At 52.0% G+C, this 138,058-nt stretch overlaps 6 protein-coding genes and 1 long non-coding RNA gene across 8 annotated transcripts; 3 read left to right on the top strand and 4 right to left on the bottom strand.

Moving 5' to 3' along the window:
- Positions 1-15,764: 15,764 nt before the first annotated feature.
- Positions 15,765-29,598, bottom strand: Disp2 (dispatched RND transporter family member 2). The gene is made up of 8 exons (XM_051144382.1): positions 29,472-29,598; positions 22,515-22,844; positions 22,085-22,114; positions 21,829-21,952; positions 21,442-21,557; positions 21,120-21,247; positions 20,703-20,800; positions 15,765-19,223 (listed from the first exon to the last, which is right to left on the bottom strand). Exons 2-8 carry the CDS (start codon positions 22,826-22,828, stop codon positions 15,996-15,998), a joined length of 4,038 nt encoding a protein of 1,345 aa, XP_051000339.1. The 5' UTR covers positions 22,829-22,844; positions 29,472-29,598; the 3' UTR covers positions 15,765-15,995.
- Positions 29,599-34,622: 5,024 nt separating this feature from the next.
- On the bottom strand, positions 34,623-39,589 carry LOC127188605 (uncharacterized). Its single transcript, XR_007830528.1, has 3 exons — positions 39,514-39,589; positions 39,061-39,150; positions 34,623-34,670 (listed from the first exon to the last, which is right to left on the bottom strand). It is a non-coding gene; the product is annotated as an uncharacterized LOC127188605 (long non-coding RNA).
- A 5,285-nt stretch (positions 39,590-44,874) lies between these two features.
- Positions 44,875-51,523, top strand: Ccdc9b (coiled-coil domain containing 9B). Its single transcript, XM_051144381.1, has 11 exons — positions 44,875-45,031; positions 45,826-45,939; positions 46,235-46,342; positions 46,936-47,091; positions 47,201-47,329; positions 47,968-48,167; positions 48,439-48,494; positions 49,089-49,142; positions 49,222-49,312; positions 49,804-49,843; positions 49,949-51,523. The coding sequence occupies exons 1-11, from the start codon at positions 45,020-45,022 to the stop codon at positions 50,489-50,491; spliced, it is 1,503 nt and encodes a 500-aa protein (XP_051000338.1). The 5' UTR covers positions 44,875-45,019; the 3' UTR covers positions 50,492-51,523.
- Positions 51,524-60,216: 8,693 nt separating this feature from the next.
- Positions 60,217-62,170, bottom strand: Inafm2 (InaF motif containing 2). Its single transcript, XM_051144380.1, has one exon. The coding sequence runs from the start codon at positions 62,035-62,037 to the stop codon at positions 61,579-61,581; it is 459 nt and encodes a 152-aa protein (XP_051000337.1). The 5' UTR covers positions 62,038-62,170; the 3' UTR covers positions 60,217-61,578.
- A 12,600-nt stretch (positions 62,171-74,770) lies between these two features.
- On the top strand, positions 74,771-95,222 carry Plcb2 (phospholipase C beta 2). The gene is made up of 32 exons (XM_051144379.1): positions 74,771-75,150; positions 78,412-78,489; positions 79,024-79,092; positions 79,903-80,043; positions 80,152-80,231; positions 80,336-80,389; positions 80,629-80,704; positions 84,009-84,109; positions 84,255-84,421; positions 84,506-84,652; positions 84,761-84,918; positions 85,126-85,208; positions 85,447-85,531; positions 86,207-86,372; positions 86,440-86,552; positions 86,659-86,755; positions 88,124-88,208; positions 88,319-88,443; positions 89,000-89,154; positions 89,795-89,959; positions 90,525-90,624; positions 91,488-91,592; positions 91,739-91,833; positions 91,969-92,041; positions 92,249-92,293; positions 92,438-92,648; positions 92,729-92,894; positions 92,987-93,063; positions 93,148-93,243; positions 93,709-93,766; positions 94,320-94,406; positions 94,724-95,222. The coding sequence occupies exons 1-32, from the start codon at positions 75,067-75,069 to the stop codon at positions 94,925-94,927; spliced, it is 3,546 nt and encodes a 1,181-aa protein (XP_051000336.1). The 5' UTR covers positions 74,771-75,066; the 3' UTR covers positions 94,928-95,222.
- Positions 95,223-100,322: 5,100 nt separating this feature from the next.
- On the top strand, positions 100,323-101,992 carry Ankrd63 (ankyrin repeat domain 63). The gene has a single exon (XM_051144377.1). It carries the CDS (start codon positions 100,586-100,588, stop codon positions 101,750-101,752), a length of 1,167 nt encoding a protein of 388 aa, XP_051000334.1. The 5' UTR covers positions 100,323-100,585; the 3' UTR covers positions 101,753-101,992.
- A 4,932-nt stretch (positions 101,993-106,924) lies between these two features.
- Positions 106,925-137,536, bottom strand: Pak6 (p21 (RAC1) activated kinase 6). Of its 2 annotated transcripts, none has more exons than XM_051144375.1 (11): positions 136,669-137,536; positions 135,814-135,888; positions 124,479-124,584; positions 113,359-113,567; positions 111,887-112,537; positions 110,004-110,501; positions 109,731-109,864; positions 109,277-109,403; positions 109,064-109,189; positions 108,359-108,493; positions 106,925-107,326 (listed from the first exon to the last, which is right to left on the bottom strand). In XM_051144375.1, the coding sequence occupies exons 4-11, from the start codon at positions 113,560-113,562 to the stop codon at positions 107,159-107,161; spliced, it is 2,043 nt and encodes a 680-aa protein (XP_051000332.1). In that variant the 5' UTR covers positions 113,563-113,567; positions 124,479-124,584; positions 135,814-135,888; positions 136,669-137,536; the 3' UTR covers positions 106,925-107,158. The 2 variants fall into 2 exon arrangements, with proteins under 2 accessions (XP_051000332.1, XP_051000333.1); XM_051144376.1 differs by lacking the exon at positions 136,669-137,536 and adding an exon at positions 136,368-136,616.
- Between the last annotated feature and the right edge of the window lie 522 nt (positions 137,537-138,058).

Here is a 138,058-nt window from a genome sequence, read left to right as displayed (position 1 = left end):
TTAAATCTTAAGCAGTCTCTTGTAAGTAATTTATCTTATCAGTAAGGGGTCAAACCTGTGGAGGCCAGGCTGGAACTCAGGAGTTCTGCCTGGCTTTTGTCTCTACTGTGTTGGGATTAAGGGCTGGTGCCACCACCACCACCCCTGCTTGAATATTTCATCTCAATTTAGTCAAAATTTTTAGAAATCTCAGCAAAAAATCAAGCAAGGAAACCAGAACAGTCTAAGCCTTGGGTCATTTGTGCCAACCTAGGCTTTAGTTAGTGAAATCCTGTCCATGATTCCATGGAATTTAGTTACTGTTATCTCTTTCTGGTGGGCCTTTTCCAGAAAGCCCTGACAAACACCTTGCAGCTAAGGAGCTCTGACTTTCAGGTGTAATCAACTCTGTGAAGAGCTCAGTCCCTTCTCCCTTTCTAGTTGTTAGTAACTTAGTCTCACATTTCTCCGCTCTCTTCCTTTCTCCCTGAACCTTTTTAGAGCGGGTAAGGAGAAGTGTGACTAAGACTAAGCCCATTGCAAATAAACCCATAAACACCAAAACAAAGCCAAAAAATATCCAGGAGCCTTCTGCCACGGCACCTTGGAGATGAACCATAGCAGTTTTTAATTTATTATTATTTTTAGGCAGTTAACTCCATTCCCTAGGTCAGTTTATAAGATTGCCAGCCTCCTAGTTCTGCCTCTCCAACCAGCCATGTGTCTGTAGCCATCTTTTCTCTGGCTCATGGATGCTCTCTGGGAGCTATCCACTCCTTTCAGACTATGACAAAATACGATTTTTAAGAGTGTGGATACCTGCCTACCACGTTGGGCACCACTTATTGTTTTAAAATTATCTGTATTATCAATATGATCACTATGCCTGGTTAGCAATTGATTAAGACACTGACACTGGTTATATTTTAAAATAGTGTTAGTTAACCTGGGGCAGGGCAAACATTAATCCTCTAAACTTCCCATAGTGGGGCAGGCATGGGATCCCTGCCCCAATCCCATGCCATCTGCTTCTAATAATGTCTATCAAGCTACCTCCCACCCATAATCCCAAATACTTGCTAATTATCATCATCTGGGCCAAGTCTCCATCCATGCCAGCCATGTGCTTCTCCTCCACCTAACCCATGGCGCAGCCTTCTTCTTCTCTCCTCGGGGTTCGATCCTCCCAAGATTCTCCCTCCCTCCCCAAGCCGGAGAACCTTAGCCACACCTTTCCCATTTGCTCTGCCGGGGTGTGATGGTGTTTTATTGGTCAAATCGGTTAGTCTCTTAGGCAAAGTACAGGTGGGGCAGAGACAGCAAGCAGTAATTAGCATCAAAATACATGAGACCAACCTCCAACGTGTTTGTTTGGTTTGGTCCTTGTCCATAATTTTAGATAATTATAAAGGGCATGGTTTTAGTGTAGTGTGTATTTTGTATGATTTTATACATTTATACATTTTTCTTGGTGTTCCATTTGTACATTTTCTGTTATTATGTCCTCATGGGTCAGGGCTGGACTCCAGAATTTCTTTTTAATAACTTATTTATTTTTATTTTATGTCCATTGATGTTTTGCCTGCATGTATGTCAGTGTGAGGGGGTCAGATCTTGGAGTTACAGACAGTTGTGAGCTGCCATGTGGGTCCTGGGAATCGAACCCTCGTCCTTTGGAAGAGCAGTCAGTGCTTATAACCACTGAGCCATCTCTCCAGCCCTGGAACCCAGAATTCTGAGGATGCCAAGCAAGTGGTTCTATCTCTAAACTACATCCGTAGGCCCTATTGTTACGTCTACAGACACAGACACACAGACACACACACTCACCCTGTGATTTCTAAGCTGTTGATGCCATCCATTGATTTTTTTTTTTTTAAATGAGACAGTGTTGAAATTATTTTTATAAAACTGTGTTTGTTTCTTTTAGCTTATTTCTTAACCCGGCTATCACAGAAATAATTGAGACTCTTTTATAATATGAGGCTTCACAACACAATCTGAGCAGTTTAAGTCTGTTCTTAACCCTCTATGCTATTTTGTCTTGCTTCCAGCAAACATCCCAGCAACACTTGGACTTTGTAGCTTTCCTCGGCTCCAGCTCCTTCCCCCTGATTTTCCTTGCACCTCTCCTGGTGGCCTTCCCTCTGGCTTTTCCCACTAAGGACTTTATTTTCTTAGACACAGCCTCCCTTCTAGACCTTCCAAGTTCAGAGGCCTGAGGTGGTTCAGTCAGTCTCTGGCTCCCGCTTCCAGAAGAGGCCCTTTTTTCTGCCTCCCTGGAGAGATCCTGACTCCTCCCCCCACTGGGAAGTTATTCAGTTCACAATTTAGCTTCCTGCCATAATTAGGAAAGTCTGAGCTTAAGAAGCTTGATTGTGTTAAACAGCCAACTTTTTTTTTTTTTTTTGCTTTGCCTCTCTGGGGTTTTTGAATGTAACAGTTTTTTTGTTTGTTTGTTTGTTTGTTTTTGTTTTTATGAAGGCCTTGCTGCTCTGTAGGGGGTCTGTCTAGTCAGGAGGCTGTGAGCTCCTTCCTGCCTTAGAAACTGCTGTTCCTCTCTTTTTGAACAGAACTAAAAAACGTCTCTGTAGTTTTATTTTTTACATAAGTTCTTGCTAGAGTACTGTAAATGCCCCACATTGGATGCCAATTTCTTTCTTTCTTTCTTTAAAGATTTATTTATTATTATGTATTCAGTATTCTGCCTGTATGTACACCTGCAGGCCAGAAGAGGGCATCAGATCACATTATGGATGCTGGGAATTGAACTCAAGACCTCTGGAAGAGCAGTCAGTGCTCTTAACCTCTGAGCCATCTCTCCAGCCCCCTAGTTTATTATTTTTAATAGAAAGGGGGCGATGTAGTGGAGATAAACATGTCTTGTTTTAATCAGAAGTGTGGGATAGGTAGTGGATGTACATGTTTTGTTTTGATGCCAAGTGTGGGATGGGGAGCCGACTTGTGAGATAGCAGGTGATGTTTATTCACTAGAAGATGGATCACTTCATGAGGGAAGGGGCTTGGATTTTGCTGACCGAAAAACATCCTAGCACAGACTCTGAGAGGATATCTATATCCTCAGAGGGTATATCCTCTGAGAGGGTATCTAGATATCTAGATATAGATACATATAGATAGATAGATAGATAGACAGACAGACAGACAGACAGACAGAGAGACAGACAGACAGATAGGTAGGTAGGTATACCCAAAACAGGAGCCTGGAGTTTTTTTGAGCCTTGGTATTGTTTGGCTGTTCATCGCTCCACTTGGAGATGCTCCTAGAGAACTGCTCCAGGGAAGGCTTCAAGGATTTGGCCTACGGCTTCTGGTGGCTCCAGGTTCCAGCAGCAACTTTGGTGGGAATTGCTGGTCTGCTGAAATCCTGCTGACTATGCTAGGAGAATCGTTCCCAGGAACTGATACCCAGAGGTTTCCTTCTTGTTTTCCTTAATCTCCTTTCCCTCCTGTTTAGGGTAGCTGGGTTGTAGGGGAGGTACGTTCATTTAATAAGTTCATAATAACTGAGCCTACAAGACAGGGTTTCTCTGTGTAGCCTTGGCTGTCTTGGACTCTCTTTGTAGACTAGGCTAACCTTGAACTCACAGAGATCTGCCTGCCTCTGCCTCTCCAAGAGCTGGGATTACAGGCATGTGCCACCACACCCTGCTTCCTGTTTTGTTTTGTTTTTTTTTTCTACTCTTAGACATTTTAGTTTTCACAACCACTAATTTCTAGGTGGATATTTTTATACCTTCCTAATCTCTACTTACAGCATATGGAAGAGAGCTATAATAACCATTTGTCTTTGTCTAATTATCACATAAGTGTCAATTTTGGCTTCTTTTCAATTGATTTTTTTTTTCCTCCTGATTTTTGTCTTGTTGGTAATCATTTTGCTAGAGACTCCTGACATTGTGAATTTTGTGTTTTGTGGGGCTGGTTATTTTTGGATTTATATAAATATTCTTGAGTTTTCCTGGCATGCGCTTAGTTGCCTAATGGGAGTTTACTGTTTCCTAGTCTGTTTTAAGATTTGCTAGGATAGCAGCTTGGGGTGCAGCTCAGCGCTAGAGTGTGCACTTGGAATGTGTGAGGGCGAGAGAGGCAGCTCAACCGCTATCAATCATTTGACTCTCCTGGAGGACCTAAGCTCCGACACATACACAGGGAGGCTTACGACTGCCTGTAACTGCAGCTCCAAGAGGTCTGACATGCACTTCTGGACCAGGGCACTCACACAGATATACACATATCTATAAACACACATGTGCAATTTAAAATATAATGATGATGATGATATTAATAATAATAATGAATGTGTGAAATCTTGTATGTATCCCCAAACACCAAAAACAGGAAGAAAGGGCTAGGTGAGGTGGGGAGGTCTTTAATCCCAACACTGGGAAGGCAGGGCCAAGTGGATCTCTTATGAGTTTAAGGCCAACCTCTTCTACGTAGCAAGTTCTAGGCCAGCCAAGGCTACATAGTGAGACTCTCACGAGAGAGAGAGGGATAGATAGGTAGATGTTTGAGCTAGGCCTGAGGCTTCTCCACAGCTGAGGGAGTGTTCCATCGGGCTGGTTGGAACAGGTGCCGAACAGGCCTTATGTAAGCAGTAGCATCCTCAATTTTGGTGAATCTTTCCTTGGATTCAAATAGTCTTCTTACTCTTTAATGAGGATCTAGGGGGTGACATCTTTTCAGAGGCCCCAGATTCTCTGAGGGCTCCTCAGGGTTATGTCCTGAGCATTCCCCCAAACTCTGGCCTGATCCTCTGGCTCTGGAGTCCTCGTGGTTTTGCCCAGGCTCTCTCTCTCCCTGTGGTGCACACTGGAGGCTCGCTAAGCAGTGAGCCAGGGCACTCCTAGACCTGGCCTTATTTGCTTCTTATCTGTCAGGGGCCATTGGTCTTTGCTCTCTGATGTCAAGTGTCACGAAACCCACCATTTCCTGTCTTTTGCTGTTTGTTTGCTTGTTTCAAATAAGGTGGCAAATTTGGTCCTTTATCTCCTCCATTTTCGCTGAAAAGAAAGTTTTGTTAAGTTTTATTTATTTATTTGTGTTTATTTTTGAGACAGGATTTCATTATGTAACCCTGGTTGGCCAGAACTGCTCTGTACACTAGGCCGGCCTTGAACTCATGGAGTGCTGCCTGCTGATCTGCCTGCTTTTGCCCCCCACCCCCCACCCCCGGCTCTGGGATTAACAGTAAGAGCCACCACGCTTGGTTCTATTTTTCTATTTTTCTATTTTAAAAAAGATTTATTATTTATACAGTATTCTGCCTGCATGTAAGCCAGCAAGCCAGAGAGGGCACCAGATCTCATTATAGATGGTTATGAGCTACCATGTGGTTGCTGGGAATTGAACTCAGGACCTCTGGAAGAACAGCTAGTGCTCTTAACCTCTGTGCCATCTCTCCAGCCCTATTTTTATTTTTATGTGTATGAGTGTTTGCCTGCATGTATGTATGTGCACCACATGTATCCCTGGTACCTACAGAGGTCATAAGAAGGCATTGGATCCCCTGGAACTGTAGTTACAGATGGCTGTGAGCTTCCATGCTTGGAACTTGGGTCCCTTGGAAGAGCAGCAAGTGCTCTTTTTGTTTTGTTTTTTGGTTTTTTTTGAGACAGGGTCTCTCTGTGTTAGCCTTGGCTGTCCTGGATTCCCTTTGTAGACCAGGCTGGCCTCGAACTCAGAGCGATGCACCTGCCTCTGCCTCCTGAGTTCTGGCATTAAAGGTGTGCACCACCACACCCGGCTCAGCAAGTGCTCTTAACCACTGAGCCATCGCGCTAGACCACTTGACTTGTTTTCTTATAGCACGGAGGATCAAACTCAGGGCCTTGCACATGCTAGGTGCATTAGAATTTTAAATATGTTCTTGCTTAAACTATGGAGTGGATTTGGATTTGTAGGCATAAGGTTATTGTGCAATTCAAATGCTGATTTCTGTACTGCACCCATATCTGTTTGCAACTCTTGTTCTGAGACCCTCCTGTCTCAATGTCATATAAACACTGCTCCTCAATTGTCCCCTCATATGCCAATAAAGCAGTCAATCACTGAGCAGGGGAGAAAATAGGCTGGACTTCCTGCCAGCAGGAGAGGAGGAGGGGATTGAGCCATGGGAGAGGCTCAGGAGACATCAGGAGCTGGAGCAGGAAAGCCACAAAGTGCAAGTACACTGGGAGGGAACCATATTAGCTTAGAGGGTCAAGAATAGAGTAATAACTGCTCGGTTATTGTGTTGTGGAGCTTATTAGTAAAGAAATTATAAAAGAGTCTCAATTATTTGTATGATAGCCTGAGTTAAGGAAGAAACTGAAAAACAAACACAGTTTTGTAAAAAAAAAAACAAACAAACAAAAAAAAAAACCACGAGAACAGAGATTATTCCCTGGGTGCGTGTATGTGTAAATAATCACCATTTATTTTCTTTACAAGCTCAGGCAAGGACCTGAGTCCTCACACACACAGGCATGCTATCACTAACCCACATCCCTTGTTGTTTTGAGACAGAATCTTGCTACATAGTTCAGCCTGGTATTCAACTTGTGGTCCTCCTGTCTGGGATCAAGGCATGCGCTTCCATGCCCGATCCAATTCTTCTTTTCTAACATAAGAAGTATTTTATCTTACTATTCAGATGAATGTGGCTAATACATAACCTCCATTAACGTTACTTCTAAAGATTTGGGTTTTTTTTTTATTATTTTTAATCACGTGTATGTGCAAAAGTATATATATATATATATATTTAAAGATTTGTTTATTGATGTATATGAGTGCTTTTATCTGCGTGTACACCTGCAGGCCAGAAGATGGCATTAGATCTCATTATAGATGGTTGTGAGCCACTATGTTTGTTGCTGGGAACTGAACTCAGAACCTCTGGAAGAGCAGACAGTGCTCTTAACCACTGAGCCATCTTTCCAGCCTGTAAAAGTGTCTTTTTTTCACTTGATGTAATTGTCATCTTGAGACTTACTGCCTCCATCTGCTAACCTAGGCTTAGTCCTGGAAGTTTCTATATTCTATACAATCTAGGCCTACAGTGCTTTCAATCTCTGAGACTTATTGCTGAATAAGCTTACCCTTTCTAGCTCTTTCTGAACTCTGGCTGACCAGTAGCACTCTTACAAAACAAAACAAAACAAAACAAAACAAAACAAAGCAAAGCAAACCTCTACTTTATTTGGGGTCTTTGGGCCTCAACTTCCCTTCCAACTTCCCAACCCTATATAGGAGAGAGAAGGTTTGTGGGGAGAGGGAGCCCCTTTACTTCACTTGGCTGTTTTGAGTCAAAGGGGATTTGAGGGCTTTACCAATCTTAGTCAACAGCAGATGCAACCAACAGTCTCCTCCAAGCCGCCGTGCCCCCAAAGCGTTCATCTCCGTCTGTCTCCTCCAAGCTACCACCCTTCCTTCTCTGGAAAATTCAAACTGCTACAGGCCACACACCAACACCACACACCACACCACACCACACCACACCCCACACTCTCTCTAGGCTCTTGTTTACATCCTCAGAGTCCTAGACCACGCCCCTCTGTGCCACACAAGGAAGGCCTTTCCAGCTGGCAAAAGCCATGTCCTGTATGAGACAGTGAAGAGCTGTGGACAAGCTAAAGCTCAAACTGAAATCTCATGCCTGGGGTTAAAATAAAAAAGATATTTACATAACACAACAGAGTTTACAAGGAAACCAAACCTTCCATTACACTCCACTGCAGTGCCTCTCAACTCACCTACTCAACGGAACTGCCTAAAGAGAACTGACTAGAACTCAGAGGTCGGCAAGCCTGTCTTCTGTGTGCTGGGATTAAAGGCGTGTACCACCGCGCCTGGACCTAAGCTTTTCTTTACTTGAAACTTGCTCTATACCAGGCTGGCCTTGAACTCAGATCTGCTTGTCTCTGTCTCCTGGATTAAAGGTGTGCCTGTATTCTAGCCAAATCACACAGACCTAAAGGATCTTTGGATGTGATTTCTTGCCAGAGCAGCCATGTTCTGGATTAAAATTCCTGTACATTTGTGTGTGTGACTGGATGGGCGTTTAATATGTGAGTGCAGGTACTTATGAAGAGCAGAGACATGAGGTTCAGCAACAGCTGGAGTTACAGGGTATTGTCCCACACTCAATTTCCCAGACTTGGTTCTTTGGAAGAGTACTGTGATGCTCTAAACTAATAAAGCCAGCCTTTCCACCTTGCTTGTTTTTTTCCCCTTTAGTTTTTTTTTTTTAAAGATTTATTTATTATTGCATTTTATGTGTGAGTGCTCTGTCTTCATGCACACCAGAAGAGGGCATCAGATCCCATTGCAATGGTTGTGAGCCACTATGTGGTTGCTGGGAATTGAACTCAGGACCTCTGGAAGAGCAGACAGTGCTCTTCACCACTGAGCCATCTCTCCAGCCCCCCTGCCTCAGTTTTTTGAGACAGGGTTTCTCTTGTAGTCCTGGGTATCCTGAACTCAATTTATAGATCAGACTGGCCTCAAACTCAGACAGATCTGCTTGCCTCTGCCTCCCAAGTGCTGGGATTAAAGGTATGTGGCACCATGCCCCAGCTTCCACCTTGCTTTTTTTTTTTTTGGTTTTTCGAGACAGAATTTCTCTGTGTATCCTTGGCCCATCCTGGACTCACTTTGTTGACCAGGCTGGCCTTGAATTCACAGCGATCCGCCTGCCTCTGCCTCCCGAGTGCTGGGATTAAAGGCGTGCGCCACCATGCCTGGCTCCACCTTGCTTTTAAAGTTGAATTATTTTAAAAAGGTATACTGGGGATTTGAACACAGGGCTGCATACATGCTAGGTGAGTACTTTTACACTGAGCTATACCTGGAGTCATCATCAAGTTGAATGCTTTTGACACAGTACTCGCTATGTAGGCCAAACTAGTCCTGCACCAAGGCAATCTTCGTACCTCTGTCTCCTAGCATTGGAACGACAGATGCTTTCTACCATCCCCAGCAGAACTGAATTTTTTTTCCCACACAAGGGGCCATTACGTCTGTAAAGGCACACTTGCTTCATGGTGCTCATGTAGAGGTCAAAGGGCAATTTCATGGAATCCAGCTTCTCCTTCCACCTGTATTTAGGTTCTAGGGATGGAACTCGGGTGGCCCGCCTTGTGTGGCAAGCTCTTACCTGCTGTAGTGTGTGGCATGTACACAAATACAGCTACCTGTGGTGGTTTGAATGGAAATGGCCTCCGTAGGCACATGGGGAGTGGCATTATTGTAGGTGTGGCCTTATTGTTGGAGTAGGATGTGCATCACTGGGCGTAGGCTTGGAGGTTTCAGAGGTGCAAGCCAGGCCCCAAGGCTCACTTGCTCTTCCTGCCAACCCGGGTGTAGAATTCCCCGCTACCTCTCTAGCACCATGGCTACCTGGGTACCACCACGTCACCCACCACGATGACAGTGGACTAAACCTCTGAACTGTAAGGCAGCCCCAGTTAAATGTTTTCCTTCATAAGAGTTGCTGTGGTGCCAGGCGTGGTGACGCACACCTTTAATCCCAGCACTCAGAAGGCAGAGGCAGGTGGGTCGCTGTGAGTTTGAGCCCAGCCTGGTCTACAAAGCGGGTCCAGGACAGCCAAGGCTACGCAGAGAAACCCTGTCTTGAAAAAACAAGAGTTACGGTGGCCATGGTGTCTCATCGCAGCAGTAGAACCCTAAGTAAGACAGTGCGCCTGGAGGCCAGAGCTGTCAGATATCTCTGGAGCTCATTGGAGCTGGAGTTCTGGGAAGCTGGCAGCCTCCTGATGTGGGTATGGAGAACTGATCATCTGTGAGTCTTATATACTCTTTTTTAAAAAATGTGTATAGGTGGGTTTTGCCTGTACCCATGTCTGTGCACTGCTTTCATGCCTAGCGCCTGGAGGCCAGAGGAGGGTATTGAGTCTCCTGGTCCTGGAGCTACACAAGGTTGTGAGCCTCCACATGGGTGCTGGGAGTCAACTCTGGGTCCTCTGGATGAGCAGTAAATGTTCTTAGCTTCTAACGCACCTCCCCAGCTCCAGCGGTATGTGCTGCCAACCACATCTCTCCAGCCTCCCTGAAACTGTATTGTTAGTGTGTGTGTGTGTGTGTGTGTGTGCGTGCGCACCATGTGTGAGCAGGAGACCTTAGAGGTCACAACAGATGCCAGATCCCCTGGAACTCGACTTACAGACCCCCGGTATTCTTAAACAGAGAGGGCAGGTAACAGCCATAGAAGTGCCGCTTTGGGAGTTCTCATGGGAGTTCTAACTTTGTTCTTTCAAAAATCTTACCTACTCCTATGCAACTCTTCCATTGCTGTGCTACAAAGTGACTGTTCAGAGCCACCTGAGTTAGAGTGACAGGGACGTTGTATAAGAAAGCAGGCTGAGCAAGCCATGAGGAGCAGGTCAATAAGCAGCACCCTTCCATGGCCTCTACATCAGCCCCTGCCTCCAGGTTCCTGCCCTGCTTGAGTTCCTGTCTTGACTTCCTTCAGGGGTGAACTGTGATGTGGAACTGTGAGTGAAATAAACCCTTTCCTCCCCAAGCTGCTTTTGGTCGTGGTGTTTCATCACAGCAATAGTGACCCTGACAAGAGACAATCATTGGTTCTTGTGTGAAAGGTTGACATGGAAAGTGCAAGAAGATGTTGGTTTCCTTCCTTCATCATTTACAGAAAGGATGGGTGAGATCCAGGCCAAGATGGCGGTGGGGAAGTTAGTGATTTCATAGCTTACCTGGAGTGGGAGGCGTTTTTTGTTTTCTTTTTCTTTCTTTCTTTCTTTCTTTCTTTCTTTCTTTCTTTCTTTCTTTCTTTCTTTTTTTCTTTCTTTTCTTTCTTTCTTTCTTTCTTTCTTTCTTCTGTTCTTTTCTTTCTTTTCTTTCTTTCTTTCTTTCTTTCTTTCTTTCTTTCTTTCTTTCGACAGGGTTTCTTTGTGTGTTATCTTGGCTGTCCTGGACTCACTTTGTAGACCAGGCTGGCTTCAAACTCAGAGAGATCCACCTGCCTCTGCCTCCCAAGTGCTGGCATTACAGGCATGTGCCACCACGCCTGGCTTTTTTTTTCCCCCCCTTTCTTTTAAGGATTACTTTTTTACTACTTTTAATTACGTACAGTTGGGTGTGTTTGTGTGTGTGTGTGTATGGAGGCCAGAGCCAGCAGATTCCCTTGGAGCTGGGATTACAGATTATATTGAGCTGCCTAACATGCTGGGAACTAATACTGGGACCAGTTCAAGAGCCACTAAGCCATCTCTCAGGTTTCCTTAGGTAGTTAAGTATTCCTGACTGGCCTTGAACTCTTGATTCTTGTGTCTCGGGTGTGTGCTGCACCCCCTAATATAATCCCAGTGCTCCTAGGGTTATGGTTGTGAGCCACCAATCCTGTAGGACTCTAGTTTTCCTTACGAAGAATGAGGCTCTTCTGTTCTCGGAAGCAGGGGTGGGAGGAGTGGGTAGAGGAGAGCACCGGATATTGGAAGAAAGTGGGAAAAATAGTAAATAGTCATCTCACATGATGGAAACTAGGATCTAGAATAGAACTTCTAGCTAGGCAGGGCTGAGGGTGCAGATGGAGGTGACAAGCTCAGATCTGCATTCAAAAGCTTTGTCAGTCAGCTTCAGTGTGTGACTTTGTTTTGGAGATGTAGCCCAGGCTGACCACATGTAGCCCAGGCTGACCACATTTAGCCAAGGACGACACTGATGCTCTCTGCTTCCACTTGCCCCATGCTGGGCATGCGCTCTAGCAGCTGAATGAATCCTTAGGCTCCATAGTTTTCTTTTGCTTTAGGCATGGTCTCTTGTAGTGCAGGCTGGCCCAAAACTTGCTACGTAGCTGAGGCTGCTCTTGAATTCTGTCTGCCTGCTTCTGCCAACGGAATGCTAGGGTCACAGATGTGTGCCACCTGCTCAGCACCCAGATGAGTGTCAGTGCATTGTAGTTTTTTTTTTTCTTCCTCCCTTAGACAGGGTTTCTCTGTGTAGCCCTGGCTGTCCTGGACTTGCTTTGTAGACCAGGCTGGCCTCAAACTCACAGTGATCCTCCTGCCTCTGCCTCTAGAGTGTTGGGATTACAGGCATGAGATGACAAGCCACCACAGGCTGCTTTAAAAAAAATTTTTTTTTTTCCCTGAGTGCATTGTAGTTTTAAGTGCTCTGTGGAGAGAAATTATTTCTTAAATCTTACAGAGCATGCATGGTCACTTTGATTGCTTTTTATGGCTCAACAACATGCTCTCAAACCTCACATGTCCAGGGCCATACACTCAATATCAGGTAAGAAAACAGATATGCTGAAATGTAAAACTTGCAACCCTTTAGATCTCCATTCCAGCCTCAGGGTTGGAGGGGTAAGTTGAGTCACCTACAGACATGGGCTGCCTACTGTTGGTCTGACCTACTCTAGGCATGAAATTATCCTTATATTTTCTCTCTCATTGTTTGCTTTTTCAGTGCTGGTGACTCAACCCAGGGCATTTGTACATGCCAGCAAGCTTTCTACCACTCCACCACTGGGCTATACCCTCAGCCCCAAGGTGACATTTTAGATTATCACTGGACTTTTCCAGTCCTCTGGGCCTGGTGTCAATGGAGAACAGATATAGTCAATAAATCAGCTGCTCTTTCACCGCCTTCCCGTAGAGTTGTGTGGCAATAACTCATAAGAATGGGACCTAAGCTGGGCATGGTGGCACATGCCTGTAATCCCAGCATTCTGGCAGCAGAGGCAGGTAGATCTCTGTAAATTCGAGGCCATCCTGGTCTACAAAGCGAGTCTAGGACAACCAAGACTACACAGAGAAACTAAGTCTTGAGTGCCCCCCTAAAAAGAATGGGACTTAGAAATCCCTTTAAAAAAGATTGTTAAGTGTACCCAAATCGCCAATGCCCACACATGCACCCTCCCACACACACTCTTAAGATTGTGGTGGGGAGACGGGAAGAGGAAGCAGAGAAGGAGGAGAGAGGGAGGAGTGACCAAGGAGAGCATTGTTGCAGATTCTTTGTGGGATGGGCTTTTTGAGACTTGTGACAGAGTGCCATGTAGCTGGCTTCAAGGCAGCTATAAAGGGATGACTTTGAACTCTTGCTCTTCTTGCCTCCATTTCCCAAGTGCTGGGATCATGGGCATGCACAGCTGCACCCAACTGGGGAAGCAGACTCTTCAGGGTCCGTGAACTTGCTGGTCTTCCATCACATGCAACGGAAAGGCCAAGGTCAACTGCTGAGAAGTTACTGTGCACTCTTCTGAGTCACTGCAAAACTTTGTGGAGAGGGGTACTAGAGATGCATCACAGTGCCTCCTGTATGTCAGATGTGTGCTGGACCACTAGGCTACATCCAGCCCTGGGAACATAAGCTCATGCTTAGGAACTAAGTCACCTTATCTTTTTTGTGACCATTATCCCAGTCCAGCTGTGTGATGGTCAGGGACATAGTACATGGTACATATAAGTCAGAATCCCAATAGACAGACACTGGCTAATAAGGTGAGGGGGTACCTCCTACTCCCTGCTCAAGGAGCCAAGTTCAAATTAGGTACTAGTGACTGAATGTTTCCAGCAGTTAAGTTAGCTCCCTTCTCCTCCTCCTCTTCCTCCTCCTCCTCTTCCTCCTCCTCCTCCCCGCCCCTCCTCCTTAGACATGAGATCTTGCTATGTTGCTTAAGCTATCCTTGGTCTTCTGGGCTTTAGTTTCCTGCTTTAGCCTCCCAAGTAGCTGAGCCTACAGGGGCACGGCATGATCAGGAGTCATCTCAATTTAATCATCTTGCAAGGAGCTAGCTTACACACCCAGCTTTCTATAGTCATAAACTCTGCACCTACAGACTCAGCCACACAGACCCTGAATATTCGGGTGTGTGTGTGTGTGTGTGTGTGTGTGTGTGTGTGTGTGTGTGTAAACCACACCCAACCTGAACACATTAAAAAAGAAAGGAAACAAAAACTCAACACACACGTATTTTTTTCTTGTCTTTATTACAACAACAACACAGTGTAAGGACTGACACAGCATTTACATGATATTAGGCATTGTTAAGTACTCTAGAGACGATTTAAAGTATATAGGAGAGTATGCTCCACTATATGCAAACACTACACCATTCTACATGAGGGACTTGAGCATCCTCAGATTCTGGTCTGCCAGGGGGTGGGGGTGGGGGTACTGGACCAGCCCTCCACGGATACTGAGGGACAACTGTCTTCTGTCTTTTCCACATTCTTATGTTCTCATTTGAGTTTCTGCTCCATTTGTCCTGGGCTACTTGAGGTGGGAGGTAGATCTCTCAATAACACAGGAACGCAACAAAATAAAAGGGAAAAAAGCCCCTGGCTTGCCTCTAGCTCTGCCACAGATTGCTTGGCGCTGCAATTCCTTTCACTTCTCTGTTACTCATGTGTAAAATGGCCTAGGTTGGTGGTCTTCACACCATGTCCTGAGGATCTGCCAGGAACCTGGGGACCCATGGAGAGCTGCACTACCAAGGGAAGCTGAGCTGGCTGCCCTCCAACTCTTGCACCCATTGGAAAAGCTATTTTTTAGACACAGGAGTTCTTTGAAGGAACGGTCCTTAGGGGACATTTGGAGCCATGTCACCATGTCCCTTCCCATCTGATATTCTTGGTCTTCTGAAGGCCAGCTCAAGTCATTCCTGTCCAGGAGATCTTCCTGGTCACCTCACACTGGGCAGCCAAGCTCAGCAGTAGCACTGACCCTCTAACGCCTGCATTGTGTAAAAGCTGCTTCCTACGCAGAAGGCCACCTCTCTCTGCCCTTCATGCCTCTCCTCCTTAGAACACCATTTCCAAAGCAGATGTTTTGTAAACTTGCTGATGTTGCCTGGTGTCACGAGCTGTGTTACGTGAGATAGTGCCTCAGGACAGAGTCTTTGCTTGGGGCTGGTGGGGGTGGTGGGTGGGAGGCAGGCTTTGGTCTTGAGTCTCCCTAACACTCTAGAGAAACCTAGTCTTTAGAAACCGGGGACCGGACCTAGAGAAACTTCAGGTTCATGAACGACCCCACAAGAGCAAGTCGGCAATTCTGTCTTAACTGGATACTGTTCGCAGCCTTCTGTCCCTCAGTGCCTCCCCTGGCAAGGCCTGTCTGTACGCTTCAGCCATGGAAGAGGCATGCCCTTGAAGCCTAAGACTGGGCTCAGCTGCTTGTGAGCTGGTAGTAGCTGGGAATACACTAGCAATGGTAAGGCCCCATTATTAGTAGGCGGAGTTTCAGAGGGGAAGCTCAAAGGACCCGAGGAAGTTCCGGGTCTGCTCAGACTACCACTGTTTCTGGAGGTGGAGGCCCGAGGGGGAGGGATGAGTTACTAAGAGACACTCAAGAAGGGAGAGTATGTAAGTGCCAGAAGCAAAGGTTCAAGACAGCCATGGGCCAATGGCCCCCGAAGCAGGCAGTTAGGAGGAGTGGGGGGAGCTAGCTACAGCAGCAACAGAGAGAGCTGGTAACACTCTGTCGCTAACCAGGGACTCAACCTTGGGTCAGTGACTTCACCAACTGTGAGCCACTCTGCTCAATTCCAGCCCAGAAAAGCTCCCCCGACAGTGAGTGTCCTGATTAGGAGCAGATGAGATCCAGCAGGCTGTGGAGGTTCTGAAGGGCTTTTCTAGTCAGCGGGGATCCCAAAGATAGGGTACCATAGTGACCTGGGAGAGAGCTGATCAGCCTCTCCTATTACCTGGAGATGCATGTCTGGCTGCCCCCCTTTCCAGAGGAGGGGTCCTTGTTGGCACTGCGGGGGCAGACGAGTCCTCAGATGATCACAGGGAGAGCCTAGTGCTACCTTGCCAAGGCCCTCCCATCGAGCCCTCCAGATGCGGGGGGTGAGTAGCAAAGAGATCGAAGCTGGAACATCTGGCAGGGTTTAGAATCCATAGTCAGAGGGTGAGACATCGCGTCGATATGGAGAAATACCTTCAGGCTCTAGGCTAGCGTGGCATCTGCCTGATCTTTACCAACAGGGTTCTGGACCCTGGTCTGGCCTTCCTTGGCCTCTCTCAGCTGCTGTAGCCAGAGGTGTAGGTGCTGGGCCTACGGAGCCAAACATCTGGAAGATCTGGTTGGCTGTTGGGAAGCACCACCGGGCTGAGGTCACCTGGCCCTCCACGGCCTTTCCAGGGTAAGCTGCTGTGGTGAGAGTGGGCCATGTTTGGGTCATAGATGGTTTCCTTCAGTGCCAGCCACAGGGTGTCACGCTTCCCGTTCAGCTGGCCCCGCTCAAGCATGGGGTGTCCGGTGCCATTCATGACTTCTGGAGAGGTGCCCACCGAATCTGGCACACGGACACTGGGCTCAGAGGCACAGGTGTCATCTGAGACGCTGAATCCCTCCAGGGTGCTGGCTGAGGAGCAGAGGCCATCCGGGAGCTCTTCGACTTTGGGCTTGGGGCAGTGGGCAGGGGCTTCTGGCAGGGCCTGTAAGGGTTCGGTTTTCTGTCCCTGGGAGTCCTGTGTGATCCAGGCTTGGGGGTTGGAGCCAGCCTGCTTATAAGGGGAGGAGGTCTGCAGGGCTGGACACTGGCTGAAGACCGTCTGGTGGTCCAGGAGCAGATCCCTTGGGGAGGCAGGGACTGGGGCGTGCCGGTGGCAGCAGCTGCCGTCGTGCAGTTGCAGATCTTCAGAGAGTATGGAAGGCCGGTGGGACAGCTTGCTGGTGGCCGTGCTGGTGTCGAAGCTGGGACTCCGGCGCCGCGCCAGGGGCTGCAACTCATAGTGCTCGGAGAACCCCGGTGGCCCCGTCCGCCCTTTCTCATCAGGGTCCTCAGTCCCGGCGTCCCACGGCAGGTGGGCACAGGGCCACAGGATCTGCCCACAGTTCTTCTCTGGCCCGAAGAAACAGCACAGGGACTGGAAGAAGAAGCTGGCAAAGCCACAGCCAACAAACTTGACCATCATGACGATGATGCCCAGCTTTCGATAGAGCAGGATGGTAGAAGGCAGCATGAGTACGCCCGAGGCAAACAGCACTCCAGTCCCCACTGCTGTGGCCCGGCTGATCTGACGCAAGGAGAAGGCCACACGGCTCAAGCGGTCAGGGTGTGGGCACAAGTGATAGGAGATGCAGTAGTTGATGGTTAAGTCGACGGAGAGACCCACAGAGGCAGAGAGAAACAGGGCTTCGGCAGTGTTGAGTTGCCACTCAAGTAGAACCAGCAAGCCCACAGTGAGCAGCACAGTGCCAGCCACAGCTGCCACGGAGAACAGGCTGAGGGGGACGTTCCAGGTGCCCAGCAGTAGTGTGGCAAAGGCCAGTGCCAGAGCCAGACCGAGTACCACGGCAGGCTCTGTGCTCAGGCTATGCTGCAAGCTGTATAGCTCCAAGGTGCTGGTGAACCAACCCTGGTTGAGGCCAGGAGGTGCCTTGGCCATCTCGGTTGACAGCCAGCGGCTGATCTCGGTGTAGAAGTGGTGGACCGGGCCGTACTCTGTACTGTATGGTAAGTTGGTCTGGAACTTCAGAACTAGAGCTGCGAGGTTGCCATGAGAATCGAAGCGGAGTCCCAGGTCACGGGTGCCATCAGGACTTTGCTCCAGAGCCATCATCTTGAGACAGTGCAGGTAAAGCTGGGGGGCCCAGGGGAACTCGGACTGACCACAGCATAGATCGGGACCCAGGCGGCCACAGCTGGGGCTCTCCATCCACTGCTGCAGGGTTTCCACTAAACACAGTGTAGGCCAATCCTCCGGTTGGTCTCCAAAGAAGGTCTGATTCTGGGCTCCGTGGCAGAGCTCCAGGAGCCACTCCTGGGCCTCGGGGCTGCTGGGTGCGAAATCAGGATCGCTTACCACCGAGCTATTGGTGCGAGGGTCCAGGGGATCACTAGTGTCGACTGGCAAGATGCCCCACACCAGAACCACTGGCAAGTTGCCGCCCTCGTTAGGAGGCAGATCCTCGAACAGGAATTGTTGGCGGTACTCCGCATCGAAGCGCTCAAAGGGATGGCTAGACCGGAAGAACTGACCGCCAAGTGGCAGTAGAATGGGTAGTTGCAGGCGAGGGCTGACGCCGCCGATGTAGGCGCCCCCTGCCGCCAACGCCGCGAACCAGCAGATCCAGATGTACCGAAACTTAATGACGCCACAGGGCAGCAGGCGCTGGAATAGCAGGCGGGAGAGGATGGAAAAAATCTTGCGTAGAATGCGGATCCGTCTGTGCAACGCCAGCAACAGCCGCAAGGGGTCGCTGCCACCCCTCTGGCCCTGTGCTTGGGACACACAGCCGCGTGCCAGGTAGCGCTCCTGGAGCACCACCGTGGCGGGAAGCCAGAGCAGTGTGAGCCCCATGTGCACTAGCACAGCGGTGCCCATGAAGAGAGCGAAGCAACGCACTGCGGGCAGGCGGCTCAGGTAGCTGCCATAGAAGGCCGCGCTGGTGGTCAGGCCTGAGACCAGAAGCAGGTAGCCAAAGTGGTGCATGGTGCGACCCACACGATGTGCTAGGCCCCCGGAGGGCACCTGGCCCCGGCTGAGGCGCCACAGGTCGAAGAAGATGAGAGTGTAATTGACACAGACGCCAGTAAGCAGAAGGAGGGACGCTAGGTTGACAAAGGGGAAGTAGGCCACGCGGAACGCCACGTGGTAAAGAAAGAAGGCCACCATGAGGGAGCCCACCACCCCGAGCAGTGACATGAACGTGATGAAGAGCGAGCGCAGATAGAGGGACATGCCAAAGAAGATGACAACCATGCCTAGCAAGGGGTACATGGTATCTTCGGCTAGGTAGTACTTCAGCAGTCTGGGCTTCAGGCCCAAGTCCATGCCACTGATAGACGTATAGTTATCAGAGACCTTAATTGGGTCAGCTAGGCCATCCAGGTAGATGTCCAGCAGGGAGGAAGTCTTTATAATGGGCAGGAAGAGGAGGCCGAACTTGAGGGAGGGCACCTGGTAATCGGCAGTCTGGGGGCTCAGGAAGTCTCTGTCTAACAGGAAGTGCAGGAGTTGATAGACTGCGCTGCTTCGGGTACACTTGGTGGGAACCTGGGCGCAAAATGGGGGTTTGTTTTGTCCGGACCCCAGACAAGCAGGCACCAGGACACCACGATGGTAGTAGGTGGCACAAAACCGAAGCAGGGCCAGTGTGCGGTCCGTATCGGCTTGGGTAGTGTCCTGGCAGGAAGAGCGGTTGGACAGCACGGCCAGGTAGTTGCCCAGGGACCAGCTGGGACAGCACTCATTGGCCGCTGATCGCTGGCACAGAGCCCCAAAGCTGATATGAGAACGGATCTGTAGGGTACACAGGAGTGGGGGCGGGTGTATGAAGCTCAGAGGGAGGTCCGGGAGCCCGGGTCTCCCCAGCCCTGTCCTGGGCCCTCTCACCTCTCGTCATGAGGAAGGGCAGAGAGAAATTATCTTGACAGCCCTACAGAAATGCTTTGTGTCAGAGCTGCCTTTGCCCCTGGCCTAGCTTCTAGTTGTGCTATCTTGGCTTCATCAAAGAGGAACCTCCCGGCTTTTTCCAGAGGCTCTGCCAAAAGGGCTCCGGTAGGCCACAGCCCTCCCCCCAAGCCCAACTCTGCAACTTCCTGAGTCAGGAGTGGGAGTGGAGGTGACAAGCTACATATTGGAACAAGGTCAAGGAGACACTGTGTGGTCAGGGTCACTGAGAGCTCGCCAGCTCCTCTTTCCCTGGGCGGTTTAATCTTCTTAACAGTCAGAACTTTCTTTTCCTACCTTGTGTCTCCTTCCCACTTCAACCTTGCTGTTCACTACAGCTGGTGTAGCAGGAAAAGCTCCTACCTGGGAGACAGGTACCCCGCTCTACCACTAACTACATGCACAGCCTTGGGGCTCAGTGCACAGTGATGACAACGCTGAGTGTCTGTCAAGCCAGTACCGGTGCCAGCACTATGCTAGATGCTCCGTAATCCCCTATAAAGGTTGTACTAATATTGCCCCTATTTCATATCTACAGGGCTGAGGATGTAGCTTGGTCACAGAGCACAGATTTGGTAAATACAGGTATCTAAGTTTGGTCCTCAGCACTACAGAACCCAAACCAAACAGAAACCCAACACACGTGAGGCACTGAGAGATGAAGACATGTCCCACAGGAGCTCTAGCGCAGGCCTCAAACTCTGGCATCTGAGTGCACAACACAGATTCTCCAACCCCCTTCTCTGAGACAGGCTTTCTCTGTGTAGCCTTGGCTGTCTGGACTCCCTTTGTAAACCAGGCTGGCCTCGAACTCACAGAGCTCCACCTGCCTCTGCCTCCTAAGTGCTAGGATTAAAGGCGTGCGCCACCACGCCCAGCTTAGAACACATTTCTTAAACAGTGTCCTCTGATGCTCTGGGCATGGTGTGTGACAGAGAACTTGGACTATAGAGCAACGGAGTGGTTTTCATAGTTTTTTTTTTTTTTTTTATCAAACATTTCCATAGATACTGCTGTTAGCACAGTTGAGTCGGCACTGCTTGGGTTGACAAGGGCTGCAGCCTTGAAGCCCAGAGTCTCTTCAACACATTTCTGAGATTCCTTTTCAAAACCTTTTTGAAGCTTCCCAGGCTCTTCTTGAGCTCTCTTTGTGACAGGGGTTTGGTGTTTCTACAACCAGCCAACTTTTCTTTTTCTATCCCAACCCTCATGTAGAGTTTCTAAGCAGGAAGAGCCCCTCCCCCGACCCCCACACAACCCACCCTGGCAGTCCTGCGTGTCATCAGTTCCCACCCAAGCCCCTGGCATGCATGTCCCCAACCAGCTCACCTGCTCCTGTTCTATGCGACACATGGAATGGATGGCTTGCAGGTTCCACAGGCTCCCGCCGGAGGTGGACACAAACACCAGCTTTGCATGGCTCTTCTCTGCAACACAACCCCAACACAGCTCAGCCCTTTGGCCCCAGAGCCTGGACCCACTAAAAGAGACGATGCTCATCCTGAGCCCCCTGAAGCCTTGATTCCCAGGAGCCTGGTGCCTACCTTGCCCCATATTCACTCAGCCTGACTGCACCTGGCTGGACTGCTTGGGTCCTATTTCATTACTCCATCTTCCTTGCCTGGAATATGGCTGGTGGCCATTTTCTCTTTCTATTAGCCCACGTTTGCTCTGGACCTGCTCGTCCTATTCTGGGTGGTAGAAACCCCATTGAAGTCAGGATGGACTGGTCACGCTGCAGCTTACCTGGAGGACCACAAAAGAAGTTCTCTTCTTCTTTCTCTTCCACAGGCCCCACCATCCTCTTGGTCCGGACCACACTTTCCTCGGCTCTGCCCCAGGCTGCAGGGCTCAGGGTGCTGAGGAGGCTTGAGCTGAGGTAGGGAGAAGAGCTGCCCCAGGGTACTGCTGGGGGTGCTGGACTCACAGGAAATGGAAGGCCACTCCCCCAGGGAGCACCAGCCTCCTCTCACCTGTCTTCTGCCTTTGGAGAGGTCACCTGGTGTCCCCTCCTGGAGTCCTCCCTCCTCCCTTTGCTACCCTCAGTGGGAAGATGGGGACATGTTACCTGTTCATGTCAGGGTCTGGGGAAAGGGAAAGCAGGTTCTTGGGGCCAGTGAGGGCCTGCATGGCTTTCCAAACTTCTAGCTTCCGGCTGATCTCAGTATCTCGAGGCTCAAAACCCTGCAGGGAGGAGAGAATAGAGAGGAGCGGGTGTGCAAGAGCGGGTGGACAGCAAAGGAGGAGTGTCCTCCCTCTGCACCCTTCCCAGCTCTGTCCCCTTGGTTCCCCCTTACCTGGATTGCAGCCATATGGTCTCTGTGTCGACCTACAGCTCTCTGATGACCCAGAGCCCACCAACATCACCTCCCCACCCCCATAGGGCAACTGTCTGCACCAGACTGAGCTGAGGTGTTCAATCCAGGGGTCCCTCTCCCTTCCTATGGTCTCTCACCAGTAAAGGCTCAGAAAAGTCAAGTGGCGGGCTTCCCAGCAGCCCAGCTAGGGTACAGAGGAAGATGAAGGCCAGGCACAGCAGCAGCACAGCCATTGGCCACTCAGCGATCAGCTGGGAATAGCTGGAAAAGAGGGAGGAAGTCTGCATGAGTTGATATGGAGTATGATAAGGCTGGTGAGCTGGCATAGGAGAGAAGAGAGTCTATGGTACCAGCCTGGCCACTGCTGGGAGTTCAGGGGAGGTCTGGCCCTACCTCTTTGGCATCCGGAAAGTGCGTTCCTGCCTGTGGAAGAGAAGAGAAATTTACCATAGTCTTTTGGAGTGTGTGTGTGTGTGTGGGGGGGGGTGGATGGATGCGCATGCGCGTGCATGCACACATGCACATGTGCGAGTGTGCATCTAGTTGGGGGTTGGGGATGGGGAAGGTGTTGGTGTAAGACAGGACAAGGCATAGAGGAAGATGTTATTAATTCTTAGACTTGCCCACCCCCAAGTTCTAGGGGTTTTTTTGTTGCTGTTGTTGTTGTTGTTTGTTTTTTTGTTTTTGTTTTTTGTTTCTTCCTGCTCCCTCAAGCTGCCTCCTCCCTCAGAGGCAAGGGACACCCAAGTCACCTCCTGAGACAGGAATTGGAAGGCTTCAGCATCTGCTGTACCTTTTAATGGGTTCCCCAGCCTCTCCTTACCTGACACTGACCACATGGCGTTGCACAGACGGTGGCTTCCAGACCCCATCCTGCTGAGAGGGGTCTATGGACGTGCTGAGGTTGGAGACATGGGCACATAGAGCCGCTTGGTCTCCCAATCCTAGTAACGAACTGCCTTCTTGATAGTCTTGAGGCGCTCGAGGAAAGGCAAAATGGCCTGCTGTTAATGGACTGGTCGGGTCTACAGCCTGGAGGGTGGAAACTGTTGGTGCTGGTACTGAAACGCCCGTCGGGTCTTCAAGTGGACAGGTGTGGAGGGAGCAGCTTCTCTCTGGGCTTGCCTCGGGAGCCATGGCTTTGGTCTAGGGCCTGGGAGAGGGCAGGCAGGGAAGATGGGGTGGTCGGTTATCTGTGTCTCAGAATTGTTCAGTAAGCAAGACAAAGAGATAGGAGCCCAGGGTTGGTTTATTATTTTATTTTTTAAAATTTTTTTTAAAGTTCTGAGGACAGATGAGGATGGTGAGTGCTCAAAGCATGCATGCTGGGGCCCACACTCTCACTCAAACATCCATGCGTTTGAAAAGTATCACTAGTTAACCTGCCATATGTCAGACACTGCTTGATATCAAACCTGATCCTACTTACTGCTTTCAAAACCAAGAAGAATTTCCTTGTTTTACAGATTTGAAACAGATTCAGTGAGAAGTAAAGATTAGGGACTTGAGCCCTGTTCAAGTTCTTTTGAACTTCTAGACTGCACCGCTTCCTGTTCTCTCTCTCTCTCTCTCTCCCTCTCTCTCTCTCTCTCTGTCTCTCTCTCTCTCTGTCTCTCTCTCTCTCTCTCACATCTTAATGTGTAGCCTTGGCTGTCCTGGAACTCATTATGTAGACCAGGTTGTCCTTGAACTCACAGAGATCTGCCTGCCTCTGCCTCCCTGGTGCTGGGATTGAAGGCGTGCACCACTCTGCCCGGCTTGTTTATATGCTTTGAGTGCCCACTTCATTCATTACTTTTGCTAAATCAGTCACCTACATCCTCTCTGTTCCAAAAAGATGGCAAGGAACTGTCCACTAAGTGAACACAGTGCTAGATTTGGTTGTTAGGAGTGTCATTGAGCTGGGCAGTGGTGGCGCACACCTTTAATCCCAGCACTTGGGAGGCAGAGGCAGGCAGATCACTGTGAGTTTGAGACCAGCCTGATCTACAAAGCGAGTCCAGGACAGCCAAGACAACACAGAGAAATCCTGTCTCAAAAACAAACAAACAAAAACAAGAGTGTCATTGTGATAAATGAGAGCCAGTACATAGTAGTTGGGAGATGCAGACAGCCCAGCATGTTGGTGTGTATAGAAAGAAATTCAGACGGCCCAGTTTTAATGGGGTGAGGGAAGTTAGAAAGTTCAGGCAACAAGGCCACTGCTTTTTCAGCAGCCCTACCACAGGCCATGCACAGCACAGGTTTGCTTTGTCAGCCTGTGCACAGTTCACAGAGGGAACTGGAACCTCCAAGGACTATGGCAGGAAGGAGTCAGGCATGGCCCCCAATTAGTCATCAGGACAAAACTGTGCATAGGTCTAGTTCCACTCTTCCGCTCCAAGGGAAGGTAGAGTCTTACTCCTGTGGCAGGTTTGCCAGTCTTTAGGACAGAAAAAAAGATGGCTACAGAGCAGACTGCCTGGAGGTCATGGGAGTTCTCTGAGAGGTTCAGGGCCAAATGATTTGGCAAAGTCTCCTTTTCTTTATCTTGCCTGGTTTCCCCAGCCCAGCAGAGCTTGCCTACTCCCATGGGAGATTCAGTTCTATGCCACACCAATGCTGACTTCCAAGCCTACTTGGTGCCCTGCCAGATGTGTCTTGAGTCAGAGTCCCGGCCGCAGTAGCGGGCAGACACTGCTTGTGGCAGCTAAGTGGCTAAGTTCTGCACAGAAACCATGAAAAGAAACTGGAAATAATAGGTGAACTCTGCCTATTTTCCCCCATCAGGCCAAATGGCCTGTGTCAGCCATTTACAAGAACAAGCCTCATGCTGAGGGTAAAATGGAACCTTGGAGGTAGGCTCCAGGCTCTATCATCTTTTGTCTCTGGGCCCTCAAGAAAAGGCAATGATTGGAGCATTGGACATTGAACACTCAGTTTTGACACAGGACACGTGAGGTTACTGGAATAGAGCTCTGAATTTGCTTGTCTGCTCTTTCCCAAATTCGGGACCACAGGGAGCATGCACTCTAAGAAGTACGTTTTTTGCACCCGGTGCGGCGGTGCATGCCTGTAATCCCAGCACTCTGGGATACAGTGGCAGGGGGAATATCTGTGAGTTCAAGGCCAGCCTGGTCTACAAAGCAAGTCCAGGCCAGCCAAGGTTATACAAAGCAACCCTATCCCGAAAAACAACAACAACAATGTATATTTTGCACAGATAACTTGTCCCTTTTAGGTACTCAGCTAATACCCCCATTTCATAATGTTTTATATCTTGGGAATCTCACTGTAGCTCTAACTTTAAATTCTTTATTTCATTTGTTCTCAAAGAGCTGCATCTGAAATTTGATGTCATGATTAAAATCACTAATATTTACTTGTACTAATTCAACATTTATATATACATTTGACCAAAGACATTCTATTTATTTGTTTGGTTGGTTTTGGTTTTTCAAGACAGGGTTTCTCTGTGTAGCCTTGGCTGTCCTGGACTCGCTTTGTAGACCAGGCTGGCCTCAAAATCACAGAGAGCCACTGGTCTCTGCTTTCTTTTTCTTTTCTTTTTTTAATTATATTTTTAATATATTTTATTGGTTTATTCATATTACATATCCCATCCCTTGTATCCTCCCATTCCTCCCTCCCTCCCTTTGTCCCCTTACTCCCTTCCCCTATGACTGTGACTGAGGGGGACCTCTTCCCCCTGTATATGCTCATAGGGTATCAAGTCTCTTCTTGATAGCCTGCTATCCTTCCTCTGAGTGCCACCAGGCCTCCTCATCCAGGGGACATGGTCAAACATGTCTCTGCTTTCTGAGTGCTGGGATTAAAGGCGTGTGCCACCACGACCAGCCCTGACCAAAGACATTCTAAAGCAAGACCTCAGATGACTCCATAAAGATAGTGACATAAGCACCAGGGTGCTGGCCGATACCAGCCCTTGGAGGCCAATCCCTTTGGACCAAAGAGAAACTGGATAAATGCCCTGGGTCATGTGTATGCGTGAGATCATTTATTAATTTACTTATTGAGACAGGATCTCACTGTGTAGCTCGAGCTGGCCTTGAATTCATAACTCTCCTGCCTGCAGCCTCCCCGCCCCCTCCCCCTCCGACACAGTGCTTGGTCTGCATTGGGTCCTGAGGCTTAAATACAGCTGGCAGCAGCAATGGTCTCTCTCTTTAGAACAAAGCCTGCTTTCTGTGTCTTACCCTCTTGAAGAAGGCTTTCTCCCTAACAGACGGATGAATTAATAAGAGAGGAAAGAAAGTATTTGCTTCCACCTGTGGGGCTTTCTCTTCCCTTTGAGGACCAGAATACATATTTCAAATCAGGTAATCTGGAGACAATGTGTCAGCCTCTGCTTTTTGCCTCCGAAGAAGGCCTTTTGTTTCACCATTACCTGCTCACCTCCCTGCCTGTCACGTGATTATTTGCTGCCCCTGCCTGGCTACCTGCTTGAGTACATATTGGTTTAGACTACGCTGCTGTCCATAGCCCCCTCCTTCTGCACCATGCTGGCCATTATATCAATGTGGAGGGCCTGCATCCCTCTAGTCTGGCTGCTGTACGGCTTGGCCTTTATCGATTTATTTCTTTATTTCTTAGCACCATGCTTGATCTGGGCTGGGTCCGGACAAAACCAGCATCAACTCTGCTCTTCCTCTTTAGAGCAAGGCCTGCCTCCTGGAGGTTAAGACAGTGGGGTAGCCATGGTGGAGATGAGGGGCCTGTTCCAGCAGCCCATGGGTCATGTGTATGCCCTATACGTGACAGCACTGAGCACAGATTTGTCCTAGGAACCAGGTCCCCACTTGGAGTGTTGTCAGTCTCATTGGTGATAGAAGTCAGCCACAGGAAATGGTACTGGAGAATGGAGCACTCTCTTTCCCAAACTCCTTCCATTGCAGGGGATCTAGGCTCCATCATTGGTTTGCTTCCACTGGGATCTTTCTGGCTCTGGCTCCCGCCCTTCAACTCCTTCTGTTCCTCTTTGGGAATCAAGGGCCAACTGATCCGAATCCTACCTTCCTTCATCATACAGAGTGTTCTACCAGTGGAGCGATCCTGGAGGCCTAACCTGGCTGCAGTAGAGTTTTTGTCTCAGTCTTCCCAGCGGTGAGAGCAAGGTCTCTAATTAAGATGAGTAACTTCCTGGGCTGCCTGCCTGCACCCAGGAGGCTAAGTCAGGGAGAGGAATCTGGCCTCACACAGAAGGTCACTATTTTGGCAGGGAACTCCAGAAGGAGCAAATGTGTATGAATTAATCATGCCCTGAACCCACAGTGTAGGCATCTGGATGTCACTGTGACCCCCACAGAGTGACCAAGACAACAAGGGGAGCAGTTCACACCACTAAGAAAATAAACGGTCTTTCTTTCTTTCTTTCTTTTTTTTCCGAGACAGGGTTTCTCTGTGTAGCCTTGGCTGTCCTGGACTCGCTTTGTAGACCAGGCTGGGCTCAAACTCACAGCGATCCGCCTGCCTCTGCCTCCCGAGTGCTGGGATTAAAGGTGTGCACCACCACGCCCGGCTCTTTCCTGGTTTTTTGAGACAGGGTTTCTCTATTTTATCTTGGCCATACTGGACTTTGTAGACCAGGCTGGCCTTGAACTCATAGCGATAAATGGTATTTCTAAAAAACACAAACAGTGACTTCAAACATATCTGCAGTCAGTGAATTATAAAATACTATACTGGAAGTCGTACCTGTAGTTCAATCACTTGTAGGCCAGCTACCTCGCGCCCCGCCCCCCATATATAGGCCAGCGTGGCCTCAACGTCATGGAAATCTCCTATCAGCTTCCCAAACTGAGATTACATATAGCCCCTGCTGGCCTTGAACTAAATATGTAACTGAGGATGGCCTTGAACTCTACATTTTTGCCTCTGTCTCCCAAGTGAGTGCTGGGGTCAGTTTGCCACCACACTTGACTTTTTTTTTTTTTTTTTTTTTTAAAGATAGCGTCTCTCTCTGTAGCCTGGGTGAAGATGCAGAGGCAGGGGCTTGGGAGGGCAAGAAAAGGGTGTCTCCAAGGTCCATGTAGTTCAGAGTAGCCTTGAACTTGTGACCTTTCCTGTCCAGCCACCTAAGTGCTAGCATTACAGGTGTGTGTCAACTTGTGTGGGACCAGGCTTAAGATCTGACTCCTTCCCAAAAAGGGCTGGGGCTGGGGCTGGGACTGTAGTAGAAAAGTACTCTTTCCATACATAAGGCTCTGTGTTTAATCTTTTGCACTGAGGGACAAGGACTGAAATATGTGTGTGTCTGTGTGCGATGTGAGTTTGTAATGTGGGGTGTTTGTGTGTATGTGTGTGATGTGTATAGTATGTAAGTGTGTGTATTCTTATATGTCTACCCCCAGTGTGGTACTTAATTCAACAGGAACATGTTTGTGTTTCTGCTCTTGAGTTGAACAAAGTCGTTATGTCTGCGTAGTGTCCATGGCCTCTGGGAAACTTCAGCGACGGCCACAGTTTCCAGAGAACTGCTGGAAGAGAGCAAGTGGTTCCCATCCAGACAGGGCTGGCCCTTGGCACGCTATGCCAGACAGCCAATGGTGCTGTAGCCCCTTGTCCAGATGCTCTTGGCTCCGGGCCCTGCCCTGATTTGTCAATGTTCCTTCTCTTTCTCCCCCCTTTTTTCTGCAGTGTTTGGGGATGGAACCTAAGGCCTTGCCAATACTAGAAAAATGCTTTATCACTGAGCAGCACCCCACCCCCACCCCCACGTTCTTTGGGTCAGGCTGTGACTCCAAGAAGAGCCCCTGCTCTGGGGAATATATGAGTACTGTGTCGTGCCCTCTTGAATAAGGTCTTTATATGTTCCAGACCGATGAATTAGTCAAAGAAGGAAGAAAACATTTGCTTCCACCTGTGGGGCTTTCTTCTCCCTCTGAGGAACAGAATGCATGTTTTAAATCTCCAGACAATCTGGAGATAATGTGTCTGCATCTGCTTTTTGCCTCTTAAAAGTGCCCTTTATTTCAGCCCAGGCAGGAGAGAGAGGTAGTGTCATGTCTGAGAAGAGAGATTCCGGGGGCGGCAGAGTCAGGCAGGACACAGAAATGGCGCCATATTGCTAACCTGGCCAGACTGCTCCACCACACGTATGATGAAGGCAGAAAAGTGAAGGGCACCTCGATCTGGGAATGGGTGCTCAGCAGGGTGGTGTTTTTTCCTCTTCATCCCACAGAGCCTCCTTCCGGGCTCATATAGACCACTGCCTGAGCCTCAGATCCAGCATACATACGTGGCTGCAGTCTACACATCTACACAAGCAGGAGGCCACGCAGGGGAGCCGAACAATGATATGCTGGGCAGGCCAGCCACCGATGGACAAAGACAGTCAGTCCCCGATATAGATCCCAAACGTCTGCCTTCCCTCCCTAGGACACCTGCTTTGGACAGCCTCTTTTTCGTTGTACATGCACACCCCTTCGCACACTGACATGCAGACTGACGTAGCTGCGGTTGTGAGGCCTTTTGCAAAGACACAGAAGCAAGGCCTAGGGCGGGGGGGGGGGGGAGTCAGGCTGGGGGACGGGGGGGGGGGGGGGGGGTGCTCCAGAGGCCAAGGAAATGGACATTTGGGCCCTCAGGGGAAAGGAGAGAACAGTGGGTGGGGCAGGTTCCCCAGGAGATGAAAGCGATGAGAAGTGACATTATAGAGTGTCGATGAGAGGATAAACTAAGCAGGCAAGATGAAGGTGTACAGACGTACTTGCCGCAGGAAAAGGCTCTCGGAAGAGCTGAGGGGAATGAATGATATGTAGCGGCGGGCTCTTAAAGATACCTGATGCAGGCGTGCTGAGATCTTCCGGCGGGATCTAGGGAGAGATTCTTCCTACTTGTCCCGGCAGCTACCTTTTGGGGCTAATGTATTCCCCTCAGGCCGCTGCTCGCTGTTCCGAAACTGGCAAAGAGATGATGGTTGCAGCAACTGGGGCTGCTACCACCGTCCAAGCCCGTGGGCGGCGCCGCTGTCCGGGCTCCGGTGCTGAAGCGGCGGCAGCAGTGCACTCCTGCGCATGCGTCAGCTCCAGAGTCCAGTCTCTGGGCGGGGCCGAAGAGGAATAGGCCAATGGACGCAGGGCAGGAAGGAGGGAGGGGGAAGACTGGGACCCGAGCTGCTGCAGCGCCGCAGCATCGGGGGTTGGTGGTTCGTTGTCACTAAGGCTGTAGGCTGCAGTACAGGCCTCTCAACCCTGGCTAGGTCTGACCATTCTCCTTAGTAATGTGGCTAAACTGCCTTTCCTGGACGCCTCGTTCTTTTTTACCAGAAAACAGAAAGAACGACCCGTGCAAAAATCCTCACAACTTGGAATAGCAGGGTTCCACACTTCATAGCGCCGCAGGGTGGCGGCGGCGGCGACGGTGGTGGCTGTGGAGGTGGAGGTGGCGGTGGTGGTGGTGGCGGTGGTGGTGGTGAGGGTCGGGTCTCATGAGTACCATTTCTGTCGGCTTTTCTCCGTGTTCTTCTGTCCTCCCCGGGGGGTTAGCTGTCTGCTCGAGTTGGGCCGTTCTTCCTATTTAGGACTTGGCCTTGAATCTGCGCCCTCTTCCTGCCTTAGTTTTTTTTTTTTTTAAGTGCTCAACAAGGCGGTAGGGAGAACGAGAGGCGGGGAGATGGCCCAGCCCCATTCATGCAATCACCACCATTCCCCCCTCAGCCCTTACAGAGACCCCAATAGCCACCCACTTCGGAGCAACCCCACCAGGGACTAGCTGTGAAGAAAAAAACCCATATATTGGGGTGTTGGAAGGCAGGCCTGGCTAGAGGGCTGTAGCAGAATTACAGTGGATACCAGAAGTAGGAGCAGCCTGAGTGGGGGGAGTGGAAAAATCCTGGGTAGATCTGGACTGGCAGAAACGGATTTCACAGCAAGCAGGCTGTTCTGGGCCTGGCTGTGAGCATGGAGGTGCCAGGCTGAAGGCAAGGAGCCGACGAAAGCCAGACTCAAGAGGGTTTGGATCGAAGATATATGCCTTAAGTGTGTCCAAGTGCTGGTCTAGGCAAGGCAAGGGTTGTAGCGCATGGCGTGAGTGGATCTAGAGGTTTAGAAGTGCCTTGGCTGACTAGTAGTTGGCTGGAGAGAAAAGGGGCAGCCCTAAATTGGTGCCAGGTGAGCAGGGTCTGGCTGTGCCTATAAGATGGTAGATACCATCTCTGGTCTTCAATTTGTGGCAGAGAAGGGGCAGGGTGCAGAGAGAGAGGGGGGAGGAAGGAGAAGGGTTTCTCTTCCTAATAGGTTTAATGGAAACTGCCTGGAGCCAGTGGGGCTGCAGTTGCCTTGGAAGGCTTTAAAAATGTGGAGGTATGAAAGACAGGCAGAGCGTGCCTCACCTGGAGTGGAACTCAGAAGACTCAAACAAAAGAAGGTTGAGAGTTCTGCCTGTCCTCAGGAAATGCTGAGAATGTCTGCAGATCAGTGATCTTATGCAGCCCTATGCTGGGGGCAAGCTTCTGAAATGCAGACGGATATCCGCTTTTCATAATAGCAAACTTAGATAGAACTAGTCCCTGGCTACCAGTTGGGTGTGAAGAAAGGCTGTCTTTGAGGAGAACAAGTATGGCCTCCAGGAGGCTATTTATTTGCAAGGAAAAATTCTGGTTTAGACCCTGTGCCAGGCCAGCTGGGGATTCTCTGCAGACTCTTCATCTTGTATCCCCTTTCTTCTCGTTTCTCAGTGATGTGGACCAGGATGATGCCCACAGTGTCCTGGGGCATGGCCAGGGGGGTGCCCACAGTGCCCTGGGCCATGGCTATGACCATGGCCATGGGGTGAGCCACCAGGTCCTGGAGGGTGATGTCCCCCAGGACAGTGCCCTGGACCATGGCCATGGGGTGGGCCACCAGGTCCTAGAGGGTGATGTCCCCCAGGACAGTGCCCTGGACCATGGCCATGGGGTGGGCCACCAGGTCCTGGAGGGTGATGTCCCCCAGGACAGTGCCCTGGACCATGGCAATGGGGTGGGCCCCCAGGTCCTGGAGGGTGATGTCCCCCAGGACAGTGCCCTGGACCATGGCCATGGGGTGGCCCGCAGTGAGGAGGACCCTGTAGAAAGCCAAGAGAGAAGTATCAGAGCCCAAAGACAATGCCAATGGCTCCAGTCAACCCCTCTTTACCTCCCCTCCCCAAGGGACTCAGGATTCCTGAGCATCTGCAAGGGGTTGTGATGGGAAGTTGGGTGGCAGAGGTAGCAAGCAAGGGACTGACTGCTCCTAGCCATGCTTCTTTAAGGACTGGGCAAGACAAAGGGAATAATCTAGATCTTTTAGGCTTATTCCTTTTTGCAGAGCTGTGACCTCTTTTTCTGGACCTTGAGTTAATTTATTTGTAGGGACAAAAATGACCTCATAGACCCCTTTTGCTGGCCCAGAGGTCCTAGCAGAAGGGCTACAAGTTCTGCCTTGCTGGGAACAACGGCTCATTATATTTAGGAGCAAAGGTGAAGCTGGGAAGGCTAGGGAAGAGGCCCCTGAAAGCCAAGCAGGGGGAAATCCAGGCTCTGAGAGGAAGAACAGGTCAAAGGTAGGAGATGGAAAGCAAGGGTGTGCTTGTGTACAGATAGGAAGTGTGCTAAATTAATATACAGTAGCTATGGTTGTGTGTGTGTGTGGGGGGTGATGCATGCCTTTGATCCTCTGAGGGGGCAGAGGCAAGTGGATCTTTGTTGCTTTGAGACTAACGTGGTCTCTACAGTGAGTTTCAGGCCAGCCAGGGCTATAGAATGAGGTCCTGTCTTTAATTTATTTTTTATTTTTATTTTTTGGCCAGGTATGGCAACACACACCTTTAATCCTAGCACTCAGGAGGCAGAGACAGGTGGATCTCTGTGAGTTCAAGGCCATTTTGATCCAGGCCAGTCAAGACTATGTGGTGAGATCCCATCTCGAAAAATAAAAATAAATAAATAAAAATTTAAAGCTGTGGCTGGGTATGGAGTCCAGTGGTAGAGATTTTGTCCAGAAACTGCAAACCCAGCCCTGTTAAAAACAAAACCAAACCACAGCAAAAAGCTATGTCTGGGTATATGTTTGTGGGTGGGTATGCAAGCATAGACTCATATGTACACAGCTGTGTGCACAGGTGTCTAGGTATGAGCCTGTAATGTGTCTGAGCAGCGGCCAGACCCAACCGTTTGGGAAAGCAGTTAACCTTCTTTCTCTGCTGGAGACCAGGAGTGTTTCGCACACTGGGATGTGGAGCCCAGAGGGGTAGAGTTGGCGTTATGCCCCTCAGCTCTGGAAGTGGATGGCTCCCTACTCTGATCTCCCAGGGGTTTGATTAGGGCAGAGTAGAGGTAGGGAAGCCATCTTCCAGAACTGGGGCGTGGGGGGGGGGTGGCCTTCCCTCTTACAGTAGTTCTGCCTCATCTAGGCTCAGCCCTCCTAGGAAACAGCCATTTCCTCCCCCCTCCTCTCTTCTATGGTAGACCACAGGTCCATCCAGGGGGCCTGTCTGCTGCTGCTGCTGCTGGTTGGGAGGAGGAAGTGTTGAGCACTTCACTCTGTTCCCTAGCAGAAGCCTGTCCTGGGAGGCCTGCAGTGTGGCTGGGGGCTTGACAGCAAGCCAACCACCAGCCAGCCAGGGAAGCACAGAGCAGGCTGGGAAGCAGCGGGAGAGAGGACGAGCTGCTGGGCCAGGGGAGGGAAGTGAGGAGAGGAGAGAGACAGATGGGAAAACAGAGGAGAGAATGCCAAGGAGAAGGTCGCAGTTGGCAGGGGGTGGGTGGCTACGGCAGTGCCCCTCCCTTGCCAGGCTGCTGCCTGAGTCTTCCCGACTTGGTGAAATACTGGCCCAAGAATGAGGTGAGAGGCCTGAAAGACTCTCCAGGGTGTGGAGGGGGAGATGAGGGGGAGTGAGGGCAAAGGGAGGAAGGCCAGAGAATGTTCCTACCTTGCAACCTGTTAGAGAGAAAGGGGGAAAAGAAACAGCAGCTTTAGTCATTTGGTTCTGAGGGGGACAACTTGACCCTGCCTTCTTCTTGATGCTAGCTTTGTGTTCGCACCCCAACCCCCCAACAAGGCTCCTGAAGACCTGGCCACTTGCCTGACAGTCACTCCTTCATTCAGCCACTAACAGCAGATTTATATTGAAAGTCAATACAAAGCTCACTTGGGCATCCCTGTGGGCTGAAGAGCTGGCTGAGTCCCCTGGGTGGCGTTGGGCCAGGTAGGCGGTTAGGGTTTTGTCCACACTCCAGTGGTCTGCCCTTTTAACCTTGGTCAAATCCCAGGGCACTAGGGAGGCACTCTATTGTGGTAAACCCCAGGTCTTCCTCTTCTATCTCCATCTGGGCCCCAGCTAGTCTCCCCCACTGATCCCCGGACACCCACTTACAGCCCTTCAGAGCTGTGTGTTGGCTTCTCCTTAGGTCCTAGTTACAACCTTCTGGCCTCAGCGTTGGGCCTTTACTCATGCTGTCTGCTGCTTAGAGATCTCTCTAACTTCACTGTTCCGGGATGTCGAAATCCCCACCGTGGACATCACAGCTAATTCCACACAAGCCACCTGGGTGGTACCGAGTGTCCCCAAAGGTCTGTGGGAGTTCTAGTTCCTTTGTGTCCTTGGAGGGGAACCAATGGCATGGCTGCCAAGAGCTGGGTCCTGGGTTCCAGACCCGCCAGTGCTTTCATGCTCTCACCTTGAGCACGATGCCTAACTTCCTGGGCCTCAGGTGTACCGTGGGAGAGGGGCCTGCCTGTTTTTCTCCTGAGGTTGAACAGCTAGTGAGGTGAAGGATGTGTTGATTTGTTCCTTAAAGTGTTCTTTGGAATACAAGCGTTTGTTTGCATTTGAAACTCGGCACACACACTTGTACACGCACACGTGCAAGCACACGTGGCATTCAGTAGATACAGCTGATTGACTGCCTCTGCCCTCCCTTCTCTCAGTCCCTCTCTCTTCCCTCATCTACCTCCTGGCCTTCGTGCAGCTTACCTCGATCCATCTTTTTGGGGCAAGAGCAGGAAGCGACACAGAACCCCTGTAGTTAACAGATAAAATTTTAGTTTGCAGTGGTCTAACCCCTCCCCCAATCTAATCTCTTTCCTTCCTACACACAGAGTCCCTTCAAAAGACAAAAGGTATGCCTGCCCCATGCTGTGCCCTCTCCCCTGTAGGCCTGTAGGTCTCTGTACAAACCTGTACAGGCCTGTATGGAGGTGGACCAAAGAGGCTTAGAGAGTTCTGTGTACCAGAGCAGGGAAGAGCAGAACAGACTGATGAGTATGGGATTCTGGGGACCCAGGACACCTTAAGAACTTTGTTCTTAGGCCGAGCCTTTAATCCCAGCACTTGGGAGGCAGAGGCAGGTGGATCTCTGTGAGTTCAAGGCCAGCCTGGTCTTACAAAGCGAGTCCAGGACAGCCAAGGCTACACAGAGAAACCCTGTCTTGAAAAACCGCAAACAAACAAACAACCAAACCAAACCAAACAAAAAAAAAAAAAACAACAACAACAAAACCAAAAAGAACTTTGTTCTTGCAGCACAAACGAATGGACGACCTTCCAGGGTCCTCACTGCACTAGCAGTCCCCTTCCACAGGATTGAAAGAGGGTGGGAGGGTTAAGGCCTGAGCCAATTTGTCACTCACTGACAAGCTGTCATCCTGTGGAGCTGTTGCAGTCTAGCCTCATCTTTTGGGGCCTGGCATGCAAATCACAATTGAGAACCCCCAAATGGACAATTGAGAACCCCCAAATGCTTGAGCGCCTGTAACACAGTGCACTTGAACACCGAAAGTATCAAGGCCTTCTGAACTCATATCGTCACTGAGCACATGAGCACAGATGTGTGTTCAGATGTGAGTGCTCGCGCGCACACACACACACACACACACACACACACACACACACACCACACACCCCTCTAATACAAAAGCTCCAGATCAAATCTAGAGCCTTTTACTTGGAAAGCAGGCTCTCTACCGCTGAGCCTCACCCCAGCCTTTCTTTCTCTTTCTTTCTTTCTTCTTTTGGCTTCTGCATGTTCAGCTGAAATCTGACCAAATTGTGGCCATAGTCTTTCTGGCTCTATTCTTTTTTTAAAAAATTATATGTACAGGTGCTTTGCCTCAACTTATGTCTGGGCACAGTGATTATGCAGTGCCTACAGAAGCCAGCGGAGGATGCCAGGTCCCCAGGAACTGGAGTTACATGTAGCTGTGATATGCCTTATGGGTGCTGGGCTTGAACTCAGGTTCTCTAGAAGAGCAGCCGGTGGTCTTAACTGCTGAGCCATCTCTCCAGCCTTGGTTGTTCCCTACTTTTGACCCTTGACTAATGATGAGTTTGGAAGAGTCTCATGAGGCTGGGCTTGGGAGTGTTAAGGGACAGGATAGGAAACCTTTGGGCCAATCAAGACCTGGGTTAAAAGCCAGAGAAAAGATGGTCCTTGGGATGTCTTAGGAGTTGTCAGTTCTAGAAACGACTTTGCAAGCCCATAATTCTCAGCTGACCTTTTTACTTGACAGTTCTAATTTCTGCGGAGTGGAGGTACAGGGGCCAGTCTGCAAGCTGGGGAGGACAGGTAGACAGACATGCATACAAATGCACAGCCCCTTGGCATAGACACACACAATCCTTTAGAAAGAGACGAATAGGTGCAGATATACAGCATCCTGACAAAGACCCAGAGGCACAGGAGCCAGTTCAGTGCACACACACACCCAGAGAATCTAGGACCACACAGGCACCTCATCCACTCTCACGGAGCTTACCTGAGAGTGCAGAGTAGGGACAGGAAGGCTGAGGCTCTGTCTCTTCCCACTATCCCCTGGGAGAGTATTTGTACAAGAGAGGGTGGGGCTGGGCCAAGTCATAGGCCGCATGCTCTTGGGAGAGACTGGAGTGGACTGCTCAGGGAGTGAAGAGGGATAGGCTAATTGTTACCTGGGCAAAGAGCACTGGGAAGCAGGGTGGGGGTGGGGCAGGTGAGGAGAGCAGGGAACATTCTCAGCGCAGGCCTTTAATAAATACCTGTGCTCCAGAGGCAGAGGCAGGCAGGTCTCCATGAATTTGAGGCCAGCCTAGTTCTAGACCTGCCAGGACTGCATAGTGAGATCTTATCTTTAGGGGGGAAGAGAGAGGAAGAGAGAGAGAGAGAGAGAGAGAGAGAGAGAGAGAGAGAGAGAGAGAGAGAGAGAGAGAGGAGAGAGAGAGAGAGAGAGACAGAGACAGAGACACAGAGATAGAGACAGATTTTGTTTTTTAAACTTTTAATTTTTTTTGTTTTTTTGAGACAGAGTTTCTCTGTATAGCCTTGGCTGTCCTGGACTCACTTTGTAGACCAGGCTGGCCTCCAACTCACAACGATCCGCCTGCCTGTGCCTCCTGAGTGCTGGGATTACAGACCTGTGCCTCCATGCCCAGCCTGAGAGAGAGATTTATAATAAGCTGGGCAGGTATCAACCCTCTAAGCTAACCTGCTATCTCCCAGGAGTGTATCCCATTATGTTTCATTTGGGGTGCTTCTCCTCCACCAGGCCTTGTCCTTTTCCTCCACTTCTTCCTTCTCTCCATGCCCACCTCACCTCTTCCTACCTCATGGCCCAGGAGCTGAAGCTCCGCCTACCTCTGTTCTGACCAGTAACTGACTGCCAACAGCTTTATTTAGCCAATCAGATATTATCAGGGAGCAAAGTTTACGCTACATAATTCAGTGTTCATGACAATGCACTCGTCTGGATTGCAACCAATATGGGTGTTTTGCCTGCATGTGTGTCTATGCACCATACGAATGTCTGGTGTCCTTGGAAGCCAGAAGAAGGCATGGGATCCCCTGGAACTGGAGTTACAGCTGATCATCAGCTGCCATGTGGGTGCTGGGACTTGAACCCTGGTCGTTCAGAAGAGCAGTTAGTGCTCTTAGCTGCCGATCCATCACTCCGGCCCTCCTGAGAGGAGGTATTACCCTTGCCTCTCTGTTTTGTTTCTTTGTTTTTGGATTTGTTTTGCTTTGTGTGTATGAATGTTTTGCCTGTGTGCATATGGGTATCTCACACACATATGCCTGTTGGATCCCCTGGACCTGGGCTTTCTCATGGTTGTGAGTCACCATGTATGTGCTGGGGGTAGGACTTAAGTTCTCTGCAAGAACGGATGCTCCTAATCACTAAGCCGTCTCTCCAGACTCATCCTCACCTCTTTTTGAGGTGGGGCTTCAGTTTCTGAAACCCAGTCTCAAGTATCCCAGGCTGCCCTCAAACTTAGAGCAATGGATAAACTTGAGCTCTTGGTCCTTCTGCCTCTACCTCCTACATACTGGGATGGCAGGCGTACACCACCACACCCAACCTGCTTTTGAGTGCGTGCATGCCTGCGTGTGTGCATGCATGCGTATTGGGTCTCATAGCTGAGACTGACCTTGGATTTCTGGCCCTCTGCCTCCATCTCTGGAGTGTTAGAATTATAGGCATGAACCATCACACCCACCACACCCAGCCTTATCTTCCCTTCTTTGACAGGTTATATCCCCAGTTCAGAGATATAAAGAGATTTGACAGTGTGCAGTAGTCCTAATCAGGGGCTTCCAAAATCTAGAGCCTGGTCTTTTCTTAGGTTGAGCCATTTTTCTTTCAGGAAGGTGCTTCTTAAACAACAACACAGAACACCAACACCACCCCACCTCAGCCTGCTTTGGAAACTGCCTTGGAAGGGTGCACAGAGGACTTTGGTTTATAAGTAGGCGGGGAGCTACAACTCTGCTCTGTGTACATTCTTGCTATTCTGAGGAGAGTGAGCTGGGGCCCAGGCCGCGGACAAGCAGAGCGCAGAAGAGGCTTGCAAAGGCGTGATGCCTGCAAAGCTCCCACAGTGCGGTCCTCGTGGGGCAGATGGTGCTGCCTGTGCCCACCACGCCCTCTGCTTACCAACCTTCTTCTTCCGGAAATTTCGCTGATCTCTTTCAGGGATACTACATCTACCTCACTGTCAGCCTTGGGCAGGAGGCTGAAAAGAGAAAGAAGACACCAAGGCCCCAATCTGGAGCCCAGAATGTTGCTCACCTCCCTTCTAGGGCGCATGCATCTATCAGGACACAGAGTGCCTTCAGGAGACAAGGAGGCTACCAGAGCAGTGATGGGCAGAGTTTCTGACTGTGGCCTCTTGCTCGTCACAATCCTAAGATTTTGAAGGCCAGCATGGCCTCTAGCCACAACCGCATCTCCTCTCCCCTCAAGCCCTGTGCCTTACAGAGAGTAAATGCTTGGTTTAATGCTTGTTTGGCAGAGGGCACCTTTCTGCCAGTCATCTCTGGAGAGGTAACTGGGTGGAATATGAGGAGGGCATTTCTTTTTTGTTGTTGTTGTCGTTTTTTTGTGTTTTGTTTTTTGAGACAGGGTTTCTCTGTGTAGCCTTAGCTGTCCTGGACTCACTTTGTAGACGAGGCTGGTCTTGAACTCACAGCCATCCGCCTGCCTCTGCCTCCCGAGTGCTGGGGAGGAGGGCATTTCTGTGGTGAGAAGCTAGAATGAGGATCATTAGGAAAAGGAAGAGAGGTAAGGAGGCCTCCTGGGGCCATGGGGTGGGGAAACACGTGGGGACTTTGGGTTGCTGAGGGCACCCAATAGTCTCCCACAGCAGGATGCTAACCCTCTTTGCGACCTCCCAATACTTGTCGGTAAGAGCTAGCAAAGTCACCCTGCTCCCTGGCCTGCCCTACAGGCTGAAGGGAAGTTGGATATCCAAGTGCCTTGGCCTGGTTTGGTGGCTGTGCTGACAAAGGTGACCCACTCTGGATGTGGGCCAGAGAAAGTGCTATAGGGCTATTAGTGCCAGCGAGGAGGAAGAAGGCCTTACCCACAGAGGCATGTAAGCAGGTTACTGACCTTGATCTCCACAGAGATGCCAATAGCACCAGCCCAGGCTCATTCGCAGATTTCAGAACTTGAGGAGATCAAATGACATCACAGGTGTGAGACTCAGCAAGCATCGGCTGTGGGTGCCACATGTTTCTGTGGTGACTGTAAGCATTCCTGGCCTGTTTGACTCTAGTGCCATCACTCCTCCCCTTGCATTACACTGGGCATCCGGTTGCTGGACACATCCTCACCTTTGGCTTTGGCTCCTGAGAGACATCTTGCTGTCACCATCTCCTCAGTTGGAACGTTCAGGAGGATGAAGCAGAGGACTCTGTTCAGGGGCAGATCTGGACAAACAGAGACAAGGAGTCACCCTGTCCCTCTCTTTACCCCTCTGGCTGCCAGGTTTTTCTCAGCAGCTAGTTCAGTGACCACAGAACCCTAAGCCCCAACCTTTTGGCTTGTGTTTGCTCACCTGGTTGCTCTCTCCTGCCTGGAAGCCTCAAGTTCAACCAAGGTTTCTCTTCATGCTACCCGGTCCCTACCCCCACAGTACCTGGCCAGCTCTCACCCATACTTCAGCCTGTTCATAGGCTTCTGTCCTTGTCACCCTTCAAAACTGTGTCAGGCCACTGGGTGTGGCCTCACCCACACCTCCCCAGCCTGAGGTGGTGAGCCTCAAAGTGGTTAGAAGCCCAAGATGGTCTTCCAGCCTCTGCCCCTAGGCCTCTACCCCTTCCTCCAGGTCTACGTAAGCGATGCATTAGGGAGACACGGGCTAGCTCTTTCTGTGTCCTGCTTCCACGAGCACTCCTGGCTTGAGACTTCAGGGCTGTTCTGACTCCGTAATGCCTCTTGGTTCCCTGGAGGCTTTCCCACTCACTCATTCCCCAAATCCCCCCCAGGGCCCTGCGAAGCCCAGACGCCACTCTCCGGTGTCTGTATGCTGCCTTGGAATGTCCATCCCAATTCTCTAACTGACCCATCTAGACTTTCTGGCTTCAGCTTCCTAGACTGTCACGTGACCCCCATCAGCCCTGCAGTGGAGCCCGCCATGTGCTCCCTGACTTTACCACTCAGGCTGCCCTCTAGTGACCTCCCCAGTCTGCCTGCTACTTTCCCAACCAATTAGTAAAGGCCATACTTAATCCCAGCAGAGGCAGAGGTGGATCTCTGAGTTCCAGGCCAGCCTTGTCTACAGAGTGAGTTCCAGGACAGCCAAGACTACACAGAGAACCCCTGTCTCAACACACACATGTGCGTGCGTGCGCACACACACACACTGACTGTGCACACAGGAAGTAGGGATGTCATCATTGTTTCTCTGCTTCTTCCCACATGGTTCGTGCGTCCATGGCTAGGTGAAGCCACAGTAGATGTTCTGCCAATGGCAGGTGACAGGCAGGACCTGGTGGAGGCAACACTCAGCCGCTAACAAAGGTGGCAGTAGGTAGGGGCTGAAACGCGAGGTTCTTGGAGAACTCTGTGAGCCTCTGTGTCCACCATGAAGAATAGAAAGCCAACCCAAGGAGATGGGGGGTATGGGGTGTTTCAGACTCAGTCCTATAGTGGGGTTCACCTCCCACTGTCAGGCTTGGGGTTGCAGAACTTACAAAGTGGGTGTATCCTCGGGATGGGCCTTGCAGCCTGGGAGGTTGGGGATGGGGTGAGGTCCCAGGCTGCAACCCTCATCCTGAGGACAGGCAGGTCACCTGCTCCCTCCAGAAGCCACCCTGCTGTGGCATGTGTGTGCTTTTGGGAAGGTGGAGCGTAGACTTTGGAGCTCTACTTCATGTACTCTGAGGTCTCCATTCCAGGACTAGGAGTCAGGTCAGTGTTTCATGAGACATGAATGCCCACAGTAGGAGCAGGTAGGGTTGGGGCCATGCAGAAAAGGCATGCGCTTTGGTCGGCCTTCCCCTGCCATCTACAGGGTAGCTTACCTAGGCCTTAGGCAACCCAACATTGTCTATCGTCTTTTTCAACATTTCCCTACCAGTGACCTCTGAGGACTCAGCCCCAACAAAGAGGAGCCATTGCTGAGCATTGGGACGGGGGCTGAGAACAGCCTGCTACAATCCGCAGGCAGGTAAAGGACAGGGTCGGCTTGCAGAAGCACCAGTGTTGGTCTGGCTCCTGGGAAGGGGAGCAGACACAGAGGATTTCCTGGGCAGGAGCCTTGCTTTTGATATGTTGGGCAGGAGACAGGAAAAGAGGTCCAGAAAGGACGCTAAAGGGGCACCCCACGGCATCCTTAGTACAATTGGCCCCCATACACCAGATGATTGCGATGTGCTCAGGCCCCCAGGACTAGGGGAGGCAGCCTTGAGCAATTCCTAAAGGTCGTGGAGGAGAGATGTCTACCATAAGGTATGAGGTTACCTGAGGCAAGAAGAAAACTGTTTGAACCTCCCTCTGGCCAAACAGTGTTCCAAATATGGACGTTGCTAGGCGTTTGAATGTTATCATCATATGACTCACCGAGGGACAGCCACCTGGTTTTAGAGAAGAGTAAAGAGATAAAGGCCACTGCCTGTAATGAGGAGGGAGACTGCTTCTTCCCAGGCCTAGGCTGAGGAGTAGGGCAAGGGCCAAAGAAGGATAGTCGACCAATTAGCCGTCTGTAGGGGGAGTGGGTGTGTGGGGGGGGGGGCAGTGTGTGTGTGTGTGTGTGTGTGTGTGTGTGTGTGTGTGTGTCTGGGATAGAGAGTCCACAGTGGCAGAATTGAGGAAGAGGTTCCTGGCCAGATCGCCCCCCCCTCCCCAGGAGAGAAGCTTGGTTGTACAGCCATCTTGTTCTTGAGGTTAGCTCCAACTGTAGTTTTCCCAGACACAACCAATAAAGTTCATCTGATCTAAAGGTGTGGCTGCCACCTGAGTTGGCAGGTGGCCTGGAAGGTGGGGAGCCACCAGGGAAGCACAGTGATCCAAGCCCAAGCCAGGTCATCTGCCCACACCTAGCAGGATAAAGGGAGGGTACAGACAGACATCTCAAACTAGCTTTGGTGGGGCAGTTGTGAGAAGAGGCAAGGAGGCCTGCTTGGGACCAGAAGGCCACTACCCTGGCTTTTTGTATTGTCTGCGGCACAAACAGGTAGGACATCCCAAGTAAGAAGCAACACCTCCCTGGGCCTGTTTCCTCATCAGTCAAATAAAAGCTTCTACCACTGGGTAATCTCCTCTCTTATTGTAATGGAGTTGAGCTAGACTTGGGAGATAGTGAGAAACAGGGGTAAGGGAAAACCTCTCCACCCCCACCCTCCCACCTATACCGAAGCTTTTGGAATGCTTCTGCCCCCTAGTGGTGACTCCGAGTAAAAGACGTCTGGTTTGGGAACATTCCCCCAGAAATCCTCCTGCGTGGAAGCCCACCTTCCCTGGGATCCTTTGTCACTCACCTGTCCTTTCCAGCTCGTGTGCATTCTGCGTGGACAGAAAGGCAGTGTCAGCCTGTGCACAAGTACCCACGGTGACATAGTGTAGTGCTGGCCAGTTCCATACCCATCCTGCAGGCTCAAGTGATGCTCTGTGGTGGTGGTAGGGGGCACTGGGCCAGGCCCTGGGGAAATCACAGGGCACTTAGCACACCACTCCCTGCTCTCAGGCAGCTTCTGTCCAATGTGAGAGCAGACGGACAAACGGTGGGTGGTGGAGAAAGTGGTAAAAGAACGTGGGGGCTGCTCAAGAGCATGACACGCTGTGTGAGTGACACTTGGAAACTCATGGCCAGCAGCTGTGGTTTCGGTCTTGACTGTGGGTTTATTCAGGGTACATGGTCCTTTCCGCCTGATGGATGGGAAAATGATGCTTCTGCATTCAGGGTATCTTTCTTCCTGTAGCCCCTCCAGAGGCTGGGCTATCCTTTCTGAAAGGTGGCCAGATTTCTGCCTGTGCCTCCTGGCCCTCTGCTATGACCCTGGCCAGGAGTGGGAACTGAAAAGGACAGAAACGTTGGCTCATCCTGTAGTATGTCTGCATCCTTTCTCCCTAAAACCTGGCCAAGGGACTGAACTTACAAAGAGCGGGGACAGCGTTAGGTTTCTCTCCTAGGGCTGCGATCTTCAGACCTCCCAGCTGAACGGAGCAGGAGCAAGTATAATGGAAAGCTTGGGACTTCCGGGGGTTTGTGGGGCAGGGTGCAGAGAAGGTGGGAGAAGTGTGTGTGTGTCTGTGTGTGTGTCTGTGTGTCTGTGTCTGTGTGTATGTACAAAAGGGAGGGAGAGGAGAGAGCAGGGAGAGGGAGGGAGAGAGAGGAGAGAGAAAGGAGAGAGGAGAGAGAAGAGAGAGAGAGAGGGAGAGAGAGAGAGGCAGGCTTTTAGGAGCTTGGGTGCGTCACTGTCGCTGGGAAAGTAGACAAGAGTCTGACTCAGTGGGAACACCCAGCAGGAAGAGGGAGGAGGGTACATTGTGGCATTTGCAAGCAGGATGGGAATCAGGAACTGCTGGGATGGGGTGTGGGGCCAGGGGTGAAAGCCTGGACAGCAAAGGGGCTGGAGGTGGTAGCAAGAGATTGTGGTGAGGAGGAAAAGCCGGGGCCTGGTCAGTCAGGGGCGTGGGAGTGCCAGATTTGTGATGCTCATTTTAAGGCCTGACAGTCAGAACCCCATAAATACTAAAGCTGACCTAGGCACCCCTGGGCAGAGACTGGCCTCAGCCGTGTGAAGACTACTGGGGAAGGGGCCTGTGTCCTTTCTTGGGATCAGAGAGTCTGGAAAGGGTCACCCCTGGAGTGTAAGGCAGGGAATGGCCCTGTGAAAGGGTCCCAAGGGAAGAAGGCTGCTGACTGTTCTGAGCGGAAATGTTAAGGACCCCAGAGAAAGGCCTGTTTCCTCATGGTAGGGCACAGTGGGAGACCCAGAGAGTTAGGCCTCCAGGAATGGCTAGGCTTAGCGTACAGAGGAAAACTCCGTTTTACCTCAGGGACCAGATGATGGAGAGTGGCATTTTAGGTCTGTGGCAGCGTGTGATGGCCTGGGGGAGGGAAGGTTTCTCAGTCTTATCTAATGACTTAAACCTGCACTAAGTGGACAGGCAGCAGGAAAGCCAAAGGAGTGCCTGAGGTGTGCCTCAGCGGGTGGAACCTGCAGTCCTTGCATTTTTACTAGTGTGGGGGGGGGGGATATATATGTGCTGGCCACTTATCCTGTTTGCAGGCAAACACAGGCATGAGCTGTGTGCTCAGAACACTGGGGCTCAGAACCACAGGTGAAAGTGGACCCTTGGGTGCCTAGGCCTCCTGTTGTGGGAGACACTGAGGCAGGGCGGGGGGGGGGGTGTTAGATAAGACCAGTTGGGGCTGCAGGCTGCTGCCGGTGGTGCCCTGGTCCTAGCCCTCTGAGAGTGGAAGGGTGGGGGTGGCGGCCAGGCGTTCCTGGCTGGGAGCCCAGAGCACTCTTTTGTAATCACAACATGATCTCCTGTGCTGAGCAGCAAAGCTGAAGCCGGCAGGGAGAGGCCGACAGGCCCGGCTGTGGTGGTTCCTGCTTCTCTCAGCTCTGGCAGCTTTGGAATTCTCTCAGTGCCTGCCGTTTCCATGCATTTGGCTGTGAGTGGCACCCCGTTCTTTGGCAGGGGGCTTCTAGAGGATGGGAGGGGGCTGAGCTACTAAAGCAGCCACATGCTGGGGACAGAGGACAGCTGCGCCTGGGAGGGAGAGGGCCATAACGAGGCAGGTGGTGGGCTGGGCAAAGCACTGAGCAACACACAGACCTTGCAGCCAGATAGAGAGAGGCCTAAGGTCTTGAGGCAGAAATATGGCTTTCCCAGAGCAGCTCCCAGCTGGGACTGCTATCGACCTGCTGTTCTCCTGCCCCAGCAGCCAGCAGAGCTCCTCAGACGTGGAGGGCTGGCTGGGCCTGTGGGAGCTGCTCTCTCCTACAGACTGGATCCAGGCCTAGAAAGTAGGGTCTAGTGCCCAGGAGGCCAAAACCAAGCCTGTCTTTTGCGTGTATGTGGTTCTAGACTTGCGAGGCAAAGAGCCCTCCCTCGACCTCCTGAATCCCCTGGCAGCTTCCCAGGCACGGCGAGTTCGGCTGCCAGAGCCATTTTTAACTCCCATTCCAGGCTGTGTTCACAGCAGAACTCCCTGGGGAGCCAGGGGGAGGGGCAGCCTGCTGCTGGGAGCAAAGGCTTGGGGTATGGAGCCCTGACCTGAGCCCCCCAAGGAGGCAGACTGGCAGACAGGCCTCACTGGGATGGGGCTTGGGCCTTCGATAGACATCTTCCTAAAGAGCCCCCCCTTCTCCTTCCATGTGCCTTAGCTCAGGGCTATGACCTGTTCATTGAGTGGGGATGTGAAAGTTAGGGCATGTGTAATCTCAGGCTCCTTGCCTTTCACAGGAGCCTCACCGAGCTGAGCCCACGATGCGCAGGCATGAGGAAAAAGATGCCGACCTGGACCGTAGGATAATTGCCCTGCGCAAGAAGAACCAGGCCTTACTACGCAGGTACCAGGTGAGTGTGTTGTAGCCGCTGAGAGAACTCCTCTGGCTGGTGTCCCTGCCACCTTCAAAAGCCTGTTTGCACAGTGGCATTCCCTTTGAGATCACGAGGGCCATGTCTCCAGGCCCTGGCCCAGGGTTTGCGTGGGCAGTCTCTCTCAGAGGCATGGTTAGAGTCTTGAGTACTGGTGATGTGGTACCTCAGCCTCCTGGTATCCCATCGGTGTTTCTCTGTGTAGGCCTGTCAGCATCTGTATGTCTGTGAGCCTGGGGGGCTGTGGCCTTGCTGACCCCAGGCCCTCCCACAGGAGATTGAGGAGGATCGTCGGCAGGCAGAGAAGGGGGGCATGGCCGTGACCACCCCAGCGCTCCTCCAACCTGACAGCCTCACCGTCACCATCAGCCAGGTTCCCGGTGTAAGTCTCACTTTGGCATCAAGCAGAGTTGAGGCCTGGCCCAGGCTTGGGGTGTTACAACTACCCCATTTTCTCCTATCTGCCTTTCTGGGTGCCTCCCAGCAGCAGGCCTCCTCAACAACCAAGCTATGCTGTCCTTCCTTCCAAAGGGCCACAGATGAAAGGCCACTCAGATCAGAAACCATTTTACAGACTTTTCCAGGCCCACAGCTCTGTGCTCTAGATCACAGCCTTCCCTTTACCCCAGACCCTTAGGCTGAAACCCTGCAGGAAGCAGAGGACAGAGAAGTCTGGGCTAAAAGCAAAAGAAACAGTGTCTTAGAGATAAGGCTGTTATTGTCTGTGCGCTCTGGATTTCTCAACTCAGAGATGACAAGCTCTAGTGGCATCTTAGGTCCTTCTGTTGGCTCTTGAGTTCTGAATAGGTAATGCCATTGGCATGTGGACTCCCGAAGGGTCACGCTTGGCCATGGGCATTCCAGGGAGGGCTGGAACCCAAACCTCAAGAACCCTTCCCCCGCAGCACCCAGCATCTAGGTCCTGCCCAGGACTCTACCTATGTGGCTTGAGGAAACAGGCTTCTTGCTCTACAGGAGAAGAGGGTGGTCAGCAGAAACTGGGCCAGGGTGCCCCTTTCCTCTGGAGTGACAGGCACATTAACAGACGATGAAGATGCTGCAGACTCGATGGGTACCTTCTGCATGGGGGACCGGGTGGAGCTAGCTGTCACCATGGAAAACAAAGCCAAGGTGAGCAGCTGAGGCTTCCGGACCCTGCAGTGGGGGTGGGGGCAGAGGCAGAGGCGGGCAGTCTCCTCTCCCTTGGCTCAGCCATGATGCCCAGCCATACCCTCTCCAGGCCAAACGGATTGTAAGTGAAAAACCCTTGACTCAAGCAAGGAACCCAAGGGCAACGGGGCCATCTGGAGGAGGCCAGAGCTGGAGTAATCCCACGCAGAAGACCTTCAGCTCAGACTCAACAGGGAAGGTACACCTGCAGGAAGTCAAGAAAGGGCAGAGACACAAATTGGCAATCCCCATTTGGAGAAGGCAAAGCAACTAAGTCAGATATGTCCCTTGCCTGGGCCAACCTGGTCTAGACACTGCCCCTGGGAGTTCTCGCCCTCTTCCCCTTCTCTGGCCAATATCCACCTTGGATGCACTTTGCAGTGAAAACTGTTTGAGCCAGAGATGAGATCCAACCGTAATATGGCCGGTGATTTGCCCTTCAGTGTCAGGGATGTGTAGGCTACTGGCTATGTGCCAGCCGTGACCTCTAGGTGGCAGCAGCCCCCTGTGGTTGCTCTTGATTTTGCTCGCAGCCTCTGGGTGCCCCTCCTACCTAGGGCCAGTCTATCCACACCAACAACCCTAAGAAAGGAGACACCTCCCTTTCCAGATAAGGAAATTATACATGGAGAGGTTAAATTACTTGTCCTGAACTTGTCCCAAGCTAACAAGTGGGTGAATGCAGGCAGTTCACAGCCAGTACAGCATGCCAGAGATGAGGCCGACCTAAGTACACACTGGGATGCAGAGCCCTTGAGAGAGGAGGGAGGGCCTGGAGCTCCACTCAAACCCTGCTCCAACTACTCCCTCACAATCCTAAGGGTCTTCTCCTTACAGGGTGCTCGGGAGCTGCAGAGTCCAGGCATGGTCCCAGGCCCAACTCCCCAGCAGCACACGGGGCTACCCCCAGAGGCCAGCTGGGACTACAAGCAATGGAAACAAGAGCGAGAGCAGATTGACCTGGACCGCCTTGCACGGCACAGAAATGCACAGGGTGACTGGAGCCGCCCATGGGACCTGGACAAAGCTGGACCCATGTGGGTGGCATGGCTGAGCAGCTTGCTGGGCTACTGTGATTGTGGGACTTGGCTAGGACTAACTATGGGTGCCTCTTAGAGGGAAGGGACTTGCCTGGGACTTCTGTTCAGACCCTGGGCTCAGGGTTCTGGGTGCCCCCTCTTTCTTGGGTCTACCAACTCTGTGCAACCCTGGAGCTCTGGGGTTAGGGGAACAGTGTCTGGGTAGAGTTTGGTGCAGCATGTGCCCACATTGTCACCAGTGACCTAAAGCCCTCTTCTTTCTACACAGGCCGCAGGACCGCAACAAGCCTAGGGACAAGGACCTGGCCATGGGCAGCAGAAAGGGTGAGCCCAGACCCACATCATGTCCTTGTGCCTCGTGCCTTGTGCGTTTTTTGAGACAGTCTCAGCCCAGGCTGGCCCAGAATTCAGGATCCTCCTGTCTCGTTCAGGATCCCACTCTCCTCTCTAGTCTGTCTCATCAAAGACAAGAGGGAGCACAGAAGAAGAGCATCCTTCCCTGCCCCTCCCACACTATTTGACCTCCCTTGTGTTTTCTGAGTTACAGTTCAGGTTGGATCCAGGAGCTGAGCTGGGTCTTTCCAGATGTTGGTCCCTGTGGGATAAAAGTCCTAGTGGTCCTCCCTGGCCTGCTGTGGGAACAGTCCTGTGTATTTCTGGTGCCTTTCTCCTTCACACACACAGAACCTAGGGGTCAACAAGCTGGCCAGGTCACCTAGCTCGGGAGTGCAAAAAAGTAGGCCAAGGCCCCAGGCCTGGCAAGGCTTTTCTGGGGGTTGAGGGGGTGACCTTGGCCTTTGGGAAGGTAGGAAAACTCTTAAGGGAATTGCTGCTGACAGCTTCCTGGTGTAGAGAACTGATGATTCTGCTTCAGGTCCTTCAATACCTCCCATCCCAATTGGCTTTGTTTCCTCTTAGGTCCTAGGACCCACTGGAAGTTACAGCCTCCACCATCATCCCCGGATGGGAAACGTGAGTTGGGGGAAGAGAAAGAGCGGGGTTGCTTCAGCTGATGAAGGTGGCTGTTACGGCCCTCTGTCCTGTCTTGCAGGCTGGGGTGGACAGTCTGGAAGACCCTCAGTGGCATCCACCACAGGCAGCAAAGCCCAGGGGAAGGAACGACTGACTGGCAGGGCCCGAAGGTAAATAAAATCAAGGCAGATATGTAGGTGTCTGAATTTCCTGGTCTGGCCCAGGTCCCTCTGCCCCATCACCAGGGCTCCTGCTTCCTGGCCTGCTTATTGCCTACTACAGGTTAATGAGATACCAAGAAAGGCCACCAGCAGTGCTGGTAGAGCCTGGTGCCCAGAGGCTGTGATAATTACAACAGCTCACTTCCCCTGGGATGTGAGGTGAGCCTTTCCCAGGCAGAGCAGGCAGGGGCATGCCTGGAGTCCCCATGGATCTCAAGGTGCAGCAGGCTTGGCCATAAACAGCAGCTGGGGACCCAGGATCAATTCCCAGGAGGAAACCCAGCAAAGTCAGGGTGGGAAGGAAGCACTCTGTCCCCACTCTGAAACCTCCTCTGGGATATAGCTTCTCCCTGGCCTACACAGGCCAGTGGCTATGAAGGGGTTACTTGAAGCAAGGTGGAGCTTGGAATAGGACCTGCCACTTGCTTGTGTTTCTACAGGTATGACAGGAAAGAAGATGAGAAGATGCAGAGCCAGGAGGTGGGTACACCCCCCCCCCTACACACACACTCTGGGAATAGGATGGGACAGGCTCGGGACAGGAACCCAAATTTACTAGCTGGTTGGGCTATTCTTTTGCTTCAGGGAAGCCAGTTTGCCACGGAGACTCCCAGTGCAGAGGAAGAATGCAGCCAGAAACAAAGTGAAATGGAGCCAGGCAGACAAGAGACCACACCTGCAACCAGCCCAACTCCAGCCTCCCCACAGGGCCTAACAGAGGAGTCGGGAACCTCTACACCTAGTTTGGCTTTAGACTCCCCACAACATTCTGACTTGGCTCCCCTTGACCTCTCTCTAGGAGGGGCTAGCAGCCCCAAGGCTGGAAAGAGTAAGCTCGTCCTCAGTCCAAAGTCTGGAGCTCAGGAAAGTACAGTGCCGTGGCCAAATGGTTCTGAGCAGCAGGCCCTAGGGTGGGATGACCACCAGCCTGGGCAGGAAGTCCACACTTACGCTGAGTCACAGAGAGAAGCAGAGGCCTCCCAGCTCAAAGAGGACAGGGCTGGTAAGGCTGGGGCCGAGCAGAACCTGCCACCAAGAAACAGGACCCCCAGAGGAATTGGCCAAAGGGCAAGAGGCACAAGTAAAAGAACCAGGGCAGGAGGTCCTGGCCCTGCAGGAAGATGCTGAATAAAGCTCGTGGGTTGGGGAGCCAGGCTGTGGGAGGGGAGAACTCAGTCAAGACTCTTCTGCGTGGCAGTCTGTTTGCTGATGGGAGTCTTGTGCCTATCTGGTTGAGTGATATGGCAAAATTCCACAGGGACACCAACGGAGGGCCTCTTTCTCACATCTCTCTACACAAGTGGGTTTTCACATGTAGGCAAGGCCCCTGGGGTATTCGTGAGGCTGGTATCCGTGGCCTGGGCCTACTGCTAGGCCATTTGCCTTTCCCACTGGCTCCTTATCATTCCTCATTGCCAGGTCTCCCTCCCCAGTCACAGCCTTCAGGCTCCTCAGCTCCAGGCAGTCTCAAAGCTCGTGTGGCTAGCCCAGCTCCTTTCTGATAACCTATGCCTTTTCCAGTCCTGGTCTTCTAAGATGGCCAAAGTGGGATTTCAACAGTCACCTGAGACCCAGAGAAAGTGGGATGTGGCTCTCGGTTGAAAGAAACAGGTTTGATGTGGAAGAGTAGAACCTAAGACTTCTTGGGAGAAAGCATGTGGAGGGCTTCTTTGAACAGGGCTAGGCTCCCCTTATCCGTCCCCACAGGGGAATGGGAGAGCTCACTAGCGGGTACTTGAGCCTGCTTCCTCCATGGCCAGATCAGATGCCCTGTGTGCACCCTGAACTGACCTTGCAGCCCAGGACCACTTCCTGTCCCCTCTTCCTTTTTCTCCACTTCCCCTCACCAAGGCTGTGAAGCAAGCACACAGACAGAGAAGGAGAAATAGCAACCCCAGCTGAGTGTGGCATCAGGATGTGTCTTTCTAACTCGGTCTCCATCCAGGCCCCTCCCATTGAGGCCCACGTCTGGTGAATGATCCAGACTCTGCACAAGCTGTGGTTTCCTTTCAATACAACAAACATTTCCTGAGCATCCTCTCTCAGTAATCCAGCCAGTGGGCGACGGGTGACTCTGCCAGCAGAAGGGAGGGCAAGAAACTCAGCCATCCCACAGCTCAAGGCTGAATGGCAAGTGCTGTTTTCATCGAAGCCTGGCAGCACTGGATAGCCAATGAGACCCACCCCACTTCTGCTCCCCCTCTTTTGATATGGCATGTGCCCTTTGCTCCCAGGCCCTTATCTTCACGGCACCATGCACCTCTCTCCCCACAACCCTCTGAAGCTCTAGGTAAAGTCCTTGCCATCCATCTTTACACGCAAGGCCTGAATTTTGAGTTCCTGTCGTGGCCTTCCTTCCCGGCCCTTGGTTCCATTTCTATTCCCTCGCCTCAGGCAGGGATGACTCTTTGGCAGGCCAGGCTGTTTAGAGAACTCCTCTGGTGATTCTGTGTGACATGTGGTGCAGGTTGAACTCAGCGGGGCTGGGCGACGCCTGCAAGTCTTCATTTCTAACAGGCTCCAGGTGAGGGAGGCAAGGCCACTCCTCTTTGGCTTGAAGAATCCTCTGAGGAGTCCAGTTCTGGGCTTGAGTGTGTGAACGGTTCAGGTGAGAGCATCGTGTAGATCTGAGGCGAGTTGCTGGCTAGGCAGGAGCTAGGGGAGTGCTACTGCTGCTGACCAGTGGGAGGAGGGGCGGGGATTGGGCCTTCCTGGCTTCAGAGGAGCCTGGAGAAGATGCTCTGGGTAGTGGGTAGTGAGGCAACTTCATGGAGCATCAAAAGGAAGTTGACCAGGGATGTGACAGGATGAAGGGGTGAAAGAGTCAATGTGGTTGGTCAGAGGAAGTTCAGAAAGGCATAAAAATATTCCTCTGCCTGTGAGACATGCCTGGGACAGAGCAAACAACTCAAATTCAAGGTTTCATCTTGCCTTTCGGTCTCAAGTCTATAACTTTGGAGTATGCCACAGGCCCTGGAGCTCATGACTCTTAAAAGATGGGACTGCAATAGGGCAGGTTCAGTCAGAAATCTTGAATTCCGGTGTTTCAAAGTAATGACTGTCTGTGATCAAGAATTTGAATTCTTGGCTGGAGGTGTAGGCTAGGAGAGTCCATTCTCAGCATATGTGAGTCCTAGGTTCAGTCTCTAGGATCCCAAGTCAGAGAGAGAGAGAGAGAGAGAGAGAGAGAGAGAGAGAGAGAGAGAGAGAGAGAGAGAGAGAAAGAAGAAGAAGAAGAAGAAGAAGAAGAAGAAGAGGAGGAGGAGGAGGAGGAGGAGAAGGAGGAAGGAAGAAGAGGAAGAAGAGGAGGAAGAAGAAGAGGAGGAGGAAGGAAGAGAGGAGGGAAGAAGAGAAGAGAGGAGGGAAGGGAAAGGAAGAGAAGAGCAGGGGTGAGGGAGGGAGAGAAGAGTCACAATTTGCCTCCCACTCTACAACGCGCTTCATCAAACATCGCAGGGCAAGCCATGTTGGACCATGGGCTGAGGATGTATAACTCTGGCAGGGTTCTGGCTCAGCCTTTACACAGGGACCAATCTAAGCAGGAGAAAGTTCTGGCAAAGAGGACTGAGAGGACCTGGGGCTTTTCTTCATGGGCAGCCGACCTTAGAGGATTGGGGGAAGCTGTCCCAGGAATTGGCAAGAACAGAAGCCACCACGGGCCATCTTCATTACAGAAGCCTGCAGTGCCTGCAGCAAGAGCAAGCTTCTCCTGAGGAAGGGAAGCTTCTCTCCAGGATGAGATACGGTGACACCTCCCAGCTCTCTGTCCAGGTTTCGGCCACCCTGTTTGTTAAAAGTCAACTATGGAGCAGGAGGAAGCCATGTCAGTCAGTGACTCTTCTAGTTGCTTTGTTAAAAGGTCTGACGCCGGGGTTTCTTTCCCCTTAGGAAGTCCACAAGACTTCTCTTCAAAAGCAGGAGTCCTCATTAAAGCCAGCTCCGGGGAACCCGATGGAGGGCTGGAAGAAGCCAAGCAAGGAGTGTGTACCCAGGAGGACCTGGCAGGGAGGGGACACCTTGAAACAAGGAGGGTAGGAGGAAAGTGGAGATCATGCTGTAAGAGAGGGCCGTGTTTTGATCTCAAGCACCATGGTGGGGGTTCTTGCTCTACTTTAACCTCTAAGAGCCTCAGACTCCTTACCTGCAAAATGAAGCTTGCGGTGCTGACATGGAAGGAAGGGTTTCTTAGAAAGCTGCAGTGTGCAGACTATGCCTACACTCAGTAGCCACTCTCGGAACAGTACCCGGTGTGCAAAGAATATGTCGAATAAATGAAGTGGACCTTGGACATGAGGTCTGTGTCTGCTTGTTTTCTGTCTCCTTCCTTCCTTCTTTCCTTTTACTGGGGACCAGTACTCTCTCAGGGAAAGGATGAGGCTGCTCAGGCCATTCCCTCAGTTCGTCAGGATAGATAGCTTCTTTTACTTCCCCAGAGGTAGGGTGTTCAGTAGGGGGTGCCCTTGCTGGAGGTAGGGTGTCTAGTGGGGGTGTGTGCCCTTGCTGGAGGTAGGGTGTCTAGTGGGGGGTGCCCTTGCTGGAGGCAGGGTGTCCAGTAGGGGGTGCCCTTGCTGGAGGTAGGGTGTCTAGTTGGGGGGGTGCCCTTGCTGGAGGCAGGGTGTCCAGTGGGGGGTGCCCTTGTTGGAGGCAGGGTGTCCAGTAGGGGGTGCCCTTGCTGGAGGTAGGGTGTCTAGTTGGGGGGGTGCCCTTGCTGGAGGCAGGGTGTCCAGTGGGGGGTGCCCTTGTTGGAGGCAGGGTGTCCAGTGGGGGGGTGCCCTTGCTGGAGGCAGGGTGTCCAGTAGGGTGCCCCTGCTTTTATAAGGAGTCCACTCCATCTGCTCTCGGTTCCACAGCTGACTCGAGCTAGGAGGGATCGTCTGTTTAAAACAGATACAGTCTCAAAAATTCACAGCATAGTCTTTGTTTCATTATTTTTCCTCCAGAAGCCCCCAACCCCAGAACTTCCTCTGTGTCTCCCAGAATTAAGTTCTGCCACCCAGATGAGGAAATGAATGATTTTTCTTATGATCAACCTCAGCTATTTAAAACAAGGTACAAGTTTGGAGGGTCTGACAACTAGTAAACTCAAGACCTGAGCCTGCTGTCAGGGACAAGCCTTACAGGAAAAGATGGTGCTGGTCCTTAAAAACACAAAGAAACGGCAAAACTTTCCATGTAACTGTCTTTTCTGGGGGTGGGGGATAAACCTGGGTGGGGTTGTCAAGAGAACAGAGATAGACAAAGGCACTGCCGCTTCTTGCTGCTATTTATCAGTGTCCACAGACCCCACCAGCATTTCCTTCTGAGTCAGGGTTATCTGGGCTACTCAGGAAAGACAGATCGGGTGACTGTGGCTTCCTCACAGTGGCAAAATTCAGGCCTGGGGAAAGGCAAAGAGAAGAGGCAGCAGAATGCCCGGCCTGTGGCTGCTCTCTCTCAAGGCTGCTGCTGCCTACGTCACAGCTCTCATTAAGCATCCACTTGACGCCAGGAAGGTGAAATAACCCAGACCTGGCACCCGAAGGAACAAGTGTGGCACCCACTGCTCCTTTTAAGGACTGGCTGGAGAAGCGGCAGGCCCCAGGGCAGGAGGCGAGACAAACACATCAGCACCTTTAAGGCAAGAGGAGGAGGAGGAGGCTCTCATGAAGACTTCCATCTTAACAAGCTCTCCAGGGCAAACTGTCAAAGATAATGGACAGTGTAGGCTTTTTCCTTTTTCCTACAAACTCTGGAGACATAGTGTTTTCTCTCCTCTGTGCAGGGCAGCTGGCTCCACTGAAGTAAAGGGGCCAAAAGTCACGTTGATAACTAGTTAGCGAAACAAAGATTCTCCACACTATGGAATCAGAGCGCAAGGTTGGGTCCCCGGTTCCCCAACTTTAGCATGCATTGGAGTCACCCAGAAAGATGGGATTGATTTTTATTTTCCATGACAGGGTTTCTCTGTGTAACAGCTCTCTGGCTGGAACTTGCCCTGTAGACCAGGCCGGCCTTGAACTCACAGAGATCCACCTGCCTCTGCCTCGCAAGTGGTGGGATTAAAGGAGAGTGCCACCACAGCTGGGCTGGTGGTTGTTTTTTTGTTTTGTTTTGTTTTGAGGCAAGGTTTCTCTGTGTAGCTCTGGCCATCCTGGAACTCATTCTGTAGACCAGGCTGACTTCGCACTCAGAGATCTGCCTGGTTCTGTCTTCTGAGTATGGGTATTAAAGGTGCACACAACCATCGCCAGGCTGAAAAGCTGGTTTTAAACAGAAGGCCTGCCTCTACTTCCTGAGACAGCTCAGTTGGCACAGTGTCCCAGGTGATGTTGACGCTGTGGGTCTGGGAGTTAGTGTCATGTTTACTGGCCTTCCCTTCACATTACTTTCCATGCATCATTCCCCCACAAAGGGACGGGTATTCCCTTGAAAATATATTACTTCATGTGTATGCACAGTCCTTTTATTCCCAAGGTCTTAAAGCCCTTTTACACCCAATACCTCCATTTGCTTTCATGACATGCCATTTGGTTGGCAGAACAGGAGGCTGAAGCCTTTACCAGTGCTACTATTCCTTCCTGTTCAGGGGTCCCTTCTGAGGACACGCTGCTACCTCCACACCCAGGTTCTGGTTATGAGCTGACTACAGCTCAGAGATGGGCTCCTGTAACTCTTTAAAATATATAATTGATTTTGTAGGTGTATGGTTGTTTTGGGGTTTGGGGGGGGAGGTTGTTTGTTTTTGTTTGTTTGTTTTGAGACAGGGCTTCTCTGTGTAGCCCTGGCTGTCCTTGACTCGCTTTGTAGACCAGGCTGGCCTCAAACTCACTGCCTCTGCCTCCCGAGTGCTGGGGATTAAAGGCATGCGCCACCACCGCCCAGCAGGTGTATGGTTGTTTTGCTTGTGTGTATGTCTGTTCACCACCTTCGTGACCCATGCCTATGGAAGCCATAAGAGGGTGGGACGTCCCCTGTTATTAGTGGCTATGTGGGAGCTGGGTATTGAACCTGAGTCCTCTGGAAGAGCAACAAATGCTCTTAACTGCTGAACCAGCCCTGCAGCCCTGCTTGGGTAACTCGACACTGCAGGCTTCTAAGGGGACTGGTGGCCTCTGGGACAAGTAGGAAAAGATGGTGGTGCACACCTTTAATCCCAGCACTTGGGAGGCAGAAGCAGTGGAATCGATGTGAGTTTGAGGCCAGCCTGGTCTACAAAGTGAGTCCAGGATGGCCAAGTCTACACAGAGAGACCGTGTCTCGAAAAACTGAAAAAGAAAAACTTAAAAAAAAAAAGATCTTACCCAGTGACTATGAGCACTTAGGGGGCAGAAGGAATATTTTAAAAACAAACATTTCTGATCAACACCATTGCTTTTTATTTTTTGAAAAGTTTGAGAGTTTTGAAGTTCACTTGGTTGAATAAGTTCTAAATTAATGGTAATAGTTTATGGGAACTATTCCTGAGGATGGTAAATGGAACCTTCCTGCGAGTATAAAAAATGATGGCTGAAATGAGGGAAATGGGCTGTTTAGGTGATAGAATAGGAGGGCCAATGGCAAGGAGTGTCCCTACCTTGTAGCTTCCAGAACTGAATCGGATCACAAAACTGGCTCAGTAAAGGTGCTTATGACTGACCAGGTGACTTGTGTGTGTATTTGTGTGTGTGTGTGTGTGTGTGTGTGTGTGTGTGTGTGTGTGTGTGTGTGTATGTGAGGGACCACTGGGGCTGGGCTTTCTGTGACTGTAGGCATCCTAATAGAGTCTGAGTGTGTGGCAAAGACAGGCTTTGTTTGTTTATGTTTTTGATGAGCTATTGGAGGGAACAAAAATCGTTAACAGAGGCTCTCTGCAGCAGCAAACCACAGGCTATGTTTGTGAGGGAAACAGATGTGACCAAAAAACTGTCAACAGTGCAGTTTTTTTTGTAGCTCTACATTAGGGCTGGGACAGGGAGGACAATGGATGGGTCAAATGGCCTATGCTGCCTGCATCCACATGGCTGAAGATGGCCATGGACTTCTGGTTCCCACATAAAACTGGGGGACCAAACCCAGGCCTGGCAACATGGAAGGGAGAAACTGTCCAGACAGGCCAGGGCGGCTATAGTTTGAATGGGGTTATGGGCTGTGTTCTATGAAGGTTTTGGGTGGACCATGACAGGGACACTACGATGACATGCCAATTACATCCAGGATGGTGACCACCCAGGTGATCAATCGCCTCTGGGAACCCAGTGCTTCGTGCCAGGCACTGAGTTGGCGTTGGTCATGAGAACTGAGCGAAGCTGCTGCTCTCCCTTCCTCCCCAGAGGGAGGCCAATTAAACAGTCCAGATGTGGCCCTGTTGCTACTAAACCACAATTCCAGAAATACCTCCATTTTCTGCAGACAGGAAAGGGAGGGCAGCCATTACGCTTTTAAGTAGCTGTGGTGGCCCTAAAGCCACCAACCTTGCAGTGCTCCTTAGAGCAGCCTGTAGGAACAAGTAGATGTTCTGCCTTCAGCATTTCCAAACAGGATATAAATACTCGACTACAGAACATGCCAGCTTAGAATTCCCCAGTGAAAACTGAAAAACAAGGTAGACAAAAAAGCTCCCCAAACCGTGGTACCACACCATGCAGAAATATATATACAGCTGTTAGTGGGGGGAATAATTCTGCTTAAATCCTCAGAGGACCACGTCTTTTTGTACCTGAACATCCATGGAGGAAGAACAGAGATACAGGCGAACCCAAACGGCTCCCTGACCCTGTGCCTTCAAAACTTCACCCTTTTTTCCCTTGAATTCAGGCTGCCAGGCAATGAATAATGGTAACTTTCAAATTAGCAAACACCTAGGGACTGTCCCAGTGCAAAGCAGTCAGAGGAAAAATAGCTACCCCACTTTGCAAAGCTTCCAGGCTTAAAAACACCGACAGTTTTGCTCCTTCTCAACATTTGCAAAGAAAGCTGTTCAGACGCCTGTTCCCATCCCATCGGGCCCTGTTCTAATCAGCCAGCAGGCGCTCCGTGTACCTACTGCTGCCTTTGGCCAATGTGGTAAGCTGTGTGCAGCTGTAGAAGCCACATGTCCCCATCTGCAGAAAGGAGGGGCTGAGTCAAAAAGCCACCAAACTCAGTCTCCAGCTCCGCCTTACCAGGCCCTCACACAGAAAACCATTGTGTAAGCTGAAGAGGGGAATAAAGGAAGGGCGGGACTTTTCCTTGCCTCCCTGCAGACCACAAGGTGAAGTGAAGGCAGAGTGGCTGCCCGCTAACTGCTCTGGAGAAGTGCAGGCCACAGGGGGCTCCACCAACACTGGCTTCTCACTCCAGATTTGTACTGGGCACCATTGTCTGGTAATGAGCTGAGCTCAATTTCGTACCATGTATTTTTGCAGCATAACTAATCCCTTATATTTATGCTTTTCACCCACATGTCTTTTTTTGTTTGCTTTAAGGGCAGGACCCCCCCCCCAACCCATTACCTTTGAAGCAGCCCACAGCTCGCAGCAGCTTGGCTCCAGGGGAACCAGGCTCCATCAGGCAATACAGATGCCCGGGCCTGTCTTTCCCAGTATGCCACTTCCCGAGTTAGCAAAAGGCCAACAGTTTAAAGTGAGAAGGTGGTGCCAGCAGGCAACTGCGTCTTCACCTCAGACAGCTAAATGTTTTGTGATTAAAGCTTAATATTCACACACACCAACCCTTTAGCTGCCCCACCGAGCAGAACTTTTTTCACCCTCCAGCTTTCTTAGGTTGGCAAAAGCTGGCATCATTTTCTGACCCCACGACGGCTTCCTGACTAAGATGGATCCTGCCACCCATCTCTAATCTGTTCAGCTGCAGGCAGCGAGGACAGCAAGGCAATTGCTTTTTCCTTCAAACCCTATTCATCACCGTCATCCACAGCATCTGCGGCCTCCTCTATTCCATCTCCGTGAACTCAGTAAGAGAAATGATGCTTACACAGGCTTAGGCAGAGTTCTTAGAATGTATTTTTTTGTTCACCTGAAAAATAAAACTTTTAAAAAATATACAGGACTTTTAAAGTACAGGTATATCTTGAATGGCTGAATTATAAATAATGTCTCTGGTCGTGTTCACGGCTAGGGCTGGAGAAAATGTCCCGATTCCAGTGAAGGCGAGGCCAGCTGGACCGTGAGTGGGCTTGCTGGACTCTTTGATTCATCCCAAAGTGGATTTAAACAGTCCATGAAGCAGGGTCAGGCGGGGAAGTAACGGACTCGCAGACACCCTCCTACGAGTCCAGGGGATTCTTGGAGTAAGAGATCAATTTACAAATTATTAAAATATAGGACTAAAAATTCACACCATAAATATAAATTACAGGCTATTATTGAAGTTATAAAGTGGCATTTTATGTTTCTTCCCTCAAGTCTCTCATCAAAAATGTAAAAAGTCCCCGTGGGCCTCCTAATCACTGAAGCCCTCATCAGCTGTGAAGAAGTCTCGAAGCCCAGACACCTTGAGGTGTTAGCAGCCTGCAGGAAGGCTGCCAGCGGAGTTGCTATTTTCTTGCCCAGGACAGGACATGGCTTAAATCAAGACAGGTTGTCCTGTAAACCTGAATCAGAACTAACTACCGGGTAGGCCAGAAAACTGGATAGACAGTTTCAGGACTAAGGTGGGCAAAGTTCCTGTTTTGTTTCTTATTTAAGTAGCTCATTTCCCAAAAAGGAAACACTAAAGGGTTTGATCTCTGTCACTACCCACACTCAATTGCCTAAAAGCAAGTGGCAGGAGGAAATGGAATCCAAATTGACGGAGTGTAATTCTTGCTACCCCGGCAGCTGTGCGTGTGTGTGTGTGTGTGTGCGTGTGTGTGCGTGTGCGTCCATCCCTTGACATCTGTCACTACCTCAAGAAAATGTTTGGCTGCATTTAAGTGGGAACTCACCGAGAGTGAGGACAAGCCACCACCGAGGACAGGTTCAGCCTTTCCATGGCTGGCCTCTTCACTGCCTAAGCACACTCTTGAGTTCGAATGCTCCCCTCTGCTCTTTCTGACCCTATAACGTAACTCAGAGCCACGTCATCGCAGCTCTGGCTTTGCGACTGATTTTTGTCCTAACAGCAAGCCACTGTATTGTTTCAGGCTCAGAAAAATAGGAAATGCAAAAGTGAGTAAGACAAGACATAGAAGGGCAAGAAATTAAATAAGACAAGATCTGGAACCAAATAAGATGATTGAGGAGACAGAAAAGGAACGAGAGAAAACACTTGCCAATCACTGTACTTAAAAAGGCTTGCTCTTCCTAAAGGAATTCTGCCAGGGGAAGGGACTGATCTAAACACATCAGCCTTACTCTTCCTCTCCACCGCCCCTGGCATGTATCCAGACACTCAGGGCTACAACAGGAAGCCACGGTGGTGGGAGCACTAGAGTGAGAACCGGAGGGGAGGGGGGATCAGTGTGTTCCCCATCCTCCCTAAACGGATGCTACTGCAAAGGTTTTTCCACTGTCATGTTTGCAGTCTAAGAACGTCAGAAACTTATCTTTCTGAAACAGGAAGGGAACAGGTGAGAGAATGGGTGATGGAAAAGGGGGAAGGGGGAAAGCCATGTTTGTGTCCTTCTGGCTAAGTCTAGTTTGAAGGCCAGCAAATAGCCCTTGCTGGACCCCACATTCAGTAGCTACCCAGGGTGTGGGGAAATACATAGAGTTCTATGTGATTATAGCTTTTAGTGCATATGTCAACAGCTATATACAGGGATCTATAAATTAAACGCATGTCTGGCCACTGCAACTAGGTTGACGTACCTGAGCTCCGCTACTTTTGGTGCTCTCTTCTTTTGGAGAGCCTCGGCTTATTAAAAAATTGAAAATAAAAAAAGGAGCCCCTACACAACTCCCTACCTTCCCCTGAGTCTTGGGGAGGGGGCGCCCAAGTCACCCCCCTGCGTTTAGGATACATCAGAGTAGCGGCGCACAAGGGCTGGGTGCTAGGCTCTGCCCACCCTCCCCCCAACTCTCCTAATGGCTCAGGGCCCTGGCGCAGCACGGTGCTGGGAAGATCAAACCCCGAGTCCCAGGCGAATCGCTGTCCCTTGGCTGAAGATCCGGTTGTGCGTTACCCGCTCCCGGGACGAGCTGGCGTTCGCTGAGGTGTGTGGGGGCGTTCGCTCGCGTTAGGGTCACTCCGGCGGGCCCCGGAGCCGGTCCTGCTGCAAAGTCCTGCCTGGGGGCTTAGGGGACGATGATTCCCGACCGCCCCCAACGCGGAGAGCTTCAACGACTCCGGGGCGCTGCGCCCGCTTCCTCTTCGTCCTCATCCGGCCCCCGCGGCCGTTCGAGCGGCCCGGCCAGGGGGCTGTCTGCACCGGGCTCCGGGGACGCCGGCCTCGCCGCCTGCAGCGGAGGCGCGTCGCGCGGCGCCTCGCGGCGGGACGACCCGGTGGTGTTGGGCCCCGCCGCCGCCCCCGAAGTCCCAGACGGGCCGGTGGCGTTGGAGCCGCTGGGGGGCGGGCCGGCGGCTCCCCCCGACGTCCCGGCGCCCACCGGCTGCCAGATGAGGCTGTAGTAGACGGCCAGTACGATGGCGGCCAGCGACACGGAGAGCACGTAGGCGAACACCGTGGCTAGCCGGACCCACTTCTTGTTGGTCTTGGCCGCCATCTTCGCCTTCTTGTCCCCGGTGTAGGTGGCCGGCTTGCCCCGCTCGGCCGGGGCCGCGTCGCGCTCCTTCATGGGGGGGCCCCGGCCTTTGCCCCGGTGCTCCACGGCCCCGGCTGGAGGGGGCCTGGCGGCCTGCGAGGACTGGGCAGGGGGCGTCCCGGCGCCCTGGCTTCCCGGCGGCCCCGCGCTCCGCCGCTGCTCCTCACGCCGCCCGCCCGCAGCCCGCCACCGCGTCGCTGCCGCCGCCGCCGGGGCCTGGGCCCGTCACCGCCGCCAGCGCCGCCGCCGCCGCCGGCCCGCCAACTGCTTCCCGGCCGCCGCCACAGCCACAGCCGCCCGACTCCGCGTCCCCATCCGCTGCTGCCGCCGCCGCCTGCCCGGCCGCCGGCCGCCTGGTCTCCAGTGGCCGCGCGGACCGCGCGCTCCGGCTCCAGCCCGGCTCCCCCGCGGGGCGCGCCGGTGCAGGGGGCGGGGCCGCGCGCTGCCCGGGGGCTGCCTCTTAAAAGGGCGATGTAGGGGCCCCGGAAGTGGAGCATTGGGAGGCGGCTGTAGCGGGGCGTCGCGGGCCCCGTGGGGGACGCCCAGTTAAGAGAGAGTTAAGGGAGGCTGGGCCTTAAAGGGGCGACGGACTCTTCTTTAAAGGGGGAAAACCGTGCTTTTGGAGAGGGAGTGCTGGGAAGTGGCGGGGAGGGGCAGGCTGGGCAGAGAGCTGTCAACTCAGATGTCTCCCCACAGTGTCCCAGTCCAGGAGGTGGTAGGTGGGGGAGCCAATCTCGCTTCTGTTCCCCAGGCCTTCGAAGTGGGGCTAACACTAAGCTCGTGCTCTCGCGGAGGGAGGGAGGTGGCGTCCCAGACCCCTTCCCTCCCCCCCCCCAAGAGCATGGTTTGGATCTGGAAACTTGACGCCCCGCATACCGCAACCTTCGTCTTTCGCGCTGCTTTTGTTGGGCTGGATTCTGAGACTACTCGAATCTTGCCTGATCGGGTCCTCTTAGGACACCCCCCCCCCCCAATCAGGCTGCCGTGGGTCTCAGAGGGAGAACCAGACGTTGGATTTGTTCTGTAGATTCGCCTGCCACCTTAATCTCGACTCTCACAATGGGCTGGCCTTGAATTGTACTCAAGGCTTTGCCCTGAACTGGTGGAGGGCATCTCCCAGCGTTTTTTATTCTTTGATCCTCTTCAGTCTCGGCATCTAGAGAATTGGTTTTTTTCTCGTTGAGGTTTGTTCTCCCATGCTACAGACTTGGTGTTTGCTCTTTGAGCCCTTTGGGTACCAGTAACCCCTGTGCATGTGGACGCTCAGAAACCACGTTTCCTGTGCCTTCATCTTCCTCTCCTTTGCTTCTTTCTCCCCTATTTCTTCTTTTTTTGTTGGTTTGGCTTGGTTTTTTTTTTTTTTTTTTTTAGACAGGGTCTCTCTGTGTAGCCCTGGCTGTCCTGGAACTCGCTTTGTAGACCAGGCTGGCCTCAAACTCATAGAGATCTGTCTGCCTTTGCCTCCCAAGTGCTGGGATTAAAGGCGTGCGCCACCACCGCTCCCCCAGTCCTGTTTTCCTCTTTGTAATTCACAGTGATTTGTGGGTCTCTCCTGCTTGAATCTTCCTGTGTTCCCCAAACTGCCTTTGTGAACAGCCTGCGTGTCTGATTGGACGAGAAAACTGCCTGTATGGCTGTGTTTGGGAGAGAGGACTGCAGTCCTGATGAGGTTGGGGATGGAGGTACCTTCTCTGTGGCCTCTGCAAGGGCCTGGTTGGCTTCTGACCCTGTGGGCTGGATTCCCTCTGCCCCTTCCACTTCCTCTCCTTTTCCAGAAGCCTTTGACTTTCCTTACTCCAGCCTTTTTCCAATCCTCCCATCCCTAGGCACAGAAGCAGCTACCAGAACACAGTGTGCCAGTGGGGGCTGCTGGTACCGCAAGTTTTTAGTCTCGTCGTGGTGGAGGCTCAGGTGGGGCTGTGCCACTAGCAATGGCCAAAACGCTCTATTTCAAGGGAAAACTTGCCTTTTCACTTTCTGAGAAATTACAAGGGCATTGGGAGTTTGGAGTGTTTGTTGGCTTCTGTGGATTGACTGTGTGTGTGTGTGTGTGTGTGTGTGTGTGTGTGCGTGCGCGCATTGTGCTTTTAGACATCACATATGACCCATATGGAGCCTGTTTGATCCCCTTTCTAGAATGCCCTCCACGGTGCTTCTTCATATTTCCGTTGCAAATTACACTTCCTTTTTATTTGCTTGCTTCCCAGCAGAGTAGGAAAACAACATGTCACTCTTTTCTTATTCTAAACAAGGATGTACTTGATGCCCTTATTCAATTCCTCTCCCTATTCTTCCCCAAATGAAACAGTGCCAGATTCTTTAACCTGTCGTCAATAAGCACTATTTATTATCTGGATTTACATAGTGTCTTTTACCCCTGGAACTCAAAATGCTTTCAGATATAATTGAGCCTGATCTCCCTGGTGCCTGAGCCATTAAGAAACCATTAGTGTATTTCTGTTGCCGGCAACTAAATGGCCCCCTAGTGGCCTGAAAGTGAATATGCTTTTCTAAGTGCTTCTCCCCCGCCAAGGTTAGTCAGGAACTCAAGAGTCCAGGACGATTGAGGACAGAATGGACCCAAAAGGCTATCTTTGGTGAAAATCCCCAGCCGCCCTAGAGCCTCATGTACAACATCCCCGTGGAGCGCTCTGCAGCACCAGCTAAATGGCCGTCCCTGCTGGCGAGCCTCCTTGTCTGCTCCCTGAAGAAGCCCTTTCGGCTCCTGGAAAAGTTGGAAGCAATCAAAGCAGCCGCGTGCACTGCGCTCTTGGTATGTGCCAGGCACTCTGTCATAACTATTTGCTATCTCCGTCTTGTAGAAGAAACTGCTTCAAATGGGTTAAGGCACTTACCCTGGGGTCACCTAAGTAGAATTCAGTAAAAACCCAAGTCTTACTGATGCCAGGTCTTAGGCTCTTGATTCTGGCTTTGCTCTACTTAGCAGCGCAGCCAAACCTAGTGGGTTTTGTGTGGGCGCCAGCCATGGGGAACCCCACATGTGGGGCATCCATGTGTACATGGGATGGAGATACCCCTCCAGATGCCGGGAATATTGACTCTGGATGGCTCCCTGCTGCTACTGTCCCTGAGAATTGTCCCCAGGCACCAAAAGAAGTTGCTTCTTTCTCCCCATCTACAAGGCCAGTAAGGTGACTGAAATGGCAACCAAGCCCAGGCAGAGACATGCAGGTCCTTCTTGGAAAGAGGGAAGGCTGTATGCATCTTGCACCCTGAAGCAGGTCGTAGAAGTGAATAACATGTACTTGCCGGAGCCAGAGACAGATGTGTTAGCGGGTGTAGGAGGGGCTGAACTTGATAACGCGTTAGAGGGTCTATTTTAAGTGGCCGCATTGTCCTGGAAAGTAGGATTTAAGACCTTGGGAGATTGGAGACATGCCAAAGTAAAATGGAATGCTAGAGCTGCCATGGAAAAAGAGTCCAAAAAAACTGAGAGTTGGGGTGCTGCTGTGGTTATACTATGCGTGGCTAGGAGCTTATTGAAGTCTGGTGAGAGGACTCAGAGACTACGTAAGTACCGAAGCAACAAGGCATGTCTGGTGGGAAGGATAGCACCGAGCCTCTCAGTGTGAGCTGTCCTCTGGAGGCTCTGTTGATATGGCTAAAAACGATGAGCATCCAGTTGGGGTCCTGAGCAGTAGCTCTACAAAGTAGGTCGATCCCTGGGGCACGCTAGCTGGGCGGCTCACAGTGGTATATCATGGCTCAGTTGTGCCTGGGGTTCTCCAGCATTTTCCAGCATTTTAGTTCTAGGTTTCCAGAGCTAGCCTTGGTAGCACATGCATGTAGTCCCAGCTACTTGAGAGGCTGAGGTAGGGAAACCACTTCAGGCCAGGAGTTCAAGACGAGTCTTGGCAACATGAGACAGACATTAAAAAAAAAAAAAAGTGAGATTAGCAAAAAACTTTTGTTTGTGTGGGTTATAGTTATTGATAAATTATCACATTAGAAATAAGGCAAGGATTTATAAAGTATTAATTTGTACAAAGGGCATATTTTTATGAAACTAAGTATATTTCTTTTAAAAATGGGTCTTTTATCTTTTTATTTTATTTTATTTACTTATTTTAAGTTTTTTTGAGACAGGGTTTCTCTGTGTACCCTTGGCTGTCCTGGACTCACTTTGTAGACCAGGCTGGCCTCAAACTCACAGAGATTCATTCACCTGCCTCTGCCTCCTGAGTGCTGGGATTAAAGGTGTGCACCACTACACCCAGCTAAAAGCATTAAAAAAAAAAAGTAGCTTCATTTTATTTATTTAAGAGTTACTAAGCTGCCGTGGCTCTTCTTGAACTCACAATTTTGCTGCCTCAGGCTTCTGAGTGTTGGGACTACAAATAACTCTGGTGTTCCTGGAACTAGCTGTGTAGACCAGGCTGGCCTCGAACTCACAGAGATCTTACTGCCTCTGCTTCCTTCAGAGTTGTGATTTAAGGCATGTGCTACTGTGCCTGGCCAGCTTCACATTTTTACAACTCTCTTTCTCTCTCTGGTTTTGGATTTAGTTTTTTGGTTTGTTTGTTTGTTTTTGATTTGTTTTGTTTTGGGGGGGGGTTGAGACAGAGTTTATTTGTTACACAGAGCCCTGGCTGTCCTGGAATTTGCTGTGTAGACCAGGCTGGCCTCAAACTCACAGAGATCTTACTGCCTCTGCCTCCTGAGTGCTGGGATTAAAGGCGTGCGCTACCATGCCCAGCTTTTACAACTCTCTTGAATGTTGCTTTATGGAAGACAGCTGGAGCCTTACTTTTACTTTTGCTGGCACTGTGTTCCTTCGGTCAAAATATATAAAGAAAATCTGGCATCATGTAGATATGTAGTTGGAAAACAGAAGAGTATTTTAGTAGTCTTTCAGATCGTTGTCGCTGTTTTCTGCACTACACCAAATCTCAACAAGTACTAAGTGGAAGTTGCAATGCAGACTATAAAACATTATTACCAGCTTTGTGCTGGTGGCAGCAGTGCATGCCTTTAACCTCAGTGCTGAGGAGGCAGAGGCAGGTGGCTCTACAGAGTGAGTTCCAGGACAGCCAGGGCTACACAGAGAAACTGTCTTAAAAAAAAAAAAAAAAAACCAAACAAACAAACAAGTCATGCCACATTATTACTCTAGCAATGGAATTTTGATACTAACTTGATTAAAGTCATAGTTTACCTTGCCTTTGGGAAGGCACTTTTACCTATGTACGATTTTGTAATATCCTGCTTTGGTTATTAGGAAAATATTGATTTACTGACTTATGCATCTTTCCAAACATTGATACATTTAATTATGCAATATAGTAGTCACATTTGGCAATACCAGAAACAGCCCAAGCCCTTGGCAATGAGTCATGGTCATAATATAGTTTGCGTATAGATTACTCCAGCTTCTATTTTTACCTGAAAGGTCAGATTCTTATCATTGGCAGTGGATGTCAGTTTTCCTCAAAGTGACAGCGACACTTGATTCACATTTGAGAAAACATCTGCCAAGTAGTCAAGTCACAATGACAAGAGTTTCATGTCAATCATTCTTCAAAAATAATGCTCCGGAGTAGAGATGGGTAGGTCAGTTCATAACCCAGTCAGGCAAGTGATTTTCCCAGAACAATTATAGCCCTGTGTGCAGTAGAGTGTTTTACATCCAGACACCCAGAGATGTACGTGTCATGACTTAGTATAGTTTAACAACGGTTGTTGATTTATGAAGGATGTTCCTAAGGAGGGGGAGGGGAACCCCCAGGGTGGGGGTGGAGGGGGATCTTGGCCAGCTATTTTTCTGACGGGGGATTAATATCCAGAGTATATTTTTAAAAATTCAGAGGCTGGAGAGACGGCTCAATGGCTAAGAGCACTGACTGCTTTCCCAGAGGATCCAGTTTCAGTTCCCAGTACCCACACAACCACCTGTCTGTACCCCCAGTCTCAGGGATCCGAGAGCATCAGGCACACATGTGGTACAGAGATACACATGTAGGCAAAACACCCATGCATAGTAAATAAGATTTAAAAAAAGAATTTAAAAGGTTAAACACCAAGATAACAAAATAATCCAACCAATAAATAGGCAAACGTTCACAGAATGAGCATAGAATTCTCAAAAGAAAAAAAAGTACAAGGGAGGTGGGTGCTGGAGAGATGGCTCAGTGGTTAAGAACACTCACCACCTGAGACAGATCCCTGGAAGGAGAGGAGAGAATCCACTCCCACAAGTTGTCCTCTGACCTCTATAAACACACCATTGCACACCCATGCACACACACACACACACACACACACACACACACACACACACACACAAGCACACACAAACACACACACGTACAAGATACTTTTAAAAATTACTAAATAAAACAGAAATAAAGGATGAAAGGCCAAGAGACTGATAGTAACTGCTCCAAGAAAAGCTACACATGTGGTCCAATTTCTAGATCTGATTCTGTTTTTACATCTAGAACGTGACTGTGATAGTTTGGATGAGAATGGCCCCCACAGGCTTGCTCATCTGTTTGAAGGCTTGGTGTGCTTGGTTGAATAAGCATGGCCCCTACAGGTTTTGGACCGCTTGGCCCATTGGGAGGGGCAGTATCAGGAGGTGTGACCTTGTTGGAGTAGGTGTGGTCTTTTTGGGGAAGTGTGGGGCTGGGCTTTGCAGCCTCCTATGCTCAAGCTATGGCCAGTGACAGTCCCAATCTCAGCTCCTTCTCCAGCAGGAAGAGAGAGAGAGAGAGAGAGAGAGAGAGAGAGAGAGAGAGAGAGAGAGAGAGAGAGAGAGAGAGAGAGAAAAGAAGAAGAAGAAGAAGAAGAAGAAGAAGAAGAAGAAAGAGGAGAGGAGAGGAGAGGAGAGAGGAGAGAGAAGGCGAGGGAGAGGAGGAGGGGAGAGGAGAGATAGACAGACAGACACTAGACACTGGGCCTGGCTTGGGTATTTGAAGCCTCAAAGCCCAACCCCAGCATCACACTTCCTCCAAGGCCACACCCACTCCATCAAGGCCACACCTCTTAATCCTACAAACAGTTCAGCAACTGAGGAGCAAGCATGCAAACCTGTGGGCCCATGGAGGCCAATGTCCTTCAAACCTCCACACTCCCTATGGAGGCGTTCTAGGTTGTGACCATGTCACTGATCATTTCTTTTTCTGTTTCAGCCTGATTTGTTCCCACTTTAGAAGTGTTTTCTCCGAAAGGACACCCCCATACATTCCCCAGCCCCAAAGTTATCTCTAATTCTGGCCTTTGGGACCCAGAGAATAAGATCCATCCTTACAAAGGTGGAGTGTCTGGACACCTGTATTCTCTCCTGGGCTTCCGATACTGGTCAATAAAATGATGCATGCATCCTACATCCTGGCCGAACTCTTTTAAATACCCTCCCGTTTATGCATTTCCTGCAATAAAACAACTTAGGTAATGCAGAAAGTGAAGATGGGGCAGAGTCTTCTGTGGCCCTAGGGCACTGGCTGCTCCTGGCGCCGAGGAGTGAAGATCTATACAAGTGCCAGCTTCCTAACAGCCTTGTCCTGTCCTCACTCTCATTCTAGATCCTGATTCCAAGGGTCTGGGTGCAGCAGAGAACACGTAGCCTGGTCGTATGGTCCTGATGGAATTTCAAAACGGAGGCTCGCTAGACTCAGAATCAGCTTCAATCCGGCAACTCAAGAGTGTCCGCTTTTATTGGCAGCTCTGTCTTTGACTCAGATGGAGCTGGCTGTCAGCAAAATCCCTGTTTTATTCACACATGCTTCTGCTAAGCCGACACTTCCCCACCCTGTCCCTGTACAGCCGGTGTCTTGGAGCCAAGCCTGGATCTCTCTCAGTGAAGGCCTTTCATCTTACCTTGTGGGTTTGTGCTGTTGCTCCCGCAGAGTTGGTTGCCTTTGGTCCCAACTCCCCCAAAATCTTGCCGTAATCAGTAGCTTCCTGCTAGTCACAAAATCAAAAAGAGGTTGTGGTTTTGCTTGAGTCCTAATGAAAATAAAAAATAAAGCGTGGGGGATGGACCAAATTAGGAATAAAGACACAAGCAATCAATCATATCTGGGACATTTCATATGTGTGACGCACTGTGCGCACTCAGAGACAGACGTCAGTTAATTTATTTCCGTTGTGCATATGAAAACTGGCCCTTTTTACAGATGTATAAACAGAGGCAGAAAAGCTAAGCACAGGCTGAGTCAAGTGTCATGTCTTCTCTGTCATCTGCGGAGACACAGGTGGCAAGGCTGGCCCTCGTGATTGGAAGGAGATTGTTAGCACTGGAGGGATCTAGGCCTGATCAAGTTGATTAGATCACTGAGCTCAGTCATCTTGCTAGGAGGTCACGGCAAACTCTGGGGACTTGGGCCCGCTGCCTCGGCTTCTTGAGCACAGCCCGATTAAGTTCCATCCAAAATGGCACTTCAAAAGGAAACATACAGCCAGGAGTGGTGGCGCACGTCTTTGAGTCCAGCACTGGAAAGCCAGAGGCAGGTAGATCTCTGTGAGTTCAAAGCCAGCCTGATATACAGAGTGAGTTCCCGGATGGCCACACCAGGGTTACACAGAGATAACAACAAACCAAAACGAAGCACCATACCCAAGACTGCTGTTCTACACTTTGAGGTTCCAGAGAGTTCTGCTGTAGTCCAGAGGGTGGGGAGGGGAGGACACACAGTATCTTACTCCTAGAATTCTAGAGAACTTTTATTTACTCATTTGTTCATTTTTTTTTTTCATTTGTTTTTTGAGACAGGGTTTCTCCGTGTAGCCCTGGCTGTCCTGGACTCGCTCTGTAGATCAGGCTGGCCCTGAACTCATATAGATCCACCTGCCTCCACCTCCGAAGTGCTGGGATTAAAGGTGTGTGCCACCACCTCCCAGCCTTTTGTTTATCTTTGAGGTAGAATCTTATTATATGACCAAGGCTGCCCTCAAACATGTGCTCTTCCTGTTTCAGCCTCCTGAGTCGTAGGATATAGGGATGTACCATTATGCCTGGCTACAGAGAACTCTTTTTTTAATTTATTAATTTAATTCTTTTTATCTTTTGAGACAGAGCCTTACTGTGTAGTCCAGGCTGGCCACAAACTGTGGCTATCTTCCTACCTCAGTCTTCTGAATTCTGGGATTACAGGCACGAGCCACACTAGCTTCAGAGGACGTTTGAGTCTTGCTGATTGCCTCAGTACCTTGGAGTGGTCCACCTTTGTCCCTGCCTCCACTCCCACTCAGCCTCCAACACTGCAGTGGGCAACCAGTGGAGGGGGGGGCCTCTCAGCTGATGCACAGTGAGACCATGCTTGCCCTGGGTCCTCATCCTGTGTCTGTCTCATCAGTTGTGGGACTGAGCTGAGACACTCACGGGAAGCTGCCGTTTGTTAAAAATTTGAGCCCTAGTGCTCATAACTGCATGAGTTCAGGCAGCTTGGAAACAGCAGATTTCAAGACCACAGTTGGAGCATCTCTAATTCGGCTTCCTATGGGAAGGCGGGTCCAGCATCTGATTCATACAGATGTGTGTGTGTGTATGTATGTGCCCATGCGTGCATGTGTGTGCGCGTGCGCGCGCGCGCGCGCGTGTGCACGCATAAAATTGTCCCTTGGTATACATCGGGTGTTGGCTCCTGGATCCCCTGTATAACCCAGAATCCAAAGATAATCCTTAAATGAGATGGTATAGCTTTTGCATATCGCCTACCTTATCTTCCACATTCTTTAAGCCATATCTAGATTATCATATGCCTGATATGATATAAATGTCATGTAAATAGTTATTACCCTGTATAATTTAAAATATAGTGACAAGGAAATCACATCTACATATTCAGTACAGGTGCCATTTTTTAGCATTAAAAAAAAATCTAGTTGGTTGATTCCCTAGATGCAGAACCTACGGGTTCAGAGGCTAACTCACTGAGGAAGAGTGAGAAAAAGTTGGACGTGGTGGAGTATGCCTGTCCTTCCAACCCTGGAGAAACTGAGGCAAGAGCGGATGTCCTGGGTCAGGCTGTGAGCATGGGCGGTTGGGAAACCATCCTTGAGAGGCAGCTGTTTAGCATTAGCTCTTTCCCCACAGCTCCGACATGCCAAACTCTGGGATCACAAATGGCATATCTACCAGCAACCTCCTGGATGGTTACTTCTCCTGCATCCACCCCTTTTCCCCAGCAAGCTCAGGGACATCCCTATGAGGAGGGATTATTCCTTCTTTAGTGGTGAGAAAGATGAGGTACAGGAAAAGGCGAGTATCACAAGATAAAGCTACTTGGTAATTGGCTGGGTTCATAGAGCACCTGAGGATGCAACAACTGATCTGTCTCCAGGCCAGGGGCAAGGCAGCCGTTGCCCATGGTACATAGCATGCCACCATGTTCCTGAATCCCACTGATCTGCTTGGCAGGTAACTCTGGCAGGAGATACGAATTTAACTTCCACCGCTGAACTTCTCTGGTGAGCAGATTGGAAACTCAGTCACCCCACGAGTCCCATGTCACCCTGACACGTGAGCACGGGAAGTTGGGACCTCCCCACCCCCACCCCAACCTCCATCCCCATCCCCACCCCGCAGAGACAGCTGTTGAATATAAGCTCCTTCCCCGTCTGCAGCCTACAGTTCCCACATGTCAAACTCCGCATCATAAATGACATGAATCTACCAGCGACTTCCTTGGAGCAGCTGACTCCTGGGTCCGCCCCTTTCCCCAGCAGGCTCAGCTTTCCCAATGCACCCAGCAGGGGGCATCCTTGCCCTTCTACTGTCCACCAAGGGGGCCAGATTGGCCTACTGCCAGGCAAGCTTTCCAATCAGAAATACCCAAGGCCAACCTCCTCAATGTATTCCTGAGCCATCCTTCCCTTCCGCCAGGGCTATGCTACTGTTATTTACGTTATTCTTATTATTTTTTTTTCTTTGTCAACACTCTTAACACTTGAACTTCAGGACTCTAGGAATCTTTCCACCTCAGTTCCCTAAAGAGCTGTGGCTCTAGACATAGGGCACCATGCTGGACAACTTATCTGTATTTTAAAAGAAGGAAACCCATCTTCAATAGATCTTTTAAATAGCTTGCCATTCTTAGGGCTGGCATCTGGATTTGGCAGATGGACCTCCACTGAGGTTACAGTTGAGAATCTCAGGCCTGGGGTGGGGGGGGGTAGGGTCAAGAGGGTGCTATCAATGGGTAAGGATATAAAGTCCTTTTCTGTGGACTTAGGACCTGAGATTGAAGGAGCAAAGAGTCCAGAAATCTTGGAAAGAGGAACACACACACACACACACACACACACACACACACACACACACACACACACACACACACACGCCCTTCTAGGCTACCATCTAGGCTCCCATCCAGGCCTATGGCTGCAGACAAGACAGGAAGGAGGAACTTGGACTTAGGGACTAGATCCGTTTGCAGGTGACAGGTGTAGGGCTTTGGGATGGGGCAGGGATTTCCCTTGCAAAGTTCATTCAAACAGAGAGGGAACCTGATCCTGGGGAGACAGCCAGCTATGCAGGGGCTCCCAGGAGGCCCCGCAGGAAGATCCAAGCCTAGAGGGAGGGCACAAGGAGAGACACTGAGGGAGGGGTTGGAGCACCTGTCACCTGTAGGAGTTTGGGAACTGTTTCCCCAGTGGCTCAGTCAGATCTTGCTCTAGGCTCTGCCTCTCTGGTCTTAGGATTGTTTTTCTGGGGGACTTTCTCTGAGGTGTTCACTGCTTCTTTGCGGGGAAGGGGAGGGGGGCTCTTTTGTAGCTTAGGCTGGCTTGAACTCCTGAGCCGCCTCCCTCCACCTTCAAATACTGGGACTGCTGCCATGTGCCACAGGCTGGTTGTATCTTTTGATTGTCACTAAAGCTAACTGAGCTGTTCTCATCTAATCTGTTTCTCCCTCTTGCTGATCCCCTGAGCTGCAGAAGTAGTTCCAGAGTAAGGGGAGGGCCTCACTGTTGTCAGGGGTGACACGGAGACCCCTGGTGGGACCTATTTCAGAAAGCCGGGGCCTCAGAGGGGGAAAGGAATCATGGGTAAAGAAAGCTTCCACCCTTCTCAGCAGGGCTAAGGCATTTGATAAGAAGTGGGTTAGGTAAGAGGAAGTGGCTGGCTGGGGCCAAGCTGAACTGAACCTCTGGGATGGATAGGGACAGTGTAAGGATCGCAACGCTGCAGGAGGGTGCAGAGCAGGGCCTCTTCTGCCATCCAGAACCTCTAGCCTCCAGGGTCCTTGTGTGTGAAGCGGAGCACTCAACGGAGGCTGGTGGCCAAGGGCTTCTCCAGGCTGTGTGAGGCAGTAGCTACACAGTGAAGTTCTTAGGTCTTCACTGAAAGGCTCAAAAGCCCAGACAAATGTCATGGGTGAGAGGCATATTGCCTCACCTGGCTCTCATTTTCATGGGAGGAAGCATTGAGAAAGAGGAGCTGGGTGTTCAAGAAACTTTGCTTATTCAAAACACTCAATGCCGGCTGAGGCTTGCCCATCCCTGACTCCCACCTCAGGAGTGGTCCCACCCTCTGAGGACAGAACCCCTGCTCTGTGGAGGACTCTTTCCCTAGAGAGCTATTTGTGCTCTCCCCAAGGCTCAGGAGCGGCATCTCCTACTGTCCACCAACACATCATATCACTTTCTTCCAGCGCTGGGATAAATCTGAGCAGAGAATATATCCTTGTAACAGAGGCCCCGGCCCCGGGAACTTCTAGACCTCAATGACCCGCCCCTCAGTTCACAGCCGCCCAGAGAAGGAAGCCCAGAGCAGGAAGTGCTAAGGCAGGGGGTGGGGAGAGACTCCCAGGAGGGAAGGCCAGCCCCCCTGGGCAGAAACAGCTATTGCAGCCCCCCACTTCAGGCAAAGGAGGAGGCTCATTTACAAGGCAGATCAACCAGGGCCCTGCCTGAAGCTCTTGAGCCCTGTGTCCAGCCACTGCCACCCACTAGGCTATAAGAACACCCCGACTTCCGGACCAGTGCTGGGCGGGTGGCATGTGAGCTCAGCCTAGCTTCCCCTCCTGTGCACCCTCCTTCCTTCCCTCCTCCTGTCCGCTGGTATTTGCCCAACATCTCCAAAGAGGGACACTTGACATTATGTCTCTGCTCAACCCTGTCCTGTTGCCCCCTAACGTGAAGGCGTATCTGAGCCAAGGGGAGCGCTTCATCAAATGGGACGATGTGAGTAGGGACGGGGGTGGTGGAGGTGGCTGTTTGAATGCTTTGCAGAACGCGGAGGTTTGGTTTATGTCTCCCAACACCCAGGCGCCTATGTGGCTTGGCCAGGCAGCTGGCAAACAGTCTAGATAAACAAGTCTGGGGCGAGGGTGGGTGTCCTTGGCTGCTGTAGGGAAGGCTCTGTGTCTGGGAATAAGAAGGTGGGCTGCCATGTGTGTGTAGGGGGGTGCAGGGGAGGTCAGTATCAGAAAAGGTAATCTGTTTGGACCCGATTTGCCCTTTTCAAATCCCTGAAGATGATGAAGGTTTCTTGTAACTTAAGTGTCGGTAGGGAACTGCATGCCCCCTGCCCCCACCCCCCAGATAAGTAAAAGAGGTCAAGCCAAGGCCCCATCTCAGCATAGGCGCCCCAAGTTTGCTCTGGTAAGAAGATCCATAACCAGCTCCACCACCCCCAGTCCGTAGAACAAGATGTGTCCTGTCCTGGAGAAGCCATGTTCTCTGTCAAGCTACTACTGTGATGGGTAGTCACAAAAGGGCTGCGCGCCGGCCCAGGCTCAAGTTTCTGGGGTCTGGGAAGGAACCTGCTGACTTCTGCTTCCCCTTGGCGGCTCAGCTCAGCTCAGTGCAGCGCAGCTTTCTACTTGCTTCTACTACCTGTCTGCCAACCTGTCTGCAGGGGAGGGAAAGGCACATTGTGCCCCAGTCTGCTGAGCCTGCTCCTTCCTAAAGAGTCTCTGGTCCTTCTGGGCCCTGAAAACACTGCTGCTAGCCTCAGAGTCTTTGGGTCTAGGAAGAATAGACCAAGGACTGTCCACGGAGGGGTAGGCTCCTTAAAGGAGCTCTAGACTGGCCTCAGGAAGGCTTGGAGTTTCCAACAGGTGACATTTAAGAGGTCAGCTGCAATTATTACTTCAGCTGCCTGGACTGTCTTGTGCCATAGTCCTTGGTTTCTCTGTGCAATGAGGGGATTCTGAGTCTAGACCCTTTGGGGCTGTGCTAGGTTAAGGCACCAGGTTACCCAAACAGTGGGAATGAAGCCCTGGCGTGCAATGCTTTCTGCTTCCCTAGAAGTGTTTCCGTTGGTGTGGCATGGTGCTAGCGTGGTGGTGACGTGGTATGTTTTAGGAGCCTAAGGAAGGAGGAGAGTGACTCACAATGAAAAGTGAAGTGATTCTCTCACTTCCTCCGGGAACTGTGTGTAACCTGAGTGGGCAGTGGGTCACCATGGGTAGGAACACACTATGTGGCTCTCTCTCTCTCTCTCTCTCTCTCTCTCTCTCTCTCTCTCTCTCTCTCTCTCTCTCTCTCTCCCCCCAATCTGTGTGTGTCTGCTTGACCCATTTCTTTCCCTGAGCCAGAGCGCTGTGTGATCCCTGGACCCTGACTTGCACAAGCAGGAATGTCCCAAGCGTTGTCACACTGACCTATGAGCCCACTCTCGGGTTGCTTTGGGCAGGGTTAGTAGATGACAGAGCTATATCAGACTATAATGGTAACTGTAGTGCCAAGGATATAACCAAACCTGGCTCTCTTTAGCCCCCCCCCCCCGCAGCCCCTTCAAAACATACTTAGAGGGAAAAACTCTCCTCGCTGTGAGAAGCGACTCGACATGACTCTTGGTCCATAGCCCAGTGGTCCCCGCAAAATCCAGTCCTGTTCTAGAAACAAGTTAGAAGCTAAATTCCAACCTTGCTTCAGCAACGTACTTTGCCCTCCTCCTTCCAGGACGAGGTGAGGGCAACCGCAGGCTCCCTCGAGCAGGCTGATGGCGGGGTTCTCATCTCTTTCTCTTCCAAGTCCTTCTAAGGGGGAGGGCCCAGGAAGGGGTGAGGGCCTCTTTTGAATACATGCTGCCCATGGCTGTCCTGGGCTTTCTAAGCCCCACAGAACTTAAAGCCTTTTCTTTCTCTGGTGATCTGTTTGATGGTTCTGGGGAAACCTTTGTCCCTGTATTGGGGCTCACTGGCTTGAAACCTCCCCCTTCTTGCTCACAATTGCTTCTTTGGGCCCCCTGCTACCAGTTTTTTTCCTTCTCTCTCTGCAGTGTGGGGCCCTTCGCCCATCCCTCACCCTTGGGCCCAGCGTACTCAAACTTTGCCATCTCAACAAGTTCTGAGGACTCAGGGTCATCCCATACAAGGGCAACTGTGCCTCAGAGGCAGCCCACCTGACACTTTCTGGCTTTCCCAGGCTGGAGACCAGCCCTGTCTAAGCTGTTCCCATACCAAATTGTCTCAAGGTTGTCACAGAGCCAGCACTGATCCTCCTGTGAGGAGGAAAGAATCCAGAACTCACTACACAGCTTCCCTTCCCCCCACCTAATCAATTTCTTACAAAATCTTTCCTCCAAACTCTAGTCACCTCTAATGTAGGAACCTTTATTGTATTGTTTCCCTGGTGGATCCTGTATTTGGTCTGGTGTGTCAGCAGCAATAATCATATGTTGTTGGAAACTTCAGTCATAATATCTTGTTTGTGTATGCAAAAGCTATTAAAATAAAAGGTGGCCTGTGTGCTCTGTGAGTGGAATATGAATTGAGAAGATGGGTCTGCTCTTTCATTCAAGGAATAGCTAGTGACGCCCGCCCTTCTCTGCCTCATCCTTGATCTCATAGGGATTTCCCAGATGTGTTTCTACAACTGTGTACCAAAGCCTGACCACGCACTCCATGTATTAAAATTAGCACATTTCAGGAAAGCCTGTCCTGAAGTGCTGAGGTGTGGGCTCACCTTTGGAGACAGTTCAGGCTGAGGAGGGTGGAGTACTTCACTTTGGAGATGGGAGGGAACCTGACGGAAGGGGACAGGCAGTGCTCACAGTTGGGCGGAAAGACTTCTGAGAGGCAGGACCGCCACTGGATGGTGCAGGGCCTTGACTGTACAGACCAGAGCTTGGGATCTCAGCTCCCACCGTACCAAGCTTTTCCAGGATGGCAACAAGGAATCTTGGAGAGAGAGAGAGAGAGAGAGAGAGAGAGAGAGAGAGAGAGAGAGAGAAATATTAGTTCTATCCTTTGGTGGAGCCAGGACCCCAAGAACATGGAAAGATAGAGAGGCATTGCTTGGGGTCCAGAAAGTGTGCCTCTCCTCCAGCAATTTTGCCTCCCATCCTTAAGGCCACCCCACCATTAGCTCAGAGAACAAAGGGAAAACTGGCTTTTAATGTCTAGGAAGGAGACGGACTCTGTATGAATCCTTGGCCTGGTCCAGGAAAGTTGACCTGAGATCTTAGAGCAGACAGCTGACCCTTTCTCTCTGTAGGAAACTTCAATAGCCTCCCCGGTTATCCTACGTGTGGATCCCAAGGGCTATTACTTATACTGGACCTATCAGAGTAAGGTAAGGTCCTCTGCTAAAGCTGATCCAATGAACTCTGCTAGACTCCTGCTGGTATAGGATGGAGGCATGGAGGCAGGGGAGTAGAGAAAGGCCTGGGAGAGTAGCCCTGGGTCTCGCCTATGGGGAAGGCGAGGGAAGATGCAGGCCCTTCATTCCATCACTACCTGGGGCCCACCTGGTCCTGAGTTAGCATCTCTGGGAGAGGGTGGGAAAAGACAAGCTGCTGAGCTGAGGGCCAGTGATCTACTGATGGCTCCAGGTCCAGGGGATTCAGGATAGAAGGCAGGCTGAAGGCTGCAGCTCTTATTCTGGGGAAGAAATGGGCCAAGGAGTAAAGAGGGTCCCATCTAAAGAGAGACACTGTTGATTGGGAATGGAAGGGAGGGGTCCATGTACTCTGAGATGGTCTTAGCATCCAGAGAAGCCAGGGTTTGAGGGGAAGCAGCAGCAGCTCTCTCCACCCCGTGTTCTTCATCCTCCACTTTATCTTTTTGCCCTCACCCATCTCTGCTCCTTACTGGGAACTGCCACCAGGAGATGGAGTTTCTGGACGTCGCGAGCATCCGAGACACTCGCTTTGGGAAGTTTGCCAAGATGCCCAAGGTAAGTGGTTCCAGAAACACCATCAGTTGCACAGGGCAAGGAATGAATCTCTACTGGGGCTGGGGGGTGGGGTGGGGAGCCTAACTGTGGAACCCGGTGAATGAGTCTTGGGCTGCCAGGCAGCAAGATACTAGTTCAGGCCAAGGAAGGGAGTGTGTGCTGTCTGATGATCAGCTTGCCGGTATTCTGAGCCCGGGTACTGAGCACCTGTGAGTGAGCCAAGGTGGCAGGAATATGGGAGGAGGAGCCAGGTCCTGCCCTTAGGTATGCCGCACTGCATGAGAAGTTTCTTCTACCCCGCGCTCCCCACTTCTTGGCAACTGCTTTGCCTACATTTGCCTAAAGCTGGTGAGAAGATTGAAGCGATTGACGGTAGGAAGCAGGATTTCCTGAGTTAGGCAGCTAAGAATCTCTCCTCAAAATTCCCAGGATTCCCAGGTCTGGCTGCCTTAGCCAAACTCTTCCTATTCCCTGCCCTTCCCTCAGCAGTTGCTGGAGCCAGGGGCGGTGGGGGGGCCGGGGGGGGGGAATGCTGAGGCCTGAGTTCCACAGTTCCTAGGTTCCATGGCCATTTTGCCCCAGTGGCCTGCGGTTTACGTGGCCAATGAGGAGAAATAGGAAAGATATGCTGTGCAAGACTTAAGAGCACACCTCTGCCTTTAATCCCAGCACTCAGGAGGCAGAGGCAGGCGGATTGGTGTGAGTTCAAAGCCAGCCTGGTCTACAAAGCAACTCTAGGACAGCCAAGGCTAACACAGAGAGACCCTGTCTTGAAAGAGCACACCTCTGACCCTGTGCTGTTTTCTACAGAGCCAGAAACTCCGGGAGGTCTTCAACATGGACTTTCCAGATAACCACTTCCTGCTGAAAACGTTCACGGTGGTGTCCGGCCCCGACATGGTGGACCTCACTTTCCACAACTTTGTCTCTTACAAAGAGAACGTGGGAAAGGTACATTGGCAACACCTGGGTGCAGTGTTGACGCTTGGGACAGCCTGACCTTCCTGAGGGTCACAGGCCTGGGCCAAGGAACTCACTTCTGGGCTCTGTGTTCTCCAGGATTGGGCAGAGGATGTCCTGGCTCTCGCCAAACACCCGATGACAGCCAACGCTCCCCGGAGCACTTTCCTAGACAAGATGTAAGCGCCTGTCCAATCACCCCTGCCATCCCCCTACCCCAGCCTGAGCTCAAGGGGTTGGGCTGCCAGCCCCTAGCCTGATGGGCGACTTTCTACCCCTCCAGCCTGGTGAAGCTGAAAATACAACTCAACCCCGAGGGGAAGATTCCTGTGAAGAAGTAAGTCTCTTTCTCTTTTTATTTTGTTTTGTTTTCCAAGACAAGGTTTCTCTGTGTAGTCCCGGCTGTCCTGCAACTCATTCTGTAGACCAGGCTGGCCTCGAACTCAGAGATCTGCCTGCCTCTGCCTCCCGAGTGCTGGGGAAGTGAGTCTCTTGAGTTCTCCCCTAGCTGCCACTCAGCTCCCCAAGCCTTCCCTCCTGTCTATTACTGCCTGGTACCTTTCTCTGCTTCCTCAGTTTTTTCCAGATGTTTCCAGCCGACCGCAAACGTGTAGAAGCTGCCCTCAGTGCTTGTCACCTTGCGAAAGGCAAGGTGAGTCATTCTCCACCCCCCGGCCCCCCTCCACCTTGCCCCCCCCCATCAAGTTTCCTAATTCTCACTCCCACCAGAGAGTGACATTGCTATCCTGTCAATAACTCCCAAAGCCAAGTGGCCCAGAGCCTCTGGTCACTGACACTAGTCATAAAGGTAGGGCCAGGCCAAGGGGGCGCAGTACTGGTTTCAAAGTGGGAAGGCCTACACCCAGTAGTGTTGGAGGCAGTGTTGGGGACAGGGAAGGGAGACAGCAGCAGACAAGTCAGGCCTTCCTATCTCGGGAAGGCCTTGGAAATAGGAGTTGGGTGTTTTCATTGCTGGGAAGCAAGATTGGGTCAGCGGGGACCTGACAACTCCAGGAAAGGACTAGTTCTGCAGGGTACTGGGGCGAGGGTGAAAGCTGCCAGGGCACGGATTTCAGCTCATTTCAAAAACACATTTCCGCTTCTTTTTAATTAAGCGATTAATTTTTAATTACAAATCAGAAGCAGAGTCACCCCATGAGATGTCTTATGTGATTTACCAAAAAAAGAACTCTCTAGGTAGATACGGCCCAGAGCCAAGGTTCAAGCCTGGCTTGGGGGGCGGTGTTGGTCTAAAGCCTTTGTCTGCCTTGGCCAGTGACCTTGTGTAATTACAAGCCTCACTCCACGAAGTATTTCCCCTGGGAAGAATTTAGAACAGTAGAAATGAGTAAAACTAAGGCTCTGAGCACTTGTCCTTATGGACCACAGGAAGAATACTCCCCCATAGGCTCAGCTTCTATAGCACTGGTGACCCAAGTCAGCCAGTTACACTGGATCCAAGGATGAGGCGTGGAGAAGGTGGACTGCGCTCCTAGTGTGGTCCTCACAGTTCACACTGCTCAGCGGCTTCTCTCCTGAGCTCTCATCCCTAGCTGGGTCCTCCTTAGTGTTCTGCTGCCCTTGCGTCCCAGTGGAAGCCACTGAGCAGCTTCAGAGGCAAAGCTGGCCTCGGGGAGCACAGGCCATGCTCTCCTGCTCAGACCCTTGCCTCCTGACTCAGACTCTTGCCTCCTGCCTCAGACTCTTGCCTCCTGCCTCAGACTCATGCTGCTCTTCCGGTGTGATGGCATTTAGCCTTTTTGTTTTCTGGAGGAATGAAATGAAAAGCAGAGGCTCCCTGCATACTGTCTATCCACTTTCCTTTTCTATTTCTGTTGATTCACCTATTCTGGGCATTTTATGTGAAGGGACTCATACGATCTGTGGTCTTTGATGTTGAACTTTATAATGTTTTCTAGATTCATCCATGTGGTAGCATCAGTGCTTTTTAAAAAAATTGAAGTCCCATGGTTTCCTTCCACTCTTTGAGTATTATAAATGATGCTTCTGTAAGCACTTGGCCATGATTTTGCTGTCAGTCTTCTTGGATATATACATCCAGGTGAGATTGTTCAGTTATATGGTGACTCTGTGTTTACCATTTTGATGAACTGACAAACTACTATCTAGAGTGGCTACACCGTTTTACCCTCCTGCTAGCATTGCACAAGTGCTGCAATGTTCCTACACCAACACGGTCACTGCCTGTCTTTTGTTTATGCTATCCTAGTGGGAACAAAATGGCTTCTTGTCATGATTTTAATTTGTATTTGCTTGGTAAAGAATGGTAGTGAGGGTTTTTTCTGCACTCATTGATCATTTCTATATCTCCTTTGTAGAAACAACATTTCAGATTCATTATCTTTCATTTGAATTTTCTGTGTGCAGGCGCATTTGTGGTTTATATATGTGTTTGTGTGCATGAGTTTGTACACGTGTGGAGGCCAGATATTGATAGCAGGGGTTCCTCAGTCACTCTTTATTTTATTTTTAAAGGCTTATTTATTTTCTAAATTGTGTGTGTGAGTGTGTGTGTGTGTGTGTGTGTGTGTGTGTGTGTGTGTGTGTGTGTGTGTGTGCTGGTGTCCTCAGAGGCCAGAGCCATCAGATCCCCTTAGACCTGGAATCGCAGGCAGTTGTGAGCTGTCTGATGTGGGTGTTGGGAATCGAACTTAGATCCTCTGCTAGATCAATATTGGCTCTTAACTGCTAAGCCAACTCTCCAGCTTCCATCTCATTTTTTGAAGAGTTTTCAGGGACCCTGGATGGAGCTCATGGTTGGCTAGGGTGGCAGTTAATGAGCTTCAGGGGTCTTATTATCTCTGTCCACTCCTAACACTGGGGCTACAGACACACACTCCACTTAGACAAGCATTTCTGTGCGTGCTAGGGATCTGAACTCAGGTCCGCACACTTTCACAGCAGGCACTTGAGCAGCTAAGCCATCTCCCCAGCCTTTGGCTTATCTTTTTGTTGGTGAATTATCACTTAACAGATAATTTCTAAATATTTTATCGCATTTTGTGAATTGTCTATCCTTCTTTCCCTCCCTTCCTTTCTTCCTTAGCTCAGGCTAGCCTTCTGTTTCTTGGTAGTGTCCTTAGTCCTTATAAGTACACATCTTGTGGTTGTTGGTTGGTTGGTTGGCTGGTTTTTAAGTCAGAATTTCTCTGTGTAGCTTTGGCTGTCCTGGAACTCCCTTTGTAGACCAAGGTGGCCTCAAACTCACAGAGATCCACCTGCCTCTGCCTCTTGAGTGCTGGGATTAAAGGCATGCCCCACCACCACGAACTCTGATTTCTCTCTCTCTCTCTCTCTCTCTCTCTCTCTCTCTCTCTAGATATCTCTCTCTATCTATATATCTGTCTCTCTCTCTCTCTCTTCTCTCTCTCTCTCTCGTCTTCTCTCTCTCTCTTCTCTCTCTCTTATCTGTATATCGCTCATCTATCTCTCTCTCTATATGTGTGTTTGGTGATAGGGTCTATGCCACACTGGGACGAATGCTTGCTATGTTGAATCATCTTGTTTCTCCCTCCAGTTCTGTCAGGCTTTACCTCTCATATTCCAGGGCTCTACTGTCTACTGTTAGGCGCATATTGTCTCGTTCAAACCGTTTCTTTAGAAAGTTTGCCCTAAGCCCAGCACCCTGGCAGGCAAGCAGCGCCTCTTGCTTATGACATCCCATCCTCTTTACTCCACTCACGCTTACTTAGTCCCAATCCTGCTCCAGCTATGGAACTAGCCACTATCCAAAATCATCGTCAAAGTGAGCCAGCTAACGGGCTGCAGCCAGATCTCAAGCACCTTGAGATGTGTGTGCCCATGCATCTGCCACACCCATCTGCCTCAAAAAACTTCTCAGACCAGGCCCCCTTCCCCAGAGCCCGGTGCGGGTCGTGGTGAGTCCCAACCCTGAGCAGGTGAGATAAAGGGTAACAAGGCAATGGTTCTTCCAGAGTGATGCTATCAACCCCGAGGACTTCCCGGAATCTGTGTACAAGAGCTTCCTCATGAGCCTCTGTCCTCGGCCAGAAATTGATGAGATCTTCACTTCTTAGTGAGTTCCTTGGGCTGGGCATGGAGTGGTGGTGGTGAGGGCAGTACTTCCTTCCTTCCACCCACCCTTTCGGGAATCACAAGATGGTTCAGGCTTGGTACAGTCCAAGCCCCCAGGATCTAAGGACGTGCACCTGTGCCTGCAGCCACGCTAAAGCCAAACCCTACATGACCAAGGACCACTTGACCAAATTCATCAATCAGAAGCAGCGAGACTCCCGACTCAACTCCTTGCTCTTCCCGCCAGCCCGGCCTGAGCAGGTGCAGGCCTTGATCGACAAGTACGAGCCCAGCGGCATCAACGTGCAGAGGGGTGAGGACTACTTCCTGTAGTCCAGTCCCAGCCTAGGAGCTGAGCTGCAGCAGCCATGACCTCTTGCTATCTACTGTCGTGCAGGCCAGCTGTCACCAGAGGGCATGGTCTGGTTTCTCTGTGGACCAGAGAACAGTGTGCTGGCCCACAATGCACTGCTGCTCCACCATGACATGACGCAACCTCTGAATCACTACTTCATCAACTCATCCCACAACACCTACCTGACAGGTGGGTCCTGGAAACCACAGATGCTTCTCCGCTCCCACTTGCCCTGCCAACAGGACAAACCAGGAGGTAGTGAATGACACCCCCTGCCCCTTCTCTTTGCTGGTTCAGCCGGCCAGTTTTCAGGCCTGTCCTCGGCCGAGATGTACCGCCAGGTGCTGCTGTCTGGCTGCCGTTGTGTGGAGCTGGACTGTTGGAAGGGGAAACCCCCTGACGAGGAGCCCATTATCACCCATGGCTTCACCATGACCACAGATATCTTGTTCAAGGTGGGTCTGAGGGGGTATGGAAGCTGATCACAGTGGCCCATCAGGAAGAGCCTGAGGAGAAGTTTTCCGAGGTCAGGGGAGTGAAGTGGAAGGGGAGAAATATCTGGAATGCCTCAAGCTGTTGAGAGGCTGTGTAGTTTTATGTGCGTGCTGAGACTAAGTAGTGGGGAGGGGCTGCCCTCTCTACAGAGCGCCTTGCTTCTCTAGGAAGCCATCGAAGCCATTGCGGAGAGTGCCTTTAAGACCTCCCCCTACCCCGTCATCCTGTCATTTGAAAACCATGTGGACTCGTGCGTATCCTGGCCTAGCCAGCCCCATTCTCTACCTGCACCCCAGCCTCTTGCCTCAGTGCCTTTAGACATCCATGCGCTTAGTGCTCTCATCTTAATACCGCCTCCTTGGGACCTCAGCTCCTCCCTGCTCTGTTCCTACCTCATCCAATTCCTGGGCCCTCAGAGCACAAAAGATGGGCAAGAGGTTGGTGCTAAGCAACGAACTCCTACCTGTACTTTTGCTTCCTGCTGACAGGCCCCGCCAACAGGCTAAGATGGCTGAGTACTGCAGGACCATGTTTGGAGAAACCTTGCTCACAGAACCCCTGGAAAATTTTCCTGTGAGTGCACAGTCTTGTGGGGCGTCTGGACCTGGGGTGAAGTGGCAGGCACCAGGTTAGGAAGGCAGAGATGCTTGAGTTTACCTGGTTGGTTGTGAGTCTTGGATCTTGTCACCTACCATTAGGGTCTACTAGTGACAGAAACTTGATGGAGCACTAAGCATGGTGGCACTTATCTATAATCCCAGCATTTGACAGGCTGTGGCACGAAGACCTCAAGTTTCATGCCAGCCTGGGCTGCATACTGAGACCCTGTCTAAGACAAACAAAACAAAACAAAAACAAAAACAAACTCAAACCCCATAGATGCTGCCCCAGGTCTCTGACTCTCCTCATGAGGAGACAGACACGCACGCATCCAGGCCATTTGCAGCCAGCAGTAGCGTTGCGAGGCAGTGCTCAGGAGCCAGAGGATCAGGGAAGGCTTTCTGGAGGGGTGTGATGGCTAAGGTGAAATCTGGGAGGTGACAGAGACTTGGTGAGTATGTGAAAAGGACAATCTAGTCAGAAGGGATGGGTGAGAGAGACATCACTGCCAAGGAACAGGTGATCTTGGTCAAGTGAGAATTCAAGACACAAGGGCCAATGGTGGGAGGTGAGGCGACAGACAGAGGCCCACACCAGCGGGACACACAACACGCAAGGCCATGGTGCTCACCTCTTCCCTGTCTACAGCTGAAGCCCGGCGTCTCTTTGCCCAGCCCTGAGGATCTCCGGGGCAAGATCCTCATTAAGAATAAAAAGAACCAGTTTTCTAGGCCAGCGTCCCCTAGCAAGAAGCCTGGTGGGGTGGCGGAGGACAGCTGCCCATCTAGTGTCCCTGTAGAAGAGGACACAGGAGGTGAGTGAGTAACAACAGTGGGATGGGATTTGGGGAGAACCAGGGCTCACAAAACTGTGTGTGGCAGTGTGGACCGCTGAAGACCGGGCTGAGGTGGAGGAGGTAGTGGTGGAAGAGGAGGAAGAGGAGGAGTCAGGAAACTTGGATGAAGAAGAAATAAAGAAGATGCAGTCAGATGAGGTGTGTGGAGACAGTCCTCCTGCCATCCCCCCTGTGGTACGCTCCAGGTGGGTACAGTCTGGGCTCTATGCTGCTCCTCTCTCCACTCTCCCCTCTTGGTCTCTAGGGCACAGCAGGCCTGGAGGTGACAGCTTATGAGGAAATGTCCAGCCTTGTCAATTACATCCAGCCCACCAAGTTTATCTCCTTCGAGTTCTCTGCACGTATGTACGTTAGTACAGGGTGGGGTCGGGGAGAGAGGTCAGGCTCCATTCAGGAGCAGGCTGACCTCAGTCAAGAGTGACCTGGTGAGTGGGATGAAAAGAGGGGGGACGTGCTCCCCTCCTCAGACTAAGGGCCTTGTCTATAAATACCCAGCTTAGGAGTCAGGCAAAGGGCTTGTTTAAGTGGCTGTGGCTCCTAGCACTGAAGAACTTGGCAGCAAACGGAATGTTCTGGAGTGTGTCAGTGACAGGCCACCTCAGCCAGGCCTGTCTGAGGCGTCTGCAGTTTCCTAACGTTTTGTAGTGCCCAGGCCTGAACTATGTCGAGGGTTGCCCCAAGTCTAGGAACCCAGTCCTCGAGGTAAGGGTTCCTGGGAGAGCACCCCTTTAATCCCAGCACTCAGAGCCAGAGGCAGGCAGATCTCTGTGAATTAAAGGCTAGCTTGGTCTACACAGTGAACTCCAGAACAGCCATGAGTCTACATAGAAAGACCCTGGAGAGAGAAGGGGGAAGGGAAAGGGAGGGAAAGGGGAGAGAGTTCCCATGAGGGAATGGTAGGCAAAGTTCCTGGATTCTTCCTTCTTTGTGCAGCCCCCTGATATTTGCCCTGATCTTTTCAGGATGCACTTGAGTGCATTTCCTACCCTCTTTGTGCCCACCCGCCCCAAACATGGGCACCTTTCTGAACACTCTTGTGTACTTGGATCTCTGCAACACTGACTCCCCATATCTCAATCTGCTACCTGGGCATACCCAGGATGTGTTTTAGAGGGCATGGGGTACCACCGTTACCATACAGCTCTCACTCTGTGCCTTGCTCCCAGTAAACATCACTGCCTGGGTATCCTTAAGGTTTCATCAGCCAGAGTGGTGCAGAAGGGCCAGGGGTGGGATGGGGTGGGGTGGGAGCTTGCAGAAGGACTTTCCAGGGCAAATGGCCTTGGCCAGCACCTATACACTATGCTATAACAAACAATGTAGGAGCTTTCTGTGTCCAAGGGGCATACACATGGCCTCTTCCAACTACATGCCCCAGCTAGTGTCTCACTGGGCATGTTTACCACCTGTTCCTGATTCCCTGGACTCAGCCTCTATGCCCATGCATGGCATGCAGCCCTCATGACCATGATGCAGGTTCCCGCCACCCCTCCCCATCCCCCCACACGTCCACCGTAAGGTCCCTTTGCCCCAGCACATTTAATCCTACACGTTCCTCTCAAATATGGCTGCTACACTCTCAGACTTCAACAGAATCCTGGGTTGGAAGCATCTCTCTATGGAGGAGGAAGGTGCCCTCAAAAGGCAGGCAGGGCTGAGAGAGAGGACAGCCTGATGTGGAACCCTCCCTCCCTTTCACCCTTGCACAGAGAAGAACAGAAGTTATGTCATCTCATCCTTCACGGAGCTCAAGGCCTATGAGCTGCTCTCCAAGGCGTCCATGCAGTTTGTGGAGTATCCTTGAGGCTTTGCCAGGCAAGGTCCCTTGTGGGATGGGGCTCGGGGGAGGGCCTGGGGTCTTACAGGTGCAAGTAGCCTTGGCCAGATCCTATACTCGGCAACAGCTATAATAAACGCCAGATGAGCCGCGTGTACCCCAAGGGCACGCGCATGGACTCTTCCAACTACATGCCTCAGATGTTCTGGAATGCTGGATGCCAGATGGTTGCCCTCAATTTCCAGACAATGGGTAAGGGCACTCCCAAACCCTAAGATCCCTTATCTGGACCCTGCACTCCCAGACCCCAGAACCCTGCCCTGGGCCTTTGCCTGTCCCATCCATAGCACTCCTTGAGGGTCTTTGATGCATAGTGGGTGTGTTGTTTGTGTAAATTCTGGGAGCATGCTCTTGTATGTGAGCACTCTAGGGAGGTGAGCATTTCCTCTTGCCTAGTCAGCTGTTCTTATATCAGAGCACATATAAGACACCAAAGGTGGCATGGGTTCCGGCTGCTCTGATTGGGTGTCTTTGGTAACACCTGTGCCAGGTATCCCAGATCTACTGTGAGTTTGCAGCTTGGGCATACCATTGCTCCTTGCTTGACTCTAGGTTAAGGGCCCTTCCTGAAAGGCTAGGTACCCCCGGACCTGGGATGAGACATGAGAAATCCTCACCTTCATAATGGACCCGAAATCCTCCCCATTCTGAAGACAAGAAAGGCTCGAAAGTGTTGAAAAGAGACAGAACAGATCCGGGTTGCGCCGCCATCTTTATTGCATTGCCTCTTATTCCCCCCCCCCCCCAGACCTGCCCATGCAGCAGAACATGGCACTGTTTGAGTTCAACGGGCAGAGTGGCTACCTCCTCAAGCATGAGTTCATGCGCAGGCTGGACAAGCAATTCAACCCCTTCTCGGTGGACCGCATTGATGTGGTGGTAGCCACCACCCTTTCCGTTACGGCAAGGCCTAGGGTTGACAAGTGGCTGGGAGGGCTGGGCTCTTGAGAAGGAAGGCTGAGAAGCCCACCCCTCCACCCCAACCCCCTTCCCTGATATCCTGAAGACTTCAGCCCCAGCCAGTTTGTGTGTGTGTGCGCGCGCGCGCGCGCGCGCGCGCGCGCACGCACACACACACACACACACACACACACACACACACACACACACACACACACACGGTAGCAAGTTGCCTTGGAAACTGCCTCCTCCTTAGCACTGGAGTCAGCCTCTTGGTCCCCATGGAAACGAAGGGGAAGGGCTGAGGCTCCAGTGGGGGAGGGGAGAGAGAGATTGGGCCATGCAGGGCAGAAGGAGAACAGGCTCCAGACCAGGGGGAGGGGGGAAATGTTTGTTGCTCCCTTCTTGTCTGAGGAGAAATGTGGGTGGCCTGTCCATCTCCTGAGTGCTGGAAGCACCCAGGTCTTTAGAGCTTAGCTGTAAATCTTGAGCCACACAATCTATTTGATGGCCAATGCTGAAAGGGGATCCTCACAATACTCACAGTAGATACTTAGCCTTATGTGGACAGAGGCCCCAGGGGCTGAGGAACCAAACTGAGTGGGCTATCTAATGCTAGCCTCCCCTGGGTTCTCATCCTTAGGTGATCTCTGGGCAGTTCCTGTCAGAGCGCAGTGTGCGCACCTATGTGGAAGTGGAGCTGTTCGGCCTGCCAGGGGACCCCAAGAGACGTTATCGCACCAAGCTGTCACCCACGGCTAACTCCATCAATCCTGTCTGGAAAGAGGATCCCTTTGTCTTTGAGAAGGTGCTGGGGATGGGGCTGACACTGGGGGATCTGTTCCTAGTTCTTGGCCTTTGCTTACAGATCAGAGGTAACAATGAGAGAGGAACTCTCTGCCCTACCACCCTCCTTTCTCTGCCCCTGTATGCCTTGCCTTTCTGACTTTCTGAAGCCCCAAACTAAAAGTTCTCAAGGTTTGCGTCTGTATGTGTGAGAGATTTGGGGGTGGGGGGTGGGCGGAGCTTGTACACATTAGGATTAGGGATGGAAACATGAACTCCCAGCCCAGAGTGAGGGGATAATGGGGTTCCTCGGCTCTTTGGGTTGGCAAAGCTGCCCGAGGGCACTTTGCATGGGCTCACTGTGCTGTGCTGCAGCAGCACATCTAGCCCTTCGCCTGGCACAAGCTGTAAGCTGCCTGTATGTGCCATAGGGCATTGCTTCTGCCTATCCTCACCCAATCCAGTTATGTTTGCCAGGCTTTCATTCTGGCGCTGAGAGAGACTTCTGAAGTCGGGGGAGGGGGCCAGGGGGGCTTGGCTTCTCCCTGTCTTGCTTCTCAGACTCTCCTGCCCTGCACTACCCCTAGATCTTGATGCCTGAGCTGGCCTCCCTCAGGATAGCTGTGATGGAAGAAGGTGGCAGGTTCCTCGGGCACCGAATCATTCCCGTCAATGCCTTAAGTTCTGGTAAGGAACTTAACTACTTGCAGAGAGTTTGAGACCAGGACCAGAATCCTGTGAGGTGGGTGGTATGGGGGGCCCTCAGGCAGCATCTCTGAGGCCTCAGCGCCCTCGTGGTATCAGCTTGTCTAAGAGTGGAACAGGAATAGACTTTCGCCAGGAACCTGGCTGGTGGGAACTCTGCCCACCTAACAGAATGCCCAGGATCTTCTGGAGTCACTGTTACATATTCCTGAGCAGCTGGCATCCCTGGGCACTTAGAATGTGTGAGAGGAGCTGGTGTGATGGCTCCCGCGGCTAGGGACACTTGCTGCTAAGCCTAATGATCTGAGTTTGACCCTAGACACCACATGGTGAAGGGAGAGAACCAGTTCCCACAAGCTGGCCTCTGGCCTCTGTGTGGGCATGCATGTGCAAGCAGAGTAAATAAATACAGATGTAATAAAAATGTGTGAAGGGCCGGGTGTGGCGGTGCACGCCTTTCTTTAATCCCAGCACTTGGGAGGCAGAGGCAGGCGGACCACTGTGAGATCCAGGTCAGCCTGCTCTACAAAGCGAGTCCAGGACAGCCAAGGCTAACACAGGGAAACCTTGTCTCAAAAAACAAAAACAAACAAACAAAAAACAAAAAACGTGTGAAGAGCTTATAATACAGTCTCATAATAAACACACAGGCGTGCGCGGCAGATTGATGAGGAGAGACTCAGGGTTAAGCAAAACCTGCCCAAAGTCACACAGTAGGGATGCACACACCATTAGACTTATAAGCCTGGCCTTTCACTGAAGCCGGAAGTCCTAGGTGCCTGTTTGTGTGCAGTGCCCTGCAGGAACGGGCACTGGCCCACCATCCACCTCACCATGTTCCGTAGGATACCACCACCTGTGTCTGCGCAGTGAGAGTAACATGCCTCTTACCATGCCTGCACTCTTTGTCTTCCTGGAGACGAAGGACTACGTACCTGACACGTGGGCAGGTAGGAAGACCTGCGGCGTGCCAGGGGCTCCACACCGTTCATCCCCGTCACTAAGCCAGTATCTGAAAGTGGAATAAGAAAGGGTGGGAGGAGGGATCCTTCGCCACTCCATATGTTCTAGGCTGGCCTTGTCCTGTGCTCCCCAGATCTTACGGTGGCTCTTGCCAACCCCATCAAGTACTTCAGTGCCCATGATAAGAAGTCTCTGAAGATTAAGGAGGTGATGGGAAGTCTGCCTGAGGTCTGTGTTGCCTGGACCACTGCCAGAACCCTCCAGAAGGAATGAGGGGATCGGGGCAGAGTCCCCTACTCGGGGGGAGGGGGGAGAGAAAGGGTGTTTGAGCCGCCTTTCTAACAGGCCATCTTCACACAGAAGCCCTCCTCATCTGGGATTCCTGTTGCCAGCCAGTCCAATGGAGCATTAGTCCCAGCAAGCAACGGGCCAACAGGTAGGTAGTTCTGCGTCCATCCGCCTAGTGGATGGCTCTGCACCTCTCCCACCACATCCATAGTACCCCAGTGACTAGCCTTTTCATCTGGAGAGGGAAGATCTGCGTCTGAAAGGGGTAGTTGCAGAGGGTTTAAAACACACCCCTGTAGGAACCAAACTGAGGTGCCTCCAAGGTACCTGACAGTCCAACCCTGTGCTCTTACAGCACCTGGGACCAAGGCCAAGGAGGAAGCCACAAAAGAAGTGGCTGGTAAGTCCTTCAGAGACCTGCGATCTTGGGACAGGGTCTGGGAGGGTGGGTCTGGGGGCCGGGAAGGCCTGGGACTTATAAGGGCCAGCAAGTCAGGGAAGATGATCAGGGCGGCATGGCGGCGCTTCAACCATGCCTCTGTAGAACCACAGACTGCAAGCTTGGAGGAGCTGCAGGAGTTGAAGGGCCTGCTGAAGCTGCAGCGGAGACATGAGAAGGAGCTTCGAGAGCTAGAGCGGCGTGGAGCCCGGCGCTGGGAGGAGCTGCTGCATCGTGGCGTCGCACAGCTGGTGGAGCTCGGGACCCCAGCAGCGGGCTGCAAGCTCCGCCCCGGCAAGGGCTCCCGCAAGAAGAGGTAATGGCTACAGTAGTGCTCGGCCTTTCCCGAGAGTAGCGGCTGCTAGCTCAGGGCCTGTTCCCACACGGTCTCTGCAGGACCCTGCCCTGTGAGGAGAGCATCATCGTGGCGACGAGCGAGCTCCCCGAGGGCTCGGACCTGCGCGTGCGGGAGCTGAGAGACAGGCTGGAGCAGGAGCTGCAGCAGCAAGGCGAGGAGCAGTATCGCTCTGTCCTCAAGCGCAAGGAGCAGCACGTGACCGAGGTGTGGGACACAGCAGCAGCTGCGGAGGCCACCAACCCCACTCATGCACAGCCAAGGGCTTCTCGCTAAAGCTAGTCCTCCCTCCTCTGCAGCAAATCGCCAAGATGATGGAGCTGGCCAGAGAGAAACAGGCTGCTGAACTCAAGACATTCAAGGAGACCTCAGAAACGTAAAGTCTTCTTGTCTGCCTGTCCCTACCTCCGGGCAAAGACGGCTGCCCACAGAATTATCTCCTCTCTCTGTCTCCCCGCAGTGACACCAAAGAGATGAAGAAAAAACTGGAAGCCAAGAGGCTGGAACGGATCCAAGCCATGACCAAAGTCACCGCAGACAAAGTGGCCCAGGAGAGGTAAACCTGTGAAGGGGAGGCCCAGCTGAGCAGACCCTGACTCCAGCTGGAAGAGGGTTACCCACAAGGGATCCTAACTTGCTTCCCACGGATCTGTCTCTGTCTTGGCCCTTAACAAGTTGGTTCCATTGCTGTGTCTCTCTTGAGCAAAACAAAGGTGCCAACGTTGCTTCAGGGTTAGGAACAGTGGAGGGGAAATCCACGCACAAAGAGCCTGCCCACTTAGGTGTCTGTGTTTTCCACCTGTGTCCACCCGCGATGCCTTTAAGTCAGTGTGTTTTAGTGAGGAAGTGGGTCCCGGGGCTCCCAATGCTCCTTTTGGCATCGTCCACGTTGGTCTTTCAGCTCCTTCCAGCTTCAGTGATGGAGTCCTTGTTTGTCAAAGCCTTAGGATTGATTTGTTGACTCTGCCCCCCCCCCCACCACAACGAGGGCCCCTTTATAAAACTCCAATTACATCAACAGGCTCAAGAGAGAAATTAACAACTCCCACATCCAGGAAGTAGTACAGGCTGTCAAGCAGGTATGCAGGACTGTGTCCTTCCCAAAGACTCTCGCTATGGGTATGTGTTGGTATGTGTGGGTATGTCGGTGTCCTTCCTTTGAGCCCTTATTGCAAGCTTTCCAGAAGTGTCCATGAAGCTAGGAATGGGAGGAAGTATCCTGAGATTCTGGCCTGCCTGGGAAACATGAGTTAGCAAGTCATGGAAGAACGGGATTGGACAGAATGGGTGGGGAAGACGTCCTGGGGTGCCATGGAATGGAAAGAGGAAGGAAAGCCCTGCTGAGCATGGACCTATGGCTCCTTCCCTGGCCATTGCTGACCACAGTAACAGGCCTTCCACCTACTGTGGCTTGCCCTTTTGTTGGGCACGATGGCAAGTGCTTCCTGTGAGCCATCATGATTCCAAGTACTATTACCCCATTTTACACAATGCAAAAAAAAATTTTTTTTTGCCCAGAGATTAAGGAGTGTGGCCCCGAGTCTCAAGGCTGGCTGAGATTAGAGCTGGATTCCACCCCTATGGTGTGCTTGCCTGTCCCATCTGAGTCTCTGCCTCCCACCCCCTACCCAGATGACAGAGACTCTGGAGCGTCACCAGGAGAAGCTGGAAGAGAAGCAGACAGCCTGCCTGGAGCAGATCCGGGTGATGGAAAAGCAGGTGAGAAGATCTCTGTCCTGGGCCCAGTGGGGATAAGTGGGAGCTAAAGGGGCTCAGCCCCAGCAGCCCCAGGCAAGCCGTCAGGGAAGGGGTCCCTCACTCCTCACCAGTGGGTCACAGGCAGTTCGCAGAGTGTCCCAAGGTAGATTTCTTTGCTTGATCTTTCTCCTGGAGGGCTCTCTGATGGGCCCTACTATCCTTATCCCCTACCCCAGTCTCTTGGGAGTCGTGAATAGATTGGGCATCTTAGTATTCAATAGTCCGGGGTGCACTGGGGTCCTTCCTGACCCTGGTGGTGGTCCCTGCTGTCCCTATAGTTCCAGGAGAAGGCGCTGGCCGAGTATGAGGCCAAGATGAAGGACCTGGAGACAGAAGTAAAGGAGTCAGTGAGGGCCTGCTTCAAGGCTTGCTTCCCGTCTGAGGCAGAGGACAAGCCTGAGAGGCCCTGCGAGGCCTCCAAGGTACTGTGTCCACAGGAACCACTTGTGAGCAAGGCAGACACCCAGGAGAGCCGCCTCTGATGCCAGCATCTCACTTGGACATTTTAGCAAGGCTACTCACATCCTTCTCTGCAACATGGTCCCATTCTCCGCGAGAAAAGAACCCTAATACTTGGGAGGGGCTGTGGGAGCCTGGGGCTCCCTCGGATGCTGCAGCCCCCTTCTCAGCCGGAAAAGGGCAGGAATAAGAGACCATTAGGGCAAGAGCTCACCTGGAACCTGAGTCTTTTCTAAGCTGGCCTCTTTTGTCCATCTCACCTATAGTGAGTGTCATGTACTCGCTGAAGGTAAAGTTGTCTGGACCAAGAGAGAGGAAATTGGGTTCTGGTCTCCCCTCTGCCTTTCCCAGTGTACAACTAACTAGCGGCCTTCTGCTCGGAGCTCAGTTTCCTTCCTTGGACGCTTGGCTCTTATTGGTGTGGTTCCAGCAGAACCAAAGCCAAGTCCTCCTACCTTGATGTGGTTCCTAACACAGGCTTCCAGGCCATCTCTCAGGCCTGCCACGAGTACAGAGTGCTGCCAACTCCTTAAGGCAGAGCCTAGCATTGCCTCAGAGCTCTCTGGAGATGACTATTTCCGGAATGGCAGCAAAGGCCCTTGCCCTCACCTCCTGCACATGGGAATAGGTAGCTGCGGGAAAGCTTCCTCAGTTGTCCCTCCCCCCCCTCCCCACACACCCTTCCCTGATCAAATGTTGGGGGACTATTCCTGGTGGTGAGAAGAGACTGTAGCCTCTCAGGAGCTCTCTCTCTCCTACTCTGAACCTGGTTCACCCTTTTTTTTTTTTTTTTCTGAGTCTGGTTCTGGCACTTCCTACCAGGCAGGCCACCACTGTCAGGTGGATCCCTTGAGGAGTTCATTGTCATTTTCTTTCCTGAATTTATGTAGTTTATTTATTTTCCTCCTTCCTACGGCCTACCAAAGAACCTCAACCCGGGATCTCCTGCCTTAGGCTGGCCTTTGTTCTCCAGTTAGGAAAAGACAGCCAGGAAGGTGGAATGCCTCCAGAATGAAGGAGCACAAATGGGGAGGGGGCCTGGGTCCCCTGGGAACTTCACAAAGGGTGAGGGCCCTGCTGGGGTCTTGTAAAATGCCTTGCCTCTGGCCTTGAACAGGAGTGGCTTCTCCATCTGCTGGCCCTCATGCCAGTGCCATTAAAAGATGATGTCACTCCTTTTACACACACACACACACACACACACACACACACACACACACACACACGCGGATATGGCCCTTCGTTTTCTCCCCTGACCAGGGCTGGAGCAGAAGATCCCAGTATGAAAGTGCATCCCACCCTCTTGGTAACCCCAAACCTTTTGGTTGTCTGAGCGTCTTTAGGAAGACCTAGAGTGACTGCATGCTCAGGGGCTTGCCCCCCACCCCTACCCTCACCACTACCTTGCTGGAGGCAGGGCTTGTGGGCAGCATTCACCACACCTACAGCTCGGTCCCAAATCCCAAATGGGGTGATTCTGGGAAGAGGTTGTTTTCTTATGAGAGTTACAACAGATGCCATTAACTGTGAACACCTGTGCCTTTGGAAAATGAACAGGGACACTTCCCCCCCACCTCCCCCACCCCACCCCCATCCCTCCCAGGGCCTGACCTCAGGGGGTTGCTGCCTGTCCCTGGCCACAGGGTAAGCCCTGTTCATTCATATGACTAAAGCCTGGCTTTTGCCATTGCCAGAAGTCCTATTCCCCCTTCCCTCCCACCTCCTGGGGAACTTACTGAGCCTTACATGGGCCTTAGTTGGAGCCAGCACAAGCCACTGGGCAATAGCCATCATCAATACCCATGAAACCCCAGGGCAAGGAGAAGCTGCCTTTAGCTCCCCTCCTGCCAGGCAGGAGGGGAGCGAGCTGAGCAGCCCATGAATGGCAAGGGGGTACAACCCTGCCTCCGGGAGGGGCCTCTGAATGGCTTCTCAAGCAGTCTGGATACCCATCTGCCTGCTTTTAGTCTGATGCCCAAAGGGCAGGTTCTAGGCCCTGGAGATAAATTAATCTCTGGCCATTGGGGAAGTACAGAGGAAGAGTTGATGCTGTCTCTTGGGTACTGGGCACTAGACAGGTAATAGACACCTGGGTTCCATCCCTGTTGTGCCATAGGGCCAGGGCCAGGTTCCCTTTTCACTCATGATTTCCATTTGCCTTTGGCATGGAGAAGGGTCCTCACCCTTTAGCAGTCCCATCGCTGACTCAGTACCAGATCCTCTGCTGACTCACACCCCCCTGCACCCCCCCTGCACCCCTCCCAGCTCTCTGCAGCTCCCAGGCACGTGCCACTAGGTTCAACCCTGAGGAGCTAGCTAGTGCAATGTGACAGGGTGAGGGGGCTGGTGACACTTAAGGAGAAAAGGAGGGGGCGGGCAGGGGCAGTTACAGACAGACAGACTTGCAAACTGAAGCACCTCTAGGAGGGGAAGCCCTTTTGCCAGCCTGGGGCCTGCAGGGGGAGAAGCTGGGCAGGTGGGAGGGGAGGGGAGGGGAGGGGTGTGAAGTGCCTGCCTGCCCCCTGCCTTCATAGCTCCTTCTCTTGTCAGCCTTCAGCTCCCAAAGCGACAGCTTCTAATTCCGGCTGTTGGTGCCTCTGCTCTCAACAGTGAAGTCTCTCTCTCTCTCTCTCTTCAGCTTTGCTGTTTCTTTTCTGTTCAGAACATAGTGAACCCAGGGAAGAAAGTCTGAGCAAAGGCTCTAGGGCCTGAGATCTGGGATCACTGCTCTTCTGGGAAGAGGCCACAGTAAGGCTCACAAGAAGTCTTAACCAGTCATCCCACACACACACAAATTGTCCCCCTCTACCACAGCAGCAGGAGCATAGGCAAAGCTGTGTTGGTTCAGGGAGGCTCTTGGGAGGAGGGGCTTGGCCTATGCCGTTGTCTGGCTTTTTACTGCTTTTCTCCTCCTGGAGGTACACAGTTTAACCTTTCCCTGATCCCAAGACAGACAGAAGAGAAGGAAATATTTTCTCTCGTGATGCAAACAGGGAAAACAGAGTCCTCAGGGACAAAGGCCTTTCTTTTGCTGAGTGAAGAGGGAGAGCATCTCTGTCCCCTTCCTGGGAGGGGAGAGGGTTACATGATTGTAGGTGGGAGGGACTTTGAGGGCCACCAGTCTAAATAACCGATGTGCTGCTTTCTCTGACACTGGCTCCAAGATCCTGTGCTGAGCAGGCTGAGCGGTCAGTCTTTGATTCTTCTTACAAGACGGGAATGCGCAGGCCTGGGGTGACACTGCTAGTATGGCGACACAGGCTGAGATCAAACTCTCCTGCGGAGAGATGCACCGGGCTTACTTCTCAGAGTGTGTACTCTGCGCATGCGCCCTACAGGACAAAAGGAGAGTATGAATACCTGTTGTAGGGGCTAGCCCGAATACCTGTTGTAGGGGCTAGCCCAAATCCACGGTGGTCATCCTGGAGCCTGGGGGTTTCAGGAGACATGGAGGCTCCCGGGCCTTTTATCCTTTTTCCAGAAAACCTGTGCTCCAGGGGTCCCCTGCTCTGCCCAGGCTGAGCATCTGTCAACTCTCCACAGAGTTTCCTGTCTCTTACCACATAGGACCCCTGAACACAACCCTCAACATTGTCTGATAGGTGCCTTTGCCCCTGTAGTCCCTCTGTCTGGATGATCTTCCTTATTTCTTAGCAGCCAATGTCACTTATCCTTGAAGGACTGGGTTGGTTGCTGCCTTCAGAAGACCCCAGCTCCCTCCCCTTCCCATGGCTGCCTGAATTTTGTGTTTAGCAGTCCTTGGGTGCAGCCCTTCACCCCCACCCCTTATATCTTGGTTTTGTCTTCCTGACTGAAAAGACAAATCTTGTTCATTCAGAATCCAGTTTGTGATCTGTTTCCCATTGCTGGAAACACAGCAGTGGGCTCATGGCCTCTTATAAATTCAGTTGCTGATTCGAGCTCACTGTATAGCTGAGGATGGTCTTGGACTTCTGATCCTTTCGTCTCTGTCTCTCAAGTGCTGGGGCTGTAGATGTGCAGCGCCACACCTGGTTTCATGCTGGGACTCAAACCAATGGTTTTGTGTATATTGGACAAATACTCTACCAGCTGCCCAAAATCCCTAGCCTTTCACTTACTCTCCAAATAAATTCCATTCCAACTATCCTCATGCCCTCTGAACCTGGGGGCTTGTGAGGCACTCATTGTAGCTCATCTCATCGAGCCTTCAGTATTACTCCTCCCCGCGGTGGCCAAGGACCCGGTTGCCCAAAGGGAGAGGCTATTCCACACATCTGCATGAACAATGGAATGCAGGCTCTCCCCGGTCTTTAGGGGTCAGGCCTAAAGCCCGGTGGCCTAGAGATGGTTTTATGCTCACGTGAACCCAGCTCTGCGGGGGAATTCTTGCTTGTGTCTTTTGTCCTTTCCTAGGCTGTAGCTCTAGTTTGTCCTGGAGGGGCTAGGAGGTAGCACCCACAGGACGTCCTAATGCCTGCACACTTTCAGGTCTTAAGGCATCTGCCCTGGGTAACAGAGGCCGGTGTCTAGTCAGTTTGATCCACAGCGACCGTGGAACTGGCACGCGAGGTGCGCTCTGTCAGGTTTGGAGACGTCTGAGATTGGAGAACGCACCCCCGCCTTGCAGAGTGAGCGCTGTGCGGGAGGCACAGTCTATTTGACTGTGATTCGCAGCACTTCAGATGGCAGTTATCAGCCAGACTGAGCGCCCTGAGTCCGGAGCACATATGCCTCATACCCCAAATTATTCCTCCTCTCTCTCTTGCCCCACCTCAAGCTCGTGTATTGTCCAGCTCTGTCCTCGTGGAGTCCCAGTCCCTTTAGCCTAGAGCCGATGGCAGGAGCTCCCGCCAGTTTCTAAGCAGCCAAAGCTACCGACTCCGGCGGAGGCGGGGGGCGGGGTAAGAAGGCTGCAACTTTAGGATTGGCCCCGCCGGGTGCATGTGGCCCCCGGCGAGCAGCCCCCGCCCCCGCCCCGCAACCGCCGCCCGCCGCATTCCCAGGGGAGCGCGGAGGAGGAGCCGCTCCCCAACTTCGTGGCCCACGAAGGGGTGGGGGTCAGGGGCGGTCTCCCTCGCCCTGTCCATCTCTGCTCTGAAGGCTCAGCCTGCTTCCAGGGCGGCCATTGCCATGGAGACCCCCGAAGCTATAAAGTCAGGTAACTAGGCGTCGGGCACCTCACGAGCCGCTGAGCCCCCCCCCCCCCAAGTAAAAAAGCAAGCATTCCAGCCCCCGCAAGAGAGGAGGAGGCAGGGAGAGGCTCCGGGATCTGGAGGAGCGGCGCTCCCCGCCAAGGCAGGAGGCAAGCGCTCCAGGCGGGAGCCACCTGCTCAGCAGGGGAGCCGGGGCTGCCCAAGGACCGGTGAGTGGCGCTGCTTCAAGCCACGAGGGACCAAGGGGCCTCGGATACAGAAAAAAGGGGCACGAGAGTTGAGCGGGAGTCGGGAGTAGCAAGCAGCCCACACCTCCAGGCGGGAAGCCAAGGGAGGAAGCGCGAGACGCCCGGGAAGCGGCGAGGCAGCGGGAGCCTTAAGGGAGACCAGAGCGGGGACTACAGGACCCTGGATTGCATCCACCTACGCGCCCCGCGGAAAAGAGCGGTACCGGTGTCCGGGCCGGGGCTGTAGCTCCGTGGGGTGAGGGTACAGGGGCGCCCCCGTGTGGAGCTGTCGGACTTTCCGGACGAGACCGCCTGAGCCATGCTCAAGCCCAAGGACCTGTGCCCCCGAGCGGGTACGCGCACCTTCCTTGAGGCCATGCAGGCGGGCAAAGTCCACTTGGCCCGCTTCGTGCTGGACGCGTTGGACCGCAGCATCATCGACTGCCGCGCAGAGCAGGGCCGTACGCCCCTTATGGTGGCCGTGGGGCTGCCGGACCCAGCGATGCGCTCCCGCTTCGTGCGACTGCTGCTGGAGCAGGGTGCGGCCGTAAACCTGCGAGACGAGCGCGGCCGCACTGCACTCAGCCTGGCCTGCGAGCGAGGCCACCTGGACGCCGTGCAGCTGCTGGTGCAGTTCAGCGGCGATCCAGAGGCTACAGACTCGGCGGGCAACAGCCCGGTGATGTGGGCGGCGGCGTGCGGCCACGGGGCGGTGCTGGAGTTCCTGGTGCGCTCTTTCCGCCGCCTGGGCTTGCGCCTTGACCGCACCAACCGCGCGGGCCTGACCGCGCTGCAGCTGGCTGCTTCTCGAGGTCACGGGACCTGTGTTCAGGCCCTCACCGGGCCTTGGGGTCGGGCAGCCGCAGCGGCAGCTGCCCGGGGTTCCAACTCTGACAGCCCCCCTGGCCGCCCTGCTCCGGCGCCCAGCCCAGAGCGTCGACGACCCAGCCCCCGTCGTCTACCGCGGCCTCTTTTGGCACGGTTTGCGCGAGCTGCCGGCGGCCACAGTCACGGTCACGGCCATGGCCACGGAGGTGAGCTTGCCTCTGTTGGCAAGGGCTCGGGCCGTCATAGGGCACAAGGGAGCGAGAGGCCAGAGCTGGGCCGGAGCATGAGCCTAGCGCTGGGTACCATGACGGAGGAGGAGACAGCACGCCTTAGGGCCGGAGCTCTGATGGCCAGACCAAACTCACCCCAGTCTTCGGGGAGTGGGCGGTGGCGCTCCCACGAGGTGCTGGAGGGAGCGCCACCAACCTTAGTGCAAGCTCCTATCGGCCTTAGTCCTCATCCCGAGGGTGGCCCGGGCTCTGGTCGCCTGGGTTTGCGCCGACGTTCGACAGCCCCAGACATCCCCAGCCTGGTTGGGGAGGGTTCAGGGCCCGAGAGTGGTCCAGAATTGGAGAACAACGCTCTGCCTTTCTCCGTGCCTGGGCCAAAGCCTTGGCAGGCGGGCACAGAGGCTGTGGTACTGCAGGCTCAGCGGTAAGAGGCACCAAGGTCCTGCAAAGTCCACTCTGTCTAATCACTGACACATCTCCCTTTTCTCCAAGTCTTTCCTTTCTCCGCAATTTGCTGTCCCCCCTCCCGCGCGTTGTTCCTACTGCTAAAGGGAGACCCCCTCCAGTCCTCCACGAGATGTGAGAAACAAACCCCCGTCTTTCTGTGCTCTTTGGTTATTTCCTGTGTAGAGCTCTCACCTTCCTCCAACCTGATTTTCTTGTCTGACGGAAGAGGTGAGAAAGGCTACTTTTGTAGGCTTCAGCTTTCTAGCCAGAAAAGTGAACCCCTCGGCCCCAGCCCCGGCCCCGAGGCTCAGCTGTCTAGGTCCTGCTTAGTTCCTGCAGGATCCCCTGCCTATTTCTAACTCTCCAGTCACCTTGGCAACCAGGTAACAGTAGAACTGCTTTTGAAGAACAAAGGCCCAGCCGCATTGTGCCTACCGATGCTGACCACAATAGTTTGACAAACTCCCAAAGTCTCCCTCCCCTCTAAGTGTTGGGGAAAGGGAGGAATGCCGTGACCCCATTAGCTTTTTGGACTGGAGGGCTGATTGTGAAGAAATCCAGTGGTTAAGGTTTTCTGAGGCAGAAATTCCTCCAAAGCACTGAGAATGCGGGCCGGGCCGCGGGGGGGGGGGGGGGGTGCGGATGGGGGTGGCTGGGGCGGCGACTTAGTAACCCCCTTTAGGTGTTATTTACCAGTTGTCCCTTCTGGGGCAATAAACTTCCTCTGACTCTGTCTCAGTCAGACCCAGGATTCAATCTCATTGATATTGTAGAGTCACTGCTCCCCCAAGCCCCTACCAAATCTTGGCTCCTGGGCCAGCGTGACCCCCAGCGTGATTGCATTTGAATCTCATCTTTGAGGTCCAATGCTTCGCTCATCCTGGCCCAGCCTTGCTTGCATTTCCAACTTACTCCCAGAGGCCTGAAATGGAAAGGACATAGCGCTCCACCTCCTCCTTCCAGCTCCCCCACTCTGCACGTGGGTGCTCCAGGAGGGTAGAACAGTTAGGAAGGGGTTGCTTAATTGTATTTCTTCCAACCTTCAAAAGAACTCGTGTTTTGAGCCTTTGTGTATGAAGCAGAAAGCAGCAGGGTCTGATCCGAGGCTTAAGAACTTGACAATGTCTCTTTAAATAGCACCTCGGCGAGGGGGATAATTGACTGGAGTGTTTGCAACGTTAAACGGCGGCGCGCGCGGGAGTCGGGAGCCCACACGAACCGCAGGTCCGGGTCTAAATTACATCAAACTCGGGAGAGAGCCTAGGAGGGGGCTGCTAAACGTCTCTGGCTTCTTGCTGGGCTGTTAATGGAGGGCAAGGCAGATGACGGATGCTAGATCAGAGACCAAGGACCCCTGCCTGTGCCCCACCGTGTAGGATGCAGGCCCCGCCCAGTTACCAGCTTTTATTACTGGGCAGATTAGTGAGTCAGAGGCAACTATAGAGAGGCAGTTAGGCCCCCTCCCCGCCAAGTCTTTTGTCCTTTCCCTCTCCGCCCCTGCCCTCCAACACTGTACTGCCTTGAGAGGGGGCGAAGAAAGGGGTTTGACAGGTCGCATGCTTTATGACCCAATGTCAGTACCAGCTTCCTGGTGGGAGAGCTGTACCAGCAGCGTGTGGTAAAAACTCCTGCTTCGAGGCAATGCAAGTTTTCTGGCCGTGACAGTACCTCGGGGTTCTGTTTGTGAACCCCGAAGGGTGAGCATTGTAGCCCCTCACCAGCATGCGATAAAGTCTTTTTAAGACGTTGACTTGTCTTTGTGGAAAGGTTTCTCACCAGTAGTTCTGAAGGAACTTTCCAGAGAGAGAATGTTGGCGCTCAGCAGCTGGGCCTGCGGTTGAAGGGCCGGAAGTTAAGAACCAACTTTTGCAGGGGCCAGACACCTCCCCAGTTCCTTGCTTCGCTAGCGTCCGAGGTGGCGACGCGCCAGCCCACACTGTGGACTGTGATTCTTGCTGCCCCCTGGTGGCCACTTTGCGCTCTCCTCGCTGTTCCTTGGGCGCTCAGACTGGGTTTTAATCGGAGATCAGAGATCGTGGTTGTGTAACTCCTCTCCGTGTGCATTGTACCCACGAAGCGTGTTCCTCTTGTAGAATATTAAATCCAGATACTTGAAGTCACTTCTCTTCAATGAAGTGAGAACAGTGAACAAGGAAAATCCTCACTGGATATAGTTAGGGCCCAGAAACCCCACCAAGAGCCCTTTCACCAAGAACCCCACGCCGTTTTTGCAAGCTAAGGCTTTTGTTGGAAGATCCTGCTATCTTTAAAACAGCTCGACTTGCCAACCCCTATAGCTTCTGAGCCTTCACCTAACCATGTGTGTTGTCGTCTTATGACAGTTGCTTTCCATTCTGTGGTGATCTCTCCGCCACCTCACCCGACCCAGACACACAGACACCACCACCCCCAGTCCCCGCCCTCCCGCACACATACACACCTGCCTCTCCTCAGTCCCCCAAATGGCAGACAAACAATACCATAGTGTCTAAAAAGCCAGAGGAGGTCAGGCCTGGGATGCTCCAAGTGAAAACTGCTTTTTCTGACCCTTCCTCGTTCACATTCCATTTTCAACTGTTGTATTTTTAATGACGTTTTTAATGGTGTATGAATACAAATATTTTGGCTTACGAGCACCGTGAAATTTGGCTCGCACATTGTGTCAGGGGTGCTGTCATCTTTTTCAGTGCCACTGATGTGTATGTGTTCTGTGGGAATGTCACCTTAGCGAGTCTCTGTCGGGTAAACAACCGCTCCTGTCTGTGGTCTGTGGAGTGGCTGGAAGATAGGTGGATGAAAGTGATGTCTCTGGAACACTGTAGCAGATCTTTCCCTTCTGAACTGAGCTGTGGGCCAAGGACTGCCTTGCTGGCTGCAGAGACTCCTTAGCAAGCTCTGTGCAGAACTCCAGCACACCGCGTCACTCTCCCCGGACTTCCTGTCAGCTCTCAGGGTACTGAAGCTGCAACCCCACCTTGTCCCCTCCCTCGGTAGAAAAGACGTTACTGTGTATTCTGCCTTTCATATCATTGTCGTCATTGTCAAGAGTCACCCGGCTGCTGGCACTCAGTGCTACTTGGAGTGGAAGGCTGAAGGGCATTGGCACATACATCTGGATACAGGTGGTGAAAAGAACTATGGGAGTAAGAGCAGCTAATAAACCCAGTGTTCTTCCGTTTGGAGAACTGGCCTCTCTTTGCCTTCTTGCTCACTCCTGCCTCTTGGCTTCCTTTGAAAAGATGGAAGCACACGCTCGATTTGGAGGCACTCCCTACCTTCGTCAGCATTGGCCCTGGCCATTCTACCTAGAGAGTCACAGGGGCTGCCTCTCGATGACCTGCTGGGACCCAGGCTGGGGTCCATCCGGGTATAGCTCCTTGCTCCTAGTTATGCGGTTTCAGTGAGCAGTGCAGTACGTTGGGTGTCGAGCTCAGAAAGGGAAGGTTGAGATCATGGTCAGAGTAAAAGTTAAAAGGCAAACTTAGCTGCCTCCCAACCCCAGGGCTAGAGCCCAAGTTTCTGGCCACTTCTCCTGCAATTTTGACATTTTGAAACTGACTCGGTCTTAAGAAATGAACAGGGTTTGCTTTCACTCAGGTAGAAGCTTCAGGGAACTTTCTATGGGCAGCCTGAGGACCAGGCAAAGGGAGAAACCAAAGTTGAAAGCGGCCAGCTTCTGTGGCCACAGGTTGCCAGAGCCCCTGAGGCTCCTGGGTAGGCTCAACCCTGGCCAGAGCCCTCTTACTCCTTCGCTTCCATCCCCTGGGCCTTTTACTCCTTGCTTCCTCCTTGCTGGGTGTTCTGTGGATTCAGGTAACTCGGGAGGAGCCCACCAAGCACCCACTCCAAAGGTCCAGCTCCAAGAAAGCCTAGCTCCAGTCCCAGATAACAGAAAGCCCAGAGGTCTGAACATTCAGTTTAATTTAAAACAGGCACAAGTGCAAACAATTCACAAAAAATTTCTAGGGAAGATGCTTTTGTTTTTAAAACTCTGACCCTTAAAAAAAAAAAAAAAAAAAAAAAAAAAAAAAAAAAAAAGACCTTGCAATTTCTTTGCCCTAATGCAGGTCATCAGGGATCAGAGGAATCTAAAAATGTTATCTGGATAGGGTCCAGACACTGGGAGTTCTTCCTTGGCATTCCCTGTCTCACAACAGCCAGGAAGGTGGGAAGGGAGGGAGGTCGGGGCAAGTCGGAATCTGCAGGGACAACTGGGGCAGCAGGTTCACAAAAGGAACCCCTTGGCATGAGGGCCCCCTCCCCCAGGAGGTGGTTCACCCTTCTGTCCCAGCCCAGGGTTCTGAAGAGGAGGGGTCCCTGATGATCTGGCTGCTGAGAAGTTGCTGACAGATAAAACAGAGCTTATTCCCTTATGATTCCTGTCTCAGTATATGAGAAACTCAGAAACTTTGAGGGCTCCCCAGCACAGGTTAGACTCGACATAACACACCCCTTCACTGTTTAGGTAATAACATGAGACTTGAGAGCCAGAAAGCAGGCCCAAAAAGCAGGTCCTTTCAGAGTGGAGCTTGGTAGAAAAGAGGATGGGGCGGGGGGGGGGCAGGGGGAGCTCTTCTGAGGCTCTCTGCGGGTGACTGGAAGGGCCTGGGCAATTGGAGGACTTTACACACACACACACACACACACACACACACACACACAGAGAGAGAGAGAGAGAGAGAGAGAGAGAGAGAGAGAGAGAGAGAGAGAGAGAGAGAGAGAATATGAGAATATGTTCTCTCCATCCTGGAAAATGGAGCCTGCGCCTCTCTCTCTCTCTCTCTCTCTCTCTCCTCCCCTTGCCACTCACTCCCATGGCCTACACACAGGCAATTCACAGTTCTGTGGAGGCTTTCTAGGGAGAGGCAGTGCCAGGGACAGACAGGAAACAGGTGCAAGGGAGAAGGATTCAGGCCACGAAACCCTTCCCCGTGGCCCTCTGGGACTCCAGGGTTTGCAGCTGTAGCCGAGAATAGCAAACACCCGTGTGAAGATGAGGCATGCGCCCTCTTGGTGGCCCAGGACACTAGTGGATACTGCCTTTAAAAATCTGCAGCAGCCTGTCAGCTTTGCTGGCTGGTGGCCAGGAGCACCACTCGCCATATTTCTTAGAAACTAATAACAAGGGGCCAAACCTGCAAGGGGCGGGGGAGGGTGGTCACTGTCATCCCAAAGGCAGCTGGGACTCTGGGGAGTGATACTGACGTGGGGGGCAGGTCCGGCCTGGCCCAGTGAGCGAAAGAGCAAGAGGGAGGAAGGGGTGGCATTTCACATTCAATCTTTGGAGAGATTACTGAGAGATCAAGGCGGGTAGGCCCTGCCAGGGGACTGGCTGCCCAGTGTCCTTCGCCTGTTGGCACAGGTAGCAGGCGCACCCTGGGCTGGGCTCAGCAGGTGGAGGTCTGCTTGCGGTAGAGCTGTATCAGAGGCACCAGACACTCGGGCAGCCCTGTCTGCAGCAGAAAGGGGTGATCCAGGAGTTCCTGGGCTGTGGCTCTCTCTTGGGGTTCCCGTACCAGCATCCGTTCCAGGAAGTCTCGCAGCACTGGGGAGACCTGTGGAGCCAGAGCAGAGCAGAGCAGTGAGCTGGAAATTCAATCAAGGTCACTTCCCTGTGGCTTGAGTGCTGGGGGCCCCACTGTTTTATACCTCATTTTCTCTGGTTTCTTACTTCCTGGTTCCTCCAAGGGGGGGCCTCAGATTGTTGGATTATGAGGTGGGGAAAGAAGGCAGTTCACCTGTCATGAGAGCTGCAGAGCAACGGAGTGAGGATGTCTGGGGAGCTGGGTTCCATACACGGCCCATTACCCCTGCCTGCTTCTGGGGGGGGGGGGGCTTGGCCTTCAGGCTCTGCAGCTCTGTGAAAGGGGTGTGGAACTGGCATCAGGGATCCAGTTCCAGACCTACGAGGCTGCCTTAGGATGCAAGAGAAGGCTGCCTTCTCAGGGCAGTCCACTTATGGGTGCTCTTCCAGACCTGTTCCACTCAGGCTTAGCAGGGCAGTCTCCAAGGACCAAGCTGTCTTGGAGCCAATTAGAATCTGTGCTTCTGTCCTCTAGGACAATTTTTGGCTTTGGCCACCAGGTGGCAGTACCATTCAGCTGTCCTGTGCCAATCTGCGGGGGGTTGGGGGGGGAGGAATGGGGGTGTTGGGGGTGGATTTGGCAGGAGAGAGTTATTTGTAATAAGCATATATACTGGTTCTAGGGTGCAGGCAGTGGCTCAGCTATGGTCAGGATGTGTCATACAAGAAGGCAAGCCCATTTGTGTGATGGCAATGTGGTGCTATGGGGACCCTGACGAGTAAGGTGGAAGGATTTATACTCTGGATTACTCCTTGGGAGACAGCTGGGAATCCTGGGGCCCTCGCTCTTTCTCCTCCTAGGTATCAATGCTGCAGTGGGTTCCTGTCAAGAACCTGCTGAGAAGTGACTCTCCTGCTGCAGGTGGGAATTTGGTGGAGTGAATATGGGAGTTTGTACATAAATGTGGCTATGTACCCACCGCAGGTTTTATATGGGGGGGGAGACCAAAAACATATACTGTTTTGTTTCCATGGGGAGTTCCCACCTCACACAATAACTGACCTTGTAAGAGTTCTTTAGCTTGGGTGGGGGGCTGTCCCGGAGCCTCTTCATGGCTTGCACTGGGGAGTCGCTGAAGTAAGGAGGTTCTCCGTCCACCATCTCAATCACCATGATGCCCAGAGACCAGATGTCCACCTGCAAGAGAATGGCCCTGAGTCTACTGCAGGGGACTGGCTCTTGGTGGCAGAGTGTTGGCTGGAGCTTTTTGTCTCCTTCCAGGTCTCCTTAGTGAGTCTGCCTCCTTCCTCCCCTGTCAGTTGATCTATGGTCAGCCCCTTTTTTGTCTGAGTGACCAGTGACCCTAAAAGCCATCCCTTGTGGAGAACATGGACCATATGCCACTGTGCCCTTGAGCTGAAGAGAAGAGCATGTGGCCTTCTCCACAGTGAAGTCCAGATGAGAGTGATTCCATCGAAAGGGGGAGGAAGCAGGTCTGGGTGTCATGGCACACGCCTTTAATCCCAGCATTTGGAAGGCGGGGCATGCGTGCATCTGAGTTCAAGGCCAGTCTGGTCTACATAGTGAGTCCCAGGAAATCCAGAGCTACACAGAGAGATCCTGTCTCAAAAAGGAGGCAGGGGACAGGTACTGATTAAGTGGAGACCTCAGAACTGGGGTTATTAGTGGCGAGGTCACTTCACGGGGACAAGGCAGAGGAGCTGCGGTGCTTCCGATGCCTCTAGGGGAGGCCAAGGGAATGGTTACCTCGGTAGCATACAGGGATCTGGAGATCACTTCAGGAGCCATCCAGTATGGCGTTCCTACCAGGGACTTTCTCTTGGGGACATCTTTGCTGATCTGAGCACAGAACCCAAAGTCTGAGAGCTTCACCTGGAGTCGAAGAGGAGGTAATTAGAGACCAAGAGGTGCTAGAGAGAATGGAGAGGGCAGCTGAGCCACGGAAAGGGGAGGACGTACCCTGCCATCCAGAGTCAACAGGATAGAATCGCTCTTGATGTCCCGGTGTATGACACCCTGGGCATGCAGGTAAGCCAAGGCCTGAAGCACGGCTTCACACACAGTAGCGATCTGCTCCTCATTCAGCCTGCACAGGGGAGGCAGGCCACCCATGGGAGAGCCGTGTTACCAGGGTGGCTGGGTTGGGTAGAGAGGAGTCCCAGGCAAAAGGGCCCACAACTCCCAGGCATTGTACTCAAGCAGGCTGTAACCCCCGGTGGGAGTGGGGGTTGGTGGGGTGGGGTGGGGGGGAATGACTCATTTTCTTGCCCATTTTCTAGGACCACGGAGTCTCAGTTACCCCTGACAGGAAGGAATCTAAGACAATTAGTGTTCTTAGCCTGAGGCAGCTGGTCCCTGTGCCAAGCAAGTGGCGGGGTGGTCTTCCCTCAGCCCAGCCCTTTCAGCAGCCCACCTGACTTGGGAGATGATGTCTGTGAGGGCCCCGCCCTGCAGGAACTCCATCAGCACCCACAGCTCCTCGCCTACCAAGTAACTCTTGTACATCTCTACTACGTTGAGGTGCTGGTAGTCACGCATGATCACCACCTGAGGGTAGAGAGAGGCCTGAGTGCCCGGCAATGGTATCCCATGGTCACGTTACCCTGCCTTCCTGCCATGTCCGATCGCAGGTGCAGAGCCTCACTGCACACTTACCGCCCTGATGACATCCCACCCCAGTCCCCACCTCATTAAAGAGCAGCTCCCTGCGTTGCTGCTTCCTGAGGTCCATCATCTTGACCGCCACCTGACGACCCGAGTGCTTCTCCCGGGCCAGACACACAATGCCCGTGGAGCCCTCCCCAATCTTCACGTAGCTGTCCAACAGCAGCCGGGGGTCACCCTGGTCCACCACCATCCTGAGCGCAGCCTTGAACTGCTCGTGGGTCACAATGCCTGTGTCCTCGCCAGCCAGGGGCCCCTTGGCCACAGTGGGGTCCTGGGGCAGGTATAGATTGCTGGTGCTGATCTGAGCGTGCCGGGTGCGGGGGGAGCCTGCTGGCGAAGACCGGCCTGGAAGCGGACCAGCGGCTGGGGCTGTGCGGAGGGACTTCTGGGGGCTGCTGGTATCCGAGGTGGTCAGAGGACTGAAGGTCCCCGTGGGCTGATCCGAGGGCAAGGACTGGGCCTTGGCCACCAGGTTTGGGGAGAGATCTTTTTGTGGTGGTCGGAAAGCAGAATTGAGCTGTGGAGACAAAGGAAAGAAAGAGAATAACAGGCGTGATCAGCGAGCATTTGAGGCAAGGTTGGCTGCTATGACCCTGACACTAGCAGGGTCACCCAGGACTTCCGATTAAACTGAGGAAGTAAACGATGAGCTGAGGCCGACCAGAGCAACAGAAGCATCCTCGACACCCAAGCTCCCAGGTGACAGGCCCAGGAGCATCTCTTTATACCCAGATTCTACCCCGCCAAAGACAGTAAGGCCCCGGAGTGTCCTCCAGCTGAGTGTCTCTTCCTGGCCAACTGACAGGCAGACCTCAGGGAGGCCTTGTAAGACAGATTCCTCTGAGAAGCTGAGTCAGAGGCTCCTGGTGGGAGTGGAAGAGGCCCTGGGCAAGGGGCAGAGGGTAGATGACCGGTTCCTAGAACCAAGATGGGGAGGAAGCCCGGGCTGGGATCTGGCAGCCCTCTTGTGAGGCTAATATCTCTAGGAGGTTGTGCCTTCTCAGAGGCTCATGGCTAAGGAACTCTTGGAGAAGGAAGTGGAAAGCCGGTCTCACAGCCTGAAGAGGAGGGAGGGGGGGAGAGGCCAGGGAGGGGATGGGGAGAGGCAGAGGAGGGACAGCTTATCCCCGAGGGCCTCATGGCACACACACTCTGGAAAGATGTGCCCCTCCAAGGACATTGGAAAATTAAGGAGGGGCAGGACAGTACACACCACTATGGAAGTGAGAACTGGAGCCTGATTCCCTTTGACCCTTTGGCCTTCTCATGGCACACTGCCAAAGAAATAACTGGAGAGAAAAGGGGACGGAGGAAGAGAAGGAGGTGGTCACTGTAGGCAGGGATTCCCAGAATCTCTCTGCAGTCCTCCCGGAAGCAGGGGGCTCCAGGAGTGCTCCCAAAGAGGGAGGCAGAGGGACCCCATCCTGTCCAGGCCAGGGCACACATCCCTGCTGGCACCTCGAGGTTCTGCCCTGAGATTTTAGTTAAAGATGCTTTTAAAGTAGAGTCGGCCTCCCAGTGTAGAACTGCCAGGCCTCAGAGAATAGGAAAGTCAGCTACAGTGGTCTCTCCTTCATCTGAAATCATTTGGCTTACAGCCCGTGACACACACACACACACACACACACACACACACACACACACACACACACACACACACACAGAGAGCCTTTGGAAGACATGGATTCAGATGGTGGATTCAGGCCTCAATCATTAGCCGAGGCCACTCTGGTTGCTCGGTCATTTTGATTTCTCACATCCTCACCCTCACCCAGTATGTGGGGAGGGCCAGGCAGGCTTGGCATCTCTAGTATTTATTGCCCTAGGGGCATCTGCTAGGCCTGCTTCCTTGTCCACCTTACAGTGACCCCAGGAGGAAGCCCCCCTGGGGGGCGGATATACCTTGTTCTGTGGCAGCGGGACCGGCTTGCTGCTGCTCGCAGAGCCTGTGGCAGTGGAGAGGAACATGCTTCTGAAGAGCCGGTGCTTGAGGCTGCTCTCCTGGGTCTTAGGGCTAGGACTGCCTTCTCCACCTGGCCTGCCAATGGCTGAGCCTACCAGGCAGGACTGTGGCCGGGCTTCCTCTGAGCTATGCTTGGCAGCCTTCACCCCACGCCTCCCTGTGGCCATAGGGGGTGAGGTGCCAGGTGGAGAACTCTGTAGGCAGGCACCCAGCTGCAGGCAGCGCTGAGAGGCACCCTGGAACTCAGTGGGGCCCAAAGACTGTGCCTTGGCAGCCAACCCGTTGGGCAGCGCCTGCGGGCTCTGTGGCTCTGGCCATGGCATCGGCCTGTGACCTGCTGGTGTACCCCCGTTGCAGCTGAGGTACAGGCCATGGGGATCAGTGCGCTCAGACTGAGGACTTTGGAGGTACATATCCGGGTCAGCAGCCCACTGATCATCTCCCAGCAGCCCCAGGGACTGTGCCCGCCGCCGGCTGGTGGGGCTGCGTCCACGCAGGGTATTGGAGCTGATGACTGACAACTTCTGAATGTCGTTGAGCAGACCCGAGATGTAGCCCTCCGTGGGCACTGAGCTGCCTCGTACCACCGTCTATGGGAGGAAAATGAAAGAGTAGGGGGTGGCTCAGAGCCTTCCTGGTGGGGACGGGGGCAGGGGTGCTTGGAGGTAACACCCAAACACACACCTCCTTTATCACCCACCCATCCATTAGGGTTCCAGACATTTGCCTGTGTTCACAATGGGTCAGGCCCAGGCTATGCAGCCTTTAAGGATGTGGAGAGAAAGCCCGGGCAGGTAGATAGCCAGTCACAGTGTTACGGTCCAATATGAAAAGTGGGTCACCAGCTCGCTCTTCAGGCTCTAGCTAGTCCTGCGGTCCTCAGAGAACTATCTGGAGAAAACCAGTACTGGGGCCTCTCCCCTCCCCCACCACCCACACACTATGACAGGGCCCCTGACCCCTAATTCCTACCCAACTCTCAGATCTCTCTGTGTGACCCCAGGTCTGTGACAGCTGCCTCTCCTCTGGGACTATGGGTCTACATGGTGCACGGGACATACTTTAAAAAATGTTGTTTAACTGAAATTCTAATTAATTAATTTTGGTGGTTTGGAGGTTTTTGTTTTTGTTTTTATTTTTCAAGACATGGCCTCACCCCGGAGCCTAGGCTAGCCTCCAACTCAAAACAACATAACAGCCTCAGCTTGTGAAGAGCTGGAATTGTAATCTAGGGCCACCACATCTGGCTTAAAATTCTCCCCAGGTAGAGAGGTTGATTGGCAGGGAACTGAGGCAGGAGGCTCAATTCTGATACCCAAGCAGGCCCCACACCCAGGGGCCTCTGGGCTTTCAGAGCTTCCTGTGGAGTGGGAGAGGCTGGCCACGGCTATAAGCCTGGCCCCCTCCTTACCTTCATGGGCTGCAGCTGCACCCGTGTGATTCGAGAAGGGTCCACCACGGGCTTGGGCCGCCTCAGAGTATCCAGGATGTTCTGCCATTGCGGGGGCAGGCCCACGAACTTGCCTTCCTTGGGGTCAAAGGAGGTATGGACACGGTGCTGGAAGTTCTGTGGGGCTGATATCTCAGGACGTTTCTTCTTTTTCTTTCGGAACATGGTGCCTGCAGGAGGAGGGTTAGCTGAGCAGGTCCCAGGGACCCTGGGGTGGCTCAGTGGGTGCTGGGTTCCAGGCTCAAGCCCCTGGGTGTTTCCCAGAGTAAGTGCTCTGTCCCTGGGGGCTTCCTTCACTCTTTTCTGGATTTCCTCTGGGGAAATGGCTGGTTCCCAACAGAGCAGTCTTAGAAACAAAAAAAGTGCAGTAGCAAATAGATAGACAGGGAGAGAGAGAGAGAGAGCGAGAGAGAGAGAGAGAGAGAGAGAGAGAGAGAGCGAGAAAAGGGAGAGAGGAGCCAACACAGACTACAAGCAAGGAAGAGATATCCACCTTACTGTTTGTGCCAAGTTGCCTGCCGAGGAGTATTTTTATAGAACCCACTACAAATATCAGTCTGTGTCAAAAAGTTACAAGAGAGCAGGCTCAGTTTGTGAAGTATGTATGACCTTGAGTCTTCAGCCAAAGAAGAAAAGGAAAACCGGAAGCAATCTCACTTAAGAACTTAACGTGAGCCGGGCGTGGGGGCGCAGTGTTACCTGGCCGCAGTCCCAGCTCCTGGGAGGTTGTAGCAAGGGGATTGCTGTGAGCTTGAGGCTAGCTTGGATATATAACAAGACACTGTCTGAACTGCCAAACCCCACAAAATTCCATAAGAGTGAAGGTCTAATAGCAAACTGAATCAAATGATTTGTTAAAAATTCCCTCACAGTCAACTCTTTTTTTTTTTTTTTAAGATTTATTTATTTATTTATTATGTATACAGCGCTCTGCCTGCATGTACACCTGCAAGCCGGAAGAGGGCACCATATCACATTACAGATGGTTGTGAGCCACCTTGTGGTTGCTGAGAATTGAACTCAGGACCTGTGGAAGAGCAGGTGGCAGGTACTCTTAGCCACTGAGCCATCTCTCCAGCCCACGGTCAACTCTTGCTTGTTGTCAACAGACCAACAGGAAACCTGTTAAAGCGATATACAACACTACATCGAAATGCAGTCAACTTGCAGCAGCACTGTTGCCCAGGCAGAGTTTACGACCTGGCAGCTCCAAAAGGGTCCTCCTCATGAACACGTGCTTTGCCTTAATTCTGAAGAGGGCTGAGCCAAAAGATCAGCCTTGTGGTAAGGCTGGGGTAGCAAGGACAAGTACAGGTCAAGTTCTCAAAAAAAAAAAAAAACTTTGTTATTTTAATCTTATCCTGAGACGCTGCACACAGTGTCTCCTGTGGTCAAGCCTGCACCTCTCACTTTACTGATCTGGAGTTTGCATAACTCTGTCAATTAATGATGCGGGCTTGGAAAGGGTAATATGACCGGACCTGAGAGGGGGAAACCGGAAACCTGAGAGGTAGGGGGGGCTTCCAAAGGGCTACTCTGGTCATTCCCGGGGAGTCCCGGACTCCGATCAGCATACTGATAAGCAACACTTGAGTGCCTTTAAGGATGAAGTAGCTCGAGACACTTCAGGAACGAACCAGTCCATCCTTGAGTCTGCATAGGCTCTTACTGTGTTTCCTGGAGAGTTATCCCTCTGCCTCTGGAACAGTGAGGACTGCAAATACACGGCCTTACACAGCTCACCCTGCTCCTGCACGCAAATATCACTCTTCCAGTTGAAGAGTTGGCGTGCGGGACCATGGCTTGCTCTCGTCCCACAAACAGTAGCTTCCCCCATCACTTTGGCAAATAGAGGATGTGCAGGCAAAAGATCCCACTGGGAAAGATGGAAGGAGCGCCACTTCCTCACCATGTGTAAGGCAGTGGGATCCATGGCATACCCCTTAGCCCATCAGCCCCCCCTAACACTCCCTGAGGCACTCCCTGGCACTTGGATAGGAGTGATGCCAAATACCTTTCCCCTACTTCCCAAGGGGGTCATGACTAAATCTCTAGGTTCTGGGACACAGACACCCTACACTCCACATCTCCGTAACGCAGCCTCTCCATTGTGCAGGATTGCTTTGGCCTCAGCCTCTTGCTTCAGTCAGCAGGTCAGGCTCCACAGCCTCTTGGGCAGACCCTCTCCCTGGGTCTGCAGGCCAGTTTTATGTCAACTTGACACAAGCTAGAGTTATCTGAGAGGGGGGAGCCTCGGTTGAGAAAAATGCCTCCATAAGATATGGCTATAAGCAGTGGTTTGGTCTGGTTTTTTGTTTGTTTGTTTTTGGTTTGTTTTTGTTTGTTTGTTTGTTTGTTTTCGAGACTGAGTTTCTCTGTATAGCCTTGGTTGTCCTATAGACCAGGCTGGCCTCAAATTCAGAGATCCATTTTCCTCTGTCTTCCCAGTGCTGCCTAGGTGTTTTCTTAGTAGTAAGTAGTTGATGGGGGAGAGCCCAGCCCATTCTGAGTGGTGCTAACCCTGAGCTGGTGGTCCTGGGTTCAGTGCGAAAGCAGGCTGAGCAAGCCATGAGGAGCAAGGCAGTAAGCTGCACTCCTCCATGGCCTCAGCCTCAGCTCCTACCTCCAGGCTCCCCACCCTGTTTGAGTTCCTGATCTTCCATTCACGACTATGGACTGTTAGCTGGAACTGTAGGCTGAAATAAACCCTTTCCTCCCCAACTTGCTTTTAGTCACAGTAATAGAACTCTAACTAAGACCCAGACCCAGTTGCTTCCTCCGTAGCTGTGAAATCTTCTAGCGGTGCGAATACATCCCGATCCACAAGGGAACTGACTAAGGCCTTTCTCCAAGAACCCTGATTGTTCCAACTCCCCCATGCTGGCCAACAGGTAGGCTCTTGGCTCTTGCACAGGAATTCACGGGGAGGGAAGGCATCGGTATCGACTCTGGTACCTTATGGAGTTCACCCTAACAGCTGTTCCTTAACAAGATCTCCCTAGAGGCAGCAGAAAGACCTGAGGAGAAAATCCAACACCCAAGAGATTGTGGGGGTTGGAGGCTGGCAGAAGCAATCAATGGAGCTTTGGGTAGGAGGTAGATTTAGAAATCAGCTAACCATTTAAACAATGGGAAATCTGGGGCTGGAGAGATGGCTCAGAGGTTAAGAGCACTGGCTGCTCTTCCAGGGGTCCTGAGTTCAATTCCCAGCAACGACATGCTGGCTCACAACCATCTGTAATGAGATCTGATGCCCTCTTCTGGCCTGTAGGTGTATATGCAGACACAACATTGTATACATAATAAATAAACAAAACTGTGTCCCTAAAGAAAGCCCACTAGGACTCATCCAAAATGTGGTCAGGCCAACTGTGCTTGGGACAGTGTGTTTATGAAAGGAAGTAGAAAAGCCAGAAGAATCTGCAACAACTAAGTTAATTTGAAAGTCCTCAATTCAAGGTCAGCGTAAGTAAAAGTTAATTGATTTTTGATATAAAATGAAAGAAAGCTGAGTACAATAGCTCACGCCTGAAATAACAGATGAGACAGGAGGATCAAAAATATACTATACAGTGAGTTTGAGGCCAGCCTGGGCTAGAGAGAGCCTGTCTTGAGGAAAAGGACAAGGAAGAGAAGAAGAAAGAAAAGGAAGAGGAGGAAGAAGAGGTTCTGGAGAGATGGCTCAGTGCTTAAGAGTGATTACTGTAGCCAAGCATGGTGGCACAAGCCTTTATACCCAGCACTCGGGAGGCAGAGGCAGGTGGATCGCTGTGAGTTCGAGGACAGCCTGGTCTACAAAGCAAGTCTAGGACAGCCAAGGCTACACAGCGAGACGCTGTCTCAAAACCGCCCCCACACACACACACAAAGTGTGATTGCTGTTCTTGCAGAGGGCCTGGGTTTGGTTCCCAGCACCCATATGGCAGCTCACAGTTGCCTGGAACTTCAGTTCTAGCAGATCCGATACCCCGTCTGACCTCTGCAGGCTCCTGTATGCATGTGGTGCACTTACGTATACAAAACACACACATACGCATGCAAAATAAAATAAAGATGAATTTTAAAAATAGAGAAATGAAATGACACTGTTTATCATTTTACATTAAAAGTAGCAAGTGCCCAGGACTAATTCTCTTCGTACTGAAAGCCGTAAAGCATTATTAGAGATATTAAAGAGTACGCTCATATGTTGAAGACTTCACACTGTGAAGATGTCAGCTACTCCCAAATCAACCTACAGACTTATTTCAGGCTCAGCATATTTCTTGTGGCAGAAACTGACACACTGATTCTAAAATGTGCAGGGAAACAGAGAGCCGGGAATAGCGGCAGCAATGTGAGGGCCATACTAAATATATATTGAGATTTACCACGAAGTTACTGCAATTAACATGCTTGTAGAGACAGCATAGGGATTGACAGAGCAATGGGGCAGGAGCAAGAACCCAGAAATAGACCCGCTCAGATGAGGTCACTTGATTTATGGTGAAAAGTGACATTGCAATATGGTGGGAATGGATGAGCTTCTCAGTAAATGTAGCTGAAGCGATTAAATATCCATGTGGGGGGAAATGAACCTGAAAAGATGAGCTCATAGCATACCTCCAAATTAATTAGAAACAGATCATAACCTATGTATGAAAGGTGAAATCAAAGCGGACGGCAGGTGTGTGCAGGTACAGTCTAGCTGCCCCCTCCCCAGTTCCCAGGAAAACAACCTGGCTTTTTAGATGAGATTTTTATGATGTAGCCCAGGCTGGCCCCCTATTGGTCTCTCGGCTTCGGTCTCCCAAGTGCTGGAGTTAGTTACAGGGGTAGATTACCACACCCAGATAAAAATGTTTTAATCTATTTTGTAATGGTTTATTTTATTTTTACCTCTGTGTGTGTGTGTGTGTGTGTGTGTGTGTGTGTGTGTGTGTGTGTGAACCTGTGTATAGGTGTATATAGGCCTCAGAGGCCAGAAGAAGGAGTTGGACCCTCTGGAAGTGGAGTTACAGGTAGTTGTGTGCCACCTGACCTGGGTGCCAAGAAGCAAACTGTAAGAACAGTATATGCACTTAACCACTGAGCCATCTCTCCCAGCCCTCAGACAGTGTGCTTAACCACTGAGCCATCTCTCCAGCCCCCAGACAGTGCGCTTAACCACTGACCCATCTCTCCAGCCCCCAGACAGTGCACTTAACCACTGACCCATCTCTCCAGCCTCCAGACAGTGTGCTTAACCACTGAGCCATCTCTCCAGCCTCCAGACAGTGCGCTTAACCACTGAGTCATCTCTCAGGCCCCCAAAATACTTTTAAATGGAAGAGTGAGCCACGCTAGCCAGTGTTGCCCAGTCTCCACGAGGAAGCACTTGGAATACCAACATCCTCTGCCCAGGACGGCTGCTTAGTTAGAGGTCTCCAAGACACCATTTCTAGGGCCTGCTTCCCACATATCTCCAAGAGTCCCTGAAAGAATAGTTGCTGCATTTGCCACCAGGCTGTGGCGTTCAATCAAATCAGGCTATATCAGTCTTTAAATACCACCCCAGGACCCCACCTCTGTGTCCATCTCTATTCATCCAAAGGGGACCTAGAGTCAAAGATGAGCAAGGCGGGGAGTTTCCTCACAGACTGTATCTTCTTCTCTAGCCTGAGAAAGAGGGTGTGGCCTCAGACTTGACATAGAAAGATGCCAACACAAGCAGCCTCTCCTCTTTGGTTGTACACTAGCTCTAACCCAGGAGAGCGAGGCTGGCTGAGGATCAGACCTCCGGCTAGAAATGCGCTGCAGTGTTTAAGGAGTGCTTTCAATATTACATTCCAGCTTTCCAACTGACCCATGACTAGATCAGAGCAGGGTGCCCAGTGCTGGGAGGGGTGACTTCAGGCAAAACCAGTTAGAGAAGGAGGCTCCCCTGACAGGAAGCTGGGCAGAGGCCCCTGGCAGAGGCTTTCTGGAGAAGTGCTGCCATACCCAGTAAGCCCAGGAAAAGAGCTGGTGTGTCAGTTCAAGGAGCCACAGGTCTGGGGCCACTGAAAGAGAGACTATAGTCCAAGGGGTTTGAAGACTCAAAATCAGAAAAGGTAGGAGCTGTGTTTGAGTTCCTGTTAGGCCCTTTCAGAAGGCTGGCAGCTCTGTGAGGAAGGGATCATCGTTACTCACCATCTAGGTGAGGCTCACGGCAACAGGAAATGACTGTGTATGCATGTGGGCTGGGGGTGGGGACTAAACCCAGATCAGATTCCATAGGCCCTGTGCTGTCCCTATGCCCACCTGTGCCCTGTGAGCTGTGCTGTCCTATACCCACCTGTGCCCTGTAAGCTCTGCTGTCCCTATGCCCACCTGTGTCCTGTGAGCTGTGCTGTCCCTATGCCCACCTATGCACTGTGATCAATGCTGTCCCTATGCCCACCTATGCACTGTGATCAATGCTCTGCTAGTGGTCTTCTTGGAAGTCGTCACCAGCAGGGAACAGGGTCCAGTTAATGGCTTAATGAAAACTCACAGAAGTGTAAAGTGGGAAGGACAGGGCCTTCTCCCTCCACCTGAGCTTGGACTTGTCTGAGCCCAGGTAAGCAGGGCTAGCCTGACTTGTAGACTGACCTCACCTTATACAGAACCAGTATGTCTTATACTCTGTAAGGGCTGGTCAAATATTTTTTTAAAGGTTGCACTAGGGTCTGTGATGACCAGGGTCCGGTATATATGAAAAGCAAAGCCCCTGGGGAGGGAGGCAACCCTAGACTTGGCTCACAGGGCAGTGGGCAGGGTTCCATGTCTGGTGCCACCATTCCATAGGGACAAGGAAAAACTGTTCAGGCACCCACTTGGAGGATGAGAGGGTAGCTGCTGGGGGAGGACAGAAGACAACTGGCCTGCCATGACACAAATCCAGGACAGAGCTACAGAGGCCCAAGACTGACAAGCCTTATAGCAGAGTTGTTAGGGTGTACAACTGTTAACAGCTGTGCTCTGCTAGTTGGGACACACCTTTGGGTCCTCTCTTGGGTCAGTTCACTTATTCTCCTACCCCTGCTTTTCACCAGGAGTGAGTATCCAGTGTGGTCACCCACCTTACCCTGCCATCCCTGGCTTTGGATAACTTAACAGTTCCTCACCTTAAATGCCTTTCAGGAATTGCTAAAGGGATTCAGAGAATGGCCTACAGGTTGGAGGCGGGGAGTGCATGGAGAGGGGTGGGCAGCTCCTGGGGTGGGAACCGGATTAGGTTAGATTAATTTACTCACACAAGGGAGTTCTGGGATACTGGGCTGACGCTGGTGGGATCCCTGACTTTTCTGGGAATCTGGTTCAGGGAACAGTGAAGGACACCCAGCTTAGGTGCCAGTGACACAGTGGTAGGTGCCAGTGACATAGTGGGGGAGTAAGGTCCCAGCCCCCTCACAGGAAGACTCGGGGCATGTTTATCAGAGCTCGGGTCTAGGGCCCTAAAGCTCGGCAGGAGCCTTGGAACCTGTGGCCTTGACCTAATCTTTGAGTCTCAGCCTTTGCCTCTGTTGCTGACAAGAGAAGAAATCCATTCCCCTTGGCTAGCTTCTTGAGGCACAGCGAAGGAGAGCATCAGTCTGTTCTTACTCAGGGGGCTGTTAGGGTGATTTTTAATAAGAACTCCTCAGGGAGAATCTAGTTGAAGCGCCAGGCTCCAGGTCAAGCAGGTCACATTCATGAACCCTATCCACAGGTCTGGGGTGGGGCACACTGTTTACTCTCCATTGTGGTAAGTGAAGAATGAGATGGCCACAAAAACTAAATTGCTTGCCCAAGTATAGCAGTGAGGAAAGAAAGTGTCTGTTTTAGACCCCAAGGCAAGCTTGGCTATGGTCAGTCAACAGGACCCCACCCTATCCAAGTGCTATTTCCCAAGAGTGTTTGAGGAATGGCCTACTTCAAAATCATACTGCACGACAGAGGCGACCTTCCTGGATTGTTCAGATCTTAGAAATGTACCATTATTGCCACTATTGAGGCCTAACGTGGCCTCGTAAAGGATTCTGGTCCCTTTGTGTTTCCTTAAAACTCACCTTGGGTCGTCTCTCAGCCCTCTAGGAGGAACAGTGGTTCTCAAAATTGAGGAAAACTGGTCTCAGTTGTCTCATTGGCCAGGAAGCTTTTTCTCAGCCTTAGCTCTCTGGAGTTGGCCTAACTATCAGACTATATGATTTATTATGTATGCATCATCTCCACTCCTGGCCCTGCACACCTTGGTAAACAAGACTTGACTTTTGGGAAAGGTAAGCTTGCTTTTTTCCAAGCAGATGCTGCTGTGGGTTAGCCTGCCCCCCAGAGAAAGATGCCCACTCCATGGAGCCTCTGCTCTGACCTTCTGCCTCTACCTGGATTTCTGTCCCCAGAGCATTCCCAAGAGGAGGCTGGCTGCATCTGCATTCTGCCTAAATATGTTCTGCAAGAGGAAGCTCCTGTCCCTGTCCAAGGCCTGTGTGGTCCCCTCATTGCTCAGCCCCCAATAGGGGCCAGGCCTGCTGTCTCTCTCTCTCTCTCTCTCTCTCTCTCTCTCTCTCTCTCTCTCTCTCTCTCTCTCTAGATTTCTTTATTATTATGTATACAGTGCTCTGTCTGCACATACACCTGCAGGACAGAAGAGGGCACCAGGTCTCATTATGATAGTGAGCTACTTGCTGGGAATTGAACTCAGGACCTCTGGAGGAGCAGCCAGTGCTCTTAACCTCTGAGCCATCTCTCCAGCCCTGCTTGTTTCTCTTAAGGTGCCCTGAGAGTCAGAAGAGGTGCTACTTGGCTTGCTCGCTATCCTGATTTCCCAAACCACACAGGAGCCACAACCCTTTGCTCTGTGGCTTGCTGGCTTTGTGGAGCTGTCTAGGGCCATGTTGCTGAGGTGTAGAAGACCCCTGAAAGCTGAGCGGGACACAGAGCTTCTGTTAGGCCACTTGCGTGACCCAGGGAGATGACGCAGGTCTAAGCCTTCGTATGATTTCCACACTCACAGGCCCAAGAGAATCCCAGGAGAGAGAGATAACGATGAGGCTCATTTGGTAGCTTCTGTCAACACTTCTGCTGAATGAGAGGCCGAAGAGCAGGCTAGCCAGCTGAAGACAGTCAATATTGACTTGGGCCTTGTCTGGGCCCGCTTCCAGACCGTTCTAACAGTGCTGTGGTCCAGCGGCTGCTTACACCAACCCAGCCCTCTGACCTCTGTGTGCTATACCTAGAATCCCAGTCTTTTCCCATCCTGCTTCTGATACACAGCACTGGTCTGGCCTGGGTGCTAACTCTAAGGATGAAGAATGACACTCTTTCAGGGTGCCTCAGGCCAGGGCCCTTCTTCCTGTCAGATTTCAACTGACTTCATGAAGAAGCCCCTGGTCCTCAGGACCTTTCCAGAAGAATCTCAGTGGGGTCCCCAATGACAAGACTGCTTTGTATTTCTATAGCCCTCAACTTTCCAGATATGTTTTATTTACCTCCTTGCTTGATGCTCACAAAACCACTGTGAGGTAGGTGGAACCTGCTTGGCTGGGCCTTTTATTTTTTTATTTTTTAAAACAGAGTCTCTCTACATAGTCCTGACTGTCCTGGAGCTCACTCTGTAGACCAGGCTGGCCTTGCACTCACAGAGATCCCCCTGCCTCTGCCCTCCAATTGCTGGGATTACAGGCGTGTATAATGCCCACCATTCGCCAGATACAGTCCTAGGTGCTTTTGATTCTTGCATGAAGTGGTTTGGGCAGCTCTTCTGGGCTCTGTGTGACAGATGGAGGAAGGAAGATTCTAGAAAAGCTGCTCTCCTCAATGGTACACGGAGAGGTGGGCTTCAAAGTCCCACTGACTCCAAGCTCCTTTGGCATGAGTACCCAGAGACGATACCAAACAGCCTTCCCTAGCACACAGTTGCTTAGAGCAGAGATGGACACAGAAGCCACAAGCCCAAGGCTCCCGGTGTCCCAGAAGCACCCAAGGTAAGCAGTATGCTCAGGTCAGGCCCTGAACGTGTGAGGACGCATGTGATGTGCGCAGACGTTGCTGCTGTGCCTGTCTGTGAAGCTGTGTCAGAAATGGTCCCTTCTCCACGCCAGAGATGGTGGCTTAGGATCTCCTGTTACTTACCTTCCTTGGACCTTCCCTCTGCCTTGGTTTTATACCTTTTATTTGGCTCTAACACCCTCAAAAAAATAAAATAAAATAAAAATAAAAATAAATAAATAAATAAATAAAAAACCTTGCTGAGTGGAGAGCTCTGTTCTCCAAAGTCCCCAGCTCCAGGTAGCTTAAACCCTTTTAGCTGAAGGCTGGTGAGGTGGCCTCCTGGGCTGTTGAATATTAACCATTCCAGTTTCACATTTCTACTCTCCAGTGAGGACCCCTTTATCATCATCGCTTTACACTGAACCTCGCCTTTTTTTTTAAAAAGAGAATTAAGTAAAACAACCTGCCTAAGGACTCAACAGCAAAGTGGGGGGTCTGAACCCACCACCATTTGGTTCCAAAGGCTGTGTTCTCAGCCCCCTGTCCGACATACAGCAGTGCAAGATAAGCAGGCACGGACTGGGGACCCCCTCCCCACCTTCGCATAGAAAAAGTCCAAAGAACCTAAAAAGCATTAGAATACGTCAAAATAACAGAGACTATAACTAGCATCCCAGGAACTCTTGTGCCTTAGCCCCTGGTGATCTGGGCAGCAGACCCCACATAGCAAGCTCCTCTCTGACTGTGGGAAAAGCCAGACTTCCTGCCCCGCTCAGCACAAATTCGGCTTTGCTACCATCTTTCTTGCCTGGGGGCCTCTTGCATGCATTCTGTGAGCCTGGGCTGTGTGATGCAGCCTTATTCAGCCGCTTATCAAACCTGCTGACATCAGAGGCTGGGCCCAAGACTGGGCGGGCCATTTGAAGCCCTGCTGGCCTACCATGTGCTGGAAGAGGTTGCAAATGACTTATCTGGCACACTCTGTGGGTTGAGAAATGTCACCTCCACTGGGCCTCTGCCACTGTCTAACAGTACCTGGAGGAATCCAACTCAGGAGGGTCCCTGGCTCTCCCACAGTCCCTCCCAACCTACCTCCTAGGAAGGACTGGACCCGAAGGCCCCTCACTCACCTCCTGTGGCCTTCTCTTCTCTCCTTTCAACCTTCTGCGGTCAGCTCTCTAGAGCATGAAGGGGAGGGAAGATCCCAGGATCTTTCAAAGCCAGTACTCTGCCGGCCTAGGAAGAAGAACACTGTGATCAATGTAATTAAGTGTCCCCGCAGATTCTGCGACTGGCTGGAGTCCAGGACGTTGGGAACCGCACCCCGCCCGCCTAGCGACAGAGCGAACTCGGGTGCCTGCTAAGCCGCAGACCTTGGGGCTGGAAAAGGTGGGGGAAGGGGGCGCAGCGCCGCTTTCGAGGTCGCCCGAGTCCCCTGCTCGCTCAGTCCCATGCGGCGCTCACGCCGAGGTGGGTCGCCGAGCCAGCGTGCCGGCACCCAAGGGCCTAGGGGACCTAAGAGTCCCGCAGCAGGGCAGCCCTGAACTTCGGCGACTGGGAACCCGGGGGGGGGGGAGGGGCCGTGCGAGAAAGACCAGCCTGTCCCCTAGGGAGTAGTAGTCCCTGTTCGGGTCCCGAGGATCCCCCGCCCGCCGCGGCGCCCGGGGCACCCACCTGCCGAGCGGGAAACCGCGGAGAGCCCCGAGAGGCCCGCGGGAACCGGGCCCGCCCTCTGCGGGAGGGACCTTGGGCGCCGGCACGGCAAGGAGGGGCCGCGGCACGTCTGTGCGACGCCCGCTTCACCTGGCGAGGAGTTGGGCTGCAGGGTGTGGCTTCAGGTGAGACGCTGAGAGCGCGGGAGCTCCGGAGAGACCGCTAGGGGTGCGGGGGCTCCCGGGTCGGCCTAAGGGGTGGCTCCCTGCCTACCGCTTTCCTCCAGCAGCTCGGCCCCAGCCCCGGTGACCACGGCCTGGCAGCCGCGACCTCCCCGCGATGCCAATCCAGGACTCGGATTATCTACTGAGTGGCTGTTGTGCAATCAACTCGTTAATTTGCTCGCAGGTGTCTGCTTTGGAGCCCCGGGCCCACTCTCCAAGACCTGTGCCCACTCGTACATCTCTCAGAGTCCGATCAGGAGTCCTGAAACCGGGCACCTTAGCTTGTTTGCCGAGTCTGGACAAGTTCCTGCGCTGCGCTGAGACTGTCCTGGGGTGGCCTCTGTGCAGCCAGGAGAGGAGGATAGAAAGAGATGCCAATTTCTTTGTCACCTTGGCTTAGCCCTGAGAACTTTATGCGGCTTTAAGATGATAGGAGAGGGACTTTTTGGGGGAGAGATCGCTTCCAGCAGCTTGGCACATAGAAACAAACGATGAAGTCGCCGCAGAAGCCCTCTACCAGGTTTGGGGGAGGAGCACTGTCCACCTGTCTGTCTCCTCCCCAAACAAGGAATGGAAAGACTGTTGCCATCCTCTACTTGATCCCTAGGAGAGAACTGTACTTGCAGAGTGCTAAGAGGATTCTGGCTGAAAACCATATGACATCTGTCTGGAACCCAAAATGGCTGTCAAATGGTGAAGGGGGTGATAGGTGACTGCTGGTGTCACAGACAGGGAATATTGGACACAGTACAGGAATGTTGGGTATCTCAAACTTTAGTTTTTAATCGACATCATGTTTGCCACCTATTTTTTTTTTTTTCATTGATTCTTTAGCCCTATGGACACGGTTTCTGAATAAGGCATCTGCATTGTGGATTGGGTAGCCTGCCTACAGTTTAGTCTAGGGCTCCCACCAAGCAGCATAAAGGTGATCCATAGCAACGTGCCAGCCCCATAAAGGTCTATGCTCTGTATAACCTTACATAGACCTCCACGCCCTCAGCTGTCCTGGAGAAGGCATGGTGCCAGTCCTGTGTGCTGTGGAGCGAGGGGGCAGGGTGTAGAGGCTGCGGCAGCTGATCACAAGTTCTCCCGGCCAGCCACCCAGCACATATATACCTCTTTGCTCTTTGCTGTCTCCTCCTCTTCCTCTCTCTTTCCTAAGTGGATTCTATTTCTGCTGGACAAGCAAAACCCTGACTTCTGTGCCCAGCCAGGAAGCTGCCGAGTCCCCTGAAGTGACACACACGTGGCTTCTCCACAGATTAGTCACCCCAGCGCCTAGGCACTTGCCTGATGTTGGCTTCTAGGAAGAAGGTTGTGCCCTGTGGAAGGAAGAAGACTGCTTGTGTGTTTGAAATGAACTACAGCCCAAAACTGAAATGAGGCGTAGCATTGAATCTTGAATCAACACCTTAAATTACTTTTCACTGATCCTCAAGTACACATGTGAAGTACTGTCTTTTAATAAAATACCTTTATATGCCAAAACTATGACCCCAAACATGAATTTTGAACTGTTGAGCTACAATAAAATATGAATTTTAGAATATTATTAGAAATCGACTGGTATTGAATTTGGTTTGAATGAAGGTTTACCTATCCCAGGGTAGCTATCAGCCAAATCTCATCCTTTTCTTACAGGGAATAGGCTTTGAAAACCCTGGGTTCTCCCTCCAGCCTTGGAAGCTGAACTGGGGCCTGGAGCCTGGGGCCTCAAGAAAGGCATGGGCTTCCACGCAAGATGGGTCAAGGAGGTAATGACCCCTTTATTGATAACGTTAACCAAAGCCTTTGTCAGTAAGATTTTCTAGAGAAAAGTTCCCACGGTGAGTACAGGACTACCCTGGGGGACCTCTCAGGGCTCTGATCTGATGTTTCTACATTTCTGGATGCTTCTACGCAAAGTGGGTTGGATGATGGCCCGCAGGTCAGGATGCCTGAGATATGCAGGGTAGATTGAGAGGCTGATGCCTATTTGTGTCTCTCTTCCCCTTCTCTGCACTCCTCATCCTCTGATCCATCACCAGCACAGTCTTGCCTCAGAGGAGAGAGTGGGACCGCAGTGTGGAGAGTTCTAGCAACAGATGAAGGACTGCGTTGCCTCCAGTGTGCACACACCTCACTCTAGGTCTCTTGTCCCCATTGTGGAGGCAAGACCGTGGGACACCAGACACACACTCCCCTGAGGAGGCTCCATCCCTGGCATAGCGGAAGGAGTTTATGTCCTGCTGTCCACGCATCCACAGCATCCACACATTGGGCAGGAGAAAGCACAGGTAACGCCCGGAGAAGAAGCTCTTACAATATTGGCCAGTCAGCCAGCACAGTCTTCAAGTGCCACAAAGGTGCCACATGGGGTGGGGTGAGCACTACCCAGTTCTCTCTCAGCCAGTGGCTGTCGGGCCTGTTATAACATCGGACGGCAGCAGAAGCCAGGGCTGAGAGCCCAGGTTAGGGCCAAAGAGGAAAGATATGGATCAACTGTGGTTTAGAAATACAAACACATTATCCTTCCCGGCTCCTTTCTGTTCAGAACTTGAAAAGCTTCCTAGGAACCCGGATCTTGCTAACATCCTATCTCTGGATGCCTCTGCCATCCTAACAACACTAAGTAATCACACCTGCCAATTACTGAATGCTTCCTGTGGGCAGAGCCCCGAGCGTAGCTCTGAGAGTACACCTTTCACTTTGCGCGATAACCCTGGGTGAAAGCACTGTTATTATTACTTTGCAGGTGACGAACCTGAGGCACAGGGTGGCTAAGGCAGGACTTGTAATTCCTGCAGATGGATGGGTCCTCCCCACCCACACATACACTTACCCATGTGAGAAGGTTTTTAAGAGGCAGCAGTTTTAGAGGTGCCGAGCACCTTGAGGGCCCCTTGAATTACCCTGGTGGTTAACCCCAGCCAGCCCTCCGGGGACAGAAGGAGGCAGATCTCTGTGAGTTCGAGGACAGCCTGGTCTGCATAGTGAGTTCCAGGATAGCCAGGGTTACAAAGAGAAACTCTATCTCCGGAAAACAAAAACAAAAAAACAAAACAAAACAGCACCACCAAAGGAAACTCTCCTGCCTAGGAGGAAAGCATGCTAAAGAGAAACACGTGTGCCCTCCCCTCCCAGCCATCAGTCTATGGGGTAGTGGAACACACCAAGATCTATGACTTTCTGCTTGAATTCCTTTCTAAGGAAAGGGGCAAGCGGAAGCCCGGGTGCCAGCCAGAACTTGCCTCCCAAGGAGGGACTTCATACGGATCTGACAACCTATCTGCCCACCTAGCATGATGTTGCTGAGACCGAGGTGGGCTACTAGTGTGCAGAAACTCACCCTGGCTAGGACTAGTTACTTAAACACTTCTCCTGCACTCTACTTAAAACCAAACCTGTCAGTACTCCTAAAGATGGACTTGGGGGGTCGCTGGACCCCCTTCTTTTGTTGGCGTTATCAGTGACATAAGTGAACCTAGCTTGTTGTGGCTGACAGATCACAAGCTTTTACCCTAAAAAAGCCCATAATGTGTCATGAGTGGGGATTAGCGTCCTATACAGGAGGCCCCAGTCTCTAGCCATCTGCTGTTATTATGAAAAGACAACCATTTGTTCACCAGAAAAAGGGGCCTTCACTGAACATCAAATCTCCCAGCATCTTAACACTGGACTTCTGAGCTCCCAGAACCACAAGAGACAGTGTTGTGTATAAGGCACACAGCAGACAGCCGCCTAAGCAGTTACTGAGTGGAGAAGCCACATGCGTATGACAAAAGCTTCTCTTTACTCATTAACTCTGGTGCTCAGAAGCCCCTGAGGCCAAGGACAGTCCGAACAGCTGGCAGTGGGAAGGGACCAACTTATACCACTATGCAGGGAGGGTGAGTTAGTGCGTGGGGTATCTCCACCCTAAATCTGAATTAGAACACAAGAACCCCCATGTGTGCAAGGCAACGGTGGTTTGCATCCCCTGCCAGGAACCAAGTACTAGATCTCACTAGTCACGAGTCAACACCTTGCCTGCAGACCCTGCCTCTAGCTAGCTGCCCATCACAGGCCAGAGTGGGCTTGACACGAGTGCCTACATTCAGAGATGACTGAGGAGGGGGGCATTGACACATCTGCACACAGCAGGCAGCAGGACAGGTCCTGTGGAGACTGGGTACCTGCTCCCTGGAAACAGGCACTCTTTGGAGACTATCTGTTTCCACTCATCTCTTCTAGGATGCCCCACACGTGTCTCTTTCTGCTCTGGGATTGGTTCTGGACTACCCATCCAGGCTCTAAGAGCCTGGCAGCATGAGTTGGGGGAGCTTTCTTTGTCAGACCCTTGGGTCCTCCTGCAGGAGGAGGCAGGCAGAGTCTAGCTGTAGAAACCATGGATTCTTGCAGGACTGGAGTCCTTTGCCCTGTCTGGATGCTCAACATGACCTCAGCCTTGGTTTCTTGATGTGGATAATGGGGAAACTTTGCTCTCTTCCCTTAGGAAGATGGTGAAGTGACAAGTCTAGTACCTCCAAATAGGATGAAAGCTCCAAATAGCTGCTTGTGAGGAGACTAAAAACCGCATACTCACACACGCATGCACCCACACACGCATGTGCACGTGTATGCATGTGCACACAGTATTCACATATCTTCCCTAAAGAGCAGTCAAGCCCATGTGGTATGCCAAAGAGCAGAATCCAGGATTCTTCCAGAAGATAAACTGCCAGCTACTCAACCAATGCAACAGGCCTGTCTACTTCGCAGTCTATAAAAGAACCCAGCCCTACCTAGGGTCCAGTTGGTGTTGGGGAAAGTCCATAGGTACACATCTGATGGGACCACCCATTCGTTTGCTGATGGGACAAGGCATACTGGCCTCAGCAGAGGGAAACAGCCTCACCCACAACAGTCTCTCTCTGACTACTTTTTCTCAAATTCTAACCCTTTCTAGACTGCCCTCCAAACAAAAGCTGTCAGTGGGCGTTCAACTAGCCAGATCTTCCCAAGGGGCCTGGTAACCTGAGATGAGCCATTCAGGAACACTGGCCTCTCTGCAGACTGTGGCACCCTTCCCGGGTGTATGAACTATAAGCTGAGGCATCCTGGGAAGGCCTGGGGAAACAAAACCATCTCTGCAGTAAGGTCACTCGCTTTTAGACACATGATGAATTCATTTAATATCTTTTTGCTATGGCTGCTTTGCAGGCTCTACTATTAATGGCCGCCAAAGTTCCATCCAAATGTCTTTTGCTGGCACTTCAGCCCTCTGGCTGCTACGGTTACAGGCTGAACTAACAGCTAGAAGCCCCCCTTGAACAGAGCCCCTTCATTATCTTTATTTTACTCTGCTGAACCTGCAGCTGTTGCCCCAGGTCTGAAGCTGGGGCAGGGCTGTGACTGTGGCACCCTTGGGTCTGACTTTCAGGGATCGACAGATGGTGATTGGATAGGGGTGGGGGGGGGGAGACCTGTGCCTGGCCAGATGAGGACTAAAGTATGATGCTGGTCCTCTAAGCACTACCCCAATTCTTTGGATAGAAGACCATACTTAGGTATGGTTGCATGCAAGCCATAGGGTCTGGGCTATGTGGCCTTTAGGGAGCTCTGACCACAGGGCTGATATTTGAAGGCATGACTTGCTTCACTGCCCCTTGGCTGGTCTCTGATTGACTGTCTGTTCTCTCTGGGCATTTCCTTTTCCAGCCCTCTGGCACATACTGGGCAAAGCTCCTGTTTTCTTACTGGAACATTCCTGTGACCACTCTCAGGGTGGGTCCTGGTCACCTCGTTGCCACACCCATACCTGTGCCTCTGCTCTGCTGGTGGATTCGGGGATTGCTAGCAATGTTCTCACATGCTACATAGAGTCCTGCACGTCATCCTTTTCGGCCCTAACTGCCATGAGGCTGGCTCCATACCTCCGGGGCGGGGTGGGGGATGGGGGGCGGAGGCTAACATTTCTACTTCACCTCTCCTCTCTGGACATTGGACACACCATCTTCTCCCAGCAAGTTTTACCCTAAAGTCTTTCTACCTGTCAGATCTGCTGATGTGAGAGCATCTTCCTCCTCTTCCTGGGAACTGCCTCTGAGGTGATGGCTACACACTTATATCCCTTCCTTGTGGGGGGCTGGGGCGGGGCTAACAAGATGGCACAGCCCTAATGGGCAAAGTACTTCCTGTGTAAGTAAGCATGAGAACTGGAATCCATCCCTCTTCCCTGCTAAAACCCACATGAAAGGCCAGCTATGGTCCAGCACAGAGCGTGTCCCCAGCTCTTGGGATAAGCCCAGCCCAGATAGACCCCCCAGGGCTCACTGGCCAGGTAATCTAGCTGAAATAAGGAGCACCAGATTCAGTGAGAGGGCGGTGGGCGGAACTGGAGAGATGGCTCAGCACTTAAAGAGCTCTTTCTGCACTTCCAGAGGACCCAAGTTCAGTTCCCAGTACCCATAGCAGGTGGCTCACATCTGCATGTATGTCCAGCTCCAGAGGACTCACCACCCTCTTCTGGCCTGTGCACACATGTGGCATCCACATACATAGACAAAACTAAATTTCTTAATAATAATGATGATGATGATAAGTAATTGAAGAAGACAGTGATGTCAACTTCTGGCCTCCTGATGGAGCACACCAGCATATGATATAATGCACAGAGATACAGACAGACAGACACATATACACACTCATTGCTAGAAAGAAAAATATGTGTTGGCGAAAAGATGATCTGAGATACCCCTTCCTGGATGCTGCTCTCCCCTCTGCCCATATTCTCTCATTTCCAGAATCTCTTATCATGGCTCCTTTCTGGCCTAAGGCTTTCACAGCCTGGGATACTACCAAGACACAGGGGGCTTGAGTCAATCCACTTACAAATGAGTTAGATCTGTTTCTTGGCCAGTGGCCTAGAGCAGGAATGATGTCTGTCCTTGGGGGGAATACTAGGTTAATAAACACAGGCCAGACTGAGGCCTCCATGATGAGCAGAACGCATGGTGAGCTGACAGCACAGGCCCCTGTGAGAACAGCATGCACAGAAGAGGAGGCCTAGGGACCTGCCCAGCCTCCCACTGTCAGGCCAAACCACCTCTCTCAAAACCATCAAGCCACCAGCCATTCTTGCCTGCTGCTGGTCCAGGGAGGCAGGGCCAAGTTAGCTGGGTGACCTCAGGACCCACCTTTTCTCCCCAGGCCTGGTTTCCTCTATAAACCAGTGAGAGCCGGATTAACCATTGTCAGAGAACCTCTTTTGTCCTGAGGGTGCCACAGCATCTAAGAGGGCCAGCATGTTTGTGGATAGCCGGTCCTCCCCTGGGTGACTTGTACTCTGGCTGGACTGCTGTGGTCTAACTGGTCCCCTAGCTCCCTCTACCCCAGCACCTTCTTGTACAAGTCCACAGGATGCCTCATTTGAAGCTGAAGGAGAGAAAATGGAGCAGGAGGTGCTCCAGGTTAGGAAACCAAACCACAGAACCAGTCCTCCCAGTTTTAACTCTGCTGAGGCCATAGCTTTTGGGAGTCCCCCCCCCCCCAGTGTCACACAGGAAGCCTTGAGCAAGGTGACTGGTTTGTTGCTATTTGCCCTAGGGGACAGTAGGCTGGGCCCCTGCTACACCTGCACTGAAATTAGAGGCCAGAACAGTTGATGCATGGCTGACCTGGGGTTTCTGCCCTTATTTCTCCAAGCACTCAGGGAAGCCCTTTCCAAGCTCTGGGCAGCCCGAAGTGAGGAAGAAGGACCCAACTATGATGCGTCCTCCTTAACCAGAGGTCTGGGGCCCTAGGAATCAGACACAAGCAGAGCATCCCCAGGACAGCCCTGTCTGATTCACCAAACAGGGTGTTAGCAGAATCGGTGCCCCAGAGAAGTCCCGATTGTCCAAAAGTGCTCATCAGCATCCCTCTGCAAATACCTGGCTCTCTGTACTGCAGCAATACCATAAGGAGCTCTTATAGACATTACTGACCAGTGTGAGTGCTCATTGGCTAGGCTTGAAGTCCTGTGGCCTCTTGTCCAGAGATGGAGCCTACATGATCTCTCCCAACTTAGCAAAAGAATTGTCATGCCCTGGGTGTGCCTTTGTTTCTAGGTGAAATCAGAGCCCTGGTGGGTGAGTGGGTGGGGGTTATCTTTTCTAAATTACTAGGACAGATAACCATCTGGTAGGAAAAGTTTTTAAAAGGTTCTAGGGTTAGGCATCCCCAAGTCTTTCATCAGGGTGGTTCTGTCTGCATGCAGCGTTCCAAACTTTGTGTTTCGGATGGAGAGGACACAGTTCTTCAAGAACTATAGCCACCATTGTGAGAAAAGACATTGGGCCCAGAGGGGAGTGGTCCCGGGCATTCATTTCGCCTCTCCATCACTTGCATGGCCACAGCCCACCCCAAATCCTCAGGACCCTGAACTCTGGACCTCAGAAGGAACTGTTATCAGTAGCCTGACCTTGGATTTCTCGGCCTCTGGAACCGTGATACAAATAAAGCTCTGTTGTGTGTGAGCTATTAGGCTGTACATACTAACATTGTAGTAACACACAACAGACTGAGACACCAGAAAAGGCAAGGCCTCCTTCGTCTCATTCTCAGCTTATCCCTTCCGGGCCCCAGAGTCTAAATCATAATAGAAGTGTGTATGTTTGGCGGGGGAAACAGCTTCCCGGGTCATGTACATAGCTCATACACACAGCAAAGCCAGCCTTGCCTAAGACATCTCCATTTCCTATGCTGTGGCCCAAGCTGCTAGCTAGCCACTTCTACCAGGAAACTCACAAAAATGAACTTTTTTTTTCCAAGCCGCCTCCCTCCAAGGCTAGCTACAAAATGCCTGACAATGAGGTTTGCAGGGCCCTACTACTGCCCTTAACCACCTCGTCACCCACTGGGTCTTCAGCCACAGGTTTCCCAGGAGCCCTTTCTGCCTTCTGCAAAGGAGCCTCACTGCCTTGGAGGTACCTCTGGGCCGTGTGGGTAAGCAATATCATCTTCTGGTAGCTTGGCCTATTCCTTGACTGGCTCTGCCAGTCCTCTGTGCCAAGAATCTCCACAGGGACAGATATGGTCAGAAACCAGCCCAGAGGCTTTATTTAGCCCTCGTAAGCCCCCAGCAGCCTTCCCATATCCCAGTGGCCTGGCTTCTACCTGAGGCTTCCTCCAAGCCAGCAGCCTCCCCAGGGGACCACTGTCTGCTTGGGTACTCTCTAGCTTCTGCCACTCTGTCCCCAGCTGGCTTCTGGCTTCTGCTCAGCTCTGCAGACCTGGAGCCTCCCAAGGTTAAGAGTCACCTTCTGGGGGGAAGCAAGAAGCCCTTTCACAGCCGGGTCATTTTCCTCATTCTGGAGCCAGATGGTGAAGCCTATGTACTCTCTCTCTCCCAGAGGCTAGGGTTGGCCATCCTGAGGAATGGTACGCAGGGTATGCTGGAGCCCCACCAGCCTGCACCTTCCCTGTGCCTGGCAAATGCCAAATGCACACACTCAGTCAGTGTATGTCGTGGGGGGAGAGGTCACCAGGAAGGTTCTGCAGTTCCTATATGCCCTGCAGGGGCTCAGAGTTTCCACCCAAGTCAAACACTTTTAGAAGGGTTTGCTCTTGGTGCCAACTTCTCTGGTGCCATTGTTAGAGTTCCCAGTTTACCACCAGAAAAAAAAATGTGGATAAAACTGCCCACAGACAGGGATCCTTCTTGGCCCAAAGGCCAAACCTCAATTTTTTTTTTTTGTTTTTTTGTTTTTTTGGTTTTTTGAGACAGAATCTCTCTGTGTTAGCCTTGGCTGTCCTGGACTCACTTTGTAGACCAGGTTGGCCTCAAATTCACAGCGATCCACCTGCCTCTGTCTCCCTAGTGCTGGGATTAAAGGCATATGTCACCATACCCAGCCCAAACCTCAATCTTAACTAGGCCCCCAAGCCCACCCTGGGAACACAGTTTCCATTAGAACAAACTTAAGGAAAGACACTCCTCCCTGGACCCCGCCCCCCTACACAGACACACCGGAGAAGAAATGCAGACTTCTCTGACCTTGGCATCCCACACCAGGGGCTGGACTGCTTTAGCCTTGGTCCGCAGAGCATGAACCTAAGTTCCTGAGGCGTGACGGAGTCCACCAGCCAAGACTCCTGAGCAGAGGCTCAGAGCCTAGTGAAGACGAAGGGTAACACTAGCGTGCCCCCACGTAGGCTCCCCAGCTCTGGCCTCATGCTGACTTTCAGAGCCAGGTTAAGTTCAGGGAAAGGGCATTCATAAGGGGCAGGAAGCCAGTAGGCAGAGGACGCACCATAAATATTTGTGGAATGACTACATGAGGGGCAGGTGAGAGGGCTTCTTGGAAGGAGTCTTGGTGACCCTGGCTTGGCCTGGCTTGGCCTGGCAGGAGCAGGAAGCAAACGGCAGGGATTGCAGAAACAAGCCCAGAGGTCCAAGCAGGTTTCCACAGAGCTGTTACCTGAAGGGGGGGGGGGGGGTGGCAGGCTGCTAAGCAGGCCCTCACAGCTTATTTGTGAACATGGAGTTAGCTTCTTTGGCCTTTGTGAGGAGGGACCTCAATGTATGGACACCCTGTCCCCAGCTCAAGAATCAAGAGCTGCTGCCACAGTCTCGAGACCTTACCTTGGCACTCCTTCCGGCCTCACCCTCTCCCACTGCAGGCTGGTGCTTGTCTGAAGCTCAGGAAGCTGCTTCTACCTTCAGGCAAAAAGAAAAAAGAAAGAAAGAAAAAACCTCAGTCATTTTTCCCTTTCAGCCTCTTTTCTCTGGAAGGTCCCTCATTGGTGTCATCTTGTCACTGTGGGCATAACCTGCCTGCCGGCAGCGGCAGCTTACTCACCAGTGTGCCTGAAAGCCTGCCGGTGGTGTCAGGGAGGCAGGGGGCCTACACCCCTCTGCCTGACATACATTGGGTATGCCTGGAAGGGGATTTCAGGGTGACTCCCCGCCCCACAGCCGAGTCCCCAGACTGTAGCCTACCCACTGAATGGGTCTATGAGTTCAGCAGGGGACACACATAGGTGCTGAGCAGCTATGCATGGGCGAGTGACAAGATCATGGTAGGAAGGTGTTCCCTGAGTACCCAGGGCTGTCCGGAAGCAGAACAACAGACCTGCAGCCCCACACCTTATGAGTTGAGCTCCTACACTTGGCCAGGTCTCAGGACCACTTCCTACCTTGGCATCTGGCCATATCTCTGTCCCGTGGACCCAGCAAGGGCTTGGGCCTGCCTGAGCAGGCCAGCTGTTCTTCAGCCTGCTCAGGCCATGTGTTAGGTTTCCCTTCTCCCTAGCATGCATTCAGGACCAAGCCCTCCCAGCGTGAGTCAGGATCAACTGCTGTCAAGTCCTCCTCCCCAGCTCTCTGCTGACCAGCAGCTGGCCTCAGATCTGGACTGGGAGCACACACTGTGACACACCCTCATCCTCTCACACACACACGCACACGTGGGTCCACACCCAGTACAGAGCCACGTACCTGCACAGGCCTGCCTATGCCAATCCAGCCTTGCTCTCCAAATACCAATGACCCCGGAAGCCACACGGTTTACAGAAAGATCCCCTTGAGAGGTGAGCTCAAAGCCAGCCCAGAAGGACTCCAGTCGGTGTGGACCAGACTCCCCTCTCTCCCAGCACCTCCAGAGGACACGCCGTCAGGCAGCCAGATCACCATGTCTGCTATTGTACTCTGCCAGCTGCGGTCTCTCCCTGGGCACCTCTGGCTTCCTCCGTGCCTTCCATGTCCTTAGAGGGTAGTGGCAGCTTCCCAGCGAGTTCCATCTTCCTCCAAGCCGAGGTAGGGAGGGGAGAGTTAGAAGGGGCGGGCCTCAGGTACACCTCCAAGTTTTCAGCTCCCCAAATAATCAGATGCAAAAAGGGAAGGAAGAAAAGCCTGGGCGGGTGGGTGACTCAGTGGCTGTGGGCCGGCTTAGTCACCTGGATGGCTGCTTGCTGCTCCGGGCACGTCAGGAACCGAGCAGTGCCCTCCCCCCACCTGCTGTGGTCCGCCGCTGCTGTCAGGAGGAGCTGGCGTTGGAGCCCCCTACGTGTCCAGGCTGCGGAGCAAGCGGCAGCCGCTCCCGCCTTTCTCTGGCCAATCGATTAGGGCCCGGCAGCCCCGGCCGCTGTGCACCCCTCCTCCACCGTGCACCCCAGCTCACTTAGGGATTTCTCCATTAGATCCTCAGGCAGCGACCTGCTCCTTTAGGGCGCGAGCAGCTCCAACGTTGCCTGGCAATTTTGATATCGTCGGGGGTTGCCATGGGGAGGAGGGTGATGTCATTGACACAAAAAACCCACTGAATTTACAAATCAGCTGGGGCTGGAGCTATTTATAAAAACACGTTTCTCACTGCTTTCCTTTGGTGAGGGGAAGGGCGAGGAAGGACTGAGGGGTGGGGCGCAAGGAGCCTACTGTAGTTCACCTCGCCGTTGTTCCCCAGAAGCCAGACCTTTTTGGCTCACTGCCAAGTCTAAGCCCCCCCCCCCCATTTGCAGCTTTGAGTCTCAGCCCTGGCAAGCGTGGCCACAGCTGGGCTGCACACCCCTTACTAGTGCTCATCTGATTTTGCCCTAAAGGGCAAAAGGGTGAAGATGGAAGGTGGGGTACTCAGCCCTGTGGGGACCAGCCTTCCGTTGCCCCCTCCCATGACTAGAAACAGCTGCATTGGCTGGGAGACTTGGGTTCTCAGGATGCCCACCTGCCGCTTCCCTGGCGAGCATTTGGTTAGCCTGGCCACTCCCTCCCAGCCTTGAGCCTCCCGCTTGCTTCACTGGCTTTTTTTCCTATGTCCATCTGGGAAGTGCCCAAGTTCCAGTGTCAGCCTTTTCTCGGTTCTCATCCATCTTTCCATGGAAACGCCTCCTCT

The sequence above is a fragment of the Acomys russatus genome, chromosome 4, assembly GCF_903995435.1.
Source record: "Acomys russatus chromosome 4, mAcoRus1.1, whole genome shotgun sequence".
NCBI lineage: Eukaryota > Metazoa > Chordata > Mammalia > Rodentia > Muridae > Acomys > Acomys russatus.
Note: the sequence above shows the minus strand (reverse complement) of the source record. Positions and strands in the feature narration are given on the sequence as shown.

Coding starts and splice junctions, on each gene's coding strand:
- Ccdc9b (XM_051144381.1), top strand. Junction 45,940..46,234: donor CCTTACTACGCAGGTACCAG/GTGAGTGTGTTG, acceptor GCCCTCCCACAG/GAGATTGAGGAGGATCGTCG. Junction 46,343..46,935: donor CCATCAGCCAGGTTCCCGGT/GTAAGTCTCACT, acceptor CTTGCTCTACAG/GAGAAGAGGGTGGTCAGCAG.
- Plcb2 (XM_051144379.1), top strand. CDS start 75,067: ATGTCTCTGCTCAACCCTGTCCTGTTGCCCCCTAACGTGAAGGCGTAT. Junction 86,756..88,123: donor CTCCTTCGAGTTCTCTGCAC/GTATGTACGTTA, acceptor ACCCTTGCACAG/AGAAGAACAGAAGTTATGTC. Junction 93,767..94,319: donor TAGTACAGGCTGTCAAGCAG/GTATGCAGGACT, acceptor CCCCCTACCCAG/ATGACAGAGACTCTGGAGCG.
- Ankrd63 (XM_051144377.1), top strand. CDS start 100,586: ATGCTCAAGCCCAAGGACCTGTGCCCCCGAGCGGGTACGCGCACCTTC.
- Disp2 (XM_051144382.1), bottom strand. CDS start 22,828: ATGGCTCCCGAGGCAAGCCCAGAGAGAAGCTGCTCCCTCCACACCTGT. Junction 22,115..22,514: donor CGCCATGTGGTCAGTGTCAG/GTAAGGAGAGGC, acceptor TCTCTTCCACAG/GCAGGAACGCACTTTCCGGA. Junction 21,953..22,084: donor ACTTTCCGGATGCCAAAGAG/GTAGGGCCAGAC, acceptor CCTCTTTTCCAG/CTATTCCCAGCTGATCGCTG.
- Pak6 (XM_051144375.1), bottom strand. CDS start 113,562: ATGTTCCGAAAGAAAAAGAAGAAACGTCCTGAGATATCAGCCCCACAG. Junction 110,502..111,886: donor TCCCGCTGCCACAGAACAAG/GTATATCCGCCC, acceptor TTGTCTCCACAG/CTCAATTCTGCTTTCCGACC. Junction 109,190..109,276: donor TGTTGACTCTGGATGGCAGG/GTACGTCCTCCC, acceptor CTTCGACTCCAG/GTGAAGCTCTCAGACTTTGG.
- Inafm2 (XM_051144380.1), bottom strand. CDS start 62,037: ATGAAGGAGCGCGACGCGGCCCCGGCCGAGCGGGGCAAGCCGGCCACC.